At 37.9% G+C, this 144,179-nt stretch overlaps 5 protein-coding genes across 7 annotated transcripts in view; 2 read left to right on the forward strand and 3 right to left on the reverse strand.

Annotated features, from left to right (window-relative positions):
- Positions 1 to 3,242, forward strand: part of mxa (myxovirus (influenza) resistance A) — a 6,500-nt gene extending 3,258 nt beyond the window's left edge. The window contains exons 6-12 of the mRNA XM_053476678.1: positions 614 to 692; positions 780 to 902; positions 1,275 to 1,416; positions 1,509 to 1,667; positions 1,790 to 1,866; positions 1,990 to 2,247; positions 2,610 to 3,242. Of these exons, the coding sequence (XP_053332653.1) occupies positions 614 to 692; positions 780 to 902; positions 1,275 to 1,416; positions 1,509 to 1,667; positions 1,790 to 1,866; positions 1,990 to 2,247; positions 2,610 to 2,834 (1,063 nt within the window). The 3' untranslated portion in view covers positions 2,835 to 3,242. The remainder of the gene's footprint in view (positions 1 to 613; positions 693 to 779; positions 903 to 1,274; positions 1,417 to 1,508; positions 1,668 to 1,789; positions 1,867 to 1,989; positions 2,248 to 2,609) is intronic.
- A 12,778-nt stretch (positions 3,243 to 16,020) lies between these two features.
- On the reverse strand, positions 16,021 to 20,963 carry pcnp (PEST proteolytic signal containing nuclear protein). Of its 2 annotated transcripts, none has more exons than XM_053477697.1 (5): positions 20,894 to 20,963; positions 18,954 to 19,153; positions 18,621 to 18,689; positions 18,480 to 18,535; positions 16,021 to 16,566 (listed from the first exon to the last, which is right to left on the reverse strand). In XM_053477697.1, the coding sequence occupies exons 1-5, from the start codon at positions 20,934 to 20,936 to the stop codon at positions 16,458 to 16,460; spliced, it is 477 nt and encodes a 158-aa protein (XP_053333672.1). In that variant the 5' UTR covers positions 20,937 to 20,963; the 3' UTR covers positions 16,021 to 16,457. The 2 variants fall into 2 exon arrangements, with proteins under 2 accessions (XP_053333672.1, XP_053333671.1); XM_053477696.1 differs by having other exon boundaries at positions 18,954 to 19,156.
- Positions 20,964 to 23,873: 2,910 nt separating this feature from the next.
- Positions 23,874 to 27,729, reverse strand: mylz3 (myosin, light polypeptide 3, skeletal muscle). Its single transcript, XM_053477388.1, has 6 exons — positions 27,625 to 27,729; positions 27,266 to 27,293; positions 25,791 to 25,934; positions 24,834 to 25,004; positions 24,531 to 24,608; positions 23,874 to 24,338 (listed from the first exon to the last, which is right to left on the reverse strand). The coding sequence occupies exons 1-6, from the start codon at positions 27,625 to 27,627 to the stop codon at positions 24,310 to 24,312; spliced, it is 453 nt and encodes a 150-aa protein (XP_053333363.1). The 5' UTR covers positions 27,628 to 27,729; the 3' UTR covers positions 23,874 to 24,309.
- Positions 27,730 to 35,278: 7,549 nt separating this feature from the next.
- On the reverse strand, positions 35,279 to 43,243 carry lancl1 (LanC antibiotic synthetase component C-like 1 (bacterial)). The gene is made up of 11 exons (XM_053476426.1): positions 43,137 to 43,243; positions 41,441 to 41,538; positions 41,229 to 41,346; positions 40,518 to 40,725; positions 40,293 to 40,440; positions 39,519 to 39,665; positions 37,818 to 38,000; positions 37,545 to 37,721; positions 36,966 to 37,038; positions 36,653 to 36,731; positions 35,279 to 35,924 (listed from the first exon to the last, which is right to left on the reverse strand). The coding sequence occupies exons 2-10, from the start codon at positions 41,525 to 41,527 to the stop codon at positions 36,655 to 36,657; spliced, it is 1,218 nt and encodes a 405-aa protein (XP_053332401.1). The 5' UTR covers positions 41,528 to 41,538; positions 43,137 to 43,243; the 3' UTR covers positions 35,279 to 35,924; positions 36,653 to 36,654.
- A 2,022-nt stretch (positions 43,244 to 45,265) lies between these two features.
- LOC128506122 (zinc finger protein 345-like) lies at positions 45,266 to 68,074 on the forward strand. 2 transcript variants are annotated; one of them, XM_053476423.1, is made up of 8 exons: positions 45,266 to 45,480; positions 46,364 to 46,418; positions 48,732 to 48,843; positions 48,941 to 49,057; positions 50,245 to 50,516; positions 50,607 to 50,674; positions 50,797 to 50,987; positions 63,389 to 68,074. In XM_053476423.1, exons 2-8 carry the CDS (start codon positions 46,380 to 46,382, stop codon positions 64,930 to 64,932), a joined length of 2,343 nt encoding a protein of 780 aa, XP_053332398.1. In that variant the 5' UTR covers positions 45,266 to 45,480; positions 46,364 to 46,379; the 3' UTR covers positions 64,933 to 68,074. The 2 variants fall into 2 exon arrangements, with proteins under 2 accessions (XP_053332398.1, XP_053332399.1); XM_053476424.1 differs by lacking the exon at positions 63,389 to 68,074 and adding an exon at positions 58,630 to 61,991.
- The last annotated feature ends 76,105 nt before the right edge of the window (positions 68,075 to 144,179 follow it).

Here is a 144,179-nt window from a genome sequence, read left to right on the forward strand (position 1 = left end):
TCTATTATTACAGAGTTGCACATTAAATGCATAAAAGCGAAAATAAATAAATAAATAAATAAATAAATAAATAAATAGGGCAGCATGGTGGTTAGCACTGTTGCCTTGCAACTCCACAGTCCCCGTTTAATTCCCATCTTCCATCCGCATGCATGAAGTTTGCATGTTCTCCTTATGCTTGGTGGGTTTCCTTCCATTTCTTTGGTTTCCTCCCACAATTCAAAGACATGCAGATTAGGCTATTTGGAAAACAGATTAGGCTATTTGGAAAAATTGGGAAAATTTTCCTGTAGTGTATGAATAAGCATGTGTTTGTGTGCATGTGTGTGCCCCGCGATGGATTGGCACGCTGTCCATGGTGTACCCCACCTAATCCCTTAAGTTTCCTGGGATAGGCCTCAGGCCCCCCGTGACCGTGTATACAGGACAAAGCAGTACAAACAATGTGTGAGAGTGGGAGTAATAAAATAAATGAATCAATTATATGAAGCTAATTGTCAGGTATTACAGAAAAAACAACTAAACCAGAAAGAAAAGACTGTAATCCCTCTCTCTGTTATTGTTTAAACAGACTTAACATAGATGGACTAAAATGTGGTTGATGTTTTTACAGCACTCTGTATGAGGAAGGCACAGCTACCATTCCTAAACTGGCTGAGAAACTTACACTTGAACTCGTCAATCACATTGAAGTAAAGCCTTTTCAAGCAATTTTATCCCTCAAATTGTGTAGGAAACTAACTATGCAGATACTAAAATGTGTGTTTGTGTGCATTTAGCGATCTCTGCCACGACTGGAGGAGCAGATTGAAATGAAGTTGGCTGAAACTCAAGCTGAACTGGATCGCTACGGGTCAGGACCTCCTACAGAACCAGCAGAGAGGATCTTCTTCCTGATCGATGTGAGTGATAACATAGAAACCCCATTAAGCGAAATGGCAAGGTCTCTGCACATTAAAATAACAACATTTTCAAAAGTATACCCAAATCAGAAGAGGTTTGTGGGTAAAACACTGTGCCATGACTGCAACTCTAAATTAGCAAGCTAGTCAGGACAAAACAAGAATCTTCATTATATTAATTGCAGCACAACTAAATGAAAATTCTATTATAAAACATAAACAACGATCAGGAACTGAATTCTTCACTTAAATATTAAATTAAAATCTCACAATTTAATTTAGTGTTTTCTGTTCATTTAAGTTTCATATGCCTCTCCTATAATGTCTATAAAGATTTTTGATCTACGTTTTCATTTTAATGGTGTGTATTAGAAAGTCACAGCATTCACTCAGGACAACATTAACCTAACGACTGGAGAGGAGCTGAAGAACGTCCAACATCTCAACATCTTTTCAGGTCTGCGAAGGCAGTTTGCACTCTGGAAGGCCCACCTGGACACATCAGGAGAGACATGTGAGTAGTGTTGTGATAAATGTTGAACGCCTGGAAAGAGACAAGCATTATACTTGTTCTGTATACATGAATACTTTGGGCAAATTTTCTAGTTAACAGGAGGATCGAGAAGGAAGTAAATGAGTATGAAGAAAAATACAGAGGCAGAGAACTTCCAGGATTCATCAGCTATAAGACCTTTGAGGTGATGGTAAAAGACCAGATCAAGCAGCTGGAGGAACCTGCTGTCAGGACACTGAAGGAAATCTCAGGTATATGGCATCAATGTGATTAAAGTTAAATGCCAAAACACATAGATGGGGAAAGACTTTTATATTTCCACCAATCACAACTACAATACTAGGATTTCTGACGTTTCTGAATCTATTTCTAGATCTCATTCGAAGGGGCTTCATTCAACTGGCTCAATGCAGCTTCATGGGCTTCCCAAATCTTCTCAAAATGGCAAAGGTATGACCAACAAATACTAACGACAATCTCTAGCCATGATTGTTGGACCAGGATCACCAGATAAACATGATGCAAGCAAGCTTATCATGGCATAACAGTTCTTTGTTTTTTGTTTTTTTACAGACTAAGATAGAGACCATAAAGCAAGTAAAGGAGGCAGAGGCGGAATTAATGCTGAGAACTCAGTTTAAAATGGAGATGATTGTCTACACCCAAGACAGCATGTACAGCAACACTCTGAGCACACTCAAGCTTGAGGAGGAAGAAGCACAGAAACCAAATTTACGTTTGCCGTGTGTTAATTCGTGTAGTTTATACAGTTATTCAGACAACAGAGCCACTCTTGACGAACTGATGCGTCACCTCAAGTCCTACTACAGTGTAAGTTCTTAGCAACTAGCTCCTTTTGGAATTATAAATGTTATTATAATTACAATTTTAGCACAACCTGACCACAGTAAATGCACAGCAATGGTTTCTAAAATATTATGCTTCATAACAACCTTCATTTTCAAGCCTAGCCCAAAAAATATTTAAGACAGAGAATTGCCAGTCTTTTTCTCTTTTTTAGACCATTGTCTATAAACCATAGATATAGTTATGCATTATTATACAATATTTAAAAAATAAGTAATATCTTATATTTTATTAGATGTCTGATTAGCCATGTGACCCTACAGGAGCAATGTTTTATTACTTTAACAATCTTTTTTAAACAATTTAAACATTTGTCCTGTGTTTAGATTGCGAGTAAGCGCCTGGCTGATCAGGTGCCGCTGGTGATAAGGTACCTCCTGCTGCAGGAGTCGGCGGCGCAGCTGCAGAGAGAAATGCTACAGCTTATTCAGGAAAAAAACAACACAGATCAGCTGCTGAAAGAGGATCATGACATCGGCAGCAAACGCAACAACCTGCAAAACCGCCAGAAGCGTCTGATGGAGGCCCGCGACTACCTAGTCAAGTTTTAGAGTTACATATTGTGTCTACCTTGAAAATGGTATTAGTGTTAATCACTCTAAATCAAGTATATAAAGAAAATCGCACACCGTGTACGTACATAATCAAAGATGTATATTATATAAACATCTTTGATTATGAAAGTGTTCAACTTATTATATTAAACTATACTAGAGTTAGTTTCCATAATTAGTGAGAGTGTATGTCAGGTATATACTGTAACAAATATTTATTTATTTTTTAAATTATTTAGAAACTAGTTTGTTGTTCTAACCCAACACATGCCCAAAATGCTGAAATACCTGCGTCCATATAGAGATAGTGTTGTCAGAAATCTTGGAGGTTTGGTTAACTGTTTATCCTGAATGTAATATCAGTGTTTTTTGGATTGTGTTCCTAAAGATTTGCAATAAAATCTGATTGAAATACTGATATTCTTGATGGATTTGTGTTGTTTTTAGTCATCTTGCCTTCAATGAGCATCTGAGGCAAACATTTCTTACTACAGTATATAAAAGACAGTCTTGGGGGACTTTTTAAAGTAACTAATTACATTACAAGATTACTGTCTTAAAAAGTAATCAGTTACATTACAGCATTACATTTTAATAACAGTAACTAGTTCAAGTACTTTTCCATTGCAGAAAATGAAAACTGCTTTGTGATTCCTCATGCATGTTGTTTTAGTCAAGACCTTTATAATTATTCTACCATCATCACTTTGGCCTATAATCTGTTAACTACCAATACCCTTATGTTTTGGTGATTCACTGAGAGTTTTGCCATTTGGGAATGACTGCTGTCTGGCTCACAGATTACATAAATTGTCTGAATAACGGATTACATTTTTGAAAAAGTAACTAAGTAACTGAGTACTTAAATGGCAAACCTAATGCGCTAGATTACAGATTACATCAAAAAACTAACGCTGTAACGCTAAAGTTACTTTGTAATGAGTTACACCCAACACTGATAAAAGACAATAATTACATGCTACTTGTAGGTAGCAGAATCATTACTCGCACGTCTATGCTTATATATGCTTGGTGCCCAAATTTTTCAGCAGTCTATATCGATTGTCTTCCCTTCAGTACAGTCCAGCAAATTGTAGAATATTTGGTAAGGTGCACTTAAGTTGCTCTCATGGATCATGGTGACTCTGTTACAAAAGTGTTCCGTCTCCATGAAGGCCAACACAGAGAGACTGATACCTATATCTTACCTATGCGGTTTGCCACAGCGAGTCACTGCCCAACATTCTGTGAGGTCCCGCAGGGTCTGTAAGCTTCATGGGGGCCGCCAAACAAATTAAACATGTAAAATTATTTGTGCGAAAGATTAGAAATCCGCGGTGAATCGCAATGAACCGTATGTACGGTCACCACGCAAAACCATGATGTAGAGGGACATAGGGGTACAAGAAAGAGCTTTTTCCCGCAAGCTATTTGGGTACTTAACCAGAATACCACATAGCACTCAACTGATGCTTTGCTCCTCATCTGTGTTGGAGCACATTACATTACTCACTACATTGAACATTTGTACATGACTCACATATTTGCACATTGTTGGTTCTTGTTTACACATAAATAAGGACTAGCTTTGCACTTTTAAACATGGACAATACCACTGCGGCTGTCAGACACATAATTTCGTTTCATACTCCATGTTCCACTCATACATACAGTATGCTGTCATACAATCAAAAAAAAAATTATTATGGCGTAGTTTATCATTAAGTATTTGCATCCCTTTGATTTGATTTGATTTTTATTATGTAATCAGATTACTTACGATTAATTTAAATTAGTTACTTATGAAAACTATTTAATCAGTTTATATTTAATCAAGTATGACTTAAGTTTAAAGGTCTGCGGATTAAGATCCAATTAGTAAAATTGTGTGAGACTGATTTACATAAAAATCTTGCAAATGGAATCATTTATAAGCGGAAATGACGCTGTTCCATACTCCAGTTGGTAGAAATAGGTGATAGCAGCAGAAGGTGAAGCAACACTTTCATTAACATTTTGCACTGGAGCAAGCTGGATTGTGACCTTGTTTTAAGGTAAGTTACATCTGTACTAACTTGTTGGTTTCTGCATATGTAAGTATATTTTTAGCGTTATTGATATCGTATTACACTAATATTAATCCAATGAGCAAACAATTTTTTCTTAGCTAACTTTCACATGGCCCCAATAAATATAAGCTAACTTTAGCCACTTAGCATTTTTCTCATTGGCCAGACAGTTTCTCAGGACCACAGGCATCTATGTCATTCGGGCAGTGGGTGCTGGACCTGGAGATTAATCTACAGATGTTAGTGTGATACTTGAGGGTTTGGCGTTCTGCAAAACCTCCACACATGGATGTGATGCTGTTTGGACTCATTTATGCATTTAACCTGCATTACCCTTAGGGATTCAGGTGCACATTTGAAGTGTTACAGAAAATACCCAAATACAGAAAACAGTCCAAAAGTTCAGTGCTTGAACCTGTCACCAAAAGTCCAACATTAAAACTTAAGGTGCTTCTGTGGTTTTAGTTGTGTAATATTTGCTGTGGAATGTTTATGCTATACTATGATTTCAAAATTAAACATGCATAGAAAAGTGTAAGTGCAAAGTCATGACTGAGCCTAATGGCTCTGAATGTTATTGTAATGTAAGCGGTGCTGTTAGCAGGTTTACCTGTTTTAACTGTCTACCCTAAGTTTCACATTTTTTTATTTCAGTTCTTGAGAAACTTTATCTCCAGCACTGGCTAGTATGTTTTGCTACCAATTTTTTTTTTTTCATCCGGTTTTTGGTTGTTATTCTTAAAATATGCCTTGAAGCATAAAATGTATTAAAGAAATAAAATATGATCTACTGCTTTTGAATTGCGTATTGTATATTGGGATTTGGGAGGAATAAAAAATATTATTGTTAATAAATTGGGTTTATTATTAACAATTATCTAAATGCATTAAAAGTAAGTTGGGTTTATCATATAATAATACATAATTTTCTTCATTATGAATTTAAAACAAATTGGATTTATTGGTCTGATATACTGTACATAAATTTCATTCTTGCTCATTTCATTTACATATAACTTGCAAATAAGAATCACAAAGGTAATTAGTTTAGTTCTGCTAAAAATATGTAATCCAAATGGATGGAAATTATATATGCAATTAAAATGCATAAATTTTAAGTGTTAGACCTAAATATTTTTTTGAATGTTCATACATGCCATATCCTTACCCTCTTATACCTTTAAACACTGTACATTCAGTGTAATCTGTACATTACATATATATATATATATATATATATATATATATATATATATATATATATATATATATATGTTTATCAATTTTATTGGAATAATAGGAAAAGGAAAGGGTTCAAAGGAACATGCTGGGATGTTCCTATAAAAAAAAACGATGCGCACATGCTGGTTTGTGGGCACTGCTGAGCACAGACTGGTGAGCGGTGGCAGCGGGCAGAGTGGGCATGCGTGGGCAAACGGCTCTTGCGAGTTTCCTTTACAGCACCTCTTGTGCTCGACCAAACCGGCTCCTCCCAGCTGTCATCTCCCGGACACTCCTTGCCTGGGCTGCTTTTCCGGACCAATAGGCAGCCCTACAGACCCTGATCTACACTCCCCACCATGTTTTAAAAAGCAGACAGAAGCCCAATATACATTAGCGAGGTTTTTTATTAATTTTTTTTGTGGGTTCGGGTCCGAGCGCTGCCGTTAGTGGGTTCCCACACTCCATGCTACCCAGTCTCTGCATTCAGTGCTTGTGTCAGGAAGAGCACCTGGAATAAAACCTGTGCCAAGCTGTGTGTGGGTTGGATGGTTATAGGACTCAACTGATTGGAATGCCTTGCTTCCTTCTCATCTGTGTTGGAGCACATTACATTATTCAGTAGATTGAACATTTGTACATGACTCACATAATTGCACATTGCTGGTTCTGGTTTACACATGAATAAAGACAAACTTTGCACTTTAAAACATAAAAAAAATAACACTGCTGCTGTCAGACACATAATTTAATTTCATACTCCATGTTCTATTCATACAGCTGCTGTTCTACACACCGTACTTGCAATATCCTTACCCTCTTCTGTGTAATGTGTGTACATATATATGCTGCTGTAAATAGACCTGGACACGAGCTAGAAAGACACTACTCCATAGTATCAAGTATTCAAGCAAGCCAATCGCATTTGCTTTGAGGCTCATAAGTACCAAATATTATTTTCCCAGTTTTTTCACGTATGCCAGATCATTTTCTAAAAAAATAGAAAATTTCCTGTTTTCGTATTGTTACCGTAAAAGTTCCTCATTTGTTTGTATCAGCGTTTAAATTAACTAGTTTTTCATTCTAATACTAGTAGACTTTTGCCTTTTTCCGTTTTTTGCACTTTTTCGAAGAACGCGCGTATCTTCTCATCTAAGAACAACAAACTGAAACCATCCCCAAACAATTAAAATGCTGACACAGAGGTACGTTTTTATGTCTACCTTTCAGCTTGTTCTGTGTTTAGTGTGCAGGATGTTTAGACATTCTTCCTCTGTCATTAGCGATAACTTTATTTGTGATAGGTGTGTGTTAGTGAGCACTCAAATGGAGAAGATATTAGGGTTAGAGGAGCGCATCCAGACTTTAGAGAGGGTTAGAAAGTGCGAAAGCAGTGTTATTCCCATAGCAGAAAGTCTATGTGTCGCAGGCAGAGATAACCAGCCCCCCGACTCCGGCACTAGAGCCCTCACAGCGGGGCGAGACCAAGAGTTTAATAAATTATGTTTAACAGAAACCTGGATTGAAGAGAATGAGTATGTAGCTTTAAATGAAGCTAGTTCTCCTGCATACAGCTACATATACCAGCCTTAGCTCACTGGTAGAGGAGGAGGCGTCGCAGTTATTTACCATGATAAAACACGAACTCAAATTTAATGCATTTGAAGTTCTCTATCGTAACATAAAAAGTGTAGCTGGGTCAATGACGTGACGCCCCCTTTTTCTGTCCGGGTTAATTTTATTTTGCAGAAAAAAATAAAAAATACATCAAAATTTCTCATCTACTTGTTATACCTTCTTTACCTACTAAACCACTCTAACTTCTCCAAATTTTTAAGTTTTTCATCATTTTTCTGCTATCCGAAGTACCAAAACATCATATGGGGCGACCGTCCGGCCTTGACTTTAGTTAGGACAACTGGTTTAAAAACATTTAAAATCAACTTAAATATATCTCTTTTCCTAGTTGGCATAATTTTAAACATGTTTTACATCCATTGACAAAACTATAAAGCATTTGCTCATATATTTTTATCATGATATACAAACGAATGTTGTCCGAATGTTGTTGATTCTATCCATTTCATCCGGGGCGACCATCAACAAACCACAATTTTGGGACCTTAATTTTGAAAACCATCTCAAGGATGGGATACTGCATCAGCCAGACACAAGTGAAGACCCCCTGGGAACAACTGTATAGTAAATCAGTCTCTCTCATATAGTGTAATGTCGTAGTCACGTTTGGTCATCATGTGGGGCGACCACCCCAAAACTGTGAATTATAATTTTTTTCCACAAATCTATATTTTGATGATAAATTTGATAGTGCTTTGTCACTAGAAGAAGCTAGTTTGGTTTCTGAGGCTAACTATTAGCCTGTTATACTTGAGTAAACTTGAAAACATCATGTGGGGCGACCGAGTATCATGTGGGGCGACCACTGCTGAATGTTTTAAATGATAGATATATGTCCTATATTTGTAGTTTTCATATTCTATACATCAATTATATACATAGAGTTAATTGTTTAAGTATAATTATTTGTATATTTTATCTTTTTTTTTTCTAAATTCAGCCATTTTCCATTCCTTTTATAGGGAGAAACATTTATTTTTTTGTTGTAGTACAATCCTACAGGAAAAATGTAAAAAAAGATTTTTTTAAAAAAATACACAATGACATTCTATTTATCTGACTATACATGTATTAGTCATTTAAAACAAGTTTTAACCTATAATACCTATTTCCTAGATGGCACGATTAACAAGCAAAGAGAAGACTGCTCGTCATAGACAGAAAGTCAACTCCGACCCTGCAGCAAGAGCAGAGTATCTCAACATCAAAGTACAACAGTTGTTACAGTTTATTGCATAAATCCATTGTAGTCACGACAAGTCGATTGCTGTGTTCTGTAGCTTCGGTAGATTACACTTACAACAACTTATTTTACTGTATCCTTTACCTCACAGTCTCACGGTCAAAAGTTTTGTTTTGCAAAAACCTTTCTGTATCCTTCGTGATAGACATGCAGCTACACAACTGTGGAATGATGTCACAGAACAACTTATGAAATGATGTCACAATACAACTTACGAGTATAATACTAAGTGCTTAAACTAATAAACTTAATGGACTAAATGTATAATGCTTAACTAACAAATTGAAATGAAATAAACACAACAACAAATTACAAGAATGAAATATTTTCTTACAATGAGAAAAGAAAAGGAAAGGGCCAGAAAAAGATACTTATTATTTGTGATATTTCAATGTTGAAAGGTTAATTGAGATGCAAGTAGTGTTCATCCCTGTCCAATAAATCAAAAAGGTTCCAAAAAAGAGATTCTTTACTCAGCTTCTTAAGTTCTTTAAGCATTTAATGTGTGTTGCAATAAAAATTATATAATTTTAAATGTTAATGTCCTTCTGATTTGTTATATTTAAATGTTGAAATGTTATTCGAATAAAAAGAGTTAACTTTTTTTTCGTCTTGAACTCTCTTGTGTACATTTTAACTGAAATTTTTATACCTGTGGTTTTCTTATCATTTGGGGCGACCATATGTCATGTGGGGTAACCAACAAATGGCAATAATTACACTAAATTCATAACCAAATATCCATCAGTTTAGCCTCAAATATTAATCAGTGGTTAATCAATCTGTTGTTGAATGTGTAATATCTGTATAAATGCTAATTCAGTTTTTTTGCTTTTGAAGTAAAAATCAGTATTGTAACTGGATAATAAGGGAGACTCTGATATTATAGAATAAACTTGTGAAATAATGGTTTTTTATAAAATGAAAGGGGACTAAAGTTTATCTTTCTTCATCAGTTTATCTATGAGAATTTTGAGATATATTACGGTCGCCCCAGATGACTTTTTTAAGGCTATGTATTATAAAATAAAAGTGTAAAAACATTAAAATGTCAATTTTTTTTACTTTTCTTTATAAAGGAATGTGTATACTACATTCCAAATGTTTAGAAAATGGCCAAACATATCCATATTTTTGGTATTTTAAAATTGGCCTATTAAAAAGTCTTATCCGTCAATGACCCAGCTACAAATATGAAGTCAGCTCAGTCTATCCCACTAATTATCATTTACAGACCTCCAGGGCTGTACTCTGAATTTCTATATGAATTTGCAGATTTCCTCTCAAACTTCGTCATTTCTGTAGACAAAGCGTTAATTGCTGGAGACTTTAATATTCTTTTTGAGAATCCAGAAGACCCTCTGAGAACAGCATTTGTGTCCATACTGGACTCAGTAGGAGTGAATCAGTGTGTAGTAGGACCCAGATCACACTTTAGAATTAATAATTTCTTTCGGATTAAATATAAGAAATATAACCACAATACCTGAAGTTATCTCAGTTCACTGTCTTGTCTCGATTAAAGTGTGTCATAGTAATAATGTACGCACAGCGCCGAACTACCACAATAAATGTACATTCACATCAACTACCACACAGAGCTTTATCAATAATCTCCCAGAGTTATCAACTTTAATTGGAGCGCCATCTGACTTTACAGAACTCGATCAGGCGACTGAATATTTAGAGTCAACATTTTGTTATAACTTAGATAATGTATAGCATGGAAGAAGAGCATCCTGAACTATAAAAAAAAACTCTCAGTGATGCTAGATCACTGTATCTCTCCACTCATATAGAAAATAACAAAAATAATCCCAGACTTTTATTAATACTGTAGCTAAATTAACTAGAAACAAAACCACAGCAAAAATCTCTACAACAACAACATACATGTACAGTAGTAAGAACTTCATGAACTTTTTCAATAACAAAATCATAAATATTTTGCTGAAAATTCAGGCTTTGAAACCAGACAATTTAAGTGATACAGATGATAAACTAACCACACCACATTAGAACCTAGAATACTTTACTCCCCTTGAAGAGATTAAACTAATTTCACTCATCTCTTCTTCAAAATCATCAACCTGTGTATTAGATCCTATACCGACACATTTTCTCAGGCAGATAGTACCAGCAATAATAATTAACTTTTTACTCAGCAGTGGGTATGTTCCCAAATTCTTTAAATTAGCAGTTAAGAAATTTGACTTTGACCCCTGTCAGCTGTCCAAGTACAGGCCAATATCAAACCTCCTCTTTATCTCTAAGATTCTGGAAAAAATAGTAGCACAGCAGCGATATCCATATCTACATAGGAATAGCATAAATTAACTGTATCAGTCAGGATTTAGGCCTCATCACAGCATAGAGACAGCACTTGTTAAAGTAAATAACCTCCTATTGGCTTCTGATCAGGGTTGTGTCACTATACTTGAGTTACTTGACCTCAGTGCAGCTTTTTACACTATTGCTCATAGTATTCTTCTTTACAGATTAGAAAATGTAGTAAAAATTAAGGGAACGGCCCTCTCGTGGCTCAGATCCTATTTGACTGATCGTTATCAGTTTGTCGATTTAAATGGTGACCATTCTGCACGTTCTCGAGTGGAGTTTGGTGTTCCACATGGTTAAATTTGAGGCCCACTGCTTTTTTCTCTTTACATGCTTCCTCTGGGAGGGTGCAGTGGTGGCTCAGTGTGTTAAGGCTCTGAGTTACGGATCGGAAGATCAGCGGTTTGAACCCCTTTCCCCAGGTTGTCGCTGTTGGGCCCTTGAGCAAGGTCTAACAGCGCCCTGTCTGCTCCAGGGGCGCTGTAAATTGACTGACCCTGGGCTTTGACCCCCCCTACCAACAACAAACTGGGATATGTGAAGAATTAAAACATTTCACTGCATATCATACTGTGTATGTGTATATGTCTTGGCAAAACCAGACAACAACAACAAAAAAAAAAAACAGTTTACTAAAGTTGAGCAATGTGTGCAGGACATAAGAGATTGGATGTTAATTGACTTCCTTCTGCTTAATCCGGATAATACAGAAGTTCTAGTCATATGACCACAAGCAGCTAGAAGCAAGCTTTCTGATCACACTGTAACTTTAAATGGCCTTTCTGTTCCACAGTGCAACAGTGAAAGGCCTTGGTGTGATTATAGAACCCAGCCTTTAATTTGAAGCACATGTTGATAATATTACCAGAATAGGATTCTTTCATCTCAGAAATATTGCCAAGATAAGAAATATATTGTCACTAAACGATGCAGAATAACTAGTTCATGCTTTTATCACCTTTAGGTTGGACTATTGTAACGCCTTACTGTCTAGTTGTTCAGCTAGATGCATAAACGAGCTTCAGTTAGTCCAGAATGCAGCAGCGAGAGTCCTCACTAGAACCAGAAAATATAAGCACATCACCCCTATCTTATCCACACTCCATTGGCTCCCTGTGAAATTTCGCATTGATTTTAAAATACTACAATTGACGTATAAAGCCATTAAATGGTCTCCTGCCTCTGTATCTGAGTGAACTGCTAGTGTCTTACAATCAACCACGCCTATTTTGATCATAGGATGCAGGCTGCTTGTCAGTACCACGTATTATAAAAACTACAGCAGGGGGCAGAGCTTTTCTTACAAATCCCCAAAGGTATGGAATAGTCTTTCAATTAATGTCTGGGACTTAGACAGTCTCAGTATTTAAGTCTAGGCTAAAAACCTATTTATTTAATCAAGCATTTTTATGAATAGATTTGTCTGAACTGGTATGTTTAGATGCTGTCTTCCCCACTCTCATTGATGACTCAGGTTTGTTGATGGTAAGTTTGCTTTATGTCTCAGGGAGCCCTCAGGTCTGTGTTTCCCTCTGGCTCTAAATATACATTCACATTATACATTATGTGACTGTGACCATACCTAACTGTTATCTCTCCTCTCCTGCTCTCCCCTCTCCTTCTCTCTTCCCCTCTTTCTCTTTCCCTCTCTCTGTTGAGCTACACATGTCGTTCCTGAGCTGCCAGTGATCCAGACTCCCTCTGCCCTCCGGACCTGTCTGACCCATCCTGGTGCCCCGCTTCTGGTTGGAGATCTTGTCACATGGATGCCCCGTGTATCTCTTTGGGATGCGTCACGTGTCTGGGGAAGATTCTCTCTACCTAGAAGATGGTTCTGGCCTCGACTGGTGTTGGCAGCTGTTTCTCTGAGGACTTGACCATTCGATAGTTTAGGACTGGAACTTCATACAAGTCTACCTGAGTTTTCAATAACTATCTGGACTCCATATTAACATCAATTACCATCTCAGGGAGGTTTTCCTTGCCAATGTCGCCCTTGGCTTGCTCACCAGGGACTATCTGACCATTTTGATTCATACACATTTACATTACATACAACCTTAAATTATTATTTTGATTGTGTAAAGCTGCTTTGGGACAATGACAATTGTTAAAAGCACTATAAAAATAAAATTGAATTGAATTGAAAATACAGACACATTGAAATAAACCATAAAACATTAAAATTTAACACTTATCAAAGTTTTAAGTTCATAGGTTTATAGGGATTCATAGTAGGAACATAACCTTTTTTTTGTTTTTTAAGGATTTATAATAAAAATGTTATTAGTTGGAAGTGAAATGACTGTGATTCAATTGTGATTATTTAAGTTACTAATACTAAATAAAATAATCGTAACAATTTGCATGCATATTTATAAGTAGTATATATGTAAAAAAAAAAAAGTTTGAGTAACTTAAATGGAAGAGTGTGACACCTTAATATTGTCAAAACATTTTAATTAATATTGAGTTGGTTCAACTTGTTTGTAGAGGTAAAATCAAATCATGTTGGTTGTACTTAAACTGTTACATTACTCTTATTTAAAATTACATGTTGGATTTACTCAATTATGCCAGAGTTGGCATAACTTAAAAAGATTAATGCAAGTTGTAACGATGATTTTTTTAAGTACACCCAACAAATTATTTTTTTTTAAATGCATTTTTCGTCCTCGAAGCTGATGGTTCACCACTATCCTTCCAGGGTTTTAATAATTTCAGTAGTTTCAGCACTCTACCTAGTTCTTGTCTTTGATTAATATTTACCCTTTTGAAACAGAGTAACATCTTTGCCACAACCACAGAATATATCTTCTGACATGGTTGTTTAAGTCACTGCAGTTATCTTCTTTTAACTAATGTAGTTCATTAACATTTCATTGTATTTGTGTTTGTTTGTTTGTTTGCTTCTTTTCTTTGTAAGTTTTATATTGTACCAGATTGTTGTATGTCTCAGAATTAATTTTATTTGTTAACAATAATAATTTTATGGTGATTGTAATAATACATTTTTTTAAGTAAAAATAAAAATTTCAGCACGATTGCAGCCTACACACATTGACTGAACTGAGAAGAGCTAACTTCTAAATAATGAAATGTTTAAGTTCAGTGAACTATTAGATTGTTGTGAAACATGTTGTGAAACATCTCAACCTGGTTCGGGAACAGCCCCATGCAGGACAGACGAGCTCTACAGAGGGTGGTGCGATCAGCTGAGCGCATCATCCGCACCGAGCTCCCTGACCTGCACTCGATCTACAGCAGGCGGTGCTGGAACAAGGCCAGGAAGATCACGAAGGACCTCAGCCATCCCAACAATGGACTGTTCTCTCTGTAGAGGTCGGGAAAACTTTAAATATGTGGATTGCACAAACGCTGGACATTACCATTTATTCTAACTCCATTCCACACAAAAATTACATAAATATATACCTACCCGTTCATCTGCTCTTATTGTTCTATATTTCTTCATACATTCTTCAAATATTTTCTATGTTGTGTATTTTTGTTGTACAGTTATTTTTTTTTTACTTTAATTTTTATATTTTATTTTATTCTTTCCTAGTTTTATTTACCCTTTATTTTAATTTTCATATTTATTTCCTATGACTATTCATAGTCTTCTATTTTTAGGTCATGAGCAGTTGTCTAAGCATTTCACTGCATATCGTACTGTGTATGAAATTGAATAATAAAATTTGAATTTTGAATATGCAGACAGTCTCAACATCTTTATAATATATATTTTTCAATTCTGCCTTCATGCTGTCTGTATTAATTATTTAAGGTGGGTAAAAAATTGATTACACTGTGTCTTTTTCCCCCAGTAATGTGAGATATTCATGGTTTGCAGTGGGCAGAACCTACCGAAAGTGGCCCAAGAAACAAAAAACAGACTCGGACCCTGGAGGTGCAAGGCGACAGTGCTAACCACTACACCAGTGCCGCCAAGGATAATGCTGGCTTTTATAAAAAGGTGTCAGAACACACAGTGGATCACAGATCTACTCAATATTAAGCAGGTTATAATGTTATGTATACAAAGTTATATTGATTTATCTAAAATACTGGGTTACATTTTTGTTAGCCCAGTGTTGCCACATTACAGCATAAATACATTTCATATATTTTCAAAACATAACGCTTTCATTTATTAAGCATTTTCTTACATTTTTATAGATAACTTGTGCCAACTCATTAGGCCTCAATTAAGAGATGCTCTTAAAAAGGCGAGCCACTGAGACAGAGTAAAATGTAGCAATTTTACTATGACACAGAAGCTCGAGTAGGAGGGGGGCGTGTCCAAATGAAGCCTTACTTCAAGGTGTGTATCAGTTCCCTGAGAGTCACGTGACCAATATCGAACGAAACCTCGCGGTTTGGTTCGCGGAATAATGTGACTGACGCATTCAAGGATAATTTAACAGTATACCCCTATACGTTTAAATGCATGTTTACATAACATTTACATTACAGTTATTAGGTTACTCGTGCTATCTGTGCTAAATTTACTGTGTGCTATTGAATAATGTCTTTTTTTTTGGATGATGATAGTTTTTGTGTGTTCGTACAAAGCCAAGCTTCAGCCTACCAATCAGAGGTACTCCTAATATACACCAAACACAGGACCCTATTTAAAGGTGAAATCAAGTGACAAACAAATCCCAGACTTATCTCATCAGTTAGATTTAATTCTCTTTCCCTAAAGAACCATCACACAACAAATAGAACGCATACTCTCACTCTATATATAGTTTGTTGACGCCACACATCTGACCAGCTTCAGGAACTCTATGTTTTATAATCTATTTCCTTATTGCTAATAATAATAATAATATCTGACTAATCAGTATTTTGTACTACTATAGATCAAATAAGCTAACTGTGGTACATCTGGAAAAAATATATATGAATCACTGTCAGAGCCGTCCACATCAGTTAATGAAAGGCCATGATTCTGTGGTTAAGGAAAACGAAAAACAAAAAATAAAAATCACAACAATCACACACAGGATAAAAAGTGGCGCCAGAGTGGGAAAGCCTCATCACGTATGTACATGTATATTTTACAAAAAGTAAAGTCTGTCGAAAGAGTCAGAACGGCTGGAGTTATTGGTCCGTCTGCGCTTTGAGCTTCCTCTCCCAGAGCTTCTGGTGGTCGGAGAATCCTTGCTTGCCTTTGTTGAAGGAGTTGGGCCCAGCTGAAGTCGGGGTGTCCCTGTGATAACACAGCACAATTATTTTCTTTGACCTGTTAAATATGCATAGTGATGTAAACTTATGTTTCTGCTTTGAGCGTTTATTTCTACATCATTTTATGTATATTAAATGCAACGTTCAACTAAGCATATACACCTGCAAGATTTGACCTCTTAAACTGCGCATGAACTAAAATCTTGTCTCCGTGAGAAATTTCACAATTTAGCCATTACATTCCTTCACAATGCTGTGACCCAAATTGTGCAGTGACTTGACAAAATTTGTAGAACAACCAAAAAAAAAATAATAATAAAATAAAATTTTAAAATAACTGACTTCCTGTTTCAAATTTGTTTGACTAGAAAGACGTGGGAATAAAATATAGAAATCTTAACTGTCCTTAAAATGGTTCGAAAGTTTTGAGCAGGTTTACTGATTTTTAACTATGGCGCCACCTAGAGGTAAATTTACACAAAATTTATTTGACTCCCTACAGATAAGGTCTTCAAGCCTGCTTTCAGACTGCGGGCTGAGGCTCAAATCGAATATGAAATTCAAACAATCCTGAACGGTGGACTGCTTTTGGGAACACGATGTCATTAACATTGTCCGTCTCCTAAGAAATCAACTCGGCCCATACTGCCAGCTATATATATATATACAGGGGTTGGACAATGAAACTGAAACACTGGCCAAATCAGTGTTGGAGGTTTCATGACAAAATTTGACCAGCCTGGTGGCCAATCTTCATTGATTGCACATTACACCAGTAAGATCAGTGTGTGAAGGTTTAATTAGCAGAGTAATTTTGGTAGCACTGTTTTGGTAGGAAAAATATTGCAATGCACACAACATTATGGGTGACATATCAGAGTTCAAAAGAGGACAAATTGTTGGTGCGCGTCTCGCTGGCGCATCTGTGACCAAAACAGCAAGTCTTTGTGATGTATCAAGAGATAAGATATCCAGGGAAATGTCAGCATACCACCAAGAAGAACGAACCACATCCAACAGGAGTAACTGTGGACGGAAGAGGAAGTGCTAACCTGGATTGTATCCAAAAAACATAAAACCACAGCTGCCCAACTCACAAAACAGAATTAAATGTGCACCTCAACTCTCCTGTTGAGCTCCACAGGGTCAATGTACATGGCCGAGCTGCTAAAGCCAAACCTTTGGTCACTCGTGCCAATGCCAAACGTTGGTTTCAATGGTGCCAACAGCGAAAATCTTGGGCTGTGGACAATGTGAAACATGATGTTCTCTGATGAGTCCACCTTCACTGTCTTTCCCACATCCACACAGTTACGGTGTGGAGAAACCCCAAAAAAGCGTACCACCCAAGACTGTTGCATGCCCAGAGTGAAGCATAGGTGTGGATCAGTGATGGTTTGGGCTGCAATATCATGGCATTCCCTAGGTCCAATACTTGTACTAGACTTGTACATCACTGCCAAGGACTACCGAACCATTCTGAAGCACCATGTGCACCCAATGGTTTATATATTGTATCCTGAAGGCGGTGCCGTGTATCAAGATGATAATGTACCAATACACACAGCAAGACTGGTGACAGAGTGGTTGGTAAACATGAAAGTGAAGTTGAACATCTCCCATGGCCAGCACAGTCACCAGATCAAAATATTATTGAGCTACTTTAGGTGTTTTGGAGGAGCGAGTTAGGAAACGGTTTCCTCCACCAGCATTATGTAGTGACCCGCCCACTATTCTGCAAAAAGAATGGCTCAAAAGCCCTCTGGCAACTGTGTAGGACTTGTATCTGACATTCCCAAGACGAAATGATGCTGCATTTGCCACAAAAAGAGGCCCAACACCATACTAATGAATTATTGAGGTCTAAAACAGGCGTCTCAGTTTCCTTGTCCAACCCCTGTATATAAATAAATAGAGACATAAATAAACAAGTCAAACCTTCCAATGTTCTTCATCCTCATCTTTGCCTCTGGAGGCATCTCCTCTGGTTCACTCTATGAGGCCAGACAGAAAAATATTACATTAACAATTTATGCGAATCTCATGACATCTTTCTGCATTTGAGACTAAATTACTCACGTCGTCGTCGTCATCGAAAACGAACGCGGGTTTTTTGGTGGGTATAGGAGGCGGCACTTCTTTCGGTTTCTGGAAAAAAATCGACAGGCTTCAGAGAAACATCCGGAAAACAAGGAGCTAGAAATGAAAATTGCTAGTCATGCGTTTTCTAATGGCAGCTAGCTAGCTAGCAGTGGAATGTTAAGTCAAATCTTAAATCAACGTGGACGTGTAGTGAAATTTTTGGTGAATGCAGGAATAAACAGAAGATCAATATTTAAGAAAGACTTTGAAAATCGAATGTTGGGTTAGTTAACAAGCATTTTTACTGTTGTTATTATTTGCACTACTCACACTAGCTCCTAGCTTGATGGAAATAGGAGCAGCCTTCTTAGTGCTACTGATGCCCGGTTTGGGGATTTTAGGAGGCGCCGGCTGGTTCTGGAGCTCATCCTTGCTGGCTGACCGTTTCCCCAGACCCCCTCCTTCTCCTCCTTCTCCAGGGCTGTTGGAGACAGTGTTACTTTTCCCACGGTTTGCCTTCTCCTCCGCTCCTGCTGGAGGCGAAACAACTTACCAAGGTGAGCAACTGTAGCCGTGGTGGCCAAAGGAGAGCTACAGTTACCTGAAAGATGAGGGACGTCAGGAGGACCTGCTCAGAAGAGAGGCTCAACTTCTACTCGTCTATCCACCTCCATCAGCTCACTGAGCTAATCTAACCGGCTACATCTTTATGCTTACATTGTACCCAGGGTGATCCCTCTCAGAGAAAGTGTCCATATTATACCACAGGGCTGCTGAAGACTGTTGCATGCAATATTACAGGCACGTTAACTGTAAATGCATCAAAATAAAAAATTTGTTTGTACATTGGTCAATAATATCTTTTAATTTTCCAGAAACCAGTCTCAGAAAAATGTCTCGGTCTGTCTAGACAGATTTCGTTACGGCATCACGCTGACTGTCACTGCCTGGACAGAATTTAACGAAACTTTGCCAGTCCGTTGTCTTTGTCAGGTATTTGGCTAAAGTTAAACTTGCACCCTAAAAATGAAAATGTTAAGTAAAGGCGATGTTATGAGCTGTCACATGGCAGATTATAAACCGCGGGTTCTGACAGCATCTTAAATCAACCGCTGGACAGAATTCATTCACAAATTTTGTCACATCACGCAAAACTGGCTGGACAAAACTTTTGCAGTACTTAAGACATCTGCCTAAAGTTTAACCTGCACCATAAGTGAAATCAAAATGTTGAGTAAAAGCGATGTTATGAACATTTATGTCGCAGATTTAATCATCCACTTTAAAATAAGCTCTAATGTAAACAAACACCTGCACCAATGAATATTAATTAGAAAAGCTAAACAGAATATTTTTACTGGGATTAGTTCATATTTTCACTTATGCTGAAATAACAGCGTTGAAGTGGTACAAGTATTTTTTTTACATGCTGGAGTCATTTAAGACGAAAATTCATCTTTTTCCTGATCTAATATTTAGATTTTCTCATCTGTGATTCACTCTCCGATTACCGAACAGGGAGTGTATTTGTGTAACGACCAAAAAAGTCCAACTTAACGCAAACAAGGTGTAAGATATTCAAGTTACTCAACTTTACAGAATGTGATTTCTTTGTATTAATAAGTTAGACAGAGTTCTGATGTACAGAAAGACACACAGACACGTACGTGGGCTTCAACCTGAGATAATAATAATATGACTGATTACATTAAAGATCAGTAGATTATTCTTAACGCTAACATTTTATCTATTTCGACAAACTCTTTACCCATCGACTGGCAAACCTCTGTGGTATAAGATGTGTTAAGGAACTGATTGATAAACATGATGTTTTAGACATGCAGGTTACGTGATGCTAAACTGATGACTCTGTGTATATAACGTTACTCTCACTATCAGTTCAGCTACATTAGCCTCTTAGCTCGAGTGCAAAAATGAACAGGTAAGTTAAAAACTAAATCATTTGCTGTAATAAAAAAAATGCAAACCTCGACTGAATATTCTACAATATTTAAACGTAAATGCAACCATTAAAATGAATTTTTGTAAGGTTTAACAATATAACCCTGTTTGTCTAACCCCATCCCCAAAACAACACCCACAGCTAGTTAGCAGGCTAGCTCGTTAGGCTAACTTTGCAGCTTGCGATAATCTTCTCTAATTTGTGCATTATTCATGGCAGCTCATATAACGTTAACGATTATTCAAATGAAGTTTAAAATCTACAACATAACGTCTACTACAATAACAATTAGCGTTGATTATTTCACCTCCAGCCCGAGGCCCTTCGCCGCGGTGCTGCACAGTCGCCATTGTAGTGACCAACTTTCCGGAAATGGATACGCGTACGGGTGTCGAACAGGGACAAACTCTCGTTGCGCGTTAAGAAAAGCGTTTCGTTTTCACATTCAGCTGTTTTATCAGAAATTATAAAATATACTGTAGATGTTGTAAATTCAAACCACAAGTTTAAAAATCTGAAATCCACACTAAAATCTGAAATTATTATTATTATTATTATTATTACAAAAGTTTATAATATGTTTATAAAGAGAATATGTCTTATATAATACGTTTATATAGTTTATACGTTTATAAAGCAGGTGAGACCAGCGATGCTCTACGGCTTAGAGACAGTGGCACTGAAGAAAAGACAGGAGGCAGAGTTGAAGATGTTGAGGTTCTCATTCCACCGTATATATCGGTAGAAGGATGCTGAGGTTTGAACTGCCAGGCAGGAGGTCTAGAGTAGGACCAAAGAGGAGATTTATGGATGCAGTGAGAGAGGACATGAAGTTAGTTGGTGTGAGAGAAGAGGATGCAGAGGATAGGGTTAGATGGAGGCAGATGATTCGCTGTGGCGACCCCTGAAAGGGAACAGACGAAAGACTAAGAAGTAGAATTTTATAAAGCAGGTTATACATTTTTTGGATTTGCGATAGTTCAATATGATGACTTTTACATACCACAGTGTACTAAATAACAGTTATAGTGTGTTAGTTTAAATCTTTCCTCTATTTTATTTTTCTTGTATTATTGTTGTATTGTACGAAAGCGCATTGCATTCCACAATAAAAAACAAACAAACACGGGACTTATGTCATAAATATCCCATAATTATGACATCCTCATCTCATAATTATGACTTACTATCTCATAATTATGACATCCTCATCTCATAATTATGAGATATTAAGTCATAATTATGAGATAGTAAGTCATAAATATGACATAATTCCTGAGATTTTTTTTCTTTTGTGAATGCAATGTGCAATCAAACCTGGCCGGGAATCGAACCTGGACCCTGGAGGTGCAAGGCAACAATGCTAACCACCAAGTCACCTAAAATCAATTGAACAAGATTTACAATACAGAAAATTATTATAATACAGAAATAATTCACATAGAACTACTTTATCATAAATTACTGCATCAATATGGCATGGAGGCAATCAGCCTGTTGCTCTGTTAAGGCTTTATTGAAGACCAGGTTGCTATAATAGCAGCCTTCAGCAAACCTGGTAGTTTTGGCACTGTCGGCAGTATACAGTATATATATTTCCCCACACTCATTTCCATATTCTTTTATTCTGTAAAGCTGCTTTGCTTAATGGTTATCACTGTGTCTTTGCACCTCCAAGATCAAGGGTGCAAATCTCTCCTCGGGTCCCTGTGCTTGGCGGATTACCCCAGTTTCCTTCACAGTCTATTAATATAATTGGCATTTCCAAATTGCCCATGAACAGACCAAAATACCAAGAAAAAAAAATCTATGTAGTACTAGTAAAGTAAGGTGTACTCTGCCTCATGCAAACAGGATAAGTAGTGCAGAAGATAAATGATTGAATTGAAGTTCTCTAAAATCTCCTGGTAGACAGTTGTGTTGACTTTGGACTTGATAAAACACAGAACAACACCAGCAGATGTCATTGCATCCCTAATTATCGTCTACTATGGAAACTCTACACAGAACTTGCAACTTGCAACTTGCATTCTGTGCCTTGCATTCTGTGCCTCTCACTCTAACTGTGAGACCTTGGGTTAGGGTTAAAGTTTGTTATTTCCAAATGAAATAAAAAATGTACATTCATCTGGAAAGAGGACAGTGGACCACTGAGCAACAGTCTAATTATTTTTCTCCATTGCCAAGGTAAGACGCTGCAGACAATGTCTTTAGTTCAAGAGTGGATTTATACTAGGAATGCAACAGTTGTAGCCCGTTTCTGAAGACATCTATATGCATGATGGCTCTTGATGTACTGACTCCGCCATCACTCCACTCTTTGTGAAGCTCTACCAAAGTCATGAATCAAATTTTCTTGACAATCTTACTCCTGCAGTCATCCTGTTGCTTATGTACCTTTTCCTATCACATGTTTTTTTCCAGTCCACTTTTCATGAATATGCTTTGATACAGCCAGCCCTTTCAATGACGAACATTGGCGACTTTCTCGTGGAGGGTGTCAGTGACCATTTTCTGAAGAACTGTCAAGCTAGCAGTCCTCTCCTTGATTGTAGTTGCTTGTGCTGAACGAGAGCGAGAGATAAACAGTATTTATCCTGTATGATTAGTAATTAACTTGAATTCTCACTTACTTACTCACTCACTCATCTTCTATACCGCTTTATCCTGTATTCAGGGTCGCGGGGACCTGGAGCCTATCCCAGGAGACTTAGGGCATGAGGCAGGGTACACCCTGGACAGGGTGCCAATTCATCGCAGGGCACACACACATACACATACTCACACACCCATTCACAAACTACGGGGAATTTGGGAACGCCAATTAGCCTAACCTGCGTATCTTTGAACTGTGGGAGGAAACCAGAGTACCCGGGGGGAAACCCACCAAGCACACTGAAAACATGCAAACGGGAATCAAATGCTTGAACTCAAAATTAAATATTATAATATTTTGAGATACTAGATTTTTTTTTTCATGAGCTGTAAGCCAGGATCATCAAAATTCAAATAAAAAAGGCTTGACATTTTCAGCTTTACTTTCTACTCTACAGTAGATAGATAGATAGATAGATAGATAGATAATTTGTTTTATTCATATTTGTTGACAAAAAATTGAAAAGTGAATACATTAATCATAAACAATCCCTCATTAGTTTTTAAATTACTCATTAAAATAATTCATAGAATTCAGAATAGAATTTTCTTATCATTAAAAAAATAACTAACCAGTGCAGTCAGATATGAGAACTAATGCTTATGTAATAATAAAAACAAAGACCAATAGAAACTTTTGGAAAAAGTGTTTATTGCGAAACATGAGTGTGTGAGGTCTGGGCAGTGGGGACTGCGGCCAAGTGTCGTGCCTTTAGCACGGCTGGAGTGTCACGGGTGGCCGAGAAGAACAGAAAATGCACCCTCACTTGATGAGCGGACATTGACTGTTCCCTCGCTTTCCACCCAATTGTGGTACACAGTCCCCGGGCCCGAAATGAAAGGAAAGACTCAAGGGCCAAAAAAAACAGCTTGATGGTAGGCTGACTTCCAGAGAGAGAAATATGTGGGCAAAAGGCAAAAAAATCAAGAGAATGTGTTTAGAAATTACATCTCATAGTCCTTTTTGTGTTGTTCAGTTGGTCTTCAAAAACATAGTTGACATCCTGACACCATGGGGTCTGTAGATACACCACCTTTCTCTCACCACTCTCTTGGAGAAGGGGCTTCTTACACAGACAGGATGTTTTTTACAAAAGCTGTAAAATAAGAAAGAATCAAACATTAAATATGAACCCAGTTAGCAATAATGATCTTGAATCCCATGGAATGATACTGCAAAATGTACCATGTGGTTTATGACAAGAGGTTATCTACAATATATATAGATAGATGGGATGTAGAGGTGGGGGGTTGTGTGTGTGTTAGCCTTCTTTATTTGGAAGCCTTACTTTCGTAAGGGACAGAGCCGTTCTCGTCCTCCTGGCCTTTCATCAAGTCTTCAACCTCACGCTCGGTCATCTTCTCTCCTGTAGATGGGTGAGATGTTTAATTATACTTTAACTGCATCAATTCTTAATCAAGCTCTTGGACCTCCTACAGAAAATACATCAACTAAGTCTTGGATAAAGATTATTGGAACCAACATTTCCCATGATATTGTTGGATGTTCTTAGACTTTCCTTTATTTAACAGTAAAAAATTAAATAAATAAAAATCAGCCATTTCCCAAAATCCTTTACTTGCTCACTTACCGAGTGTGGACAGTACAATGCGCAGCTCAGCGCCCATCACTTTGCCATTGCCTTCTTTGTCAAAGACGCGCAGACCCTCAACGTAGTCATCATAGGTTCCCTTCTGGAGGCCATTGGCAGTCTTCAACATGGGGAGGAAAGCATCAAAGTCAATCCTCTTGTTGGCCATGTCTGAAAACAAATAATAGCATTCTTTATTATCAATTCGGTACCATTCACTAACATTTTAACAAAACAAGGCCCATTATTAAAAGGTTCACGTTTCAAAATCACTAGCAAGCAATTTAACCATTGATCAATTTGTTCAGTGTAATTACTGAATTCTGAATTCCAAAGCTGAGCAAGGTGACCGACATTTAGGCCAGTTTTTAAGGATTCAATGTTTTGGGTCTTCTAGATGCTTTATTTCTAACATTTTAAACTCTGCTATGTAGTATGAGCTTGACATGTACATTGAAATTACAGAGTTTAGCAAGGTATTAGCCGGTAATGCAGACTTTTTATTTATTTATTTATTTATTGTTTATAAATTCCAGGATTGTTCTGAAATTTGTAATTAAACTTGCTTTCCTAGCATGAAATAAATATCAAAAAAAAAAATTTGTATCTTTAACTACACTTTTTTTCCTTTGAATAAGCTTGCAATAGAAAGCTGACTTAAGACTTTTAAAGTCCGTTAAAAATTCATTAGTATTTTCAGTTGTTTAATTAAAAATTATGATATACAGCAATGGTGAACTAATGTTGAAGAGCAAGGTTCAAATTAGGGAACAAGGTTAAACTGAACAATTCTTTTTGGCTAATCCATAGTTTATCAAGGCGTCCAGTTGTCATCACCTATAACAAGCCAATGTTTTCTTATTGTTGAGTTTTTTTCAGTTTTTTTTTTCAGTTTTCGTTCTTCTTGCATTTAACAAAATCTGTAAGTAAAAGAAATTAATTGAGCTCTTACTGTACCTTCAGCACTTGGGTTATTCAGAATTGCCTTGACATCCTTGTTGGTTGGGTTCTGTCCCAGAGCACGCATGATGTCAGCAACCTGGTTGTAGGCAATCTTGCTGTCGCCAACTCTGTCAAAGAGACCGAAGGCCTCTTTGAAGTCTGGACAAATGAGATATAACATAAATTTGTTCATCATATGGGATTTACAGTATCAAGGCAGAGGCATGGTTGCCAAAAAATACAAATACAAATCCGTGCATGTATTTTAATTGTGTTCAATGCCATTTTAAAGAGGGCCATAGATGTCCTAGTTATTTTTTTTCAAGGTCAAAGAAAGAAAGCGAAGGTAGTCCTAATTAGCAAAGGCCAACTGAGTTTTCAAGAAGACATGGAATGACCCTCAGTTGGCATTGCTATTTATATGGGTCGAAATGAAAAGGGATCCAGTGACAGATTGATGGCCTTGTGTGGACCAGCTGTCCCCTTTCAGGCGCCATTTGGTAGTGTTAACTGATACATCTTAAGAAAGCAGCTTTTGCCAAACATGGCCTAGTGTAAGAGGGGAATGCTGACTGAGGCGTAATGCGCAACCATGAGTTAACAAGATGTCTTTTTCTGGGACTGTAACTGTGTCTGGGATACTATTAAAACAGGAAGAAGTTGGAGATTAAAAGATCATTGTGGTCATTATGGTCTAGACATATTAAAGGCTGAAAACAAAAAATACAGGACCAATTGATCACATTCCAGCAGTTTAGTTATGGATTAATGCTAATTCACTATCATCTTCTTTAGTATTCAGCATAACAGCTGCACTGAAGTCTTGGATCATTTCGCTTAAAGTTGGTATATGCACACATTTCTCAACAAGAAGACTTAACCAGTTTGAGAAGGTTTAAAGTACACAAATTTGTTATTTTCCAATATATGCTACTTTGATATTACAGTTTTTAGATATTAAATATTCCTACACTATGTACATCACAGTCAAATTGTTATATATCCATATAACTACGTTCAGTACAGCACACTCTCTTCTAAAATCTGTTTAACTTGCAATAAAACAACATAAACAACATATTAAAATGTACATATGGTTATTTGACACCTTTATTTCATGCTATCGCTGAAGATAAAAATTTCATCATCATACGATTAGCTACATGATAATGTACTTTTTAACACCTAATTTTGACGTTTATCATCACCAACTGGAAATTAGCAAAACGAACCATTTTCCATTAGCACAATGGTGATACTCAGTACTTAAGATCTTTAGTTTCACGATATTATTAAAGAGCTTTTAGATTGCTCTTTTTTTTGTGCAACATCACGCAACATAAATTGGGAGATATGGGACAAAATGTGTGCCATGGCATGTACATATATATTATTATTATATATTATTTTGCTGACTTTGTTGACTCTAAGAATACGCTAATAAATAAAGATACCTTCATAGCATGTATACATAACATTTGTCTACTCACCCTCAATCTGGTCAGCAGTGAAATCACCCTGGCAAAGAAAGAAATACAAATCATTTGCGATTACATGATTACAAATAGTAAATATAGGCATTGACATCACTAAACCATGAACCAACAATTACGCTGTGCATAAATATTGGAATTCATTAAAAGTTCATCTATTGAAAAACCATTAAGGTCTTTGCAGCACTAAAATGATCAAATCATCAAATAGCATCAAATAGCCTCACGAAAAATAAGGGGATGGGATGACCAGCATCCTTTGCTGAACATAATCCTGAAGTTTTGTGCAGTAATCACATGGACCCGCAAAAAGGAGTAAATAAGAGAGAAAGAGAGAAATATTCCCAAGTACACACCATGATGCAGTTTAGATGGAGGGGAGACGGGGCACAAGTGAAGAAGCCGAAGTCCCAGGAGAGTGGTCCTGATCTCTTGGTCCAAGGCCTTCTTATTTAAGCCAGGCCAGTGATGTCACAGGGAGGATCGGTTGACGCTTCATGACTTTCTTTATCTTTCTTAGGGCAAGCTAAATGCTCGAGACGCACCCTCCTCCAGAGCACTTGCTATTTTTAGACCAACTCTCCAGGCCATTTTTTTGAGACCGTCTCACCTTTTGGTCAGCAATATATTGCTACATGGTGCATCGTTACATAACGTTCAAATTGCATTAATTGACCGTGATCACTAGTCAGGGTGAATGTATGATAAATATATGTGTGGTGGACCAAAATTGAGGTTTTAACGCAAAGAAAATTAAGAGCCGTACTGCAGCTGTGTTATTTTTAACCTGTGATGCTCAGCCACATATGGTTATATAAGGAGCTTGCGAAAAGTCAGAATGTTTTTACTTCAGTTGTAAAGTCTAAGAACATTTTTTGCCCTACATGCTGTTTTAATTCATTTAGTTAATAACTCATTAACCCATTCCTCAACATTTTATGAAAAACATCATACGATTATTTATCCCTATAACTACAAACAGGATGACATAAAAAATACACCATGATAAAGTGAAAGGATGTGGGCTATTTATTTATTTATTTACTTCTGTTTCCACAAAAAAAAATTCTAGTATATTTTAAGAAGAGTGTACATGCTGATTTAGCAATGTTAGCCAGGCTAACTACAGCACTTGCACTAAAATTAGCTGTCAGGTTAGCAAACCAAGTTCAGTAAGAAACTAGCTAATATCAAATTACATCTTTATTTATTAAGCTAGAAAACATGAATACACACTGTACATTACATCATAATACATTAATAATTGTGCTCTGTCAGAAAGAGTTAGCATTTTTCCACTGTGGACAAATGCTAGGTACATCACACATTTTTAAAAGGAGAAGCGTTTGGTCGCAAACTGTACTGCATAATACAATATTGTGATACATTTGGCCTCTGTCTTTTCCATATTGACATGATCGTAAGACTGTTTGTCTGAGGCATTGCTTCTTTCATGACCATAAAACTTTATCCCCTTACAATTCTTTAACATAAGTCTTAATTCCTGTTTCTCTTCTCCTTCATTCCCCAAACAAAAATGTGGTGAGTTTCATAACACCAATATGCAAATGGAGTTTAGTGGCGCTCTCTCTAATTGCATTAAAGTAAAAACAATATAGTGGTGTGGCCTCTGTCGTTGTTAATCTCATGAAGGAGGTGTGGCTTTCACTCCTCACTGATTCACTATCTAGAAAACACAACACAGCTGTCTCCTAAACGACTTCCTTTAGAAAATCCTCAGATTTCAGTAAGGCTGTGGGTGTTGCACAATGAACCCTCAAGACATTTCAGCTGCTTGATTTCTTCTATTTAACCTTACAGTACCAGTAACAATTTACACACCTTCTAATTCAATGTTTTTTTTTTTTTTTGTGTGTGTGTGTGTGATTTATTTTCTACATTTTAGAACAGTATTGGAGATTTCAAAATTATAAAATAGCTATGTTATATGTAATTAAGTAACACCAATAAGCACCTTGATGGAACTAGCTCTTAGGACGACCATTCCAGGAAAGCAAGACCAAAACTTACATTCTCAGAAATCACTAGGTAACAAAACGGATTAGAAAAAAGATTAGAGCCATTATAATGGTTTTACAAAGCATGAGTAGCAGGCCGACCTCAAAACCAGCTGTTCAAAGGAGATTATTCTAAATTTTAGATGCCTTCAGCATTGTTTTGCAGTGTAGAAAGAAATAAAAATCAGGAAAGACCACAAAATTAGAAGGTGTGTCCAAACCTTTAAGTGTTAAGGTTATATTAAGCATCTTTCTCAGATGTTTCTATTGATGGATTTGGTGTCTTACCATGTAGCACACGGAACAGCAAGCCTGAAAGATAGGTGAGCTGAAAGTAAAAAATATATAATAATTCCAGGAGCTAATATCAGATGAAAATAATGATCATTAAAATTTTCTTGGGTTCACTTGGGCTTGGAATTCATTTCTTGAACTGGTCTTTTTTGGGGGGTAGAATAACTGTACAGCTTACACCTTTACCATAAGAAGACCCAATTAATTTGGGGCACGAGTTTTAATTAATTTTAGGTTTTCCTGAATCAACACAGGATTTAAATTAAACATACAGAATCAAAATAAACATACATCAGTATTCTATTGAATATCTCTATGCTGAAAAATTCTAAAGTTCTCCAAGTTCTTTATCCACTTTGTTTAGTGCACCAGTTCAACTGGCAGCAGAACAGCACCAAACCATCATGCTACCACAACCATGGTTATCAGTTGGTACAGTGCTTTTGTTGCTAAATGCCACACCTTTATTCCTTCAAACATACCACATAACACCCCCCTGAAGGATTTCTCTTTGTCCTTGTGGTCAGCTGTAAACTTCAGTCAAGCTTGAAGGTGTTAATGATAAAAAAAATAGAACCTACCATTTTTTTTAAATTAGCAGTTATTAAACCACTAATCAGGAAACCCGGCCTTGGTTTTTGTCACCTGTCCATCTACATGACGATATTAAACCTCTTCTTTATCTCCAAGACCGTAAAAAGGTAACACATCAGTTATGTTCATATCTACAGTGCATAGTAAGTAAATGTATCAGTCAGGATTTAGGCCTCATTACAGCACAGAGACAGCACTTGTTAAAGTAATAAAAGACCTCGTACTGACCTTTGATCAGGTTTGAGTCTCTTTGCTTATGTTACTTGACCTTAGGGCAGCTTTTGACACCATTAATTATAGTATTCTCCTTAATGGATTAGAAATGTAGGAGGAATTAAGGGAACGGCTCTCTCCTGGCTCAGATCCTATTTGACTGATCGTTATCAGTTTGGAGATTTACAGTGCATCCGGAAAGTATTCACAGCGCATCACCTTTTCCACATTTTGTTATGTTATAGCCTTATTCCAAAATGGATTAAATTCATTTTTTTTCCTCAGAATTTTACATACAACACTACACACCCCATAATAACAACATGAAAAAAGTTTACTTGAGGTTTTTGCAAATTTATAAAAAAAAACAAAAAACTGAAAAATCACATGTACATAAGTATTCACAGCCTTTGCTCAATACTTTGTCGATGCACCTTTGGCAGCTATTACAGCCTCAAGTGTTTTTAACTATGATGCCACAAGCTTGGCACACCTATCCTTGGCCAGTTTCGCCCATTCCTATTTGCAGCACCTCTCAAGCTCCATCAGGTTGGATGGGAAGCGTCGGTGCACAGCCATTTTAAGATCTCTCTAGAGATGTTCAATCGGATTCAAGTCTGGGTTCTGGCTGGGCCACTCAAGGACATTCACAGAGTTGTCCTAAAGCCACTCCTTAGATATCTTGACTGTGTGCTTAGGGTTGTTGTCCTGCTGAAACATGAACCGTCTCCTCAGTCTGAGGTCAAGAGCGCTCTGGAGCAGGTTTTCATCCAGGATGTCTCTGTATATTGCTGCAGTCATCTTTCCCTTTATCCTGACTAGTCTTCCAGTTCCTGCTGCTGAATAACATTTAATTTCAAATTCAAATTCAAATTTTATTTGTCACATACACAGTCATACACAGTACGATATGCAGTAAAATGCTTAGACAACTGCTCGTGACCTAAAAATAAAGAATAGTAAAAATAGAAAATAGAAAAATTTTTAATTAAATATGAAAATTCTCACTTCCTCATAATGCTGCCACCACCATGCTTCACTGTAGGAATGGTATTGGTCTGGTGATGAGCGGTGCCTGGTTTCCTCCAAATGTGACGCCTGGCATTCACACCAAAGAGTTCAATCTTTGCCTCATCAGACCTGAGAATTTTGTTTCTTATGGTCTGAGGGTCCTTTAGGTGCCTTTTGCCATGTGCCTTTTTCTAAGGGGTGGCTTCCTTCTGGCCACTCTACCATATAGGCCTGATTGGTGGATTGCTGCAGAGATGGTTGTCCTTCTGGAAGGTTCTCCTCTCTCCACAGTAAACCTCTGGAGCTCTGACAGAGTGACCATCGGGTTCTAATTTACCTCCGTGACTAAGGCCCTTCTCCTCTGATCACTCAGTTTAGATGGCCGGCCAGCTCTAGAAAGAGTCCTGGTGGTTTTGAACTTCTTCCACTTATGTATGATGGAGGCCACTGTGCTCATTAGGACCTTCAAAGCAGCAGAATTTTTTCTGTAACCTTCCCCAGATTTGTGCCTCGAGACAATCTTGTCTCAAAAGGTCTACAGACAATTCCATTGACTTCATGCTTGGTTTGTGCTCTGACATGAACTGTCAACTGTGGAACCTTATATAGACAGGTGTGTGCTTTTCCAAATTATGTCCAATCAACTGAATTTGCCACAGGTGGACTCCAATTAAGCTGCAGAAACATCTCAAGGATGATCAGGGGAAAAAAGGATGTGCCTGAGCTCAATTTTGAGCTTCATGGCAAAGGCTGTGAATACTTATGTACATGTGCTTTCTCAATTATTTTTTTATAAATTTGGAAAAATCTCAAGTAAACTTTTTTCATGTTGTCATTATGGGGTGTTGTGTATAGAATTCCGAGGAAAAAAAAGAATTTAATCCATTTTAGAATAAGGCTGTGACTTAACAAAATGTAAAAAAAAAGTGATGCGCTGTGAATACTTTCCGGATGCGCTGTAAATGGTGACTATTCTGCATGTTCGCAAGTGGAGTTTGGTGTTCCACAAGGTTCGGTTTTAGACCCACTGCTATGTTCTCTTTACCTCCTTTCTCTGTGCAACATAATTCATAAGCATTGTATTAGTACCACTGTAATGCTGAGGACACAGTTATATGTCTCAGAAAAGCCAGATTAAAGTTCAGCAATGTAGAGAGGACATAAGAGACTGAATGGTAATTAACCTCCTTCTGCTTAATCCTGACAAGACAAAAGGTCTGGAACTAGGACCACATGCAGGTAGAAGTAAGCTTTCGGATCACACACTAGCTCTGGATTGACTTTCTGTTTCATTATGTACAACAGTAAAAGACCTTGGTGTGATTCCAATATTTCATTTAAAGCTCATATAGAACAATATTTACAGGATAGCATTCTATTATCTTAGAAATATCGCCAAGATAATAAATATATTGTCACTTAATGATGCAAAAAACTAGAACCAAAGGTTATGAGCACCCCCATCTTATTTACCCCGCATTGGCTCCCTGTGAAATTTTGCATTTATTTTAAAATACTACTAATGACCTAAAAAGCACTAAATGGTCTCGCGCCGCAGTATCTGGGTGAACTGCTAGTGTCTCACGATCTGCCACACCTACTTCAATGAAAAGATGCAGGCTGCTTGTCAGGACCACATATTATGAAAACTACAGCAGGGGGCAAAGCTTTTTCTTACAAAGCCCCAAAGTTATGGAATAATCTTCCAATTAATGTTCGGGAAAAAGACACAGTCTTAGTGTTTAAGTCTAGGCTAAAAACTTTTTTCAACCAAGCATTTTTGTGAATAGATTTACCTTAGGTAAAGGATCTGGGGAACTCATGGACATAGAGTATAATGGTGAGCGGGTATGTTTAGATGTTGTCTTCCCCACTCTCATTCATCACTTATGATGAGAGTTGTTCTTGGAGGACTTGTGACTGCAGTTGCTTAATAGTTCAGGACTGGAATTTACTACAGTTTTGTACCTGAGCCTCTAATAACAAACTAAACTCCGTATTAACTTAAAAGCTTCTCTGATTTCCAGCTGCCTAACACACTGCAAGACAATTCCTGCTATCTGTTATCACCCAAATGGGTTCCTTGTTGGGTCTGGTTCCTCTTGAGGTTTCTTACTATTACCATCTCAGGAAGTTTTTCCTTGCCGCTATTGCCCTCGACTTGCTCATCACGGACAATCTGATCATTTTGATTCATAAGTATTTTCTCACACATTTCATACACATGTCCATTCTTTTCTTAAGATTCTGTAAACCTGCTTTGCAACAATGAGCAAGTGCTATACAAATAAAATATAAATTGATAATAAAAATAATAATAAACTGAACTGTAGACAGTGACACTGGTGTTCCATAAGCTTCCAGTTCAAGACATGCCTGTGCCTTTGTGGTTGTTCCTGAAAGTTCCTCTCAGCTGACGGTCACACTTCAAGACCTTGTCTCCACCTTCCAATAACTTTCAGTGTGCACAATAATTTGAGCTGATCTGGGAATATGCATTTTAGAAATTATGTTCCTGACTTGTGTAAATCTTCCATCCTCTTTGATATGCAGAGCTCCTTAAACTGTACCATTATAATGTGTTCTGGTTCAATCATCACCACTAACTAGAAGTCGAGTAGCCTTAACTTTGGCAATTTAAATTTGGGTGCATGTATAATTTTGTCAGAAACTCAAACTAAATTAAATCTCGTGTTCTGTCCCAAATAAAAAACAGTTTAAAACAATTATTGAAAGCTAAATATTGCCATGACATTTATGTTTATGATGACTGTCTTCTGAGAGCAACTGTAGATGGAATGTGGACTTTATATCGGCTTAATATTGGCCGTCCTGCTTGGTGTGTATATTTAGTAAGCAGCCTGATCTCTCTTTTCCTGCATGGGTTGTGTGCTTTCTTAAAAATGTGTCTCTGTAGGTGTCATAATACTAATAAAATAAAACTGAGGGATGATTGACTTGTTCCCGTCAACATATACAGTATGTGTGTGTTTAAAAAAAAGAAAATAAACGTATTAACACTCCATACGTATCCTGTATACTTTGTGTTGATAAAATGCAACCCTTCTTATTTTGTGTCTTACCCCACCTCCGTGAGATCTATCTTTAGCCCCACTCAGTCCAGAGGTGTCAATTTCTTTCACTCTGAGACTTCCCGAGGGTCTTACACATATTACACCCTACCCATGTTCCTAGCAGCAGGCCACAGATCGTAAAGATGCCTTACAGCAGCTTGAATTACTCCTTGCGCTTAGTGCTGATCCAAGATCGGCTTTAACAGATTCATCGCCGCACTGCAAGGCTGATCTCAGATCGTAGTTTAAAAAAAGCAGTAGTCAGAGCGCTGGATTGTACATAGTAGAGGAGGTAGCAGCCTTATTTGGATTTGGCAGTAAACCTTGAGGGAGCTTTTACTCCTGACCATTGCCTCATGTGATCATGTGTGTGTTCGTGTGTGGGTTTTTTTTTTTTAGGCATGTAACTGTGCATTTTTTATATGAGGAACGTGTTTAATATTTCCAAATGAGTTACATATTTAAAAAATAATTAATTGTCATAAATGCAATTATGTAAAAAATAAATAAATGACCATCACAATAGTATCTGTTAAACATTTAGATACTTGAACCTGGGTTTATACAACAATAATGTATTAGTCATCATATTATTATAGTTTCATTAACTATTACAATATTATTTAACACATATTGCATTTTCTTTAACCAAAAAAGTAATTAATTAAAAAAAAAAAAATTAATAAAAAAAAAAAAAACTTTTTCTGGTGTTGGGCATTTCAAAATATGACCTTAATTTATCCTATAGCTTCTTCAAGCATATTTGATATCAAAATACATAAATAAATAAATAAATACACAAAAGATTTAACTTCCTTTAGGATTTATTACTGAGCAGATGCAAATGACCAAACAAGAAACAGTAGTTTTGCTTTCTTAAAAAGAACGAAAAAGAGAGAAAAAAAATCTGACTGTCTAAAACAATCATTTACTATTAAGACTTGCAAAGTAATCCTGCATCACAACTAGAAATAATGTCAAATTCAGTTTAAAGCATGTTGCTTCAGGTTCTTCACACTATAATTGTTTAACAGCTAAATGTCATATGAAAAGCAAATGCTTACAGACAATATACAAATACAAAAATATCACACTCCTATTTCTTTCCCAATTATTAATAACAATTCACCAAAGCAACTCTCTAATACAAATTTTCCAAAATACAGTGCACAGATTAATCTTGCCACTCCCTGTTTTTAGTTTTTTTTAGTTGATGACGTTAAACTTGAAGCATGAAAATGGAAAGTTTGGAGGACGTGACTGCGCGACAGGCATGCACAAGAACACAGCTCTGTGTGTATGTTTGTGTGTGTGTGTCTGTGTGTGTGTCTGTGTGTCTGTGTGTCTGTGTGTGTGTTTGTGTATCTTCTGTCCTGGGGGACGGTAAAATCTCCAGGCTGAGGTTTTGTACTTGAAGCGCTGATAAGCATGCAATGTCATGTAGCAGTGAACCTGTAATACAACAGAGCAGACCAAATCAACATCAGTGTCCTTCATTCAATCATGTGCATTTACTATTAGAATACACAGATGTACGTAATTACGGTTAATCTTTTTTTATTTTTTATTTTTGGATAAACTGAATATGATGTTTATAAATATTTTTAATGTCATAAACATTTCCTCATATCTTACAAGTATACTCTGGAAAAATAGTGTTAAAATGAATCAGCAATTGGTTTATTTTCATGCATTAGTCCATTTGGGTCTATATTCATTATCAAAAATATAGTTGAAAAAAAGCTTAGCTCCACCAACATGGTGCAATAATATTGTACCAATTTTTTTTTTATTAAGTTTGAAGTCATTTTACAGTACTACGACAAGAGCCCCCTTCGCTTCTTCAAATTAAATTTAAGAAATGGGAACAAATGTTTTACTCAGATAGGCAGTAAAGATACTTAAATGATACACAGGTTACTTTGTGGCTTAACAAACATAAATCATTTCACTTAAACTGAGGAGACACAAAAAGCAATCAAAAATGAGAATCAATAAAGTCATTCAGGTAGCCTGGAGAACTATTACTCAAAAATATACAAGAACGTCTGGCTCTTTGGAAGCAAAATGTGAGGAAATGAGGGGGGCTCAAGACTTTTAAACAGTACTGGATGTCAAATTATCTCTTGTTTTACAGATTAAAAAAATAAATAGAAAACTAAACAGATTTTGTAACCCACCTTTACACCTCAAACGCGGGAAACTTGGCTGTTGTTGGCTGGAGGAGGTCAGCGAGAAAGTAAATAGTTCCAGCCATTCCTGCATCGAAGTGGAAGGAAATAATTAATAGTTGTAAAGCTAGAAATCTGGTGAGGTGTAAAAGTCCCACTTTGTAGTAATCATCAGTAATATCGTTCAAAAGTATACATTTTAAAACGCGATGACATACTCTAATCGTATGCTACAACAACAAATGCTGACTTTTTCTGATGTTGTTATTATTATTATCATTATTATTATTATTATTATTATTACATGTGCAGTAAGAAGTACCTTCAAAAAGAGAAAAAGGCGTGTCTGGAGTGCGGCAGCCATGTTTCCCATAGTTCATGCACCAATCTGCAAACTAATGACAGAAACATACGCATCCCATCATCATAATAAGATTATATATTTTCAATCATGTTTTAATATTTTAAAGGCCTCATATTAAAACAGGTCCCTTGTTATTGCTCCAGCTGGAAAACATTTTTATTTTTTGTGTCAATTCTCTTACAAATGTGTTGTTTTAGTGTTTATGTAAATGAGCTACTGCTAAGCCACACCCTCAACAGGCCTGAGCGACAAGCCAGGCGAGGAACTGTTCTTATATGAGGGTGGATTAGGAGAAAAGTCTAACTGGCCAGAGTAGACAGAAACAGAAAAAAAGGAATGAACATTACTTTGCATAAATTTTACATGCTATTTATTTACATCTTTTAATTTCATGATCTAGAACAAAAATACCTATTTATTTTGTATTTATTATTATTATTATTATTATTATTATTACTTTTTCAGGTTTACAAATTGACTGCTAAATAGATAGGTATGTATCTAATTATTATTTTTATATCCAGAAATGTGTAATACCATGCAGGCCCGGAAGAGGTGTTTGGGCTCCTGGGTGAGTTTATAGAGAGCCAGGAAGGCGTAGGCGTTTCCTGCTGCACCATGACACAATCCATAACCTTTCTTTAAGAGACCTCTGTGCCAGATGACCTCACCGCACTGCATGGCATCATGAAGGTACTGCTGCTCACCAAACACCTTCCGGTTTACAAAAGGAAGAAAAAAAATGACAAAGTGTATATAATTGTGCATATAATAATCCATTCTCTATGGTTTGGACTCTTTTGTTCATACCTTGTAGGCCTGCAGAAGCATGTAGATAACTCCGGGAGAGCCGTGACACCAGTGCACCAGGAGATCCCGGTTGTCGTCGACACATGGAGGGTAATTACCTGACGGAAACTTCAGTTGGCACAAGTAATCCACGCTGGGCTTCACGAGGGCTGGCACAATGCTGTAGTTAGAGATGAAACCAGGCTACAGGGATACAAGAGAACTGCTTATATCCCAGTATTTATATATACAGCTAAAACAAATACAGTGGTACCTCGGCATACAATTGTAAACCGTCCTGGAAGCGAGTTCTTGAGGCGAAAATATTCATAGATGCAAACAAATCACAAAAGTAACTCATGTGTATTGTATAAAAATAGGCACTGCAGTGCACCATTTTGATGAATTAGTCCGGAAGCACGATGATAGAAAATGTCTGTCCTTTAAAGCTGTCCTGATGGTGAATAATCCTAATTTCAGAAAATGCTCAACAAAACAGAGTTCGCAGACCAATACAGTGGAAAACAGCTCTGAGACAAAATGGCGTCCAGGGTTCCCCTCGTTATTTAGTCGCATAGACAACACTGTTACATTTGACGTAGGAGATTCATTTCCTTACGTGCGGTTATGGTTTTTGGCCACATGATGACAGTGTGGGGCAAGGACACGATTTAGATGGTCATCCTTTACATTGTATATTTGTGTTAAAGGCGTAAAAGTTTCTAACTTAAGAACAAATCTGACCTACAGACGTGCTCCCGAAATGGAAATCGTTCGTAAAATCTACCAGTAATGTAAATGTAGATGAACCGTTCCAGCCATCCAAAAGTGTTAATTATTTAAAATAAATAGACATTAAGGCCTTGTTCACATGGGCATTGAGCGTTTTTTAGCGTCCGGTGAGCGCGGTGAAGCGGCGAGTGTTTTTTACACATAGTAGTCAATGAGAGTGTTTACACGGGCTTTGGTGACAGGCGTTTGTCCGGCTGTGCGTTTATATGGCATCAAAAAAATGTTGTATGCAGCTTTTTCTTGGCGTTCAAATCCCAACGAACGCAAGGAAACCGCTTCTAGTGCGTTTTCTTCACGTTCATTTTACACGTTGGAGGACCGGATATATCCCATGATCCTACATGCTATACATAGGGAAATGCGGAAAAAGGCAAAATAAAATAAAACGTTAAAAAACATACACGGAAATTTTCGCATTTCTTCATAAACCACAAAAAATCTTCCTTTAATCCGACGTTGTGCAGTCAGAGAGTGAACCGAGTAGCGACGGGCTTTCATATCCAGTTCCTGACACACTGCCCCCACAGGTTAACACACAAACTACAATTTGGGCTGCAGGCTGGCGTTAGAGAGGCAAACAAACGCCGGTGTAAAAGTCAATCGATCGCCACTAGAAAACGCAACATAAACGTCGTTTAGAGGACGTTCAGAGCGCGTTCGTTTATACAAAAATTTTACGCCTGTGTGAACAAGGCCTAAGCCTCACTTAACGTTAATTTATGATTCCTCTTGTCACTGGCTACTTTGAACACTAAACTAAAAGTGGCTCCCTTTTCTTTTGCTACAGTACCATCCTTGCTAACATTCTTGAGACTCATGTTTTCACTAAATCTTGCACATAATGTGAAAAAAAAAAGTTCATGAGGTGGGGTGTTTGAATGTCGAGGTACTGCTGTATCGCCAAATGATATGCCCAGTTGTAGATTTTACCTGCATGAGAAAGTAGTAGATGCCTGAAAGACCATGGGCGGCGCCCACATAATGTTCCTGGTACCACTCGTACATGAGCGGAGTCTGGTGCTCCACTCGCATCCTCTGAGCCAGGTTCTGACCCGATGCCAACACAGCCTCACAGATCTACACATTCAAAAACACAAATGTTGATGATGACAACAAAGGATTGATAAACTAGGACCCCACAAATCCATGCCAGTGGTGGGGGAAAATCAACCCCTCTTGATTCTTGCAGGGCTTTTCCTGGGCTCCTGATATGGGCTCTGACTCTGAGACACCACCCTTAGAGGACTTCAAGCCTGTTATGACCATGGAGTGCACTCTTGTCTAAAGACAACGGAGAAAAAGCAGCTGAGAGAACACAGCTCATTCACCCTACATCATTCCATCATGCAAGAAAGCATGATCCTCATGAAGACTGCCACTAACCGGACTAATGTGTTCACAGAATCCTTTCTACACTGTGGATAGGTCACCAGATCATCACTGGTAGCTAAACATACTGTTTTGCAAGTCACCAGCAAAGGATGGAACTGGGATCAGATTTTCTGCTAATTAAAAAAATCTTTCTAGGCATGCGTAAGAAACAGTATCTGAGTTACTGGGTCATCTCCTTCCTCATTAGGCAGCCAGGAGGTAGCAAGTGAAACAGCACCAAGAGCACATTTGCTCCAACCAATAACTGCACATCCACCACTGAAATCACCAAAACAAAACATGAATTCTTAAGTTTGTATGGATCTCACTGACCTGCTGGATGTACTGCATTGGGATCTTTTCCTGCTGGAACTGCTGGTTGATGAAGATGAGGGAGAAGAGGAAACCCACACGGCCATACAGCAGCTCATTTGGGAGGCTGCCTAAACCTTTTACTACCGATTTGTGAAACTGCATCAACCTGGAAAAGCACAACAATGAAGCTCAACCACTCTGGCCCTTTCTAGAATTCTCTTCATAATGGATAATGATCATAACCTGTTGATGCACTCCTCTGATTCCTGGGTTCTCTGTAAGCGGTGGTAAACGACAGCGGCTATGGCTAACGGCCCCGCATCCCCGCACAAAAAAGTCACCCATCGCTGGGTTAAACTCCTCAGACTGCGGCCCACGTGCTCCAGCGCCCTCTGGAGGAACCCAGGGTCGCCATAGACTGAGTGAAGGTGCAGGTAGAGCATGGCGATGCCTACATGCAGTTTAAAAAGAAAAAAGCGATGACATTACTGATTTGTCCAGGATCTTCAGGTGGCATAGATTTACAGGTGTGCCTAAAAATATTGGCACCCTTGGCACAAATTTGTTTAAGAATATTTTGGGCAAATGGCATAAGACCAATTTATTCTAATGAAGAATAAAAGTTTATTCCAATCTATTTTGTATAGTTAGAATTAATTTTATTTTTATGTAACATTTTTTTTTATAAATGAAAAAAACTGCTTTTTTGCCTTATTTACTTATTTCTTTGTTAAATCATTTTTAAAAGTCCTAGAATTAAAATAAATTATAAAGAATTATGAATAATAATAATCTTTATTAATAATGTACTTTTTTTCCAGTCGTTCTTTCTAACTTTCGAACTTTGATGTATGTTTTTTGACAGTCATCGTGATTCCTTTGGATATGCAAGTCAAATATTTCCGAATCAACCTGTGATAAATCATGACACAGAGATGTTTGCGTTTCTCGAACCTGCCCAGCCTGTGTATCCAGTGCAATCGCTTGGGTCGGCCGTCTTCAGCCCATTCTCCATCACGGCCAGCAGCTCTTTAATCTTACCGCTTATACGACCTGCAAAGGCAGGGGTGAGCTGGAAATAGAAAGAAATTTTTAAAAATAAAATTTACCAGTACAATAACTGTTGAATATTTATCCTGTTATTCATATATGCATATGCAACTCACTCTTCCATGGGAGTCGAACAGGTCCTGTGTGGTCTCAGGTCCATTATAGTCCAGGTAGGGGTTCTTTAGAGCTCTCTGGTCTGACATCTTTCACCTTGCTGAACAAGATTATCGCATAACATGATTTGAAGAAATATGATGCAGCTTTATTTATTAACTTTTTTCAGAAGTGCCCAATTTGTTCAAAATTAGTTAGCCCAAAAAAAAAAATGTCCTTCACTTTTTAACAGCGGTTGGAATCCAGAAGGTTACATTACCGCCAGCTTTAAGTTTCATTCTCCCTCATCTTCCTGACTTCTTAAAGCAAATTTTTCAGTCCAGTGTTTCTTAAACGTCTATGCATCCTTCCCTGATCTTGTCTTGTCCTGACATTCAATTCTTCCCCATTCTAAAGGACTTGTCACGTTGCTTTCTGCTCTCCCTAGATCTTGGAGCTGTGACATCATATCTAGCCTCTCCTGAATGTATTTCCAGAGCAATATAGGCTAATACCTACTATAAACTGTGTGCTAGTGTCCAGTTCTTAGTCTGCTAATTAATTCTTCCTCCTTCCAATTTTATCACATCTACATCTATTTTTAGTTTGTTATTCCACTTCGGTTGCCATTGTTGTTTTGCCTTCCTCCACACTATAAAGCGGTACCTCGGAATACGGATGTTCCGCCTCACGAACTTTCACCTTAAGAACTGAAATATTGCAAGCAATTCGCCTCGGCCGACAAGGCATCTTCTGCATGCGGACGAGCGAATAAACGCCGACGAGCCAAACACCGGCTAAGTTGCATGTACCGTACATGCGAAGCCGTTGAAAACTTGTTTGCATCAGTGGAATGCCAAGTTAAACATTTATTTTATTTTATTTTATTTTGTGCGAGATTTAGTAAAGACATAGCATCATGGATTCCAAGGATGGTAGCAAGAAGAAAAGGAAGTCACTTTCAGTTTGTTTTTTAAAGGAGTGGGTGTCAAGAGGAATCACAAATTAAGTTTTCATGTTCTCCCTGTGCTCGGTGGGTTTTCTCTCGGTACTCTAGTTTCCTCCCACAGTCCAAAGACATGCAGATTAGACTGATTGGCGTTCTGGACGCCCACAATCGTACAAATGGAAATAAATACAATGGTTCCAATAGAGGTTCCTAGATGGATGGATGGATGGATGGATGGATGGAATGTCACATTTTCCTTAATTACATGTTTTTTTGTTTTTTAAATGTTTCTGTTTCTGCACTAATTATTTTAAGTGTTGCTACTGAGTCACTACAAATCACTACATGTGTGACGTCATAAGAGTTGTGCCCTTTAAAAATAAATAAATAAATGAATGAAAAGAAGAAAAAAAAAAAATCCAGGATGCCATTTTAGATCCGTGTGACGTCTCAGAAATTACTTCCACCTTCTATAAGGTTTGACGCCTGATTATGAATAAAGACAACAACAACAACAACAACAAACTGTATGTAAGATTAGTGTATTTTATCTTTATCCTCATTTATCTATCACACATTTTTTATCATTGTAACTGTCATATTTAAGTGCAACACACAGGACAAGGTCTGTAGGTTACGCTATATTATCTATAATATGCTCGTGAACATAATCATATTCACTAAATATTCACCCGTGAATGCAAAATGACATTTTAAATGTAAAATGTGAATGATTATTTAACCAAGCTGCGCTGCAGCAAATAACATACCACACGAGCCTGGGTTGAATCCCAAATAACGCTACGTTCATTACGTACGTGCACTATCTAGGGTATGAAAGAACGGACTCCACGCACTCCACTGTGCACTATTTTATCCAATCCGTGTTTATTTGGAACACGGCCCAGTCAGCTCCATCTTCTTTGGGTTGATGTATTTGTAGTGCTGTAGGCCAGTGTTAGTGATTAGATTGCCATCTGGTGGACAAGTATGGCAACAACATACATTTACTGTGGAGCATTATGTACAGTATTTAATGATCAGTGATGGGGGAAGTTGCTTATTAAAGTAACTAATTAAATTAGTCACTAAAAAGTAATGAGTTACATTACAGCGTTACTTTTTAATAAATGTAACTAGAGTACTTTTCATTGCAGAAAATGAAAACTGCTTTGTGATTCCTCATCCATGTTGTTTAAGTCAAGACCTTTATAATTATTCTACCATCATCACATAGCCAAGTTTGGACCATAACTAACTAATTAACTAGTTAAGTACTGAAATCCCATCTCACCTATGTGGTTTCACGCGGTGGCTGTAATGTACACACACACACACACACACTAATGGATTGGGAATGACTGCTGTCTGGCTCACGGATTGCATAAATTGTCGGAATAACGGATATTTTTTTTTTTTAAGTACCTAAATAACCGAGTACCTAAATAGTGAACCTAATGCGTTTGATTACTCGTTACATAAAAAAAGTTATCCAAGTACCCTTTGTAATGTGTATTGGATTTTGCAATGTTTCTTTAGAGGTTCTCTCTAAAGATCGAAATCAACCAGTATTAAATTTGTTATAGTTAGAATAATTTATTAATAATCAAAGCCTAACATGCTGATCGCTTTACCTGTTTTATTAGAGTTTCATAAGACACAGTGACTACGTGTTTACACAATCCTTTCTTCAACTTATTTAGGAACCTTATTAGTCCAACTGGGGGTTATTCCAGTCAACATTTACACATGCATTTACACTTTACAGGCAATTTGGAAACGCCAGTTAACCAAATCAGTTAACACCCATTAAGCAGGAGCAGAACATGCACACAGACCCGATGCGAGATTCGAAATTGAACCCTGGACAGTGCTAACGACTACACAATGCTACCGTGCACAGACATTAACTACACATTGGGCGGTGTTATGCAAAGTAGTATGTGGTGCTTCTGTGTATGTTTTAAATCCTTTATGCTTGTATTTATACTGTTCTTTTGTATTTATTAACATTTTCAGCAATTAGTCATGTTGTAATTATACAGAGCTATCCATTTTATTTAGTATTGTGGGTCTTTTTTTCTAACCATTGTTGTGAATTGTATCATGTTTAATGGGTCCATGTGTTGCGAGTACAAAGAAATGTTAACTCTATGTATTCACGTTCTATTGGGGTGAGAAAGAAATGCTTTATACGTGATAACGTATGCGGGTCTCTTGTCGTAAGGTGGGGCTCTAGGAGACCCCCTGTTTCACCTGTTGGAGGGGCGGCACTGATCCTACATTACAGATGAAGATTTGGGGATGTGACATGACAGAGAGGACAGCTCACACTCTTATTATTATTTAATTTAAAATGTGTGTATTACTGGAGAGAAAGAGAGAGGGGGGGGGATCACTTTACAATAGTGAGAAATGGAAACACATTGCCATCATTAAGCTAGTGATATATGGTGTTATACTCTCTTGTGGCCACTAGGCGGCAACAACTAGCTCATTTTTACGTGCTTGTTCTGAGCAAGTTTAATTGAATTATTTCATTAATTAAATTAATTAATCAACGTTTTTGTTTGATACATGTACAGTATTATTATTTTTTTTTTTGTTAAATATATTTAAACATAGGCTTCTCAGGGAAATGTGTGTATAAAGATATATTTTGGGGAACGTAGCGCCCCCTCCTGCGTGTAGTAATGATAATTTTATATAACAGAACGCACTCGGAGCGAATTATCCCTCACACAAAATAGTCTTGTGTGACGTGTCATGTCTTATAAGTGTTTAAAAAACACACACAATGTGAAAAAAATGTGTCCTATTTTTAAACATGACCCCTAGGTGGCGACAGTGCTTTCTTTAATTATTTAATCTACCAAACAAATCAGCCAAGAAGAAGAAGAAGAATGTTTTTTTTTTTTCTTTTTCCCCACTGGCGACGACGAAGCTGTGCATTTTTTTTCCCCGCTCGGAAAACAGAGCTATCCTTTTACCTCAATCAGCTAATCATCTTTACAAGTTAATCTGATCGAGTGAAAAAAAAAAACAATAAAAACCTCGTTCTTGTTTCTGAGATTGATTAGACCGAGCATCGCTGGCTGAGCTACTCGGCTAACGGTGAGTGGCTGAAGCCCAAATCGATGTCCACTTCCTGTGCGCGCGCTCTACATAGTCCGTGAGAACAATGCCGACTCCGCCCTTAGTAGTGCATTTCATAGGGAACACAGTGCGATTTGGGATTCAGCCATACGGTTCCTGCTTCGGCCAGGTCTATTGTCTAGGCCCTTGTTTTGTTCCTGTGATTTGTAACTGATATTTCAGTTCGACTGTAAAGTGTATAAATTAGCTTGTGCTTCATTTTTATATTTGGGTTACTGGTGCAGTGTCGCACCAGGTTAGTGTAGATAGCTGTAGCTTAGCGTCATGTTGTTCTTTTTGGCTGCATTCAAAAAGAACAATGTAATAATCCCTAGAATGATTATATATGTGTGATATGTAAACATCTGGCAACATAATATAACTAACTGGAGGAACAAATAAAATAATAAATACTGTAATATCTGTCATTCATGACAAAAATATTTTTTTAGCTGTTAGCAAACAGATAGTTATTAGCATTAGCATGCTAGCTAACATTTGAGAGATCAGGAATAAGGCTGGAGTTAGTCTGAATCATTTCATTTCTCTCCTTTTCCACATTAATCACTAAAACAAACAGATATTAATTTTACATTGTTGATGTTAACTGACATCAGTTTTTTTTTTTTGTTTGTTTGTTTTTGTTTTAGTTCATTTTTTTAAAATACTTCCCAGGCTGGTTAAAGCTGTAGGTTACAGGTCAGAAGGGTCAGAGGTTCAAGCCCACTTTTGCCTCGAGCCAGACTCTTTACCCGTTCCCAACAATACAGGATATACTACCGTGTGTGTGTGTGGGGGGGGGATTATAATACTGGTGTTATTTTTGTCTTGACAAATCAATACCACTTCTTCGTTTCTACAGACGGCGGCCTCTCGCGATGTCTCGGCCGCAGCCTCCTGATCCTGCTCGCTCACAGGTAACCAACCCGTAGCCACGTCAGTCTCATCATCATCCTTCTTCAGATGTTTTAAATTTGTCGGGTTCCCGGGTTCCTATCCAGATCTCCTGTACCAGAGTTTTCAGTTCGAGTCATACTTGATCAGGCTTGATTTGCTACTCGTCCTTGCCTTGAAATGTGTGAAAGTTATATCAAACTTATGCTTATTGGCACTCGTGGAGTCGGGACCTGTGCCTGCTACATCCCGTCATTGTAGACAGAGCAGTGCTTTTAGGCAGCAGGAGCGCTGTATGTCGTGCAGTATGGGGAGAAAATTAAAACCTCTGGATTGACTAGGTCAAACTTTATAAGACAACCAGAGGACACACCCCCAGGCATGGAGGTTTAGGTTAGATAACCAATAAATCATTGCTACTTGTAGTACTTAATGTTTCCCACAGGTTAAAATTAACTGCCAGGACAAAAGTGTGACCTTTATTACAATATTTTGATGTATTTGATATTTCTATTCATTTTTCCATTTCAGAGATCCAACCTATAAACCCTTCCCTCCATCTACCTGAGTAAGAGGAAGGATAAATATTAAGAATACATGATATAATATGGACATTTTGAGAGTTCTGTGTTTTTGTGACATCATTTCCATATAACTTTGAGGGCACTGGTGGCTCAATGGTAGTTCAATTTCCACCCAATGCCCAAACCCCAACCACTGGATGCAGTGCTGGTCCTTAGCCTGGATAAAATGGGAGGGGTGCATTGGGAAGATCATTTGGCATCCGATGTAAATCTTGTGTCAAGCCTGTTGTGGCGACCCCTAAACAGGAGCAGCCGAAAGACTGAAAAAAAAAAAATTGGTTCTACATAACGTATCAGAAAACCACAATAGCAGAATAAACAGGTACAGGCGTGGTAGCGTGAGAGGGAACTTACCACTGCTAGTTAATCGATCACGGATGGCATCATTCTTCTGAACAGATTTTTAAAAAAGAGAGGGCAACGGTGGGTTACTGATGAGATGGTCATCGGCTCATGCTCCAGCACCATTAAGCAAGGCCCTTAACGCATCAGGCCTATCATGGCCAACACTGCGTTCTGATATGGGAACAAAAAAAATTCCACTATGAAACGATGTCTATAATGACTGTGTGATCAATAAAGGCTTCTTCTGTTTACATTTACTGTTACTGTATTTTTGTAAGTAAAGTGTACAAAAATTGCCTTCACCACTTGAATTGTTGATCCTTTCCATATATTCCTCATGTAGATTGCCATCTTAGAACTTAGAACTCTTATTCACATGGACTTGCTTTTTATTTCCTGTAAAAATTTCTGTTGTTTGCTGGTGTGGGTTGAGAGCTTGCAGACACTATTTCAGAGAGTGACTTCACACCTATTTATCCGGTTTATAGATATGCAGTTTATAGTTTATCATCTACCAGAATTGCAAATACAGGTAGTTTTCGACTTACAAACACCTGAGTTACGATTTTCCACAGATACTGGTGGACTGCTGTTCTAATTCCTGTTCTATCACGGAAGTAGCTCATGTGTATTGTACAAAAAATAGACACCGCATTACACCAGCTAACAGTTCTTACAATTATGTGGAATATTTTTTGTATGTAAGTGAATGTAAAAAATGTCTAAAATCCAGTATATTGTATGTCAGTCCAGAAGAACGATGATAGAAAATGCCTGTCCTGTAAAGCTGTCCTGATGGTGAATAATTATAATTTCGGAGAATCCTCAACAAAACAAAGTACACAGTCCAATACAGTGGAAAACAGCTGTGAGACAAAATAGCGTCCAGGATTCCCGTTAACGATTTAAAGGCTGATGCATTTCACATTTGAGATTAATTTCATTAGGTGTGATTATGGTTTTGGCCACATGATGGCAGTGTGGGAAAAGGAGACACATATATTCAAGTGGATTGGTATGCTTTACATTGTATATTCGTGTCAAAGATGTATAAGTCACTTTGTTGGACTTAAGAACAAATCAGACTTACAAACATGCTTCCAGTAATGGAACTTGTTCATAAGTCAGGGACTACCTGTAGTATTGTAGGTCCATCAGTGCAAGTATTGGCGTTTTGCAATTTGGTACTTCCAAGTCAGGGTGAAAATAATATTTTGGTTTCTTTTCTGACTGCACATAATGGAATGAAGCAAAAAGCTAAAAGATTGAGCCAGGGTTTTTCTACATCTGAACCACACTCCCAGAGAAGGTCTTGGACTGGTTGTGTTGGCCAAAGGACAGGAATCTCAATTACCCCATATGCACTTGATAGGGCTGTAATTTGCCCCTTTTGCCTGTGGTTATCAGGTTGAAGATGAGCAGAAGCAGACTTGTACGAGTGGAGAGACCTCAAACTCTGACGGAAACGTTGACCCAGTGGGCAACCAGAACGACGAAGAGTTCGGATCCGACGAGTCCGGTTGGTTTAAACATGTTAGATAAAGTTTGGTCAGTGTGTATTTCAGTGTATTTCGAACCCTAACCTTAATCCCCCCACCTATTTGCTTGCATGTTAGAACGGTGCTTGAAAGAAGAGACTCTGGAGCTGAACAGCGACGATCAAGGAGACGATCTCGACAGACTGAATATCATCTGCATCAAGGAGGAAGATCCTGAAGATGACGACTACCTCTGTAAGACCAAAGAGCACATCGGAGTCCACTCAGTGACATGCCCTGTGTAGTGCATTGTATGTTCATTATATTCTATGAAATAAAGTATTTAAGGCAAGACACTACAGGTAGCGTTTTAGAATAAAGAGCTGATTTGCCTGCTTGCTTGCTTTCTTGTTTGTTTGTTTGTTTGTTTATTTATTTATTTATCTATCTATGTTTATTTATTTCCTTTTTTTATTTATTTGTGTTCGGTCATCTGAGACTCAAAATAAAACCAAAAGTCTTTACAGATATCTTTTTGAAAATATATACTTTTTATTGTTTAACAAAATGCTATGCACTGTTTATAGAAATGTTTTTGTTTATTCATTTTTTAATTTATTTATTACATAAAAAAAAACTAATGAAGGATTTCTCTAAATCCAGGAATCATAAACATCTGCATGTCTTCTAGAAACTGAGAAGTTTGGTCCTGATTGTGAAAATGAATAAAATTCAGTGTGACATTGAGTTTTAGAAAGAAGCAGAAATGTGTTGAAACGTGTAAGAGGACACAAACTTGTTAGATTAACTTTTTTGTTTTTAATTTCTATGATGTCAAAAAAAGGACCTGAAAATGGCTAAAAAAATCAGACAAGACATAGCAAAGATAGCAGTTTCTGTCTTATCTGTAGTGTCTGGCCTTAAACATGGACGTAAGATGATCTGAAGTTTAACTGTTTAAAGATGAATAGTTGATATTTGTCGAAACACCGATGAAGCACCCGAACACACAAATTACTTGAACACAGGTACATGATTGTTAAAATACCTCAGCGATGACAAAACATTGGAAAAAATTATGAACTTCTCGATCATGCAAACTGTATGAATACAGATAAACTACTTGACTACGGATACATGACCACATACCTAAGCCTACCTACCACTTATTACTTTAACATTGATTTTAAATAACAATCCACTTCAAAAGAATGAAACGACCTAAACAAGCACACTGATGCCTACATGAATGTAGCAAAGCTAATTTTAAGCATGTGTGCATGTCTCAACTGTCTAAGTGCTCATGATCAATTCAAGCAAGGATCAACTGCTTAAACAGAGAGATATTAAAAACTGTTAATCTATTTATACTACGGATATGCACAAATCAGTTTATATTTATTTGTTTCCTTTTTTTAATTTGTTGCATTCTCTCCTTCCAGACTGCGAGGTTTGCAAATGCTTTTTCGTCAACAAGTGCGAGGTTCACGGACCTCCTCTGTTCATTCCTGACACTCCTGTTCCAATGGGGGTCGCGGACCGGGCCAGACGAACCCTTCCGTCTGGACTAGAGATTCGGAAGTCCGATGTTCCTGATGCAGGCCTGGGAGTGTTTAATAAGGGAGACGCTGTTCCGGTTGGAGCACATTTCGGACCCTACCAGGGAGATCCGGTAGACAGGGAGGAAGCAATGAACAGTGGTTATTCATGGGTGGTGAGTGATATAATCGTTAGAATTTATTTTCTGTTCAAAGGCAAATGATGTATTTTAATGTATAGAATGTTATGTGTGATATTTTAACAGATATACAAGGACAGACAGCGTGAAGAATACGTAGATGCTACAAATGAGGTGCATGCTAACTGGATGAGGTGAGGAATATGCTGCCGCTCAGCCGGTGAATTTTTTGGAGTTTAGCTGACTCTGTGTCTTACTTCTCACTTATTACATTTTTTTTTTGGCGCTCAGTTTCACTCTGTCTCTCATATTTCAGGTATGTGAATTGTGCTTGTACTGATGAAGATCAGAATCTCATGGCCTTTCAGTATCAAGGAGGGATTTTCTACCGTTGCTGTCGACCCATTAAACCAGGCCAGGAGCTTCTAGTGGGCTACGAAGAGGAATACGCCAAAGACCTCAGTCCTGCGTTCGAATACCTCTGGAACAAAAAGTGTTCCACTAATGGTTACGTACCCATATTTTTATTCCATTATGCTCATTTAGATCATGATATTTTTTTAAGTATATCTAACGCACATTACATGCACTTTACACTGCTGCAGGCAGGTTAACGTAATAAGATGTGACCGAGTATTACTTGTCATGTGGGTAGTAATGCAGATGCTTTGTATACATTAAATGCTTCAATTCTGTTGTTTTTTCAGGTAAACATGTTAATAATTTTTCAGTGACTAGGTCCATTCTGGGGCAACTCACATGATAAGTTTCTGAGATAAGATTTTTGAGATAAGATTCTCTAGCTTGCTAATAGTTTGAAATACTCTACTGCCAACCTCGCAAGCGAAACAATATAAAATAAAATAACTATAGTCACAGCTTTAAGTGAACCCTTATGTGAATATACACTGCGTTTATGGTTGGGGACAGCGTTCATCACTGCACTGCAGAAGGCCATGAGTATCGTGGAGTGGGTTTGTCTTTGTAAGTTCTCAATGAATAACACTGAGTCAGGAGTGTAGAGAGAGTGAGTTTGTGCTTCACTAACTTGCACGTTAGTGCTCCATCTTTCTTCATCGCAAAGTCTCTGCAAAGCCTCCTGGGAAATTTGTAAGCATTAATAGTTAACCCACAGGTTCAAGTGTGGTTCAGGGATAAGCAGATTTTGGGCTTATATGTACACTTGGCGATTCTGGAGAAAGATTGCTGATTGCAGGTGAGAAGGGACTTGGTCAGAGAGGTGACCAAGAACTGGACAAGTGACTGTGGAACTTTATATAGACAAGTGTCTGCCTTCCCAAATCATGTCCAATCAACTGAATTACCACAGGTGGACTCCAATCAAGTTGTAGTAACATCTCAAGGATGAACAGTGGAAGAAGAATGCACCTGAGCTCAATTTTGAGCATAATGGCAAAGGCTGTGAATACTTATGTAATAAGAAGGCTGATATCCGTATGTCCTCATAGCTCGCCAGTGTTACAGCAATTCCTTGTAGTTGTTAATCCATAGTTGTATTAATACTAAAGTTGCAGTTAAAGTTATGAATAATAGCATTGCAAGAATACTATAAAATGTCTTGCTAGCTGACTAGGTAGGCTAATGTGTTATGGGTCACAAAGTGTATTTTTTATTTTTTTTACTAAATATAACTGTTCAGTGCAAATCCCAACAATCTTTCTCCAGTCTCGCTAACTACAACTTTAAGTATCCACTGAGAGATTTCCCATTTCAGGCTCTAATTCATTTGACACAGCAATTTATCCTTTCAGAGCAGTCTTTATATAGTAAAGTAGCAATTGGTGCCTTTCTTATGAAGTTGCTGGGTTGTTTGACCGTGGATTAGTGCTTTCGATTTTTTTCGGTAATGTATTGCAATTTGCTGAACTTACAGTTCACAGCGGGCTGTTCTGTTCATCAACACAGGCATAGTGCAGAATGGGTTGCCCCTTAGAATAGTCTTAGAATGGTTGACCCATGCTGTTTACACATGATACGCTTTGATCATCTCAAAAGGCAAACATCAAAAGTTTCTTTCTTAGCAGTCTTGGGAAAATTGCCAATTAGTATCAGGACTTACAGATAGCTTCAAACTATTGTAATGGATATTAAATTAGATTTTTTAAGTCTATGTCAAAAATACATCATCCACAGCTTAAATAATTGTGTTTATAATTGTGCCTGAAGTCATTAACCACAGAGCACATGCACAGATGCACAGTAAGTTTCATAATGAGCTCTATTTGCACCTAATAATTAGTGGCATTTATATTCCGAGTTCAAGTTTGCAAGCTGGCAATTATTACTATAGACAGTTCTTAACCAGTTTCTGATATTTTTCCAATGTAGAAATGTAATGTGTACATGACGTGTTTGTCTGCTCCTGCCGAATTCTTTCCCCGTTTTAAGGCATAGGCAATACTGACTACAGGGTGTTATTCAGGGGTCACAATAAAATGGGGTATATTACACACGTTTTAAAAAACCCTAATGCTTGGAATGTGCAGTAATGCCTAAGGAGTAGGCAGTTTTGCTCTTAAGGCAGATGGATGGCTCAGCATCGGATATGAGCTGCAACCTGTGATGTTGAAGACAAACCCTTAGACTGCAGGCAGAGAAAAAAAATGGCTCTAGAGGGACCATGATTGCCAGCTTCAAATTGTTGGTGGCCTGTAAACTCCAGCTGAGACACAGCCATAAAAAGGGAGACAGATGCCCTGGTTTCAGAAGGGACTTGGCTAAAATGAATGCTTTTATAGCAGAAACCACATGCAGCAAGAGCCTGTATCTGTTGGTAAAGTTCTTACTATAGCACTACATTCCACCAGCAATGCTGGGCATTACTGATTGCATTTTTACTGTTATTTGATAGCTATGTTAGTTAATCAAGTTGTAATTAAGATCTTAATACATGTGCACTAGAATGTATCAAGATTCTAAATACCAGTGAAGGTTATCCAGAGTTCATGGCTATTTACACCGATTAGCCATAACAATAATAACATCCATTTATCCATCCATCCATTCTATTTATACCTCTCTCTCTCTATCCACCTCTTCTATGGGAATTTCCAGTTACTCCCAATAAGTTATAATCTCCCCAACTAGTCCTTGGTCTGCATTGGGATCTTGTCCCTGTTGCCCTAACCTCCCTGGTGACGTGTCCTCCTCAGTGACCAGTGAGAACAGCTGTTTAGTAGCTTTGACTTTTATGTCAGTTCTCTTTTTACCATGGCAGGCTGGTAACTGCTGAGGCTGCACTGATCCATCTTTTAATCTCTAGATCCATTTGGCCCTCGCACATAGAATAAGATCCTGAGATCCTTAAACTCCTTTGCTTGAGGCATATCAGATGCTTCACACTCAGCTACAAACCATCCATGTGATCACTTGATGAAGCCATCAGGACCACATCATCCACAAATTAAAAAGATGCATCAACATTTTGCCTATTTGCTCTAGAAATTCTGTCCATGAATTTGTGAACAGAACTGGTGACAAAGTGCAGCCATGGGAGAGTCTAACATGCACCGGGAAAATTTGACCAGATGTTGATGATGCTGACCAACCTTTTTTTCCAGTTATACAAGGATGGCCCGTAAAAATAGGCCTGTCACCCAATACTGCTCCACACCCTCCAGAGGATCTGATGTGGAGCACAGTCATACACCTAGTACAATCATACACAAGTCCACACTTGTAATCTCCATGATCCTTTTTTAAGGGGTAAAGAGCTGGTCTGTTGTTGTACGTTCATGATGGAATCCACATCCTGAATCTGAGAATTAACTAATCTCTCGATCCTCCTTTCCAGTATGCTATCATATAACTTCCTAGGAAGGTAAGGAGTGTGTCCCTCTAAAGATGAATGGATTCTATAAAAGCTCTAAATGTGTGCATTGGTATCTGGCCCCTACATGCTAGCAAATGATCCTTTAAGGTGCGAGGTAGGGTCTTAGTGGATCAAACTTGTTTGTCCAGCAAATTTTGGTCATGTTCCTTTAACCAATACTGGACAATTTTGGCAGTGTTGCCAGCCTGGGCAGGGCTGAGTGGCAGTTATTGAGACCACTGCCATTCAGGAATACCATCGTCATAAAGGGGTGAACTTGATCTGCATCTGTTTACGTAGTCAATACATGTCAAGTGGACTTACACATTAATGCGTGGATCCAAGGTTTCCTCTAGAAGAACATTGCCCAGGACATCACTGACATTTGCTGACTTGTCTCTTTTCCATAGTGAATCCTAGTGCCTTCTTTTTCCCAGCAATGTGACACACACACACACTTTCACACTACCCATTCACATGATGTATAAAAAAAATAAATATTCATCAGACCAGGCCACCTTCCTCTGTTGCTCAGCAAGCTGCGATGCTCTGTATGTTCTAACACCTTTTGTAATTTGCGCTACAGTAGCTGGGATAACTAGCTAGCTGTTCTCCCTTTGTTGGACCACTTTTGGTAGATAATAACCACTGCACCCTGGAAACACCACACAAGACCTGCCATTTTGAAGATGCACTGACTAGCTATCACAATTTGGTCTTGTCAACAAGATTCATGTTTAAGCTTGACCATTTCTTTTGCTTTCGCACATCATCTTAAAGAACTGCCTGTACATGCTGTCTTATATACATTGTATTGCCAAAAGTATTCACTTACCTTTCCAAATCATTGAATTCAGGTGTTCCAGGTACTTTCATGGTTCCAGATGTATAAAATGATGCACCTAGGCATGCAGACCACTTCTACAAACATTCATGAATGATTGGGTTGCTGTCAGGAGCTCAGTGAATTGCAGTGTGGTACTGTCATAGGATGGCACCTGTGCAATAAGTCCAATCATGAAATTTCCTCGCTGCTAAATATTCCACAGTCAACTGTTAGTGTTATTATAAAAAGTGGAAGCGATTGGAAACGACAGCAACTGACTGAGTAGTAAACCATGTTAAATCAAAGAGAGGGGTCAGCAGATGCTGAGAAGCATAGTGCAAATAGGTCGCCAACTTTCTGCAGAGTCAATAGCTACACACCTCCAAACTTTAGATTAGCTTAGGAACAGTGTGTAAAGAGCTTCATGGAATTGGTTTACATGGCTGAGCAGCTGCATCCAAGCCTTACATCACCAAGTGGGATCCATTGGATGCAGTGGTGTAAAGCACACCCCCCACAGGACTCTGGAGCAGTGGAGACGTGCTCTCTGCACTTCTCTGTCTGGCAATCTGATGAATGAGTCTGGGTTTGGCAGTTGCTTGGAGAACGGTGCTTGTCTGACTGCATTGTGCCTGGTGTAAAGTTTGGTAGTGTGGGGTTATGATGTGGGGTTGTTTCTTGGGAGTTGAGCTTGGCCTCTTAGCTCCAGTAAAAGGAACTATTAATACTTCAGCAAACCAATAGATTTTGGACAATTTTATGCTCCCAACATCGTGGGAACATTTTGGGGATGTCCCCTTCCTGTTCCAACATGACAGCATACCAGTGCACAAAGCAAGGTCCATGAATGAGCGATTTTGGTATGGAAGACGTTGACTGGCCTGCACAGAATCCTGACCTTAATTTAACAGAACACCTTTGGGATAATTTAGAGCAGGGACTGCGAGCCAGGCCTTCTTGTCCAACATAAGTGTCTGATTTAACAACTGCGTTTCTGGAAAATTCCTATAAACACATTATTAAATCCTGTGGAAAGCCCTCCCAGAAAAGAAGGCTGTTATAGCTGCAAAGGGTGGGCCAACACCATATTTAACCCTATGTATTAAAAATAGGAAGTTACTGAATGCTGAAGGCCGGCGAGCGAATACTTTTGGCAAGATAGTGTATGTATGTATATATGTATCTGTGGTCACTGTGACAAGTGACGAGATCGTTAATGTTATTCATATCATACCTCTCAGTGTTTTTAATGTTAGGACTGATCGGTGTATTTAACCTTATGTTTTCATTTGCCTTGATAAGCTAGCAGGTGTATTTGCATCACTTGATATTTTTAAAGGGAAAATCTGAATTGAAACTCTAGGGATAGGCAGAGTCTGTTAATACATATTTAAAAGCGTAGTCATTTAGTGAGCACATCCAATCAATGTCAAAGCAGTCGGTAATCTGCTGTAATGGAAATCATTTTTAAATACCTGCATCATTTATTTGTTTATGGGATGTCCAAACTTTATTCTGCCAGACAAAGTTTTAAAGCCTGCCTTAAGTTTTACACCACTATGGCAAGGGCTAAGAATATTGTCTGGGCTTTTAGAACACACAAAGCTCTAAGATAGACTGTTAGAACATGGCAAATTTCTTTCATCCCTTGATATTCAGATGGGTGACATTGTAAAGGAAAATAAACTACGTGGCTAAAAATGTATTTATAGTGAGGTCAATAAGTATTTGATCACCCTGTGATTTTGCAAGTTCTCTTACTTAGAAATCATGGAGGGGTCTACAATTTTCAGCATAGGTGCATTTCCACTGTGAGAGACAGAATCTAAAAAGAAAAATCCGGAACCCATATCGTATTTATCAAATAAGTATTTATCTCTTCTTAGATGTGATAACTATGTTGATGTAGATACTAAGGTCAGTCTGAACGTAAGCCTTTTTTTCTGATTAGCCCTATTAACAAGGGCTTTACTTATGGCTACACCACAGTTTAGTCTCAATCCCGTGAATTTCAGGTTTTGATAATGGGTTTTAAACACAGTTCTTAACTGGGTCCTTACCCCAGTACTTAATGCTTAATGTGTATAGTATGGTCTTGGGCTACCATGAGTTGCCACAACACCATCAGTATTCTTTGATGTTTCTGTGCTGTTACTGCAATGATACTGTAGAGATGGTACTGTGTCCTTCCTACAGAAATTCCTTGTTTGGCGTTTTTGATGGAGGTTGAGATCTGAGATCATTTTCATAATTACCACACCACTCAGTGACTCATTGTGCCCCATAGATGAGGCATGATGTTCCTGGAAAAAAGACTGCTAATTTGGTGGAAAGATGTTCAGTCAAATGAACTTTATATGGAATTGGTAGCCAGTGGACGTAAACAAAGCCAGCAAAATGCCTATATAGCATAAAAGAGCTGCCCATTTTATTTTTGTCACTTGTGTTAGAATTTCCTTATTTTATGTTATTTTTAGCTATGCCTTCTTTTATTTATGGCCAAGCAGTCAGATGAGAGCTGTCCTGTCCTCAGTAGGTTTGTTTTTTAGATAAAGGCAAGTGTACTGACTGGGAAAGTCAGGCTTTTGCATTGGCTAATTACCTACTTCAGTTTTCACTAGTATGCACAGAGATGGATTGGCACCTCGTCTAAGGTGTACCCTGCCTCATGCCCCATGTGTCCTGGGATAAACTCCGCAACCGTGTATACAGGATATAGCGATATGGGCGATGAGCCTTTATTAATCCCATCTGATGTTTTGAGTCTAGATCTTTGGGAGAGATGGACAGGTTAGTTATATGATTTTAAGGTTTTTACCAAAAATTCTTCTGGGGGTGCTTCTTATTAAAGCTACCACTCGAGAAGGACCTCTTGGTCAGGGTACATTCTGGTACATTCGGAGTGGTCAGTAATCAGTTATTTATTGCTCTATGGACCATTTCCCTGTTTGCCGTTGAATGTGGTGTTAGCCTTTCTTTGATTGACAGTAATTTGATTTTATTAAGAGCTTCACTGGCAAAATGAAATTTTGCTCTGAGCAGTGGAAGTAACTAAAGGACCTAAGGACCTAAACAGGTGTCAACGTCTTGTGACAATATCTGGAGCTTTCTATGTGCTAAACATTCTATTGGAAAATCAAATCTGGTCCAAATGTGTGAATCTGCTACCAGAGGTAGCATCAATTTCGTGTTAGATCAGCCCCTTTTCCGATTAACATGTTTGTATTAATTGTTTACCAAGTGTCAGACTGCCTCTGGTGGTGTGTGAAAATTGGTAGGTACTTGGTTGTGCTCGGGGTGTGAAGGTTTATTGTTGTGTTGTGTCAAATCACATGGCTTGGTTGGCTATGACTACTGATACTAGTAATAAACATTTTGTTTGTTTGTTTTTGACGCAGGTCTTTAAAAAATATTGTTTCCTAAAAATATATATAAAAGAAATTATAAATTGCATTGCATTTGAAGTTCTTTGTTTTCTTGTCCTGCTCCAGAAATGAATGGCATCCTGTTGCAAGCCTTCTCCTGCTCCTTGTGTGCACTTTCCTATACATCTTTATTTCACTTCCACAAACATATCAAGAGATGCCACTATGAGGAGTATGTGAAACTGACGAATTCAGGAGAGATTACTTTTGAAAGATTAAATCTGATGCCTACCAGCAGCTCCAGTAGTCATCAAATAGGAGCTGACTCATCCAGTACTTTGCGCATTACAACATCTAACAGTCAAATAAATACTCACCACTGTTCAGATTGTGGTCAGAGTTTTATTAAAGAAAGCGATTTTGAACTACACCAGCAAATTCACACGGGAAAGAAGATAAAGTCATACCAGTGCTCACATTGCGGGAGGAGTTTTACTCAAGTGAGTCATCTCCGAGCACACAAGCGCATTCACACTGGAGAAAGACCGTATCGCTGCTCTGAATGTGGAAAGAGTTTTATTCAGAGGAGTAATCTCCGAACACACCTGCGCATTCACACAGGAGAGAAGCCATATCGCTGCTCAGAGTGTGGGAGGGGGTTTACTCACCAGAGTAACCTCAACACACATCAACGCATTCACACAGGAGAGAGGCCGTTTCACTGCTTGCTATGTGGAAAGACCTTTGCGCAACAGAGTGCTCTCCGGCTACACCAGCGCGTTCACACGGGAGAGAAGCCGTATCGCTGCTCAGAGTGCGGGAAGCGGTTCGTTCAACTGGCAGGTTTGCAGAAACATCAATCGATTCACAAACGAGAGAGGCCATATCACTGCTTACAGTGCGGGATAAGTTTCACTCATCGGACTCATCTCCAAGAACATGAGCGCATTCACATAGGAGAGAGGCCGTATCACTGCGCGCAGTGCGGGAAGAGTTTTTCTCACATGCGCAATTTGCATCAACACCAGCTCATTCACACAAAAGAGAAGCTGTATCACTGCTCGCAGTGCGGGAAGAGTTTTTCTTTCCAGCATAGATTGCAGCGTCACCTTCGCATTCACACGGGAGAAAGGCCGTATCAGTGCTTACAGTGTGGGAAGAGTTTTTCTTCCCAGCATAAATTGCAGGTACATCAGCGTGTTCACACAGGGGAGAAGCCATATTCCTGTTCACAGTGTGGGAAGAATTTTACTAGTGCCAGTAGCCTCAAAATACACCAGCGCATTCACACAGGAGAGAAACCATATCACTGTTCACAGTGCGGAAAGAGTTTCACTTGCCGGACTAATCTCCGACAGCACCAGCGCACTCACACAGGAGAGAAGCCCTATGACTGCTCAAAGTGTGGGAAGAGTTTTACTTGTAAGTCCAATCTCCGACAGCACCAGCGCGTTCACACAAAAGAGAAAAGTCGCCCGCTGAAGACACAAGAGCAAGAAACCTGATTACCACGATTGCTAATTTCAGGATGTCTTGTTTCATACATGGGGCAGCATGGCAACACAGCAGGTAGTGTTGGCACCTCACAGCTCCAGGGTCCAGTAGTATAGAGTTTGACGTGTTCTCCCTGTTTCTGCAAGGACTTTCTTCGATCTTCTAGACATGCTAGTAGATGGATCCTTTAAAATGGCCTGTATATGAATAAATGCATGATTGTGTGATTTCCTCTGTTGTCTGGTGTACTGTTTAGAGTATATTTCCAGTGTTCTTGGAATAAGCTCGGGATACCCTAATGAGGAAATGGCTGTTACATAAGACTGAGATGAAAATGTTCTGCATTTTATGTAGCTGATGGTCTTGCATATTTGTTGACAGCATGTGTTGAATGTTATATTGCATTCGTATATATTTTCTTTGTCTTAGATAGTGGTAAAATAGTGTGTTTAAAATATGTATAAAAACACTTTCATTGTAATTCATGTTCCATGAAATGGATTTTGAACTTTTTCTCCAACATTCTGTATCATATCCCCTTATTTTAATACTAACATGAATGGCATTATATGTAATGTTTATTTTGTAATTTTATTGAAAATTGCTATTAAGCTATAGAGAGAGAAAGAAAAAAATCATTCTTACTGAGGACAGTACTCAGCATCAGTATTTCTTTTAGTAGTATTTAGGAGATGGATGCTTTTGTTCATTTGTACTTAGATATATCTTTCGTACCAGTGTTTTCAAAATACAGAAATGTAGCAGGCCTAACTTTGTTGGACACCATATTAAATAATTTTAGGCACTGAATAATTCCAACTAATTAAATCAATGGTAACAATCTGTCTAACCAAGCATGTTTCAAGCCTGTCTATTAAAATATCATGATTAAATGGTGTCAAAATGTTACAAGAATGTATACAAGTCCAAGAGTACCAATACATATATGACCTTATGCAGTTGGGAATTTGCCAGAGCTGAGTCTGCATTAGGAGACATCCAAAAACCAAAAAAAAAAAAAAATTGCCAGAGGGATCAAGAATCTACTTTTAAGGGAGATGCCTAGTAGCAGCTAGCTTGAGGACATGCTATAAGCTGAGTTATCAACATATTTATGTCACATATGGTTGGGCTACAAGATGAGAGCATGGAGCTTTGGGCTTATCATCAGACCGAGGTGTCAAATCGTCTTGTTTTGCAAGTCTGTAGCACGATTTGTGCCACAATTTTAAACAAACTTTTGGAAAGATTTTGCTCCAACCATGCAGGATTCTGTCTGCCTGGCAAGGTGTGAATAGTTTAGAGAATTAGAAATGAAAAGTTTAGAAATATCACCTTGTAGGATTATATAGGAACAGCAACATTGTACCTTCTCAACTTCAATTATATATATATATAAAATAAAAATTAATTTTAAAACTTAAAACGATTTTGGTTTCGTTGTGACGATATGTAACTGAATCATATTTTTCCTCCCATCTACTAATTACACAGCGAGACCAAACTAATGTAATCTTAATGCAGATATCTGTCGGCCATCATTTGTTTTCAGAGAAGCTCAATAAATATCTGGTCTGGTTAAATAATATATACACAAGTTAAAACTAGTGTGGACCATAAAATCCAGAGTAATTCCATTTGGAAAAAATAGTAACATCAATAGAAGATAAACGTAAATGAAACTCTGAATTAAAAGAAAATTAAACTTACACAAATTGATTGTGATGGAAGAAACACTAAATGCAAGTTGTTCCTGTATATCATCCCACTGTCGAGGTGCAACAATAAATGTAAAACTTTCAAAATTTCTTATTGTATATGATTGGACTTGAAGGGTTATACTGGCAAATCATGAATGGATGTACAAATGGGTGTAATTGGCATACCCAAAATCATTTTTCTAACAATTAAAAATCCACCTAGTGAGCACCCAGGAAGTATTTCATCTCTTGTAACCATCAGGTTTGGAGACAACCACCCAGAAATGTTCCTGTGTCTTATAAGTATGCAATTGGCTGTCATATAGCCAATTTTCCCCCTCTTCTTACACTGCATGCATCAGAAACAACTGGTTTGTGGCATTACTTAGTAATGGCACTTCATTTTCATCAGCTGCATTGGTTCATTCCCCGGCTCAATCTCCCCTGAGCATTTCGAATCTTCTGTCATTTGGCTGTCCAGTAGGGCACTTGGGTAGTTTAGTGGGGCACTCTTGTCATGCCACACACAGTCTCCCTGAGCCTACTGGTTGGAGTCTACTGGGGTGAAGTCTGGTTCAATAAATTCTCCTTTTATCTCACCAGTTTCTCTGCTCAAAGACTTTCCCAAGCCCATTGTCTAGCTGACTGATAAACTTTGATACTTCTTTCACCTGAACTGCTAATTACTCATGGATGATTTCGCTATGATATGACCTCATCCATAACTCAGCGGTTCTGGTTAACTATGTTCACTACTTATTCTCGTTGAGGGGTCAGTCTGCTTTTGCATGGCACAGTTGTATTAACACTGTGGAACCAGCCAAATGTGCTAGGCTTGCTGTTTGGACCTGCTGCCAATGAAGCCTTGAAAAGGAGAGAATAGGTTTCAAAAACATGAACTGGACTGATCTCATGGTACTTTTAGATCATGTCAAAGTTGTTCACTGTTTTAGTAACCACAAATGTTCCATCGACCTCCAGTGGGTTTTGGGTACCCTATATCTCAGTAGAGATGATAATTCTCCTTGGCAGGAAAACTCCAGTTGTGGAGTTCACACAGTTTGCTGGTGTAAATATTTATATATTTGCATGAATTTTGTTCTTTAGAGCTTTCATTAAAATATAAAGTATGTACATGAAGCTGTGAAGAATGAGTGAATTACTGAACAAGAGGAATGAAGCTGAATTTAGAAACACATTTCTCCAGACAGGACTGACATTCTATTACAGTTAGCTTGATACATTTTCTTACAGTTTTGGATCTCGATTGGATGAATATTACTTTACATGCTGGCAAGAATACAATGCACAGTTGGTTTTTGAAGACATTTGACTAGGTAAATTGCCCAAGTGATGAATATGTCATCGATGTCATCATATGACAACTTGCTGTAGCAAGCCAACTTGGTAATCATGTCCCTTCGAACAGAATGCAGTGATGCGTACAGGCTCATACTTTCTGCTTCCAGCACCCAAGTAAACTCAGGGGGGATAATTGGTGTTATGCCAGGGTAGTCAAAATACTGAAAAAGAATAAATGCTTAGAAGCAAAACGTCTGTCACAAAGCCTGGTATTGCAGTCTTTTTTTTTTTCTTTTCTTTTTACTAATGCTGTAAGATTGAGACAAATATTTTCTTTTTTTTTTTGCACTGCATTTCAAATTGTGTTTTTTTTTTTTGTCTTACTCCAGAGGTGAATGGCATCCTGTTGCAACCCTTCTCCTGCTCCTTGTGTGCACTTTCCTATACATCTCTGTTTCACTTCCACAAGCACATCAAGAGATGCCACTATGAGGAGTATGTGAGACTGATGAATTCAGGAGCTTTTGCATATGAAATATTTAATCTGATGCCTACCAACAGCTCTAGTGCTCATCAAATAGGAGCTGGCTCCTCTGGTACTTTGTGCATTACAGCCTCTAACAGTAAACTGCAGATAGAAATGTATCACTGCTCAGATTGTGGAGAGAGTTTTGTTCATCAGAGTGATCTTAAACTACACCAGCTCATTCATGCCGGAAAGAAGATAAAGTTGTTTCATTGCTCATACTGCGGAAAGAGTTTTACTCAAGCGAGTTATCTCAGACGACACCAGCGGATGCATACAGGAGAAAGGCCGTATCATTGCTCCCACTGTGGGAAGAGTTTCGCTCAACAGGGTAACTTCCGAACGCACCTGCGCATTCACACTGGAGAGAAGCCGTATCATTGTTCTCATTGCGGTAGGGGTTTTACTCGGCAGAATGCTCTTCAGCTCCACCAGCGCATTCATACCGGAGAGAGACCATATCATTGCTCGGAGTGTGGGAAGACTTTTATTCAAAAGATCAATCTCCAAATTCATCAGCGCATTCACACCGGAGAGAAGCCATATCACTGCTCAGAGTGCGGCAAGGGTTTTACTCACCCGACGTCCCTTCATGACCACCAGCGCATTCACACAGGAGAAAAGCCATTTCAGTGTTCACAGTGTGGGAAGAGGTTTTCTCAACAGAGTACTCTCCACATACATCAGCACGTTCACACACGAGACAAACCGTATAAATGCTCGGATTGTAAGAAGAGTTTTACTCACCAGAGTCTTCTCCTGCAACACCAGAGCTTTCACACAGGGGAGAAGATGTATCACTGCTCACAGTGTGGCAAGAGTTTTGCTTACCAGCGCACTTTCCGACGGCACCAACGCGTTCACACAGGACAGAAGCCGTATTGCTGCTCGCAGTGTGGGAAGAGCTTTACAGAAATGGGAAATTTCCAAAAACACCTGCGTATCCACACGGGAGAGAAGCCGTATCAGTGCTCGGTTTGCGGGAAGCGGTTCGCTCAGTTGGGAGGTTTCCAAAGACACCAGCGCATTCACACAGGAGAGAAGCCGTATCGTTGCGCGGAATGCGGGATGAGTTTTGCTTATCAGACTACTTTGCAACGGCATCAGAGCGTCCACACAGGAGAGAAGCTGTATTCCTGCTCGCAGTGTGGGAAAAGTTTCAACTACCTCGAAGGTTTTCAAATTCATCAGCGCATCCACACAGGAGAGAAGCCCTATCACTGCTCACAGTGTGGGAAGAGTTTTACTTGCAAGTCAAATCTCCGGCAGCACCAGCGCATTCATACAGGAGAGAAGCCGTATCACTGCTCGCAGTGTGGAAAGAGTTTCACTTGCAGGTCTAATCTCCGGCAACACCAGCGTGTTCACACGAAAGAGCAAAGCCACACAGCGAGTGCAACAACGTAAATGTATTTCAAATCAATTAGTAAAAAAAAAAAAAAAAGAACCCTAATTTCAAGTTGCCTTGCTTCATAGTCAGGTAGCGTTGTGATGCAGAAGGTAGTCTTGGTGCCTCAGCTCAACAGTCAGAACAGTTTAGTATTTGATGTGTTCTTTCTGTCCTTCCCCCTAACGCAGACTCTAAAGTGCTCTAGGTATCAACATGTACGAGCATACGATGCCCTGTGTTGGACTCTTGTCACATTTATGGTGTATTCCCATCTTGATTCATTTGTTCTTGAAATAGGCCCCTGTTTCGGGTTAAAGCTATTAATGAAGAATGACATAAGCTGAAAATGTTTTGCATGTTATGTAGCAAATGTTATTGTATTCTTGTCGAAAGCATGAATTGTATAGTATATTGCATTCATATGTTTTATTTCATTTTAAACTAAAGTAGTGGCTTAAAAGGTGCTGTGAAAAATCTATATAGAACATTTTAATACCAAATCATGTTTCATGATAGTTCTAGCTTTCCTCTCTTGTCTCTTTGTTTTAATACCAACATAACCAGCATTATATATTGTGTTTAATATTTAAATAAAAAGGCACAGAGTCAAAATGGGACCCTGGCACTTAAAACACACCAATATATATATATTGTTTTTTTTTTTTTTACTAAAATTGTATTCCTATTGTGTTATGGGCAAAAGATGCTGCGAATAGGAATAGTGTGAATAGAAGTCCAGGTATGCACCAGTTCTTAGTCGGTTCAGGTACAATTTTCCACAGCAACAGGAGGTTAGCCAAAAAAAAAAAGAAGAAGTAGACCATCTGATTCTGTTGAGAGTCTAGAGAGTGAAAGGAGCCACAGCAGAAAAGTGTCAGGATGTGGAACTGGTATTACATCGGGCAGCCGGAGTGCAAACACAACTAAGCGCGAGGGGCAGGCATGGCACAAGGCCACCTTTGTACAGTGTCATCCTGCCAACCCACCATCAACCGAGCCAAGTAATGATGTGAAAGGGTGGCCCGACATCATGACACAGGAGCCATCTGCGTTATCGAGTAATGGTAACATAAAAATAAGTAGTGCATAGGTGCATGCACAGGAACCAGTCCTGTGACTTTACCGCTTAAACAACTTCTGGCACCAAGATTTAAGAAAATAAGTTTTCAACAGAAAGTCTTTTTTGAACAAGAAAATAATTCGACAAAAGTTCTTTATAGCACCTCTCTTGAATAGCGAATAAACTACCGATTTAATAGATTGACCTTCTTGGTGCAAGCGATTATTTTCAGTTGTTAAACACCTCATTACCTGTCCCTGTTATTCAGAAATATGGCTTTTCAGAATGAGTGGGGTGAACTGTTTAGGTAGATTACAGGAGTTTAAATGCTTTCCCAAAACTAGAAGGGTTAGCTGTAGGCACTGAACGATGTGTGTGGTTTCTTAAGGGCTTCACAGGTGTGGTCCTTTTGACCATGCTTTTTTTCCCAGATCAAATCAGAGGCACTGTTCCAGTGCTTGCAGTAGAATATCCAACATAACTTCAGTGTATATTGTTTTGCAGTATTGTACGTTTTTAATCAGTTTTCATTACATCTGGCTACAGCACTTAATTTGACGAGACCTTCAGCAATGCAAGACAAGCATTTCTGAAAGACATGTGCCACAGAGCCCGAACATGGGTGAACTGGAACCTGACTAAATCCCAACCGATAGCTGTCAACTACCTGCACTGTTGTCACAGGAAAACTGTGCTGCTGACACTAAGAGCTTAGATCCTGTCACCTGGCAGGGACAGAACCAGACCCCCTCTTCAGACACTGCTGAGATTAAAGTTCAAAGGTTAATATCAGCCTACAAGAACTCCCCAACCCAGCAGCAAATGTCAGTACACATCATCTGAATGCAAGTGCTTTCTTGTGCTTTCCTATGACACCCAGTTTGACCAGAAAACGTCAGCAGACCTCGGTTCGGTTTTCCCGGAACTAGGAAAACGTGGAAGGTCTCTGTTGAATCTTAAGGTGGAGCACTTGTTATGAGAGCACTCAGGCTTAAATTTTATGCTGGTTGGTTCTGGAGTTCCAATTTCATTCAGCACCAGAGCATTACACCAAGGATGTGTGTGATCAGTGAGGGTGCACTTTGGATTGGCATGGACATGCTGAGTGCCAAGCTGTTAAGTGCCATGCCTGGCATGTCCAGAGAGACACACTTCTCAATTTCATACACAGGTGTTAGATCCAGGGTGGGTCTATGGGTGTATGTGGACAACATCCTTCTTGCTCAGCCAATGTCAGTTCTCACTCTGGTGTGTGAAGTTTGGTGTCTTCCAAAAGCAATGGTTTTAGGCACTGCGATTTTTTTGTCAGGCTCTCACAGCCTGCCTATGATTACATGGTTTAGTGAAGTCCTTTTTTCATCCTCCTGAGGTTGATCGAGGGACTTGGCAGGGCACTAAGAATTTAAATTTGACCCTCTTAAGGAAGTAAAAGTCATAAAGGTCTTTTATTCTGATGTCGATCATGCAAAGAAACTGCCAGATCAAGTTATTAAAATTTGATCCCTTCACTGTCTCAACAATAAGCCTTGTGGTCCACAAAAGTATGAAAGGAGGGATGAAATGCAGGATGAATATTAATGAACTATCAGATTATAATTTTTTTTTTTTGTCAAAATCTTTCAAAAGCCCTCAGTGAATAAAGTTTGGCCAAGTGTGTCCCATAACCTACAGTGAACAAGTTTATGCATTGCGTTAACAAAATCCATCTGGATATTTAACTGAATGCCACATGGCTGTTGGCTTTAAAACATAGAGTAAAGGACAAAGGCGTTTTTCTCTCCCATGAGTGGAACTCAAAATTTTTTAAACATTGCACTTACAAATCAGTCCAACCACTTAGTCTTTCATGTTTATTATAGTGCCGCATTGCTGTTTAGGCAGATGCATTGTTTGGATAATGACTATAAATCACTTAAATAATAGGAAAATAAATAACAGTAGGTATAAATGTATTCGCTGTGTATTAAAGTTAAATGATGAGCTTAATGTTGTAAAAACTCTTTTGATAAGTGCTGCATGGTCATGAATGAGAATTAGGAAAATGTCATGATGTCAAAGTTAACGATTAACCTTTAATTGGCACAACTGTTTTAATTGTATGTTGGTCTTTAATCTGTATTTTTTTATTGTAAAATAATAATAAACAAAGCATTACTGAGTAACGAGTACTTAACATGGTGATTCATAAATCAATTATGCATTGAGCTTAAATAGTGTAATATTGCTTAATGTGAAAAAAGTATACAGTGCCAAAAAAATACCAAACACATCTGGCCAAATAAGGAGTTAACACACAGTGTACACACACAAGAACATTAAGTAATTTAGAAAACCAAACGCTGGTAGAGACCATGATTATGTACATGTTTTGTTTATGAAATTTTTATCACTTGATAGCAAGCTCTGGTGGTGGAACACATTATAAACTAATATATCTAAGACATCTCTCTCTCTCCCTCTCTCTCTCTCTCTCTCTCTCTTTCTCCTTTCAACTAAATGCTAATAAAACCCCGGGGAAAATCAATGGAATATTTCTTTAACACTTCCAGCCGTACACAAACACAGTTTTTGGTAAACATAAGCATTTCCAGTTGTAAAGACAGAATCCAGCACTTAAATATTAAGTGTTCTCAATAGGCCAAGAATGACTGCATGTATAAAGCATACGAATAAATAAGCTATGCTGCTCGACAGCTAATAAGTTCAATTACATTCAAGGGCCCAGGCGAGATGTCTAGCTCTGTCTCTCCATCACATCTTCAAGCGACTGCAGCATTCATCTGGAGGAGCCTTAAGAATACACGAGATAATTTGAAAATAATTGACTGCTGTTCGTATTATAATCAGTTTTTAATATTGAATGTAAGAAAGGCACCTTATTCTGCCAAGTGAAAACACCTGTAACATGCCCTTAAGCACCAACTGAATGTGGGCCAACAAAAGCAATATCCAAAAGGGGTACTCGTCTTCACCCCTTGAAGGGATGTGCTTAATTAATCAGCTCATAATCTCCTATTCACTAAACTTAGCTAGGGTAAATCTATTTTTCTTCTGTTTTGACATGGATTTGTACTGATAGAAATATGGTATATGTGATATAAAGAGAGATTTCAAGGTCATTTTAAAAAGCACAGAACTGCAGAGGTGTGCACTAAATTCTATTTCATGCTCAGTACTCTAGGTGGCAGTGTTGTCTCGATCCAAATCCTGAAAGGCCAAATTCAGGTCTGATTCAACACTTTGACACTAGTGGCATTGTGCTCACAAAAGGTGTTTTCAGGCTGAGGGAACAGAGCTGTGGTGTATACAACACTATAATCTTAAAAACATTTATAAAATGTCTTAATTGTATGTAGATGATTTAATATGTTTATGTTCCCCGTGTGTTACGTTCTTTATTATATAACTACCCGTCATTGACGGGTGAAGAGTTTTTAGAAGTAGCTGAAAGGATAAAGCTAAAAATAATCTGATCAGCTTTAATGTAATCAGTAACATTATTATTATTATTATTATTATTTTATTTTTTAATGAATTTCTTTCATTTTTGTGAAGCTGCTTTGAGACAATGACCATTGCTAAAAGCAATATATAAATAAAATTGAATTGAATTGAATTATTATTTCAGGTTGAAGCCCACATACATATTTGCCGGTCTTTCTGTACGGCAGAACTCTCTGTCTTTGATTACAAAGCAATAAAATGTTGTAAATGTAAGTATCTTACACCTTATTTACTCTAAGCTCTTTCGTCATCAGCCAAATACACTCCCTGTTTAAACTGGATTATTAAATCCATCACATAACTGTTCATAACATCATTTTACTCAACATTTTGATTTGAGCGCATAACACCAGGCGCTTAGTTCGGGTATTTAACACGCTCTCACCTCGGACTGTGGTGGATATGTTTGCTCTAACGACCTGTGTTTTATCTCATAGTGACGTTCCACATGTCTGCTTTAATTAGTATGGTTGTTTAGGAACAGATGAGACAAACTGGTTTTAAACTTCCTGCAAGTAGAATAAACATACAATCATCTAACCATACATCTTCAAAGATTCAGTTTTCAAAAGTTACATACCTTTTTTGGCGTAAGCCGTGCTGTCGTGCATGTGTATTTCGTAAGGATTTGGACATTGTGTATAAACTATCGCGTTGATAGCTCTCTGTTGATTGGTGGTTATAGCCACGCCCAATTTCTTAAGCAAAAGCGCTGAGAAGCGATTTAATCTGGCACAAAAACTCATAACATCCCATTCTACTTAACATTTTAATTTAATTTGTGGCAAAGTAATAAACGGCAAAGTTTTATTAAATTCTCTCCAGCCAGTTTTGCGTGATGCTGTGACAAAATCGTCTGGACGGACATACAGACAGATTTTTTTTTTTCAAAACTGGTTTTGGGTCCACTGATGAATGAAACATAAAGATATTGAAAGAGTGAGTTTTGACCAATGTACAGACAAAACCTTTTTTTAAATTTATAATTCTATACTTTAGTATATTAAATTACTGTATACAATAATAATAATAATAATAATTATTATTATTATTATTATTATTATTATTATTATTATTAATATATAAACCTTGATGATATGATGAAATGATATCAGTTATATGACCAATATGTGAGCCTTTAATCAGCCTCCAACACATGTCTTTGAGAACCGTTGTAAACCAAAGCGCAGAGAGGAAAGCCACAAATCAAGAGGAGAACTCCATGCACCCAAACCTGGGGTTAAATTGTATCCCACAACCCTGGAAGTACAAGGCAACAGTCCACCCATCATTTCTAAATATTTTGCTTCAGGAAAGACATACTTTCTTGTAACATACAGCAGTCTTAAGGAATAGTTCTCCAGGCTTCCTAAAGGATTTTTGGACTTTGATCTTTGGTAAGTGTTTGGCTCTCGTGTTCTGTTCAGTAACTGATCAGTTTCAGAGGAATGATTTTGTTTGTTAAGCTGCCCAGCATGAATTATTCAAGCATTAAAAAACATCTAACTAACCAGTGAGAAACAGGTGCAAATGATGACAAATGAGTGATTAGTACTGTATATTGGTGGTGTTGAATACTGAGTGGTTGGAACAGATAAGAGAGGAAACGAGGTTGCTACTGAGCAACAGATTTTTTTTTTTTTTTTTGTATTTTTTAGACTCTTTGCAGCCTGTCGCAGTAAAACATTTATTCCCATCTCTTTAATTTAATTTACATCATTCAAGAAATTCCTCAACCTAGAAGACTCTTTCCTAATCAGAACAATTGCTAAAAGATATTCCCTGAATGGACTTAATAGACTCGCTCCTTATTAAAAAACGAGAGAGCTCATTGTAATTGAATTGGGAGACGAACCTCACGCAGGAGGGTTCCTTATTGCGCCAGAGTCATTGTTCCATACAATGACACCTGAATCTGAACCTGCTTAAAAAAAAAAGGTAGAAGGAAAAGGGTGATAAAGCTTAAAGCAAAAGAAGGACTTTCTTGCTTGTAGTGTCTTATTTCTCAATCATTCGAATGAAGTGTTCCCGGTAACATGCACTCATCCTCTCCATCACTATTCAAAAAATCAGTACTAGGGTTTAAATCGCAGAAGAATTTTAGAAGAATCGTAGAAGAATCGAAGAAGTGATAGACACAAATACTAGTTATTTCTTATCATACTTTCTTATTTCTTATCTAAGCACATCAATCTACCATGTCACAAGCACTCAGAGCAGGTTCGAAAGAAACATGGAGGTCAATAATAGATGCTGCAGTAGGATATTGTGAACATCTAAGCACTACCTTATCTGAGGACTAGCCAATTCTGCCGTGCTTTATACTCTTCTCTTTTTGGCACAGAAGTGCAACATCAAGTGAGGAAGCAGTAACCTGACACACTGTTAGCTAGCCAAGGAAAAAAGACAACGAGGAAAATATGTGACCCATAAATTGCTAAAATGGGCCAACTGCTTAGTATCATGATTATCAAGCAACAATTATTAAGTACATGATAGGCCTGTTCACATGATCCTTGTCATTTTTAGTGTTTTTACAGTATGCGTAATATCTCAGTCCTTATGTACCAAAAATTATGTTTGGGTTTTATAACGTTGCCATGGTATAGATAGTTTTTAACTGGCATTTGTCAATTATCATGATTTCATGCAAAACCCAGCTGATTATAAACGTTCAGTTGGTTCAGATTAGGTTGCGAGAAGGACTTCTGGCTTCATGAGCATTTGTAGCCTTTTTTTTTTTTTCATATGATGACATCAGGTTGTAAATGTTGTAATTTATTGCCTTGTTTTCCTCCCAAGATTCTCTCAACCTGAGCAGCTTTTGTCCTCTTGACAAATGCCTTTCAAATTCAATTTACTGCTATCATGCATCTTCACATTTCTGGAACATTTACCATAAATCCAGCTCGAGATACCCTGCAGTAAGAGATGTTTACATCCTTTATTTTGTCTTACAGGTACTTTGCACTGTGTTAAGTTCCTATTTAAAGTGCTGTGTGCTATCAAGCACGGCACTTGATCGATGACTCCAGATCACTGTCATTATGGTTTATTAGCCTGATTGCTCAAGTGTAAACAGGGAATAAATTAAATAAAATCCTATACCCCATGCAAATTTGTAAATCACCAGCTGCTTGATACCTTTTTAATCATCTTATGTTATGTTATGTTGGATTACTACTTCATGATTATGTGTATGTTTGTAACTGTATAGCTTCTGCATGGAATTAAGGGAAAAAAAGATCACCAGTTTGGGTTGTACTGTAGTTTACAGCGCTCTAGTAGCAAAACAATAAGGCTATAATGTGGTGTCAAATATTATATCAATTATACTGTATATTGATTCTCGCTAACTGAAGGCAGAAACAATAAAAAAGTCTAAATCACACTAGTTCTTATAAGCATTAATAGTTATGAGATCATATTATCATAATGTTTTATAAAAAAAAAAATCAAACCTAAATATATGGAAAAAGTAAAAAAAAAATGTGAGTTTAAAAGTTCAAAAGATAAACAAAATCCTTATATAAATTTTGACAATTTGTATGGCAATATGTTCAATGAGAATTCCCTAGCACTTTGTGATGTCCCACTTAGGTATGCAATATGCAAACTTAACTTAAATGGTCTGAAGGTTTCCACCAGGGGGCAGTGTTGGATCACAAATGAATAACATTAACACATTTTAAGTGCCAGTTGTTTTTTTCCATGAAATAGCTGGTTAATCCTAATCAAAGTTAGGTACACCATTTAGTAGGTGTTGTACCTTTTGAAGCTGTAACCTTAAACAGAGGTGTGTCCCCGGACCGGGAGCGTAATGAACCCAAGAACAAAATAAAAATGGTCTGATGTTTCATAACTTGTTGGAGCATGGTTGCTTTTTACACATTTTTAATGAGTTGGTTTGTTCAGCCCTGATCAGGGTTCGATGAAAGGAGGAAAATTTTAAAAATTGGGTGCATGCAAAAGTACTTCAAGGGGCAGGCAGGATTAAAGAAAAAGAACAAGAAGCACAGAAAGAAGACGAAGTTCTTTAAAAGCAGATAGGAAAGGTATTTGCCTTTAGGACGTTTTATGTGTCGAGCTTTTGCAACACACAGTAGGCACTAGGTGCTAAATAAGCAGATTACCTACATCCACACAATGCCTTGCTATAATAATAAGAGGGTGGCTTCAGCTTGATTAAATAGGGTGGACACACCCCATGTTCGCTGCAGTTCTTCAGCCCGATACAGATGCTGTTCTGAGCTAGAGGAAACGCTGACATAGCATATTATTAACTCAATAAACACAAAATTTGCACCTCTAAGGAACCATGCAGGTATGACTGTAGCAAACCCGGAGGTGTTATAGTGTCTTGAAGTGTTTGGGGTTGGGTACTTGGCTGCTAAGAGTAGACATACAGTACTGGATGTAGATTCAGCCTTAATAACAGTTTTATCAACGATTCTCCCCAGACCACCAGACATCTGAAAAAAAAAAAAAAAAAAAAAAAGTCTCACACTATGTAGATTTCCTTTTCAGAATAAGATGAATAAAAGCGATTTGGATGGCCGGATTATTTATGAGTATATGTTCCACTTGTTTTCCAAGAAAGTAAAAAAAAACTATCAAAGAGAATTTTTTAAACATACAACACTTTCGTATTCTATTTGTTTGCAAAAACCAAGTTCAGTTGATACAGAACATAGAGTAGCTAGTGTATGTAAAGTTTTCACTCTTTCTACACAAATAAAACAGTTTGAATAGAACTGAAAAAGATGTATGCATATAAAACAGCCCACATATCCTATATAATGCAGAGCCTTTATTTTACATAAGCAGTATATCTGTCTCTGTCTGGCATCTGAAAAGTATTGTTGTTAGTCATGATCTTGATCTGTGTACCTGGGAAACCCCTAAGCACAGCATAGATGCAGCATAGATGAGACTGTTGAGCCGAATCAAGAATGTTAGTTCGGTAAATACGTCAGATTTCTCTCTGCTTTGGGACGTATTTGGATTCTGTTCTTGTATCAACACCATAAACATACTGTAAACTCACCCTGCTGTCCACAGTACGGATAAAGGAAAGAATGCACACCATTAGTAGGCGAAGTGAAGACCAAACACACTGCAGTGTTGATCCTTCTAAAGCCACAGGAGTTTTCCAGCTGTAGAGCTACACAAGGGCAAACACTCACACACACACACACACACACACACACTCACACACACACATATCAGGGTCTGTGTATTTGCTCATTCACTACGGATCCAGCCTGCAGCATGTGGCCAGCTTTTCTTTCTCCTTGAAGGTCAGGAAGTCTTGTGTAGAAGCAACACACACTTTCTGTAACCTCAAGCAGGATAATAAGTGAACATAGAGGTCACACCTACAGTAAAGTACTATGGGTTTTCTACCCACTCCTCTGCTGAAAGGAATATTTTCTTGTGGAATTATTCTCTTGAAACCAATTCTCCGCCTACACATACCTGTATTTTTCTCCATCGGGGACCTATTATCATGGCCGAGGCATCCATCCGATTCTCTTCTTTCACCATCAACTCTATCATTCTACAAGTGTTAGTTCTTATATACCCAATGGACCGTTTACATGTGATGTTAGAATGTCTGTCCGCCGTGGTCCCACCCACTTCTTGGTGGCAAAAGGCATGTTTTCTGGGTACCAGTGCCAAAAACCCACTTCCAGCCACGGAAGCGCTTTCAGAAACAAAACATGTCTGATAATGTTGTCATCCTAAACAACACTTTGTCTCCCTGGTAACTGCCTCTAAGTCATTTGGTTATCATTGCCTCTAAACTGTCCATGTTGTTTTTCATAGCTAACATGAGCTTTTAATGCAAGGCTGAATCCCAAATCACTCTGTAACCCCTTAACTAGGGCACTACTTGGTGTGTGAAACAAGGGATTATACACCCTACCCAACAGTTAGTGAGCTATTAAGACGGCACAGTGGCGTAGTGGTTAGCACTGTGGCCTCGCACCTCCAGGGTCGGTGTTCGAGTTTTCATGTTCTCCCTGTGCTTTGTGCGGTTTGCTCTAGATACTCCGCGTCCTGCAGATTAGGTTAATTGGCATTTAGTGTATAAATGAATGGTTGTTTGTATGAGCCCTGCGATGGATTGGCACCCTGTTCAGGTTATACCCTGCAAGTTAACGCTAACACAAGCAACTGTCTCTAAAATCAGGATACCACTGTTTACAAGTCACGTGTGGTGTGAAATTCACAGGTTTGGTGCATCAGTTACGTCCGTGAACATCCCTGAAGGCATTAAGTCCAAGTCGTGTTTTAGTTAAACCTTTTCAAGTTTCTCTATATACCTTTGATTTGCCGGAGTCAGTGACAATAAGTAGGCTAATGCTATAATATTACATTCTGTTATTTAAATTTTTTAGTCTCTGAATTACACCATGAATGTACAGTAATTATCATCAAAAATACATAGCAGTCTAATGTTGGGTAACAGTATTTCTGCCATTGACTGTGTGATTGAGGTCATGGTCTGCAAAAGGTCAATAAACAGATATTTACTCACCTTTTTTTATGGACCCTGTGTGTATGACCATATAATTTGGTATTGCCCAGGCTGTAGATAGAAATTCAGACCCATAACTAACTTCCATTCCGCGCTTTTTTTTTTGCAAAAGATCCAATTAAAGAATAAGAACAAATGGTGCATTTTCACAATGTTTCTTCATTCTTCAGTTGCTCTTTATATCAAAATATATTAATTAGTTCCTTAAACGATTACTAGAAAGCAACTGATAAATAGAGCGAAAAGAAAAATGGACACCTAATAGAAGAAATATGGCAAGAATTGAGGCATACAATATAACTTTGGTAAACTCACTTCCTGTTCTATTATATCCTTATTTTTTATTTTATTGTTGGTATTATTATTATTTTTATTATTATTATTATTATTTATTTATTTTTTATTTTTATTTTTTTTATTATTAGTTTTACCGAAAGGGATAATTCTTTTTTCTTTCTTTTTTTTTTTTTTTGCAGGAGGTTGAAGAAGACCATAAATAATATGTTTATTGAAAAATATTCTGGTGTGTTTATTTAAGGGTCCTGATACCTTCACACTTTGTGCGATTATTTAGGTAGCACTGGTAAGGTATCAAAGCTGAAGGAAACAAAAGGAAAGAAAAGGAAAGGCAGAAAAAGATAAAAAAAGAAAGATAGAGAAGCGCGCAGATAGACGAGAGACAGAGGCAGAGACCCAGCCTCTGCCTCCCTAAGATAATGGCAAAAGAGAGAGAGAGAAAGTGAGAAAGAGCGAAACGCATCAGTTTAGCGTGCGCTCTCACCTTAAAGTATTAAAGTACAAAAAAGACACAAACCCCTCTCTCTCTAATAAATCCTCAGTAAGGGCATAAGCCTTGAGAGGATCAGTTTTATTTTTAGTTACCAGAGCCCCATCTGTTCTCGCATAGATGCGAAGCTCTGTTTGTTTTTGTGTTCCCATTTGTTTTGCTCCCGTTTAGTTCACAATTAATAATTCCACGCGATCTCCAAACAGAAAGTTCTTCCTGTGCGTATCATAAGCACTCTCAAGAGTTCCTATTTCATCGAGCCCTCTAAAACCCTGCGTTAGAGCTCTTATAAATATTATAACAGCTCTCTATCCGCACCACGTAAGAAAAATATTGTAAGACAAAGTTCTGATCAGGTGCCACTATGAGGTCCTTTACTACTTTAACCAGTACACTACAGGACTGCCTTGATACTGTCATGAGGCCTAAACCCTCACTGACCTCCCTTATCACTAATAGTTATGTCAATGCAAAATAATTGTAAATGCATTATTTTATTACTTCTTGGAACTTAAATTGGCTCTCTGTTCAGTTTTTAAAAGTATAGCGCTAAGTATATTTTTTTGGGTTATGCTTAGGAGTAGTTTTTAGTTTTATATTTTTATTAGCTTTTTTTGTAGGTTTGTAGTTTTATTTTGTACTGCAACTATACTGTTATGGAACTATACTGTTATATAGATTACATACACTTACAATAAAGACGTCAAAACAAAAGTTGCTAAAGACATATTTATGCATGACAAGTAATTTTTTCCAGAAATTGTTTATAGATAGATTATTTTACTTATAATTTGCTATATGACAATTCCAGTGGTCAGATGTTGTACACATTCACTTGACTGATCCTTTAAACATGTTGAAAAATTTGTCACTGCTTTAAAAGTCACTGTTTTAAAAACTTCTGATAATTTTGAGTCAGCCACTGGTCCAAAACTGCCGAAAAAAGCCAGATTACAGTTTGCAGCTAAACATGGCGACAAAGATCTTACTTTTTGGAGAAATGTTCTCTGGTCTCAATAGATTTGTGCGGCCATAATGCCCATCATAATGTCTGGAGGAAAAAGGGGGAGGCTTGCAAGCAGAAGAACTGTGAAGCATGCAACATCATAGCGTGGGGGTGCTTTACTGCAAGAGAGGCAGTGCACTTTACAAAATAGATGGTATCATGATCATGAAGGAATATTACAGTGCATCCAGAAAGTATTCACAGCGCTAAAGTTTTTCCACAGTTTGTTATGTTACAGCCTTATTTCAAAATGTATTAAATTAATTATTATTTTTTTTAATTCTTCAAACAATACCCCATAATCAAAACATGAAAATCGTTTGTGTGAAATCTTGGAAGGTCTGGATCTGGAAGGTTGTCCTCTCTCTACAGAGAAACACTGGAGCTTTTGGGTTCTTGGTCACCTCCCTGACTAAGGCCCTTCTCCCCCAGTCACTCACTTTGCCCAGACGGCCCACTCTAAGAAAAGTCCTGGTGATTCCAAACTTCATGGATGATGGAGGCCACTGTGCTCATCTGGACCTTCAATGCTGCAGATTTTTTCCTATACCCTTCTGCAGACCTGTGCCTCAATACAATCCTGTCTGAGAGGTCTACAGACAATTCCTTGGACTTTATGGCTTGGTTTGTGCTCTAACATGCACTGTTAACTGTGGGACCTTATATAGACAGATGTGTGTCTTTCCAAATATTGTCCAATCAACTGAATTTACCACAGATGGACTCAAATAAAAGCAGTTGTAGATCAGTGGAAAGAGGACGCACCCGGCCTCAATTTTAAGTGTCATGGCAAAGGCTGTGAATATTTGTGTAAATGTAATATTTTAGATATTATTTTAATATATATATTTTTACATTGTAATTATGGGGTATTGTTTGTAGAATTTAGAGAAAAATTATGAATTTAATCCATTTTGAAATAAGGCTGAAAAAGTGAAGCACTTGAAAGTGAAAGCTGAATACTTTCCGGATGCACTGTATGTGAATGTGATGTTGTATAAAGCAACATCAGCGTCAGCCTGGAAGCTAAAGCTTGGTTGTCATTGGGCTTTCCAAATAGACAATGGCATAGCATATTTCCAAAATTGTAGCAAAAAGGACAACAAAGTTGAGGTATTAGCCATCACAAAGCCCTGACTTCAGTTCAATAGAGAATGTGTGAGCAGAACTGAAAAAACAGGTGCACGAAAGGAGGTCTACAGACTCAATTCTCTTAAATCATTTTTTTAGGAATAGGCTAAAATTCCAGCTAAAGTTCCAACTTATTGGAAGAAGCTTAAGGGAGACTACCCAAGATGTTTGACCCAAGTTAAGCAAATTATGAATAGTAACTGTCTGAACTGTATTTAAACTTCTGACCCAATGGGAATGTGATAAAAAATAGTTTAAATAAATCTTTCTCTCTACTATTATTCTGACATTTCACATTCTTAAAATGAAGTGGTAAATCTAACTAACCTAAGTCAGGAATTGTGAAAAACTGACTTTAAAGTATTTTGCTAAGGTGTATATAAACTTCTTACTTCAACTGTACTCTAAGTGAACTAATAGATACTAGTTATAAACCTCTTGCCCATTGTTTACTTTATGAAAGTTTACTTTGAAGTATACTCTTAGCAACTACTACTTTGGAAGTTTTATCCTGCATGCATATTTTTTTTTTCTTCAAGTAAACCTAACATCATACCTGTAGTTTAGTGTAGTGATTGGGAACGGCAGCAACTTGTGAAAAACATAAAACCACAGAGCAGGGTCAGCAGATGCTTAGACACATAGTGCACAGAGATTGCCAACTTTCTGCAAAGTCAACAGCTACATACCTCCAAACATTATGTGGCCTTCAAATTAGCTAAAGAACAGTGTGTACTGTAGAAAGACTTGTGGACCGGGTATCTATGGCCGAGCAGCTACATCCAAGCCTTACATAAACAATTTCAATGCAAAGCATCGGATGAAGTGGTGTAAAGCATGCTGTAAGGCATATACTTTTTAAGTATATTTCAATTATAATATTAAGTACAAATATATGTAAACTATTGCCTATTTTGTACTAAACTAAAAACATATTCACATTTTTATATATATAAAAAAACATATAGCACACTCGAAAAGCTACTTTTTGGTAAGAGTTCATGGATGTGGTTCCAAATGTATCAGCTTAGCTTGTAAAATGTCATCTTGCTGAGGACTCAATTTAAGAGAACATTTCATATGGTGGAACCTGAGTGATGCAACAAAGCTAACAGATGGTATGTCTGCTGAATGGCCCTGCATCTTGCTTGCTCTGATTTCCTAGGCCTGTCCTAAGACTATGAGATATGTTACAAGAAGTGACAGCAACATATTCACAAGTGAAAGCTACAGTATATCATTTTTTAGTAAAAGTCCATACTTCTCTTTTAAAGTAGCCAAAATGGTTATGTCAATACAATTCATGAGCATGATGCAGTTTTGGAAACAGCCTTAAATTCTATTTAAACCTGTTCAGTCAAATGTGTCACTCATCCCTATGAGATTAATGAGCACATTAGGGAGGTGTGCACCACAGTTCATATTAAACAATATCCCCACGTTGTTACCAAAAAGAGACTAATGCTGCAAATACAGGGGGTACCTCAGGGGTCTATACTGAGTCCTTCCTCATTGTCTTTTCTCCTATTAGAGAATGCTATTGAACACTACAACACCTAATTTGGAGGAACAGTATCAGATGAGGAGTGGAGTTATGGACCCTTCCTCATCTCTTCTATATCCCTCATGTTTCTTTCTGCCCAGGCTCTGTGTGTTAATTTCACCTAGGTCATGTCCTTAGCATTTCAGCTGCTATCCTGCTATGATTTATAGCTTTATGTTAATGGTAGATTAAAATGCAATTATGGTGACCTCTAAGGGGAGAAGGTCTTTAAGGTTTGCGACAGACAGTTTGTGGGATTTGTCATTAGTCTTGCAGAAAGGGATTCATGACTTATTCACGGTGACCTTTGGTAACTCATGGACCATAGATGTGTGTGGGTATGCATACATTATTTATTTCACCTACTTAAAAAAAGGTCTGCTGATGAACAATTGTGGAGAAAGAAAAAATCAATTAAACACCTGACCCTAAATCACAGATAATAGAAAATGTTTAGTGTTTCCCAATCTATTCTATAAACATGATTTAAAAACATGATTTAAACACTTTAACCAGGACCTGGGCAAATAAAAGATGAACACAAATCAGGTTAAGCATTTACATCAGGCAATAACACAGATACTGGCCATAAATCAATCGATAGAACCCATACAGAAATGTAATACATGAACATGCTGTATATGAATTTCCAATATGTGTACAAACTTTAAAGTTTTATTTTATGACTTATGAAGTAATAATGTTTTACAGAAACATTTCTGACCTTAAAACATCAATATTCCACCACCTGTGCACATTTGGGCTCAAGTATGCCTAGAGTTTGCAGTCTAACTACCAAGTATCCACCATCCATATGTTTTTCGTAGGTACATTGCAAAGACACACATCCATTTACAACCAATCAGATTAAAAACAAACAAAACAAGTTAGCACTCCCTTTATTCTAAGTCAGAGGTAGCTCAATGATTAAGTACTAATCGGAAGGGCCCAGTTTCAAACCCAAGCATCACAAAGTTGCCAATGTTGGGCCCTTAAGCAAATCCATTTACACTCAACTGCTCAGCAATGATTGCTTCCCCCTTCCTCTTCCCTCACTGGCCATTGCTAACAGGTATGATTGTCTTCCATATATGATTTGATCCATGGTTGAGTATGCTGTATCGTTCTTAAGACCACTATTTTTAGCGGACTCAGGCATGGTTCTCGAGCAGGGAATGATAGTGTTCTCACTGATCGAAATGAACCGGACTTTGGGGTCAAGTTTTCTCAGTAACAATCCTAGGGCTCTAATGTGAATGCACCTTAGGTCTCTCATGTTCTCATTGATTCCTCTTTTACAGCTGTTTGCATTCATGCTTTATTCATATGCTTATTTATGCTTATAGGTTTTTTAAGTTACATTGTTCCGCATTTCTTCTGTTCTTGGTAGCTACTGGTTTTATTTGATTTTCAAAGTCTTTCTTGAAATCATGAATGAGTTCATCAGAGGGACAACCCATGTTAGATGTTTTGGAGATAAAGTCAGAGAGGCCAGATTGAGGTGGTTTGGACATGTTCAGAGGAGAGAGGGTGAATATATCAGTAGAAGGATGCTGAGGTTGAAACTGCCAGGCAGGAGGTCTAGAGGAAGACTGTCATCAATGAGTGCAATAATGGTGTCCAGGGTGAATGTGCTCCCTATACTGCATGTCAACAAAGTACCAAAGATCTTGCAAAGAATGCAGATGTGTCCAGGTGAGGATAATTCCTACACAATTCATTGAAAAAGGGCCAAATGCAAAAGATACAGAAACATCTAGGTTAAGGAGAATCTGTACACATAATGTGCATCAACAAAAGGCCAAGCAATGCAGTTTACTACTGTAAATAGGTTAATTGCTCCTGGTTGAAACTGTGTACTTGCTTGCTCGGAACTAAGCCTTATTTGTCCATTCAGGTAACCTGTTAGCACTAATAAAACTAGCAAGCTAGCAACTGTGTGTGTTTTTTGCATATTTGCAAACTCCAATTAGCTTTCCCTTATCAATCAAGAGCTGCCAACTAGGGACTGTGCACTTTAACACAGGCTTCCTTTAAGATGTGTGGCCAACCACTGCATCTCCCCAAAATTATGATGGTAATTTGATTGACGAGAAAAATAAGTGTGCCATCCCTTTGACCCAGATTTGCTCCTGGCTACAGATGGCTGTAGCTTAGGGTGAACAGTTTTCTGTTGTTCCACCTGAGAGCAATTAGCAGGATTATTTATAAGCTGTCAGAGAGGTTGTTGCATAAAATATATTTTAGAACATAAACACATATGCATTAAGTCATTTAGCCCTGAGAATATATAAGAATGTGAATCTCTAGTTAGCAATTTTTTGTAGCATGCAGCATCAGCTAGCACATCAGCTAGCTACTTCTATTTCATAGTAATTAACTTTTTCTTTTTTTTTAATTAGTTGCAGTGCTTGAATTCCGAATTGTTTCTGGAAAATAGTTCATTGACTTCAGAGTTGTAAAATGTTGTTAAAATCATTTTGGTGAATACATTCTTTTTACTGCTTGAGGCCTGAGCTGTTCATACTGTAGCTGCAGTTTAAAATATCTTCTCTTGCTAAGATATAATTTCTTGCAGTGAGATTTCATCATGAGTGAAAAGAACATATTTGTCTTCAGCCTGCTGGATGGCTGTAAACACATGCAAATTGTGTGTTTTCCCGTATGCTGCCATAGCATGTGTAAGTAGATTCACCTTTCCCAGTGACCACATGCAAATAATGTAAATTTTTAAACATCTATATACAAGAAGACTCACTGGTCCCTATAACTACATACAAAAAATGTACATTTTCGTACCTGCACTTACGTATTGGTATGTAAAATATGTATAAAAGAAAAATAAATATGTAAACGTTCTACTATTAATCATTTGTATAATCCCTAGGAAGCTTACTATGATTTTTTTAAAGGAATCTGACCATGGTTTTCCCAAAATTCCATTTTTTCCAATATAGGAGTAGACGGCTGCCTAAATTTTGCAAGCACCTCTATGACACATATATCAAAATGTTCAAGCAGGTATCCCAAATGCTATGGTATGTTATCAGGATCTGCACAAAACACACTTTTTACAAGTTATGCGGATTCATTTCAGACCGAGCTGAAACATTTTGACTCCTAGCTTGCTTGTTTTGGTCCAATCACAAATAGAGGCAGGTCAAGTCAAAGGGCTTATAAATCTCTACAAAGGAAAGAAATCTTGAAGATCAAAAATAACTAACCCCTTTAAACATGGCCACCAACTCTCGCCAAACTCACTTCATAGAAAATTAAATATATTTCACACTCCAAAGAAAAAATGGAGAAGATTGGTCAAATCATTTGGAAGCCATAAAGGTCTGTTTGGGACCTGACAAAAACCAGATTCATGAGATAGAAGTCTCTGAAGCAGGGTACCGCTTTTCTATTTAAGTGAATGGAAACTATGATATAAGATGCCTATTTTTCTTGTTGAGAATCTCAGGGTTGCCATCGCAACCACGTCATTTAAAAAAATGCAGAAGTTATACGCGTCTTTACCTCCTAATTTAGCTAACCAACATCAAAATTTCTTGAAACTGTAAAGGCATTCCTTTCTATTTTTGAGGAGCCAACTATGACTGGCATATAAGTAAATAAACAACCAAAAAAACAAATAGAAACATGCAAATCACCTATTTCAAAAAAGTATTGAATTCGAATGCCCCAATAACAATATTTCTATATAAAATAGATCGAAATTAAATAGTATATAGGGATGGAACTAAAGAGCAGATTTTATAGGATCTGATCTTTAAGACATAATGTAAAGACCTTTTGCAGTCATTTGACTACCATGATGGCAGTCACAACAGAGTATGGCAGAAATACTGTTAGCCAATATTAGGCTACCAACATGAGCTAATGCTAACATTTTCTGATGTCTGATCTGATGATCTCATTGAGGTTTTGTGTTACACATGAGATGATGCTATGGAATACGTTGTGGTTAATGCTTTATAAAATGTTCTGCAGGTAACAGCTAATGAAAGCTATACATTTATAAAGCATTGACTGATCAGAGGAAATTTGAAATGACTTAGAACCAATTACTAAGTGTTGATTAAGATGATATAACAGATGTGTTTACTTGCTGAAATTGTTATTGTGACAGGTTTTGTATGTGGGTTTTAGCACAGGAAGCCAGTAAGTAATTTCCAATTTTGCTACTAGCTAGGTGGCCTCCTGTTCCCCAGTTGTGTGAAGGGGCTGGGCTGAGGGAATCGGCACGGCTGGTGATTGATTGTTAATAATGTATTTCAGGCATTCAACATACTATAAAAAAGAGCTAAAAATGAGCTAAATGGTTTAAAAGGTCTGGAGATCTACAGAGCACAGTTATGCAGTGGATACTAACATGTGATGAGTGGCATGCGAGAGGGGTGATGTCATGGGACTTCAAAGGCATGAATATAATGCAGTCTTTTCATAACTGAATTAAGGAAAGCTGCAAGAAAACTGCGCAAGCTCTTGCAGCACTTTCACTCTTACGTAGAGCTGGCTTTTGTGATCTTGCCGCTGAAGAGGACACTAGGCCACTGTATATTAGGGCTTGGTTCCAAGTTGTCAAGTAGCTGGACGTCATGTCCACAGTACAGAGTCACACGGTGGATGCTAACACGTGATTAGTGGCACGCGAGAGGGGTGATGCCAATAGCCCCAGGCACTTCAAAGGCATGAATGGAATGCAGTCTTTTGATCATGTATTAAGAACAGCTGTGAGACGACTGCAAAATAGTCTCAAAGTAGTTCTCAAGCTGTTTAAGACATAGAGCAAATTGTTTTCTATTCATAAGATGTTTGTATCTAAGTGTGAAGAGAATATAATAGATCATAATAGACCATAATAGTGAGGCAGGTTATGAACAAATTTCAGGTGAACTGATAAAAAAATGCTCCCTTCAGACAGTCACTACAGGCAATTTCGTTTACCTTCTGAAGGCCTTACTTGACAACACTTTCCTCGGGTATTTTACTATTTTCTCAAGTTTTTAGTGCATAATTAATGACATGAAACTGTAATATTCAACTGAAATTTTCAGGAAAAGTATTCTTCTTGAGCTAAGATTTGGTATATTTTTCTCTGTTGGTTTGTCACTAGACTGATGTATTACAAATTAATTTTAAAAGGCTATACAACCTTTGGCCAGTAAAACATATTAGTCTCTTTAAAAGCTTTCTGTCTTTTTCAAAGATTTCATTAAAACTCCTTTTGAGTAATGTGCAAATATTACATTTTCTTTTAAAAACAATTGATTGAATGTGGTGCTTCAAGTTTACCATCGTCCCTGTCCTAAAGTGTCTTGTCTCAATGACTACCGTCCTGTTGCAATCACACCCATCATTATGAAGTGCTTCTAGTGGCTCGTCATGAGACACATCAAGACCCTGCTGCCCCCCACACTGGACCCACTGCGTTTGTGTATCGTCCTAACCGTTCAACGGACGACGCCATCTCCACCATACTCCATCTGGCCCTCACACACTTGAACAAGAAGGACACATGTGTTCGTATGCTGTACATAGATTTCAGCTCAGCATTCAACACTATTATCCCCCAACACCTGATTGGGAAGCTGAGCCTGTTGGGCCTAAACATTTCTGTCTGTAATTGGATCCTGGACTTTCTGACTGGAAAGTCTCAGTCAGTACTGATCGGGAAACTGCACCTCCAGCATCACATTTACATTTACATTTACATTTAGGCATTTGGCAGACGCTCTTATCCAGAGCGACTTACATTTTTATCTCATCGACAGCGGAGATTATCATGGGGGTCTCTCTTCCCTCTATCGAGGACATCAACACCACACGCTGTATCCGCAAAGCCACCAGCATTGTGGCTGATCAGACACACCCATCACACACTCTTCATTCTCTTGCCATCTGGAAAAAGGTACCGATGCATTTGGACAAACATATCCAGACTGTATAATATCCAATTGACCCATTGTATGGGGAGTTTGGAGCCCAGGTTTCACTAGTGTCCTTTTGTCATCGCCAGCACTGACATTTATTCATTTATTTTTATTTTTTGCTACATTTATTTTTCTGTGATATTGGACTAATGGAGCACTGGTGTCCTTTCTTTTATGTCCAGATTAGTTTTTCTGTGGGATCAGTCCAGATGGGCTGGCTTTTGATTTCTATGAAAGGAAGGTCCACCAGAAGTCCTTCCTGGGCTTTACCTGCCCACTGGAAATGGAATGTTCCACCTGTGGAAAGAGACTGGAAATTAGGGGAGACATCCCAGTAGAAGTAGATAATAATAATGAAGCAAAAGTGGAAAAGGAGGGAAAAACACAGGCTTGGGGAGCTGCTTTTGGTGGTATGGGCTCCCATTTCCAAGCTCCAAGGATAAGAATTAGGGAAAGCAGAAGTGAGGGGATGACAGAGACAAAAATAAAAAGGCCGGAGGGACTGTTATACCACACCATCAGATAGTCATCAGGCAGCTGGATTGTTTCTAAAAATAAGTGAAACTGGATAGTAATACTACTCAACAAACTGATCCAGCATCACAATTCAGATTTTGCCATTAGAACTGCCTTCCTCTGTCAGCAGCTACTGGTGGCAACTTCCTGAAGCTGTTGTTAGAATGCAAAGGGAGCAAAAGTATCACTGATGGTGCTGCGGCATGAGACAACCCATTGGAAAATCACATTCTTAAGATTGGGTACTCCAGAATTTTCATCCCTGGGAGATGTTACTGTAAGTGGTAAATTGGGCTTCATTGGTTATTGTATCAAATACCCTTAGATGTAGTGGAGCTTTTTAGGGTGTTGAGGTCACACTGTGCTTTCTTTTTTTCCCTTGGTAAGACAACAAGTTAACAGAGGGTATAAAGCACTAGCTGTAAGCTTTATCACATCTTGGGTAAAGAGATTTAATATTTGCAGTCTTTAATTTTGGTGTGGCGGCACTGTGGCTAAGCAGTTAGCACTGTGGGCCTCACACTTCTTGGTTTCCTCCCACAGTCCAAAGACATACAGGTTGGGCTAATTGGCACTCCCAAACTGTCCGGAGTGTGTGAATGAGCATGTGAGTGTGTATATGTGTGTGTGCCCTGCGATGGATTAGCAACCCATCGAGGGTGTACCCAGCCTCGTGCCATAAGTCTCTAGGGATTGGCTTTGGGTCCACTGCGACTTTATACAGGGGTATAGACGATGAGTAAATTAGTGATTTTAGTGGTTGAAGTGGACACACACACACACACACACACACACACACACACACACACACACACAAGGCATGTGGAATGGCTTGCAGCATCAAAGACATTTTGTGTGTTATGAAAGTAAGAAACATCAATAGCTTTTAAAGGAAACCTAATAATACATACGGTATATCATCCAGACATTTTTAATTATTAGCAAGCTAGTAATGTTTTTTTCACATTTTAATATTAATTATTATCCATCTGACATCTCATTTAGTCATGAATGTGTTATTCATTGATGCAAATTACATTACATTAGAAAAGGAAACAGACCCTAGAAATTAATAAAACAAAGAACCTGGTGTAAGTGCTCAGATCTAATGCAGGGAGAAATACAGTGACCTGGTTAGTGTGAGGAACCAACCTGACAATGCGGAGATTGGAAACACAAGTAAAAATTAAATTGTATGGACTGGTCTGTTTATTGACTCCAGGATGTGGTTAGATGAGTAATTACTCTTTTAGATACTAGAGCTCTGATAGACCCAGTATCTATGCAACAAAGCAATGTTGGCTGCAAAATGAAACTTCTCATTCATCTGCCACTAAAGTAAGTTACAGTACATTTATTTAGCATGTCTGATTATTTATAAAAACACATGATTATTAAGAATTTCACAATGTACTGTACATATTACAGTATATTATTCCATATTATTAGAAAGAAATCACTCTTTCTTTTTCCTACTTGTTTTTACATATAAGCTGATCCCGATCAATTGGAATATGAACTGGAAAGAAGCTCTGAGATACTGCAGGAACTATCATTATGACCCGGTCTCAATCAGGAGATCTGGGTGAAGGAAGTGGCTCAAAAGTCCTGTACTAATCACAGGTGTAGTTTGGCTTTTATCACACCTGCGCTCTGGACTTCTGGAACTGGGTGACTGCAGAGATGATTTGCTACCAGGACTGGGAATGTGACAGGGTTCAAATAGTGCAGCGATGAGTAGAGTACCAGTACAGTGCACTCTGAAGAAGCAGCAGTGGATCATCTTGCCCCAGAGCAATACACTCAACATTCTTCTGCACTATGAAGTTAGTCAGTGTAGGCTTTTGTTTATGATTTTATCAAAGTTATAGACTAAATTTAAAGCCTGTCTTCCATTCATGAAGTTTGAGACAAGCTGGGGTTTACCTTACCTTATCCAACATTCATGTAATGCACAGACTATGCATTTTGCATAATAAATATGTTAAACAAACATAAAAAATGTGTTTTAAATATCGTATTCAGAATGATTTTTACTTTTTAAGATAAATTATTTGGATGCCTCCCTCTAACCCACTCCCAGAGTAAATACTTGGCACATTATAAGCAATTATTAGCAATTACTACTAATATGTCTGTGTATTTTGGACAGTTTGGCATTGGGATTCTCTCCCATCCCTTGAAACAAATGGTCTTTGATTAATTAGCTGGAGAATTCTGGTGGACTGCAGTTTTCAAGTCATGCAACAGATTTTTCACAGAGATTTGATTATTTTAGTCATTTTCTGAACATGGCTTTTGTTAAACATTTATAGGGAACATGCTGGAATACATGTAAATTCAAAATTTTAAAATTTCAAGACTATATGTATTTTTTCCCCCAGATTTTTTATCATTGTCATTTTAAATAAAGTTCAGTAAAGTTATCTTGTATGGTCTGATAAAAAAAAAAAAAAAAAAAAAAAACAGAAATTGGTGTGAAAATATAGTCAAACCAAATATACCCGCTTTTAATTTTGTAAATGGAATTGATAAAAATATAAAAATAACTATACATTATGTTACGGCATGCACCTGTGATAGGCATGCACCCAAATTTAATATCTCGCTCACTCCAAAGCTTACAAGATAGGCGGCCTCCCCTTCTGCAGGTGTGCGAAGGGGCGGGGCCACAAAAATTGGCACAGCTGGTGAGCCCGGGCTTCTCCCCGCACTATAAAACACAGTGGGGCGTGTAGCCTGGGGTCTGTTGGGCAACTAAACTTTTTTAAAGTGGAGAGTGCGACGCATACGCTAAACATTATACACAGGGTAATAGAACGAACCCCAGGGACTTTAAAGAGGTGAGTGGAATCTGCCTTTGATTTCCACAACAAAGACAGCCGTGAGCTCACTGTCGGAGCTCCCTCGGCTCTTCAACTCTCGCACGGAGCCAGATTCTTGTGACCCTGCCGCTGAGAAGAAAAGGCTGCAAGGAGATACACGGCCCCTGTCCCCAGCCGGGAAAAGTCGCCCAGCTGCCGGATGTCACCGAGGACTCTCGACTGAGGCTGCTCCCACAGAGAGAGCGGTCCGGCCATCCTCCGGCCAGCCAGCATGAGTGAACTGCGCAAGAGCTGCTGTCCACGCGGGCCTCTCCCGCCACCGCTCACCAGCCTGTGCCCGCATGCCATGTCATTACTTCCCCTCACTTTCCATTCTCTCTCCTTTAACCTATTCTTTCCCCATTTTCCCTCATGTCCATGCTTTATGGTGCAAAAAAGGGTCGAACCTGTTACAATGTTATTTTTTATTTTTTGCTTTACAGCATTTCTTCACACATGCCTTAACATTATCATCATCATTTACATTTACATTTACATTTAGGCATTTGGCAGACGCTCTTATCCAGAGCGACTTACAAAAAGTGCTTTAATGTTTACAACATTGGATACATACTAACACTGGATTAACTAGGTTGATAAGTACCATTAGTCCAACACATCTGAGTTTTTTTTTTTTTTTTTTTTTTTCTTTTCTTCGGGCGGGGGGTTAGTCCAAGTACTGGAGAAACAGATGCGTCTTGAGTCGTCGTTTAAAGATAGTCAAAGTCTCTGATGTACGGACATCTAGAGGAAGTTCATTCCACCACCTAGGTGCCAGAACAGAAAAGAGCCTGGATGAATGCCGCCCTCGATCCCTGAGAGATGGTGGGATGAGGCGAGCAGTGCTGGAGGATCGGAGGGAACGTGGTGCAGTTCGTGGTGTAATTAGCGCAGAGAGGTAAGTGGGTGCTGGGCCATTTTTAGCTTTGTAGGCAAGCATCAGTGTTTTGAATTTGATGCGGGCAGCTACGGGAAGCCAGTGCAGGGAGCGGAGGAGTGGGGTGGTGTGGGAAAACTTGGGAAGGTTAAAAACGAGTCGTGCTGCTGCATTCTGGATCAGTTGCAGAGGACGAATCGTGGACAAAGGCAGGCCTGCCAGGAGCGAGTTGCAGTAGTCCAGTCTTGAAATAACGAGGGACTGAACAAGCACCTGAGTAGCCTGTGAAGAAAGAAATGGGCGAATTCTTCTGATATTGTGAAGAAGAAATCGACAAGAGTGAGTAAGGTTAGCGATGTGTGGGGAAAATGACAGATGATTGTCCACGGTTACCCCAAGATTGCGGGCAGTGGTTGAGGGAGTGATTTGGTTGTTGTCCATGGATATCACAAGGTCATGACCTGGAGATGAGTCACAAGGGATAAGCAACAGTTCGGTTTTACTGAGATTGAGCTTCAGCTGATGAGCAGCCATCCAAAATGAGATGTCTGCCAGACATGCTGAGATCCGGGTGGAAACCTGAGTGTCAGAGGGAGGAAAGGATCATCATCAACAACAACAGTCATTTGGTATGTTAAGGCACCAAGGTCAGCTGTTTTGGAGAATTTGTAAAAATAGTATTGTTAAGTAAATTTGGAAAACCCATTAGGCACTACTTTTTGGTAACCAATAACTCAAGAATAACTTTAATATCATAATAATAATAATAATAATAATAATAATAATAATAATAATAATACTTTTGGAAGGTTAGAAATGTTGCCAATGGCGAAAATAAAATACATAAATGCATAATAATACTAATGATAATACTACTACTACTACTAATAATAATAAATAATAATAATAATAAAAAACTTTAAATGTCTCAGATATTAAAACACAACCTCCTAGTCACTAAGACAGAATGTCTAGCACATGGCCAACACTTAGCAAAGCACTTTCCTTGTCTCACTATCTGTCAGTTTAACTTTGCTGTTTCTTGAAACATGCCAGGCAGTTGCTCGTTGCTCCAAATTATTCATTCATTCAATTATTGATTCACTGCTGACATGAAGGTCGTTGTTTCTTAGCCTTGATCTCCTGATGAAAGCCCTGGTTACATGGTTCAGCCTTCACAATTGGTGAGTGAACGCTTTTGAAATGTGCACATGATAAACTAAGACAGACAAATTGTCTGATTTTGCTTAAACCATGTTTAATTAATGCTAATTTCTTCTAGATTTTTTCTTTCTTCTAAGTTTCTTTTATCATTTTTAAGACTTGTAGAACTGCAGGACATCTTCAGGAATTCAGGATCCATTTAAGACATCTTTATGAATAATTTCCTATAGTCTAAAGCAGTGGTTCTCAAAGTGTGGGGCGCGCCCCACTAGTGGGGAATACAGACATGACAGGTGGGGCGCAATGAACGGGAGGGAATTAGTGGAAAATAATAGGAAAGTACCTATTCTAATTCATGCTTTTCTTTATTGACAATAAAGATCGGACACTCGAAACTAAACAATCACGCGCAAAGAAATGGATCATTAATACAAGTAAATTAAAATAACATCAGAGAAAAAGTGGAACCATAGTGCAACAATAACGGTTTAACGTCGGCATGTTAATTGCAGAAGAACAATATATAAGGAAACATTCGGTATTATATATGTAATTTCATTTATTCCAATGTGTATGCTGATGTTTCTGTATTTTTTCAGGCAGTACTTGTCTAGCTTATTCGCGGGTTTATTTATGCAGTTATTGAATTCGGAGATGCGAATATCAAACTAACTTTACCGCAGACACAAACAGGTGTTATGCGCTAAAGTCCCCCCCTGCCACGGATTGCCCAATCCCATCCCCCCCCCTCCCCCAACACATACACACGTAATCTCTATCAAATATTATATTAGGACATACATTCAAAGGTTTATTATTATCAAATATATTATTACTATTATAATTAACCCTAGGCACGTGACAGCCGTCGAGACGATTAATACAACATCTGGATGTCGTCCTAGCTCATCTCCGTTCCTTAGGATAGAGACTCAACGCCAGAAAAGCGTTCTCTTTCCTGCTCAGAACACAACATATTTGGGTGTCACATAGGATTCGATCGCAATGCGGGCACAGGTGTCTCCTGCGTGTGTCGAATCCATTTCCAACACCCTGAAGGAAACCAAGCTAGGACAGAAAATGACTGTCACTTTCAGAGATTGTGAAATTTGTGCGCACACGCCTGGACCTTAGGGGTCCAGACACTTGCAGTTCGGCGACATTGGTATTCTCGTTCCCATAGCGTTTTAAAGCAGCATCGAGTGTAGCTTTTAAAAGGGAACGTCTCGGTTTTGTCGGTAGGGAACGATTTGCTGCAATCCTGTCCCCTAAAAAAAGCGGGAACGAGATGCTGCGCTCCAATGCCGCAATGCTTGCGTGACTGGACGTCCTTTCAGACAAAATTGATCGGAGGAATGTTTCCAGTTTACTCCTATTTATAACCTGCACGTGCAATTCATCAGATGACGTCACAAGGTCATATATGCCAAGATTTGCCGTGTTTGATACACACATGCTTCACAACACAGAAAGATGTTCCCCCATTGCGTTTTCATGCAGCATCTCGTTCCCGCTTTTTCAGAGAACAGGGTTACAGCAAAGTAACCCGAGACGTTTTACAAACTTGGACATTTTTTTTTCCATTGACATAGAGCCATAGTGAATCTAAAACACTGATGCATTTCTTCTCGAAGTACATATCAAGACATTTTTGTTGTCTGAGAGGTCGAACAAAACTCAAGAGCTTTAAAAGGTTTCGAATATTACTGACATTTTGCAAATTAAACAATTCTGTCATGTGAGGAAGTCCAGTAAACAATACTGCATACAAAGGGTTTATGTAAGCATGTTTTGGATCAGAAGAAACAAACAGGGTGAAGGGTTCAATTCCCTGCCTCTGATCTGTATGCATGAAGTTTGCATGTTCTCCTTGTGCTTGGTGGGTTTCTGTCTGGTGCATACAAATTGCTTGGATGATAGAGCTTGTGCCAGGATTACCTGCCATGAAATAACCAGGTATTTACCCAACTACTTGATGGAGAGACCAAGAAGCTCTACTTAACGAGTTTGGTACTCTTTTACATCACAAAAGGACAAACTGATAACCAACCATCAGAGACATTGCCATGCCAACAAAAGACAGTATAATATTTAACCTTACTTAATATGAGGTATGGATTTGTTTGTCTTGTCACTTTTAACCAATGTTGTTTTAGATTTTTCTCCTGGCAGTAAAAGTTTGTAAGCCATAAAAATTAAAGCATTAGTCATTGCTTATGGTCATTGCTCAGTCATTTTGGAACCCAACAAGACAGCAAGATGACATTTTTTGGAATTGATGCTAGAAGTTTCCAGAGAACAGTGTGGCATAATCATGAGTCAGGGTCTAAAATGCTCTATACAGTTACTATTTATAAAAGTAATTATTCCTAGTAGTAGTTAATTGGACAAAAAAGCTTGGTATTTTACTAAGAAACCAGAATGGTCAAACATTTCTCATTTTTAATAGAAAAAAATGTACTGGTCGAGTGAAAAACTAGAGTGCTATCTATATAAATAAAAGAAAGATTTTGTCTGTACAGTATATTGGTCAGAACTCCCTCTTTCAGTGACATCCTCATGTTTCCAACATTGGAGAACCCAAAACCAGTCTTAGAAAAATATCTTTCATTTAGTCCTTATGACAGTCCAGCAAGATTACATCATAGCATCTAGTGGTTGTTTTTACTCTTTTAGCGCTTTTGCGCCACTAAATAGAACCAATCAATTAGGTGCAATTGCTTCGAGGTGGGCGTGGTTAACATGTCACTCAACAGAGCCAATAAATATGATAGTTTACCGTGTATATACAGAGTATGCGGAGGAAACATAAATGACCGTTATGCATCTAAAAGCTGCCACAACCCTAAATACATAAACACATGCAACTAAAAAAAATCTACTTTAAAATAAGCTTCAGTACTAATAAGCTCCTTGCTCAATGTAAACAAACATCTACACCAATAGATATTAATTAGAAAAGCTAAATTGAGTATTTTAACTGGGATTGTTTAATATTTTAATAGCAACGCTGAATGGTATACGTGAATTTTAACGTGCCAGAGTTGTTTTAAGACAAACTTCATCTTCATCCAATATAATTTCTTATCTGTAAATCACTCTTTTATTACCAAACACAGAATGTATTTACCTGACACAGCGTAAACAAGCTGTAAGATACTCAACCTTTGATTCCCGGCCAGACTCGATTCCCATCTCTGTGGGCATGGAGTTTGCATGTTCTCCCCATGCTTAGTGGGTTTCCTCTGGGTACTCCGGTTTCCTCCCATAGTTCAGAGATGTGCAGGTTAGGCTTATTAGCATTCCCAAATTGCCTGTAGTGTGTGAATGGGTGTGTGAGTGTGTGTATGTGTGTGTGTGTGTGCGCTGCGATGAATTGGCACTGCCCTGTCTCGTGCCCTAAGCCTCCTGGCTCTAGGTTCCCGTGACCCTGAATACAGGATAAAGCAGTATGGAAGATGAGTGAGAGTGGGTAATACGTTAGACAGATAGTTTATGTAGAAATAATATCACTGATTACATTAAAGCTGATCATCTTATTTTTAGCTTTAATATTTTAACTATTTCTAAAATACTATTTACCTGTCGGCAGTGGGTACTTAAACTAGTTATTACTAATACTATCACACAGGTCCTTATGATAACTAGCTAACTAAAATTAGCTTTTATTTATTAATAAAATTTATCCAGCATTTTTGCACCACTGTATGAATAACTTACTGTAACTTTGTATATAAACAAAGAACAACTGATTCTTTAATTCTTGTTTTAACCATACATAGCTTTGCATATGGACTCACTCCATTGAACGTTTCTACATTTTATACAGTAGTTATCAAAGGAAATGGATTTACTTGGGATTATATTGGGATCTTGAATTTGCAATATTGAAATTAGAGTGCAACTTAAGTTTAATTTGCAAACCTGCTTACAAATACACAATGTGGTGGATGCATATGTACTGTTCTGAAACCTTAAAATTCAATTTGGTACAACCATACGTCACAAAAATTAGTTGAAAGGAGGCAATCTGAGTCGTGCAATTTAAACTTCACATTACAATTTCATGGTACAGTTACATTTGTTTGACAACAGCATGAAGAAGTTATTAAAACACGTCCAGGACAAAGGTCTGGAAATTTACATTTACATTTAGGCATTTGGCAGACGCTCTTATCCAGAGCGACTTACAAAAAGTGCTTTAATGTTTACAACATTGGATACATACTTACACTGGGTTAACTAGGTTAGTAACTAATTACCATTAGTCCAACACAACTGAGAAGAGTTTTTTTTTTTTTTTTGGGGGGGGGAGGGGGGTTAGTCCAAGTACTGTAGAAACAGATGCGTCTTGAGTCGTCGTTTAAAGATAGTCAAAGTCTCTGATGTACGGACATCTAGAGGAAGTTCATTCCACCATCTAGGTGCCAGAACAGAAAAGAGCCTGGATGAATGCCGCCCTCGATCCCTGAGAGATGGTGGGATGAGGCGAGCAGTGCTGGAGGATCGGAGGGAACGTGGTGCAGTGCGTGGTGTAATTAGCGCAGAGAGGTAAGTGGGTGCTGGGCCATTTTTGGCTTTGTAGGCAAGCATCAGTGTTTTGAATTTGATGCGGGCAGCTACAGGAAGCCAGTGCAGGGAGCGGAGGAGTGGGGTGGTGTGGGAGAACTTGGGAAGGTTAAAAACGAGTCGTGCTGCTGCATTCTGGATCAGTTGCAGAGGACGAATCGTGGACAAAGGCAGGCCTGCCAGGAGTGAGTTGCAGTAGTCCAGTCTTGAAATAACAAGGGACTGAACAAGCACCTGAGTAGCCTGTGAAGAAAGAAATGGGCGAATTCTTCTGATATTGTAAAGAAGAAATCGACAAGAGCGAGTAAGGTTAGCGATGTGTGGGGAAAATGACAGATGATTGTCCACGGTTACCCCAAGATTGCGGGCGGTGGTTGAGGGAGTGATTTGGTTGTTGTCCATGGATATCACAAGGTCTTGACCTGGAGATGAGTCACAAGGGATAAACAACAGTTCGGTTTTACTGAGATTGAGCTTCAGCTGATGAGCAGCCATCCAAAATGAGATGTCTGCCAGACATGCTGAGATCCGGGTGGAAACCTGAGTGTCAGAGGGAGGAAAGGAGAGGACAAGTTGGGTGTCGTCTGCATAACAGTGGTATGAGAATCCATGCGATGATATGACCTTACCAAGAGACCGGGTATAGAGGGAGAACAGAAGAGGACCAAGTACTGAGCCCTGCGGGACACCAGTAGAGAGTCTACGTGGGGCAGATGTAGATCCCCTCCATGTTACCTCATATGACCTATCTTTAAGGTAAGAAGCAAACCATTGCCACGCTGTTCCACAAATTCCAAGGCTTGTAAGAATAGATAATAGAATCTTGTGGTTCACGGTGTCAAATGCAGCTGACAGGTCCAGGAGGATGAGGACAGATGAAAGTTTAGCAGATCTAGCAGCATGGAGCTTCTCAGTGACTGACAGAAGGGCAGTCTCTGTGGAATGTGCCACTTTGAATCCAGATTGGTTTGGGTCATTAAGGTTGTTCTGTGAGAGATAAAGAGACATTTGATTATAAACCGTTCTTTCAAGAATTTTGGAAATAAAAGAGAGCAGTGATACCGGGCGATAGTTGTTAACTTCTGATGGGTCCAGGCAGGGTTTCTTGAGGATGGGAATAACCCTCGCCTTCTTAAAAGCGGCAGGAACATGACCAGATGATATGGATTGGTTGATGATGGCTGTGGTGAAATTTGGGGGCTTACGCAAAGTACTGTGTGTACGGTTTATATGAAATGGATTGTTCAGCCTGAAAACACAGGGTAATCTCCATGTCTCCATAAAACTGTATCCAAATTAATTTTGTTGAACTCGTGCACAAGCGTAATACTTTACAGCAAGGGTGGGCAGATGCACAAAAAATGAACACGTGTATAAGAGTCCTCTTTAGAAGCAGGACCATTTCTGACCATGCTACATTACCTGCAGAGTGAATTTTAAGACTTGTGGGAAAGAGACAACTGGCCAGGTCGCTCCATTAAACCCAGCATCTGTTCAACACAAATTGCACCAGTGCTTCAGCAGCAGGTTAAATCACTCACTTTGCCGCATGGAGGTGTGCTGGGAGCTTTCCAAAAATGTAGAAAACAGGATCATATTTAAAATGCATATAGTTTGTAGCTATTGAGGCAGTTTTGTCAGGATCAATGGATCATAACATAACACCACATAGGACATTAAGTTTAAATGGTGATACATTTTCTATAATATCACAGCTCATAGACATAGTATGAAGATAGTAATTGTTTCTATTGTCATTTGTATGATGGACAGAACTCTTACTTTAAAACATATGAAATGATTCTCCAATGTCAAAGCTTTGTAACAGTCAGACATAAGGATAGGCGTAAGTTTTGTCATCATCTCAACATCAGGATTTTCTCAGGGATTCCTTAGATAAAATTTTTTTTTATTCTACTACCTACTAATTTCAAGAGAAAAGGGAAAAATTATTATCTATAGCTGCCACACAGTTGGAACACGCACTGTTTTTTTAATGTTATTTAACACATAAAACTAGTAATAGCTTTCGTATAAAATAAATAAATACTGTTATAGGAAAATCATCAACATTGGATGTTATATATTTTTTAATAAACCAATTTGTTAAAGAAGGCAGAAGCAACCTACAAGAAACATTGCTGATATTTGAACTTTATGGCCACACCAAGACACCCATCCTTTTCACACTCCTTCAGAAGCCCATCTTTCATGGTTATAAATTACAAACACTAACATTAAGCACTAGCAAACTTTAAACAGCCATATATCATGTCAGAAAATCTGATCCTAGCCGTTAGACAAAGACTTGGCGTCTGGAGGCTGGGAAAAGGTAACAGTATAATAATCAAAATCATCAAACAAACAATATGCAAGCACACGAACACGGCACCTAATTAACATAAAAAAATTGAGGAGAGTTAGGAGGAGTTAAGTGTATTTTACAAAACCACAGTGACTGATCAAGTTTGTAGCTAAGCCAAGAAGGAAGGTAGTGTGACCCAGCAAATTATGGATTAAATGATCAATTTGTATTCAGGTCTTCCTGGCTACAAAAACTGTACATTGACCAGCCAAATACCATGATATAATCTCATAATGTTTGTGGAAAATGAATGTTATCTGACATGCAGAAGGGACACCTAAGGGCTGAGGCTAGCTAACTAGTTAAAATTTGCTATTACAAACATTAGCAAATGCATGCAATTTTTCTTGTTTTTACACTGTAGAAAATCCTTACCAGTGTTAACACAGATTTCTGTCTGTTCCTGTTTATGTAACCTCTTTTTCCAATATTTGCTTACATGCAGGTATTTATGATCCTGTCACTTTCTTGACAATGACTGCAGTGGACACTGGTATGTGCCAGATTTAACACTGCTCTCACTTGCACTTTCCTTTATTTTCCACATCATATAGTTTTGTTCCTGTTTTCTGCTTTCAGAAATTCTTGTAGTCATGCAAAGACATAAATCGAATACTCAGAATTCTTGTGTTTCCATACTTTCTAGAACATCTCTCGTGACCTTTTACTATTGGTCATGTTACATTCTCATGGTTTTCTAAGCAAACAATTTTGGCATCTGTAAATGTTTTTTTTAATTTTTTTTTTATTAATTCCTTGTTTGTATTTCCGTGCTAGTTGTGCCACGCTGTATGACTCAGTAAACAAAGAAATTAATTATGGCCTTAATTCAGCTTCAGATGAGTGCAGTTAAAGGTGTATGTGTGTGTGAGACAGAGAGAGAGAGAGAGAGAGAGAGATTCAAGAAAGAGTAATTTGTATAATTAGCTTGAGTAGCTGTAAAGCAAAATAACATAAAAAAGACATTTGTGTTTTGTTTGTGTGGGACGAGAGAAGTCTATAAGATGCCTGGAAAGATTGTAAAATTGTTTCTCTATATAAAGTAATAACTGCAGTAGTTGTGTATCTAGTTGTATGATTATTGTCAATCTCTGTTCCTGTTTTCCGATCTTTTGTCTTCATTGTCTGTGTTTGATGCTGCTTTGACTTTTGAAAACGCCTCCCAAATAACAAAAGTGAATATTTTATTTAATCATATTCTATACCGCTTAACCTGTACAGAAAGAAGTCGTGGATTGCGGGGGGCCTGGAGCCCATCCCAGGAGACGTTAGACACAAGGTGATGGTACCAATTCATCAAAGTCATTAATATTTCCATTTTTTTAATCCTTTAAGCTTACTTGAGCCTTCACTTATTCTCGCGACAAAAAAAAAAGAAGGAAAAAAAAAAACCACCAGGTAGGCAAATAATAAACAGTGTAAAAAATGCCCAAGGTAAATCCAGACACTATATTTTTATATTTTTTAAGGATGGACAGCCATGGAAGAAAAAACAAAACATATGCAATCACATGCATCACACATTAAGACTAAACACACTATGACACACAAACTAGGTATGCTCTAATCACTTGTACAGGTTTGATGACGCATGCTTTTCTCTCAGCCTGAGGCTTATATCTCAGATAAAGAAGCTCCTGGTGAAAACTGCAACAGCAAACAGCATGTTACAGCATCCGTCCGGGAGTTCTGTTCAGTGGATCAGCTGAACCTCTTCTTTACACTGCACTGGCAGCTTTTTTCTTCTTTTTTACCAGCCTAACACTAAATTTGTTTGGGTACGATTTCAGGACCTTGTGTTCCCATTTTAGAAAGGCGCGCTCTACCTGCGTCTGTGTATATCGTGTAGGAGAAATACCTTGCAAAGCCTAAGGCAACCTTGAGAGACTGAGTAGTCAGCTATGTTTTTTTGAGGGAGAGGTCAATAACTGGAGAACTGTTGTCCCTGTCCAGAAGTACTGTATTTCACCAAGCATTTGGCAGAAACATTTTAGCACAGCTGATTAATGAAACACTTTAAATCCTTATTTTTTATAGGAACTTTTACTAGCAGTTCATTTGTTGTAATTACTTATTTCTTTACATGATAACAAATGTACATTGGCATATAATTGACATGTAGGCATACATTCTCCTCTCAAAAACAACTGTCACATAGATAAAGGGGACCTATAATGAAAAATTCAGTTCCTACAAAAGGTGAAAAAAAAAACCTACTTATTGTCCTTTTTAAATTTTGCATTGGCTATGACTTAAACAAGCAATTAGATTTTCACCCAGCGTGACCTTAGGAAGAGCCTCTTCACTGTCTTATTGCTCAGGTCTTTTGTTCTCTTGTGGTCATTTCCATAGTGAAACTACACGTTCTGTAGAGGAGTGAGACTGTTTGAAAGATGAAAAATGAATTATCTTAATCTTAATTATCTTATGTTTTACTCACACTTTCAGGAGGCCAGATATCGGGGATTGTTAGCTCTTTGGTAGGGGTCTTGCCTGCCATGTGGAACGAGAAAAATGAGATGGTGAGGGAGGCGGCTAAGTGTACATCAACTCAGGTCTTATCATTGCAAGCCCGAATACGCGGGAAATCACGGAAAAAGATCACTGTTCTTTATGCTCCCTAGCAAAGTGAAGCCTGTTTTATTAATTAGCCTCATCTATAAGTGGTTTTCTTAAGGGTACGCAACTGTTTAGTCCTTTTTTGCACTGTGTTTGTGTGTTCAAATGCTCATACTTTCACCAATAAACATAGTTGTACTGTTGTTTGTTTAATGACTTAATTTCATGAAACGTTAAAGTAGTCTCTGATCATGATCATTCACATTTGAAAAAAATGATGTTTTTTTTCTTTTAGGTTTTAATAATGCAGTGGACAGTTATTATCCCTATTTTAATAGTTACGGCAATATCCTTAGTTTTTTTTTTTTGCTTGATGCAGGACAATAACTTGACCTTTCTAAAACAGAGTACTTACTCTTATGATTACAGGATATGTCTTCAGTCAAGGTTGTTTAAGAAATTTTAAGCTACTTACTGCATCATTTGGGGTTTAATAACATGTTGCCAACTGTAACATCAGCAGTATTTATCCGATAAAAGGCTCTTACTTATTTGTTTAGTTACATCCAGGTGGTTAATTTGCAGTGTATATGTTGGTTTCTTTACCAGCTAAAAAGTCTGGGAGACTGTTACCAGTGCACCAATTTTTATTTTAAGACTAGCTTTTATACAGCACCCTTAGATTAATTGTAACATGATTGTTACAATAAACGATGAAATAGATTTATAAATAAAATTTCAATCAATGATCTTTAATCATTTAATAGACACTCCCCACTCCTGCGTATGCCTGCCTTATACGAGAACACAGAACTGAGCACTAAGCAGCTGGGCCATGTTCAATAACCAGAGCATTAAAAAAAGAGATTTCATTAGACAGTTTAACTGTTGTACATTTGTGAATGGTTCATAATGATTGTTATTAAATGAAGTCTTGCTGTGATATCACACGTACTCCTGTGCTTTCATGTGTTGTTCACAGGAAATTTCCTCTGATCCTTATTAAATGCAACATTTAATCATGTTAAGTATTAGATTTTTTTTTATATTTAATTAATTGCCCATTTCTACATTGGATGTCAGAGATACAGAGTTGCCTAGTGAAAATTCTTAAGTATAATCATCATTATTAGTTAATGCTAGCAAAGCTGACTTGGCTCGTTGCATATTGTTGGTCCATTTCAATCAAACATTTCAATCAAATCACACCAGAATCTGGAAGTGTCCTGAGACCCACCTTTTCAAGGGGTCTCTGATCCCTTGCTAGAATGAAACAGCACTCACTCATAAGTTATATAGTTTAATTAACAGATATCCACCATTTCCAAATGGCTCATATACACTATAAATGAGAAATAATATATGTTGTTTTGCAAAATGTTAATAATCATCAAAATTTCTTCAGCAGTGAATAATGCTGAGCGACAGACAGTGTGCGACTGGCTGAACCCCTGGGGTCTACACAAGGACAGGGCAGATTTAATACAGCAGTGTTTTACTGTGCTAGAAAAAGACAGTGGTTCACTGAGGGGTTAAATGAAAGAACACAAGAAGATCTGTAATGGAACTTTACACATCATATGAGTAAGAAGTAGTAGTAGTAGTTCTTTAATTGAAGAAAAAAAAAAATTGCCAAATCGCTGAGTTCTAAAAAGAATGAACCATTTGGGACCCAAAGTCCCAAATCCACTTCATCAAACTAACCTGTTGTTGATTGTTTTCCTGTAACAGCAAGTCTCTAAACAGACTTTAACAACTTCCTTAAAAAAAAAAAAAATGGTGTAATTTAATTGCATCTGGGCTGAACCTCCCACGAGAGGATTCCAAAACGCTCCACAGTCGCTGGTCCAAACCGTAATACCTGAACCGTTGGAGGAAAAGATATGAGTGGGAATTTAAAGGAGGAAGAGAAAAATTTTTTTTTTCCCATTAGAAAGACTCTTTCTTATGAAAATGCAGACACACTCTGTCACCTGCATGGAAGGGAATGTAAATGAATCAGGGGTTAATTACAAAAGAGGCTTCATTTCCCTCAGACTTCTCATTCGTGAAATTCCACAGGGACTTAGCAAGGCTGCGACAGACCTTTTACAAAATCCGGAGGTAAACACAAGATGATATTTAAACTCCTTGAAAGTAATGAAAGCTCATAATAATCTATTCATGCTATTCAATCTATTCATGTCCAAACTTTATTAATAAACTCACAGGCAGCCATATTGACTTGCCCAAGCCTGGGTAAAAATGAATCCTCATGACCCTCTGCCCAATGACAGTGCTGGGGGTTTAAATCTTTTGAAGCAGTCATGGAAGCAGACACCAGTTACTTCTCATCTTGCCACAGCAGTTTCATGTGTCACAAGCACTCAGTGAAGCTTTAATAGAAGCCTAGAGGGCTGTAATGAATGCTAGCATGCTGTGAAAGCTAAGCGCTACCGCTGCTATCTATCTGCGGACCTGACGATTCTGCCATGATTTATACCCGTCCTTGTTGCCTCTGAAGCGCAAAAATGTGAAGAGAGTGAAGAGGTAACGATCTGAGAAAGAAAAAAAAATTCCAGAATCTATCACTCATGGCTATTAGCGTAGATCAAAAGCATGTTAGCATGACAATGGTGCTGTCACTGTTATTAGCAATGGATGAAGTAATGTTTATATACTTCCTACCTCTTATTTTTAGTCAAATTTTTTTACAAAATGCTTAATAACACACCTGTCCATAATGTAATAATTCTAGTCTATAATAAATATTACTCAATTTTGTCTCTCGTTCCTTTTTATTTTTGTGCTAGCACCAAAGCATTGGAAATCACGGTAGTAAATTCAGAAGATTACTGTTAAGGTTACTTTACAGTAAAGAAATAGACATACAGTATGTCATATTATTATTATTGTTATTATTATTATTATTATTATTATTATTATTGTTATTATTATTGTTGTTGTTTAATGGTTTTAGGGAGTAATATTTTACCAATGGTTTTAGGTATTAAATATTTCATGTTGTTATAGGAAAATAACCAGTCACCAGATGGTGTAATGAAGCAGATTTACTGTTATTGTACCAACATCGATTATTTCCACTGACTTTTTTTTACAGACCTCCTAAAATAACATAAAAAAAAAAAAAAATCCCTAAATTCCAGAATGACTCAGTTTGAATGAATGAATTATTTTGGCAAAATATTCCTGATCATTAACCACAATCATCTTTAAAAATAACATACTTACTGAGATTAAATAATTAATTAACATTGTGCTATACAGTGCTAAAACACCACAAATGAAGTCCAACCTTAATGCTTAAATATTCTAGCAAATTATATATGAGACTGAATTTTTTTTTAAATCGATCATTCCAAAGAAGGTGGGATTTTCTTTTTTACATCACACAAAAGCTTGCAAAACTGTTGCAAATCTATTTTGTCGTATAAAATAAACAAAGAGGACTTTTTTTTTAGCAATGCTGTAAATAAACCCTCATTACAAAAAAGCACTGTTTTGTCCATTTATTTGTGTCCCATGTCTTTTAAAGGGCTCAGAAGGTTTATTCCTTTTAAACCAATACTGATTTGCCCATGCTTGATTTTTTTAGCTTTTGAATTTATTAACGAGTGACATGCAGCATTATTACTTGCAGTAAAACTACTGTCAGAGCTGCTGAAAACTATTCAAAGCCTTATGACCAGCCTCAATCAGGAATCGAACTGCGGTGTTTTTTAAGTACCATGCTCGACTAATGACTCCAGACATCCGCTATTGTAGTTTACGAGCTAGATCAGTTGTAACCACCGGCAGACTAAAGAATTTCACACCACACTTCGAGTCCAGTATTGATCTGTGAGGAATATTGTAAATCACAAGCTATTTCTCATGATCGCACTGGATGATTCACCACGTAAAACTTTATCAACGTCTTGCTGGTTGGCCATAAAAACAGAAAATGCTTCGGTCGTAGCAGTTTGTTATTTATATACTGGTGGGAGTGTAAAGGAGTTCAGCTTTTTTTTCAGCCATTTTAAAAATGTATAATTGGATTGTTGATGGACACCATGGATTCTTATAAAAATTAATGAGGGACTATAGTTAAGTTAATATCAGTGTTATCCCCTGGAGTGTAGCCAGACCTTTACAGGGGACCTATTAGGGTAAAAAAAAAAAAAAAAACATTACGTATAATAATACTTACCAATTTAGTAACAAATAACAATAATGGGCAGACACATATGCCATGTCACATAACATTACATAACATTAGGTTACATCTCTTTGACAATCCTTACTGGTGGAAAATGGTAAGTTTCTTACCTGTCATTTGATTCCCAGTCCCTGCCCAATCTCACCCACTGGATTCAGAGCCTCCTTAAGTTCTAATCCTAAGCTTGGGTGGAATGAAAGGGTTGCATCAAGAAGAACATCCATCATAAAATCTTTGCCAAGTTGAATGCAAATCAAATGTTCCATTGAGCCACCAGTTTCCTATTATTGAAGAATCTCATCTGGTAAGATGGCGACTGTTTGAGTGTGTTGTATTCGAACTGTGGCTCCCTTATAGTCTATGGTCGTCAGTCCCTTTCGGACATCCAACTCTTTAATTTTCATAAGGCGGACATGGAATGTGTCATTTGTAGGCTTTAAACATGGCCATTGACCTATCCAGGGCAAAGTGCACCACATGTATTTTAATATATTATAACATTTGAATTCCCAGAAAATAAATAAAATGTATTTTTGTTCAGCTCAAATAAAACCTGCATTTTTTTTTTAAAAAAATGAGTTGTTTCTAGTTTTCATATCATGCACCTTAGAACTCTGTACTTAATTTACATTCCAGGGAATTACAGTACCAAGGCTTTATAAATTAAATCCAGTGTGTTAGACCAAGAAAACAACAACAGGATACAATGAACTGCATTAACAAGCGATAAGAAAATCCAACACGCTCTAGGGTTAATCCTTTAAAAGCCGGTTTCTGCGTGAACAAACACACACACAGACTGCAAACAGAAGGCCAGAATATAGGATTACATTTTTATTATAGTGCACATACTGTAGATGGAATTATAACTTAATGCATATATGGCCTTTTTTTCTTTAAATTTAGTTTTTACAGTTTATTATAGCTTCGAGCTACACACATACATAAGGAAATTTGATCATTCATTACCCATAGGGAAACAGTAAAATTCCACTGAAGCAGCATTTTTCAAGGCTGACAGATTTGCTGTATGTTTCTGGGCAGCTGCGGCTGTTATTTAAAAAAAGACATGCAAATTTAATTATTTTCCGGCCAGAGGCACCTTGTTGTGGCTGTATTGTCATAATCATGTTGAGCATATTGTATTGACCCCAGACTCAAAGCTCAGATGGGAATAAAATCAATAAAACTTGCTGAGAATTTTTTTTAACAATTTAAATGCAAGTTACATGTATTTTGCCGATTAAATATTAATGACCATTCTTTTTTTTTTACACATATTTTAGCATGTTTGTTTTATTATACCTTGTAGTATTCCACTATATTCTATGTATGATACCATATTATACAGTGGTGTGAAAAACTATTTGCCCCCTTCCTGATTTCTAATTCTTTTGCATGTTTGTCACACAAAATGTTTCTGATCATCAAACACATTTAACTATTAGTCAAACATAACACAAGTAAACACAAAATGCAGTTTTTAAATGATGGTTTTTATTATTTACAGTAGGGAGAAAAAAAATCCAAACCTACATGGCCCTGTGTGAAACAGTAATTGCCCCCTGAACCTAATAACTGGTTGGGCCACCCTTAGCAGCAATAACTGCAATCAAGCGTTTGCGATAACTTGCAACGAGTCTTTTACAGCGCTCTGGAGGAATTTTGGCCCACTCATCTTTGCAGAATTGTTGTAATTCAGCTTTATTTGAGGGTTATATCTAGCACGAACCGCCTTTTTAAGGTCATGCCACAACATCTCAATAGGATTCAGGACTTTGACTTGGCCACTCCAAAGTCTTCATTTTGTTTTTCTTCAGCCATTCAGAGGTGGATTTGCTGGTGTGTTTTGGGTCATTGTCCTGCTGCAGCACCCAAGATCGCTTCAGCTTGAGTTGACGAACAGATGGCCGGACATTCTCCTTCAGGATTTTTGGTAGACAGTAGAGTTCATGGTTCCATCTATCACAGCAAGCCTTCCAGGTCCTGAAGCAGCAAAACAACCCCAGACCATCACACTACCACCACCATGGTACACGCACCTTCCAAAAAGTTCAACTTTTGTCTCGTCGGCCCACAAGGTATTTTCCCAAAAGTCTTGGCAATCATTGAGATGTTTTTTAGCAAAATTGAGACGAGCCTTAATGTTCTTTTTGCTTAAAAGTGGTTTGCGCCTTGGAAATCTGCCATGCAGGCCGTTTTTGCCCAGTCTCTTTCTTATGGTGGAGTCGTGAACACTGACCTTAATTGAGGCAAGTGAGGCCTGCAGTTCTTTAGATGTTGTCCTGGGGTCTTTTGTGGCCTCTTGGATGAGTTGTCTCTGCGCTCTTGGGGTAATTTTGGTCGGCCGGACACTCCTGGGAAGGTTCACCACTGTTCCATGTTTTTGCCATTTGTGGATAATGGCTCTCACTGTGGTTCGCTGGAGTCCCAAAGCTTTAGAAATGGCTTTATAACCTTTACCAGACTGATAGATCTCAATTACTTTTGTTCTCATTTGTTACTAAATTTCTTTGGATCTTGGCATGATGTCTAACTTTTGAGGTGCTTTTGGTCTACTTCTCTGTGTAGGTAGCTCCTATTTAAGTGATTTCGTAATTGAAACAGGTGTGGCAGTAATCAGACCTGGGGGTGACTACAGAAATTGAACTCAGGTGTGATAAACCACAGTTAAATTATTTTTTAACAAAGGGGGCAATCACTTTTTCACACAGGGCCATGTAGATTTGGAGGTTCTTTTCTCACTTAATAACGTAAACCTTCATTTTGAACTGCATTTTGTGTTCAATTATGTTATCCTTGACTAATAGTTAACGGTTTTTGATGAGCAGAAACATTTAAGTGTGACAAACATGCAAAAGAATAAGAAATCAGGAAGGGGGCAAATAGTTTTTCACACCACTGCATATACTGTATGCATATCTATCTATCTATCTATCTATCTATCTATCTATCTACAGTATCTATTTTTTTTCTATAGTGAAGGTTAAGCAATTATTGTTTTAGTCTCTTGTGTGTGATCCAAAAGTGTTGCACAACAAGAATTCAATAAAGAAAAGTGGATTCTTTTAGAAGATCACAATGACAGAATCTATAAAAAACATATATGAGGCTGTTTATTACGGCTGGTGGCGTAGCAGTGTGTGTGTGGGGTGAAGTATTTAGAGCTTTTATTTGTCAGCACATTTCGCTCCAAAGTTTGCTGAGTCGCTCTTAGGCAGTTGCTGTCAAATGGTGGCTTTTAACTTTTTGACTTTTTGTTTCAGTCAGCTGAAAATAAAGACCCCTAACAATCCAGCATTCATTAGCACGAGAGAGAGAGAGAGAGAGAGAGAGGAACAATGTTGCCTAGCACAGGATTGAGGGTTCAATACCCACCTTGGTCTGTGTGTGTGTGTGTGTGTGTGTGTGTGTGTGAAGTTTGCATGTTCTCCTCGTGCTTGGTCCCAAAATTGCCCATAGTGTGTATGTGTGTGTATATGTGTCACCCTGTCCAGGGTATACCAGTCAGCATTTATACATGGAAAGTTCCATATTCAGACCTTTGATACGCAGGTACTTACACTAATTTGCTCTTTATACCGCAGAACAAATCCATTGCAAGGCACACACACACACACACACACACACACTTACTCACTTACTAGAAATGCCAACTAGCCTAATCTGCATTTTTCTGCATTGTTGGAGGACACCCAGAGTGCCCAGAGGAAACCCACCAAGACAGAACATATCCTGTTATCTCATTGTTCATTTCCTTACACATTAAGGTTTGTTTGTTTGGTCATTTTCATTTTCCATGTTTCTGATTATTTAAATTGAATAGTCTGTGTAGAATAAGCACTTGACCGATGTTTGCAATTTCAGTCACTATACACTACATGTCCAAAATCAATATACAAGCAGGTATTCTGTACAAATACATTCCACAAATATTATTATAGAAACACAAGTGTGGCCACACACAAGATGGCACACACACACCATGCACAGATAGTGTAATTTGCCAGCTTCAATTTAAAGTGATTGCTGTAATAGTGAATTTAATCAATCTGACAGGACAGGCTGCGAGCTAACCTTCTCACTCCGCTCTGTTACACCGTACACACTCCGGGGAACACCGAACCACAGACACATAGCAAAACATCAACCTTGAATTCGCCTCATCACTCCCATATGGTGCAATCAGGGGATGTTTCAGGTTGTTACACAAATGTGCAGAATGTACTTCAGGCACAGCACACCAAATTATTTTACAAATCCAAAAGGATTTATAGTGTATAATAGTATGAGGCTTGCTGGCTCTTGCAACTGCTTTGATCCAAAGTGTGAAAGAATTAATTAAGGGGTTAAAGGAATTCACATTTACAACATTTGGTATGTTTTTCTGAACATCTGTTTCTTTCGTTTAATAATTTCCAATAAATGTGTCCAATAAAATATCCAGTGTGGCCAGACAACACACAACTATTATAGTAACACACCTTATAATGAAGGTGAAGTTATGATCAATCAATCAATCAATCAATCAATATGCAGGAAATTCTTAATATTTATTTACTAGACACTAGATAGACGTTTTTTGTTTCTTAAAAAGGTTTCTTTGTGTTTGTTCGGACAAAATATCACTTACTTAATTAAATTGCATGTGTCAAACAAAAGAATTCTCCTGCGATGTGATATAATTAGATATTTAATCTCCTACCACCAGGTAGTGGTAGTAGGCTATCTACTGTAACAGGCATCCTAATTGTGGATTTTTACCTGGAGAAGTGTGTGAGACAGTTTTTTGTCACCCTCTGAGTGGCTTCAAGCCACATCAAAAGCATTTCAGTCATGGAGGACTTTGACTTGACTCGGCCTGGGATGAATATTCATACCAAAAGTGTTATCTATACAGACTTAACTCATGGTTATTTAGGGACCTTTCTTCGAATGGTTGAACATTATAACCAAATTAGAGTTTATTCAAATAAGTATAATTTGTATTAATTTAAATATGCACCAGGAATTATATTATTCATTAGATTTTTTTTCAATTGATTTTGCTTAATTACCTACTTTGTTTTAATCTCTTATCTGCACTTGTATTTGTATATTTGTGAAAAAAAAATCACTACTTGACTGGTCGGATGATGCATCTCAGACGTGCCGTTGGGTAAAAATAGCCTATGTGTGTAACTTTAGTGCTGCTTTCAGACGCATTTACAACAGGCCGCAACTAGTACAGTAAGTGGAATCACACCCACAGACTGGAATGAGAGCGATCAACACTGGCAGCGGTCTGACCTCCCTGTTGTAGACAGTTTTACTAGGCTTTTAATTCCCTATTTTATTAAATTATTGCTAATCCAATAAATAGTGTTTTATGTAGCAAACCATAGAAACATGGTCACAGCTTTTTAATGACTATAAAATAATTTAATAATGTAATTTAGTTCGTAAGATACACAATGTCTCCAACTAAGCCCAAAACATAAATTTCTGCATGATTTATTATCGTAGGATCATTTGCTCAAGCTGGTGTTGGGTAAAAAAAAAAAAAAAAAAACTGTAGTAAGATCAAGTTCTGAATCACGTACAACGCAAAATCTCTTACTTTGAGGCAAACTCTGAGCTCTGAGGATTTAATACCAATTTTAGTGTTAATTCCTCATTATACTTGTTTAACTCAATTTTAAATCTGGCCCAAATCTAACAGCTACATCTGTACAGGTAACACAATGTGTCTGCTGGATAGAGAAATTAAACCACTCATGATTTCTCCACTCACACAATCAATCTTTCCTTCTTTCTTTCTTTCTTTCTTTCTTTCTTTCTTTCTTTTTCTGGGAAAAAGTTGCAGAAATTTGATGTTTGGACTTTTTTTTTTTGGTCTTTTTAAACTGCTTTTTTATGAATTCTAATTAATGTGTAATTATTGCTAAGGTAAATTAAGACATGTACGCAAACAAATTAAAAGCTTCTTCCGTGAGCAAGTGGTTATGGTGCGGTTGAAGCAGATTGAGATCACTCTTAAACGTTAAAAATGTTCGGTGTGGGGCATTTTCGATGACATTTCTGGTGAACAAAGGTGAAAAACTGACTGATATTTACAGAAGACTGGAAGCACGCTATGGTTTCTTGGATAGTGCAAACATTTTAAAGAAGGCCAAGTCAATTCTGTGTATGTCCTGTGTATGGGAACTGTGCATGCAATCATTCACCAAATCCACTTGCACATTACAGGAACTTAGCTGGAAGTTATTGCCACATCCTCTGTACAGTCCTGACCTTACCCCATGTCATTTCCACATATTTGGGCTAACAATAAAGGAGTTCCTGGGAGGCCCTATCCGGAGATCACAAGTTCGAATCCCGGGTGATGCTGTAGCCTATTGCAGCCGAGAGTCTAGAGAAAGCTGATTGACTAATCTCTCTTAAAGGGGATGAAGCCAATCACGGCCATCTGTGAGCTTATGCAAGCAGGAGGATTGGACAGAGCTGTGTGTTACGTTGCTCGCAATAGTGCGTGAGAAAGCAGTTCAAAAAGATGCGAGGGGCTGGGATCATGTGGCTCTGGGAAAACACATACTACAGTATAATATTCTTTGGCCCTCCCTAACTGGTAGTTGAAGGGGGGGTGTCCTAATAATGGGTGGGAATTGGATACTAAATTACTAAAAAAATCTGGAAAAATAAGAATCAAAGGCAAATAATATGGAAAACAAAATAGAGCATTGAATAAAAGGTGATGTTGCAAAAACAGTCTAATCTCTTTATCCATACCTTTGATAATCCCACAGCTCTTCAAATACATACTCCTGAAAAAAAGGCATAACAAAATAGTGCCATTCACTATGCCACCATGCTGCCTTAACATGTAACCAAATTTAATATAAATTTTGATATAAACTCGCTAAAAACCACGTGTAAGTTTCACATGATATTCAATTTGTTATGATTTTAATTCTTGTTATCAGCTAAATTATTGCGGGCATCTCTCTGAAGGACAAAAGCAAGACCTTCAAAGTCAACTGTAGCAGAGAAGTAGCTTTTCAGAGTAATGTGGCCCGGGAATGACTGGAAAAGTGACAGTGGAGGTCATTCGGAGCATGTGCTTTGATAAGGGAACGGAAGCGATCAGGTTCTGACAGACTTTATTCAGGGTCTCATTTCTCACAGCCGTTTCCTGTCAAGTGATGCGACAGACAAAAGATTCATTTGGTAAGGGAGATGTTTGATATTCTAATTTTCCATCCGACACGGTGGACGCACGCCTTGTATAATGAATTAAGGCATTTCATTTAGCCTGTCAAGTTTACGAGGCTCCTGGCTCCTTTGTCGACCAACACCGAGAAACATTTGTCATTAACAATACAATGTGAATTGCTCTGCTCTCAGTTTTTAGGCTAAATTACTTTCATGAACTTCATGATCCACATTAGTGTACCATACCTCCAGCAACACCCTTACACGTTCTCAAATCAAATTAAATTCTGTTTAATTAAATAAAAAATAAAAAAAAATGATCATCCTGGTAAAATTGTGAATTCTGAGCAGATTCAATGAGCTTCTTTCACATTATCAACCTGAAGCACGTTGTCGCTTTAAGAAACCCTGGAGCGTGTCCGTGCTCCTGCTTTATATATGAGATGATGCAAGAACAAGGCTGGTAACTGGATGTGTATCCATGTCTGTAAGGTTCCCTCCATCCCTGCTCTCCTTCACCTCCTCACTATGCTCCGTGACAGCCCTGAGAGCCCGGAAAGCAGAGGCCATTCATTAGTACAGACCCTGTTTGAATTTTAAGCGGTCGGTGATACCAACAGCATACACAGTGCATTATAACAGATAGAGCCTTGATTCCTAAACACGCACACGGACTCATGCAGACGCACACAGCTTCATTAGCTAATCTCTGGAAGTGAATCTCAGCGGTTCTGTCAGTGAAGGCTGGAGGGCAGGATGTGATGAGATGTTCACAAAGAGAGAGAGAGAGAGAGAGAGAGAGCAGGTTAACACGGGAGAGGACTGCTCTCAGGGATCCACAAGGCCGTGGTACGAGACTGTGAGTGTGAGTGTGTGTCTAACACACATACTGAAAAAGCGGAATGTATGAACTGCCAGTATCACAAATTCATCAAACCGAGAGTTTTTGGATGATTTAAAGCAATATGATCTAATGTTGTTGTCGCTGCAGTATGATGAGGTTTAGTAATGTGGAACAAAAGGCTTTGAGAAGTACCAGGCCATTTTTCTTTCACTCTGGCTGACTCACACAGAGGCCACAGATGCTTTAACACGACTGCAAGGCAACATGCCTTGTTAGCATGACTTATTGAAGATGAGGCCCTGCTAAAAATTCCGAGCTGAGATCCAGGTTTAGGACTTCACCAAACCACTCTAGCTCTTTAAGTATTTGTTTTTAAGAGCTGAAGATAAAAAATATGAAAAGTGAATAAACACATCGCTGCATAAACAGCGTGAGTAACCCACAGCGAGCAGTTGGCTGATTAGTATTAATAGCTGTAACTTCACAGATATCGCATTCAAGCATCGAACTGTTTTGTATTATTTATGACCGAAGTGAAATCTAAGAGCGTGGAGAAACGTGTTCAAGGGAATTGCAAATTATTTAGTTTGAGTTAATCAGGACAGCCTGTGAGCTGGAGCGAAAATATATCAAATTGTCATCAACATTTTTTTCGTGCGATTTTCTCCTTTTTTTTAATGGACTAGTTTCTGTCATTTTTTTTTATCCCCTATCATAATTTTGCTAACAATCTCAGTGCTAAAGGTATAAAAAGTGGTAATGTGTATTTTAATGCGTTTGACGGAAAAACTCCATGTAAATGATCTAAATGTCAAAATAAATCAAAACAGTCCTCGTACTCAGCCTTGGGCTATTCATCAGGGTTCCCGTGGAAACCTGGCTTGTCCGGTTTGTGCAGCATTGTTTTTGTGGTGTGTGTGTGTGATAAAAGGATTCTCAACAGAGGATAGAGAAATGACAGATTATTAATGTAGACACACAACAAGAAAAAAAAAAAACACATTCAAATGCACAAGCTCCTTTTTTAAGATGTGCTTCATAGGGCATTTTTGATTGTATAGTGATATAAGTTTCTTTGGACAATATGCTCTGAGGTCTCAGAAGTAAAGACTGCCAAGAACGAGAGGGAAGAAACCTACAATTTATTGATCAGTCTACCTACTCAAGTCGACACGAGATTGTTCTTGACACACTGGACATTTTTTGGAGGTTACTCGAGAGCTCTTGTAATGCCTGGCGCCCGAACATCCATCCTCATCAGTGCTCCTGTCCTTTAATGAAATCAGAAGGATCTATGATGTAGTGCACCTAATTTTAAAACTCTTGACACTCAAACTCTGTATATAGTATACAGTATAGTCATTATATTAATTATCACGTAGCTACTGCTTAAAGAAGGTCATGAAGGTTAATAAAACCTGCGCTTGAAAACTACTGATAAGTCCTTGCCCTACTATACATCCAAACATCACTCTGGTCAATAAGCCTTATGTTGTAAATACTCCAAAGATATCCACTTACCCAAGAAAATGCAGAATGATATTTCTTATACTTTACCCAGAGCAGTGGTAATTAAAGTGTACTGGTCTTCAACATTCATAGTGCTAGACATGAGTGTGTCAAGTAAAGGTGTTATATTAAAAAAAAAAAAGTAAAAATTTTCTCCACCCTCCCCATTTCCCCACTAGCCAACATTCACAATGTCCCTGTTTTGGGGTGTTGGGTATCTCCACTCTCTGATACAGCAGGTGGCAGTATGTACCTACTTGGTTGTGAGCCACCATTAAACACAAGAGAAGAAGATGAGGATGTTAACCTTTGCGCGATTCATAATATTATTGATTCACCACCTAGAAACCTCTGTAGTCCTACCAGGGACTTTTCAGGCCAATGGTGACCCACCATTGACCCACCAAACACAGGGAGAACATGCAAACTCCATACACACAGAACCTTAGGCAATAATTAAACCTGGACCAAGGAGGTGCCAATGTGCCACCAATATTATCAATATTTTGGAAAGAGCAATGCTCATGCCTTCCTACTTTATCAGCTATACTGTAGCTATACTGTCTAGGTCAGTGGATGAGATTGGCGTGTGCTATGGAAATATGCTTCTCTGAAACATTCCTGGGGCCCTAATGTGAAAAACACCCTTAGGGTACTCTCTCTTACCCACTGGCCAGCTTTCACAATAAACTTAAGTAATAAACATTGTGGATCTACAAACTTTAACACACTAGGCGGCAATACAGTATGCACTTAGCTGGTAATAACAACAGAGATTAGAACAGTATCAGCAAATTATTGCCTTTGTGCAATATTATTATTGATATTGATATAAAATGTCAAAAGAAACTCTATTGCCTGCCGTGTCACTTTATTAGCTATTTTTAAAGTATGTGGAGATAAAGAAGGTGTTGATAAAGTTGCATTTTGTCTTCAGGATTGGTTGGCTTTCCATGTCAATTCGAACCTTGTCCAAGTACACCGTACCATGCCTAATCTACAGGTCTTTGGACTGTGGGAGGAAACCGGAGTATCTGAAGGAAACCCACCAAGCACGGGGAGAACATGCAAACTCCCTGCACACAGAGACAGGAATCAGGTCTGGCCAGGAATCGAACCCAGAACCTGGAGATGCAAGGCGACAGTGCCAACCACTACACCACCGTGCCGCCAGTATTTTATTACATTTTATTTAAGTTTTAACAGAAAAATATTTTTATATTTATCTTTATTGTCTTTACTATTAGTCAGCACACACCTCAAATAACCTCAAGCTAAATTGAAAAGCCAAAAGCTAAATAAGAGCTATTGAGTAATTGCCTGTGCCATAATCCACATTCTGAAGTGTGAAAATAATGCGAGAATCACATAGCAGCGCCACTAGCCTAAAACCATTCAGAGCAGCATTAAAACAATGCCCAAAGCTCTGCTAACACAGCACTAGCCTTTAGCCATTATTACACACTCTGTTAGAGAAGTGCATGACCAACACAATAAAAATATGCTAAAGCTAATTGGCGTAGCCAGCTCTTTTGCATGCAGTACCATGTTTATGATGGTGGAGCATCTGCTACAGGCAAGATTCCAATGTGGGCATTAACTGAGGTTAAATTTTCACTGGTGTCAATAAAGAGACATTTGCTGCATGCACTGATTTCATAATATCTTTTCTGCTTCTGGGGGAAAAGTAAAGTTTGTGCTTACACGATGCAGAGGGGCTCATTAAACTGAAAGTAAAAAGAACACATGGAGGGCATGCAGAGAGACTAAGAGAAGGGAAAAAAAAACAGGGTAACCAACCTCTATTCGCCTTTGTTTTTAATGTGTTAGACATTCTTAGGAGCACAGACAGTTGGCTAACATTGTTTCCTTTAAATTTTAATGTGTTCCTTAGATTATGTAAGGAATAAAACTTTCTGTGATAAAATAAAAATAATCATGGGGCAGTATGATGGAGCAAAGTTTCTATTACTATCCCAGATTATTTTCCTACACTTTTTATCAGTTGAGCCACAAGTTCCACTAGTTGGGCCCTTCTTTCATTAAATAAGCCCCATTTTTCCAGTTGAGTCACTTTTTAATTTTTTTTTACATGAGTTACAATACAATACAATAAATCACTATATTCAACAAATGATCCAGTTTTTATTTTTAGATTAATATAGATTCTAATTATTAAGATAAGCTGGCTTGATGTTGTGATTGAGCAATCTGTAATTATTTTACTTATATGTCAACTTGTTGCTTATTGATTAAAGTGTAATATAAAAAATATTATAAAATATGACAGTGATATCAATGCGGAAATGTGATAAACAGTTGTATATACCAACAACTAGTGACAGGATCATACTGTAGGTAGCCACGGCTTAAATGCACCTGCGTCATGCAAAAAATTGCAAAAAAACAAAAACAAAAACTGAAACTATAAAAATTATGATAAAAATTGTCCAATACATTTTAAAAATGTGGAAGAATATTATCTTCAAGGAAGAAATGTGGTGCACGTGCAATGGCACTGTTATTGTCCAAACAACCATGTGGCTACTTGGAAAAAAAACAGCTTCACTTTGCAGGAGTATTGAAAAATGTTCATGTGGTATGATGAGTCCAGATTTACCCTGTCCTAGAGTGATGGGCACATTTGGGTAAAAAAAAATGTAGATGAAAAAAAAGAGATCCACCCATCATGCTTAATGCTTACCATACAAGCCTGTGGAGCAGTGTTATGATCTGAGGTGATTCTGTTGGTCAGGTCTAGGTTCATCAACGTTATGTGCCCAAAAATGGGGTTAGTTGATGACCTGAATACACTGAATGAACAGGTTTTTCCATCAAAAGATTTATTTTTCCCAGATAGGGAAATAAGTAGATTTTTATTTATGGCTTCTAATATTAATAATAATAATAATAATAATAATAATAATAAGTAACTGGTTTGACACTTTGTTGTACGAGCAGCACCATAAAGCATGGACACGAGGCGAAGTCTTACAGGAAAAAGGGTAATTTAGTAAAAATATGTAGTGGGTGATGTAGTGGTTAGCACTGTCGCCTTGTACTGTACCTCCAGGGTCCGAGTTCGATTCCCAGCCCAGCTCGATTCCTGCCTCTGTATGCCATTGAGTAATTGCTGTGTGCATGGAGTTTGCATGTTCTCCCTGTGTTTGGTGGGTTTCCTCCGGGTATCCGTTTCCTTTCACAACCCAAAAATATGCAAGTTAGGCTAATTGGCGTTCCCAAAATTGCCTGTGTGGTGGATTGGCACCCTGGTATAGGCCTCGTGCTCTAAGTCTCCTAGTATAGGCTCCAGGTCCCCGCAACCCTGAATACAGGATAAAGCGGTATAGAAGATGAGTGAGTGAGCACTTTTAACAATGGCCATCGTCTCAAAGCAGCTTCACAGAATCAAATGGAAAATGATGGAAATGTGTATCATTATGCTCAGAATCTCCATAAGATGGCAATAGGAAGAAACCTTCAGAGGAACCAGACTCAACTTCATGAACCCTTTAGATGATAATAGGTAGCAGGAATTGTTTTACAGACATACTGTGTGGTAGTCAGCTGTAAGTTTAATATAACAGAAGATATCTTTATGTTATTGAAGGCAGAATGTTGGAAATTTTAGTCTATTGAGGGACTGCAGTCACTCAGAGAACAGCTGTCTGCATTCGCCAAAGCTGAAGCTTCCAGGTGGAAAGTGGAACCTTCTCTAGTCACCACACGCATCCCAAGCAGACAACTCGGTCCTCCATGTGATGAGATCTCCAAACAGAAGTGGGGCACCAGAATAAGTCAGGCAAGCAGGGGGCAGTTCTGGGTCACTGGCACCTGAGGAGCAGCATGTGTAGCTCCAAATCATCACGAAGCAAAATCCAGCTGGAGCTGGTCCTTTTTTTGGGTGCATCAGGATCCTCGCAGGTTTGTCCTCTGTTTATTGGAGCTGGCACATTCTCCAGATGCTTCGGAATATTTAAAAAAAAGAAATGGCGTAAGGGAATTAGTGTCATTCATGCCATTCATAATATTAGCAGCACTAGATGATAATATGCATTTAGATGTACTAAGATGAATTATGTGTATGCCAGGTTAAAGAGATATGTCTTTATACTTGGAGACTATATCTGAGCCCCAAACACTGTCAGGAATGCTATTCCAAAGCTAAATGGCTAGATTGATCTGCTGAGAACTCTGGGGGCTGCATATTGGACTAACTGTAGCTTGTTTATTGAGGATGCAGTACAACCACCTAGTTATCCATTACAATAGTCACATCTAGAAGTCATGAAAGCAAGTATGGATAAAATGTTTTTAAGCTTGGCAATATTTCTTAGATATGAAAAAAGGCTGTTTTTGTAATATTGGGGAAAAAATGCTAACATTTAATAATATGATTATACTGAAAATATTGATAATACTGTTCTTGCAAGAACTATTCTAAAACAGCTGACCTTCATGTTTCAATTACCTTCATGTTTTTATAACTTGATTGCCCAATGTCGTAAACGATGCCATATTTCATAGTTTTGTAAATAATTGATTGGAATTATATATTTATTATGATAAATTTTCACTGGTACTGTACATCAAATTCCTATTTGTCAATATATTGCATATATTGAAAATTCAGACATGTTTATATATTACATTCATATATAGGTACAATTGACAGAGCAGAAAAGTGCAACCAACAAAATGCATATTCTCTCAACCTACTCAGTGAGGGGCTATGGGTTTGGCAGCATGATTGGGATACAAGTGTTTCCTCGACAGCTTTATTGAGTGCTTTAATTTACATACCAGGCACACAAACCCTGGACAGGATCCATGAAGCAGACACCTTCCTCTATGGCATGTTGCTTTTGATGCCAAGTTGGCTTCAGAAAGTCCTAATGAGATCTGTTATAGCAAATCTGTTCACCAAAATGTACTTCCACAGCTAATTAGTTCATCAATAATCCATTCCACAATTATTTGGCAACAGTGTTAAAGGGAATGAACATTCAATGTTCCATTACCTGACCTTGCTGGTTTATATGAGAGGCTGTTTCAGTACAACAGGAAGCTCAGTGCTGATCTATTTTCCATTCATCATACCGCCATTACCATAAACTCATTCATTATTATTCCTCCCTGTGTCAGACATCATCTCTAAGTGAGGATCTGCCGCCAACCAGACTGCCAGTGTGACCAGGACAACCTCCAACAGCAGGGATGTGTCGCAGGTGTGTGCAAGATTAATGTGTCCGAACCTTTTCATGATGTAGAGCTAGTGTCTGTCTCGGGTACACAAGCCATCAATTCACAGGTGGACAGGTGACTTGACAGTGTTGCATGGCTCAGTAAAGTCATGCCCCAAGAATGCTGAAACATGACAGCAAGACAGTGAATGACATTTTACAACATCAGTTTGTGTACAACTGTAAACTGTAAGACTCACTTCTAGAAATTAGGACAGCAACGCCTGCGACACAGGAATGAAAGTAAGGTTAAAAGAATTTAAATGGCAAAGTGCCTCTGAATAGAACGGCATCTATCGAGACGCTAAAACAACTTCATGCTTATTTGTTTTTTCATTCGTTTTTAGTAGGCACTTCATCATGGTCAGCGTCATGGTGAATCCTGGAACACTGTGAGGCAGGAAAACACACTGCAATTACGAATAGAATTAGAATAAAAGATTCTCCTCAGTTCTTTAAAATATTTGTTTTTTATTACTTGATGCATATGATGATAGGAAATAGATTTTGGCAAAGTTGACTAGTTGGCTAATAGGAAATTTTAATGAACCCACATGTTTAAAACCCCTAAAAACTGTGCTAGCAACACAGCATACCTAAATAGTGATAAAAATGTGCTTCTATGGAAGCAATCAGCAGAGAAACTAGATGCAGAGGTTTTCAGATATGTTAGGTAGAATGAAAGTAACTATTACTTTTATAATGTGTAAATTTAACCACTACCAGAATATGGGAATGACGTTGCAAAAACGTAATGTAAATGTAATCATGACGTAAAAATGTAATGTGATGTAAAACTCTCAGCATAAGCGTATTATTATTATTATTATTATTATTATTATTATTATTATTATGGTCATAGAAATCATGTGTATCTGTGCTAGTTTACTGTAGTTCCCTATGTGACCTATTTTTTTTTTTTTTTTGCCTTGTCATGTTTGTACAGTTTCAAATGAAATAAAATCATATTGCCTAGATTGTACATAAAAGAAAAATATGTCGCTCCATACTGCACAATTCTGACTTGTATATTGTATATGTTTATTAAAAAGTAGCAAAACATGAAAAAATGGCTAGAGTGCTGTATGTTTTAAAGGCTACAGGAATAAATTTGCTTTTTAAAAATAAAATAAAATAATATAAAATAATTAAGTCTAAATCCTATTCATTAATTACAGAAAGAAACTGACATTACTGTATAATGGGCATCTGCCTCCAGGGGTGTGAGTGTGTCAGAGCAAGTCCTTTAATCAAAACTAGGTGCGGGGCAGATTGAGAAAAATAGGGTGTGTGGGAAGAACAGAGGGAAGTTGCAGGAACCACCCAGTTCCTGTAGAATGACTTAGGCCTTACATTTACATTTACATTTGGGCATTTGGCAGACGCTCTTATCCAGAGCGACTTACATTTTTATCTCACCAAACATCTGAGCAGTTGAGGGTTAAGGACCTTGATCAAGGGCCCAAAAGTGGCTACTTGGTGGTTGTGGGGTTTGAACCTGGGACCTTATGAACCGTAGTCCAATGCCTTAACCACTGAGCTACCCCTGGCCTTGATTACACGGGCGTTAAAATCGGGCGTTTTTCTTGCGTTCATACTGGGTTTTTCTTGCGTTCGAGCGCGGATCAAGCGGCGAGTGTTTTCTACACATAGGAGTCAATGAGAGTGTTCACATGGGCTTTGGTGACGTGCGTTTGTCCGGCTGCGCGTTTATACGGCATCAAAAAAACGTTGCATGCAGCTTTTTCTTGGCGTTCAAAACCCAACGAACACAAGAAAACCGCTTCTAGTTCGTTTTCTCCGCGTTCATTTTACGCTGCGGAGGACCGGATATATCCCATGATCCTACATGTTATACATAGGGAAATGCGGAAAAGCCAAAATAAAATAAAAAATAATTGTTGAAAAACTTATGCGTAAATTTTCGCATTTCTTCATAAGCCAAAAAAAACTTCCTTTGACCTGACATTGTGCAGTCAGAGAGTGAACCCGGTAGCGGCGCGCTTTCATATCCAGTTCCCGACACACTGCCCCCACAGGTTAACACACAAACTACAATTTGGGTTGCAGGCTAACGTTAGACAAGGACAAACGAACGCCGGTGTAAAAGTCAATCGATCGCCACTACAAAACACAATACAAACGTCTAGGACGTTCAGAGCACGGTCGTTTATCCAAAAACTTAACGCCCGTGTAAACAAGGCCTTAAAATGAGTGTGCGTTTATTCTATACTTATAAGTAACAGAGACTTGGATATTTATGGGTGAGTGTCAAATACACAGAGATACAGAATGACCACAAGTTGATACAGTACAGTAGGATGATTCACACTGAACATGAGAGTCAGCTGGTTTTTCAAACCTTATCATGATAACAAACACCTGATTGCTTTTTGAGATTTTTTTTTCCTTTGGTTGAAAAAAGGTTGTACAATAACCCTGACCTTCAAGAAAAAAAAAAAGACCAAAGAATAAAGACTCTTTCAGTGCTCTAAGCAAAAGAGGAGAAAGGGCATGGATTTCTGTCCTCACACAAGCTATGAGAAGAAAAGAGACAGAAAAAATAATGAGAGAGTGTGTTTAGTGTTCCCTCGCCTCTCAGAAGAGGTGACCCCAATTAGTCAGAGTAACTCCCTGCATGCACCGATACACTCATGTATAGAGCATCCTTGTGGATATGGTTCATATGTTATTAATAATGGAAAACATTGTCGTTAACGATGAAATGTTACTGCCTTATACATAGAAATATATTGAACTAATAAAAAGACCTCAGCATTTATATGTGGAGAATTATTGTTAAAAAAAATATAATTGATACTATATACATATTCTCAGTAAATCATTATATAAAACACAGTCATATCACCAGCCAATCTACATTATGTACCATTTTTACAAGCTGCTTAATGTGTAAAACTAATCCATTGGTATAACAGTGTATTTGCACATAAATACGTATATCATATAAACAGCTTAGCCATTTACAGTGCTGTATAATTTAAAATATTTATTGTTATACAAGCTAAAGAGCCTGTACCCAGAATACACTTGTAGCAGGGACTTAAATCTCTCAGCATGACTCCTTACAGTAACACTGTGCTCTAAAGGCCATTTTACTCTCTAAGACTTTTTAATTAAAGTATTTTCTATTAAAGCTCTTGCTAATTGTTTACGCGGTGCCATGTGCTATTGAGGTCCTACGGTTGGTTTTAGGAATAATAATAAAAAGATGTACTTTTGCTAAATAGTGGCATTTAATCTAATTTTCTCGTGCCTTGCATAAGAATTAAGGCTGTTTAAGCCTTTTTTTCCTTTTCACAGTCCTTAACCTAGCACTGAAATAGCTTTAAAAGAGGCTATATGTATAATGCTCCGATGATGACGTCAGCGTGTTTACGGAAGCGGTTGTGGGATTCATCGGAAAACTAGCGAATGATACCGTGGAGAAAAAGACTATTAGAACGTTTCCCAACCAGAAGCCGTGGGTGGATAAAACCATCCGCAACGCTCTGAGCTCTCGCATCGCTTTCTACAACACGGGACTTGCATCGGGGGACATGGAACCGTACAAGGCTGCGTCATATAATGTCTGGAAGGCGGCGAAAGAGTTGAAGCAGCGCTACGGGAGGAAACTAGAGTCACAACTCCAACAGAGTGACTCTAGGAGCCTGTGGCAGGGACTAAGGACAATTACGGATTCTAAAGCACCAACATCCGGTAGGACGAACACGGACGTGTCTCTGGCAGACGAGCTAAACACTTTCTATGCTTGCTTCGAAGGCTGCAGCTAAAGATGCTAGCAATGCTAATGCTAGCGGCGCTAATGGCTGCAGACAGGAAGACACAGCCAGCACCGGAAACGCGTTCATCATCATCACTGAGCATGACGTAAGAAAAGCCTTCAAGAGAGTGTACACCAGGAAAGCAGCAAGACCAGACGGCATCTCAGGTCGTATTCTCAAAGCCTGTGCAGACCAGCTAGCACCTGTGTTCACTGAGATATTCAACTTCTCCTTATCTCAGTCGGTGATCCCCACATGCTTCAAAGGGTCCATCATTGTCTCATCCCTCACTCACTTGGACACTAGAAGAGGGAATTATGTTAAAATGCTCTTAATCGACTACAGCTCTGCATTTAATACCAAAAATCCCTCCACACTCAACACCAAGCTGGAGCACCTGGGGCTCAGCTCATCTCTGTGTCAGTGGATCTCTAATTTTATAACTGGCAGACCACAGGCAGTAAAGATGGGCGGACATGTCTCAGCCTCCATCACTCTCAGCACTGGAGCCCCCCAGAGGTGTGTTCTGAGCCCCCTGCTGTACACTTTGTACACAAATGACTGTGTGGCCACTACCAGCTCCACCACCATCATTAAGTTTGCTGACGACAACGTTGTGGTGGGCCTGATCTCTGATAACAACGAGACGGCCTACCTGAAGGAGATTAGGAATTTGGAGAACTGGTGCCAGAGAACCAACCTCCTTCTAAACGTCAGTAAGACAAGGGAGTTGATAGTGGACTTCAGCACTAAGCAGGAGAGAAACTTCCAGACCCCTGTCATCAACAAGAGCCCAGTAGAAACAGTTTCAAATACCTCGGTGTTCACATCACACAGGACCTGTCATGGTCCTGTCACATCAACACCATGGTGAAAAAGGCCCGGCAGCATTTCTACCACCTCAGACGCTTGAGAGACTTCAGACTGCCCTCCAAGGTGCTCAGAAACTTTTACTCCTGCACCATAGAGAGCATCCTGACGGGAAACATCTTAACCTGGTTTGGGAACAGCACCATGCAGGACAGACGAGCTCTACAAAGGGTGGTGCGTTCAGGAGAGCGCATCATCCACACCGAACTCCCTGACCTGCACTCGATCTACAGCAGGCGGTGCTGGACCAAGGCCAAGAAGATCGTCAAGGACCTCAGCCATCCCAACAATGTACTGTTCTCTCTGTTGAGGTCAGGAAACCGATTCCGCTCCATGAAGGCCAACACAGAGAGATTGAGGAGGAGCTTCTTCCTGCAGGCGATATGGTCTCTTAATCACACCACCACACAGTACTGACTCACACATATGTTTTTTTTCACTCACTCTGGACAATCTGGACATTCGTTTACACTAGTGGCCAATGCACAACTACACTCGTGGTCATTAGTTAAATCACACTATCACAAGCCACTTTAAATAAATTACTTTAAGCATATTTGCACTGCACAAAACACTTTAAATATGTGGATTGCACAACCCTGGACATTACCATTTTCTTTTTACCATTTATTCTAACTTCATTCCACAAAAATGACATACATCCCTATTTTGTACAGCTGTTTTCTTTTTGTTCTATATTTCTTCATACATTTTTCATATTGTGTGTTTTGCTGTACAGTTATTTTTTTTTACCTTTAACTTTATATTTTATTTTATTCTTCCTAGTTAAATTTACCTGTTATTTTATTTTTCATATTTATTTCTCATATATAGTCTTTTATTTTAAGGTCACAAGCAGTTGTCTAAGCATTTTACTGCATATTGTACTGTGTATGACTGTGTATGTGACAAATAAAATTTGAATTTGAATATGTCATGAATTACAAAATGGGTCTCACGAGAGACAGAATGGGCTGATCTGCGGGCAGCTACACAACAAAGTTCTAAACAGGCAAATCTGCTGTTAGAGACAGACATGAGATGGGTAGATGACAACGCCTTCATAAACAATTAGCATGAACATGCTGCACCTGGCAGCGTGCTTATTTAGGGCTCCCAGATACCTGCTCAGTCATAAAATATATATATATATATATATATATATATATATATATATATATATATATATACGGAGCTTGGTTTTTGTTTTGTTTTTAGTTTTTGTTAGTTACTTTTCCGTTTCCCAATAAATAAACTTGCTAATAACCTGCAATCTAGAAAGAGAAGATCTTCCTATGTTTAATTCATAAACAATCTTGCATTCTTCTGTTTTGTTAACCACTCAGAGATTTTTTAACCAAACGCAGAGCTGCGAGTCTGTATAGAGGAAGCTGTCCACTAGGGAACCCCCCCACCCCCCCAAAAAGCTCATGGTTAACACTTAACCTGATGCTGCCACCACCATGCTTCTTTGAGCAGGTGTGAGATTATAGATTAATAGATTTTGGTGGATCAAAAAATGCAAATCAAATTTAATTTATGATATTTTATCTTTTTGCAGTTCAGTCACTACCATGATTTCAAATACAACAGCAGATGGCAAAAGCACCGTTAACTGGCATTAGGCTACTGTGTATTTTCTTTGATAATTATATACAAGGTGTATTTTATAGCCAAAATAAATAACAGAAAGATTACCTGATGATTATTAGATTATTAGATACCTGATGCTGTCACATAGATTAAAGAGTACCCTAATAATCAATAGTTTTTGTTCTGCTGAATATTTTTATATGAAATATGGACTTAGTAACTTTGTAACAAGTGTGTAAAAACAGACAAAGAAGGTAATAAGGATAGGCCAAACAAACATAGAAGCTATCTGCACAATGATTGTAGAACATGTAATCAGGTAGTTTTATTTTATTATTCTATTTTGTTAAAAAATAAACTGAAATGATTTTATGACTTATTTCTTTTACCCTGCCTGTAAAGCATTTGTCCTCCAGCTTTGAAGAGATAGTAAAGTCATGTTTCTTATGTATAAGACACCTAAAAAATTATATTCTTTCTTTCTCTGAACTGAATTTTACACAGAACAACACTGTTGACATTTACCAGGGACATTTTAATTCCCCTTCTCATACACACACGTCCTTTAGTGTACTCTGCAGCAGCACACAGATACAGACTGATAAGGGATAAAAATAAGAAGCACATCAATAAATAGAATACAGCATTTTATTATTATTATTATTATTATTATTATTAGGCTTGCACACCATTATCTTACTTTATGCTGCAGTATTTTTATTTAAAAAAAATATTTTTCCTCAGTCAAAAATAGGACTTTTTATACTTTGGGAACATGTCTTGTGTATAATAGTTGATTAATAGTAATTAAAAAGGCAGATTTTTGTGTCTTTAACCTTAAATGTTCCAAGCCTCTTCAAGTGAAAGTGGGACTTGTGATAGAATTTCTAGTGAATGAAGGCATAAAATTGATTGATATTTACAGAAAATTGCAATCACAATAGTGCAATATCTTATCATGAGTTCAACATTTGAAAAGTGCAAATGCTTTATAGGAGTTCTTACTTCTAGAAATTATGATCTTGCTTGAGGTCACTGTCATTCTCATGAACATTTAGTGGGTAAAGGGCCTGATCCTCGAAAATCAAGAGATAACTTGTTAACTTACGGAAAGAGATGCATTTGTCAGTAGGAATTGTACACATACAGTAATCATACACCAGCAGGACTGGCACATTGGCTGGGAGTTATTGACACTTCCCTAATTTAGTTCTGATCTTGTGCCAAGCCATTTCGACATGTTTTGGACATTAAATGACTTTCTGGGATGCCATCATTTCAGACGTGTAGCAAGCAGTCTGATTATGGCTTCGGCATATTGAGAAAACTTTCACCTTGATGGTATCCACGCACTAGTGAAACACTGTATTATACTGGATTATATCACTGTACAAAATCCAACTACCAAAATGTTGGCATAATGAGTATTTCTTAGTAATTTGGACAACAAGACATGAAAAAGCTGACTGAACTAGTGAAAACAAGTTCATAAAAAATCACTGGGTCAACTAAGGTGTAATTACTGAACAGACTTGCTAATGCCAGTTAACATGCACAGAAGTTGGTTTGGCGCATGCGCGCTGTTATGTTCCTGAAGCTGGTGCATGCGGCGTGGGTTCCGCGGGCATTTTGTACATCATGTGGATTAGCACATGGTTATATGTGCATATATTTATATTGAAGTATTTTGTAGAAATTCTCTTAACACAAATGAGTGTTATTATATCATGCTTTTTGCGAGGTACATAGTTAATTTACATGTTAGACAGTGAAAAACTGGAAGGCTTTCTAATAACTCTTCAAAACTCTGTATTTAAAATATACAGTTTTTGTGCCACAAGTGTGTTTGTTATCTTTGCATTTTATGTTTTAGAACTCATTCTCTCAGTATCCTCTTTCAGAACACATTCTCTCAGTATTCTCCCTGAAAAACGTATTTCCAGATTTCCTCGTATGGCGACCATGGAATCCCAAAAGGCGGGAATTTGCAAATTAATTAAATCCGACTACGCCACCCTGGTGGGGCACCAGGGGAATACCGCCATTAAGGCACACAGGTAGGCTCTACCAATCAAAGGCAGGATACAATTTAAGTGGGACGTGGGTACCAATACTAAAGGTATATTTTGTTATTAAAACAATCAACAAATACTTGCTTCCAAAAGACACTGAAGCTATCAAACAAAAAATAGTTCATAAAAACACTAGGGGAAGGGAAAAGGGGACAGAGACTAACAGGACCAAAGCAGGCCGGCTCAGCTCAAGAAATCATCCAAAACCCATTTAAATTTACATCAAATTAAACGCCATGCACCCACTACAAGATAGTATTGTGTTGGTACACCTTTACTTAGTGAAGCACACACCTCAACGAATGCAGCCAGCCTCCCTCGTACTGCACCGTGCCTGGTTTAGCTAGCCTCTTTCCCTGTATATGCTCCTGGACTTCCTTATTCCACCACCAGGTCTCCTTGTCCACTTTTCCCTTACCTGATGATACACCAAGTACCCTCCTACCTGTCTCCCAGATCACATTGGCTGTAGTTGTCCAGTCAACTAAAAGCACCTCCTGACCACCCATAGCCTGTCTTACCCATAGCCTCCTCCCTGAAGACTTCACAACATTCTTCCTTTCTCAGCTTCCACCACTTTGTCTTCTGCTCTGCCTTTATCTTCTTCACCTTCCTCACCACCAGGGTTATTTTGCACACCACCATTCTGTGTTGTCTGGCTACACTCTCCCCTACCAACACTTTGCAGTCACTGACCTCTTTCAGGTTACAACGTCGACACAAGATGTAGTCCAACTGAGTGCTTCTTCCTCCACTCTTATATGTCACCCTATGTTCCTGCCTCTTTTGGAAGAAAGTATTTACTACTGCCATTTCCATCCTCTTTACAAAGTCCACCACCATCTGTCCTTCTTCATTCCTGTCCTAAAGATCAAACCTGCCCATCACATTTTCATCACCTCTGTTCCCTTCCCCAACATGTCCATTGAAGTCTGCACCAATCACCACTCTCCCACCTCTGGGGATGCTCTGCATCACTTCATCTAACTCACTCCAGAATTTCTCCTTCTCTTCTAACTCACACCCTACCTGTGATTATCCCTTCCATTTCCAGCTTCAGACTCATCACCATATCTGATACTCTCTTCACCTCTAGAACATTCCTTACAAACTGCTCTTTCGGAATAACTCCTACTCCATTTTATTTCCTATCCACACCATGGTAAAACAATTTGAACCCTGATCCTAAACTTCTAGCCTTGCTACCTTTCCACCTGGTTGCCTGGACACACAGTATATCCACCTTCCTTCTCTGCATCATATCAACCAACTCTCTTGCCTTCCCTGTCATGGTCCCAACATTCAAAGCCCCTACTGTGACTCCTAAACTCTTGCCTTTCCTTTTCTCTCTCTACTTTCGAACATGCCTTCCTCCCCTCCTTTTTCGACCAACAGTAGCCCAATTTCCACCAGCACCCTGTAGGACAACAGCACCAGTGGCGGTCATTGTTAACCTGGGCCGTGAACGATCCGGTATGGAAACGACATTTTTGATTCGCATCATTGATTTGGCAAACATTTTACGTCGGATGCCCTTCCTTCATTTATCCAGACTTGGGACTGGCACAAGAAGACACTGGCTTGTGCCCCCTCGTGGTTGCATTCAAAACAGCTTTTTTTTCTATTGGAATGTATTTAAAAATTTACTTTTATTGCTGTGATGTAAAGCTGTATTTTCTGCATCTTTACTCTAGTGTCACATAATCCTCGGAAATCACTCTAATTCTTTAATTCATTCATAATGATCAAGAAACATTTATTGAGTTAACACAGTAAAAACAATAACTTTTTTCCCCAGGAATGAAAAACAATAATAGACATTTTTAATAGGCTGACATTATTATTATTATTATTATTATTATTAAAATTGGTGAAAAAGTTATAACTCTTTATACAAAAATGTCAAGAAATTTTCCCATGATCAAGATCCTCATATTAGAAAGATTTCTAAAGATCATGTGACAAAGAAGATTGGAGTAAAGGTGCAGAAAATACATCTTTACATTACAGCAATAAATGTCATTTTTTAATACATTCCAATAGAAAAAAATCTGTTTTAAGTTGTAATATTTCACCTTATTCCAGTTTTTATTATTTCTGGTCAAATAAATTAAGCTTTATGAACAAACTTGTGCGAGTTCAGTGAGATCTGCTAAAAAGTACACTCAAAAAAATAATTCATTCAATGAACATAATTAAATTATGGAAAGAATTTCCACCTGATTTAATGGCTTTCTTTCAGCATTAAGCAATTTTGTTGGCCCAACTTAATGTTCTTAGGTTCAGTCAAATTAATTTTATTGGGTTCATTTAACTTATTTACTACAGCTGCGTCCAACATAATTTAATACTGTTAACATAAATGAATAGCGTTGGTACAACACATTTTTCAGTTGTAAATTAAGTTGATCCAACTCAAGTAAATTTAAATTTTAAGCCCTGGTCAACGGAATTCTGTGAAGGAAGGAAGCATAAGACAAACGGGATAAAACGGAGATTTTTATTTTACACCAACTTACAAATGAGGTCTCAATTTGAAAAGACATACAAAACATAAAACACCACAAATAAGTATTAACACAACTCACAACTCATGAGAACAGACCAAAACCAGAACCGAACTGCAGATTAAGCACGCGCATATAACTGTCGGTATTTTAAGTGTGATTAAAAATACAAGAAATAGCTTAAACCAAAATAACGTGACTAAACATCACTAAACAGCAGGTGACATTTATGTTCAGTATTTTGTTTCTATTTAGAAAGATGGGAATTAATTACTGTTTACCTTTTCCACACGCCTAACGCTTGTCTTTTCAACGAACTGTTCGCTTGTCGCGATATCTTCTCGTGATGTTTGCTTTGATACTTCTGGTTTTCATAGTGACAAGATCTCTTTGGTTTCTTCCAACATGATTAAATCTAATACATGTTAAGTTGTTGAATTTCATGCAAATACAACATCATTTATTCATGTTTATCTTGGAAACATAAAATTATTATGTACAAAACACATATTACATTTTAGTACATGTAACAGGTAGCCATGTTTATTTTTTTGAGTGTACAGTTCTTCTCTCACCTTGGAAAACATATAAGAAATAAAGACATTGTATTTTGCCCCGAACCGAAATGTTGATTCAAGCTTTACCAGCCATAGAACAAGAAAACATAAAAATAACATTAAAGATTTCAGATTTATCCATAAGGAATCAGAAAAATCTTGGATGAAACAGAACCTGAGCTGCACAGTGAACCTGAAGCTGGGACTTCACCTTGTGCACATGTAAAATTGAAAGAACAGGACAAGATTTGATGCTGAGACACTTGAGCAAATCTTTCAGTATTGCATATTTCTAAATCTTTCTCTCATCATTAGAATATTCCTAGCGTTAAATGAAAACTGCCCTGAAAGGTCTACCTGTGTTTTTCAGTGATGATCATCTGCACTATTCAGAACGTGTCTGGTGTGTATGTTGCATTCATTCTCTGCAGGCACTTTGACAAAAATACAACTGTTAATGTTTGTGTTGACATTAATAATATATCTTAATTCTTACTCATTTGAACTCAGGCTCTTATTTTAAGGATTTATGAGGTGTGCTTTTCTGTATATTTTGTCTACAGTACATTGATCTAGTAGGATCCAAGACTTTCATGGAGCAAAAAGAAATACAACATAAAAAAGATGGATCGCAAAAGTGATTTTTTCTCTGTACTTTTTATTAAACAGTACTCCTGATAGCAAACAGTCCAGAGGGATGAAAGTGGGAGTTCCTACTGTGATTGAAGATGATGACTACCCTACCACTTTAACCAGTGTCATAAACTTTGCTGTTGTGTTGGAGGGAAAGATTGTTTTGTAAGATGCTCCAGATCTGCAATCTGTATGCTTAACAGTTTGACCTTTGATCTGTTTTCCTTGAATTTCAGTACCAAAAAAATCTGAAGTAGACATAAGAGGTGATTGAGAAGGTGTTCATGGAACTGGGCACTCACTGCTCTGCAAGGGTACAGTCGCTTAAAGACTAAACTTCTGCTATGACTTTTGTGAGCTGTTTGTATTGTGTGTATTATCTTTTTTGTTCTTTTTTTCTTGTTTTGTGCAGTTTAGATAAATGGCATTTTGCCATGTTTTAACACTTTAAGTACAAATGCAACATTACATAATTCGCTGGTTCTAAGAAGCTGCTGTCGAGCTGTTATTATTATTATTATTATTATTATGTAATATTTTTCTTGTTTTATGAGGTTTAGACTGTGAAAGGCATTTTGCCATGTTTCTTTTCAGTTTAATTTTATTTGACAGTAAATGAATGTGGCTGTAATGTGTTACTTTTGGTTTAAAATACAATTTGGAAGAAACCTTCGAGCATGCAGTTACAGCTTTTTTCATTACATTGTGTTAAAAGTGAATTAAAAACAAAAATCCCGCTTCAGTAAGTTTAAACACATTTTTCAAACCTGGGAAGTAAATAAATACGATAATTTCACATGTATTAAATTACTAAGTCTTTTAAACTATCTAAACACTTAACCTAATAAACCTAATAAAAGAACATAAGTTGGGAGACATATGATCTGCTCAGAAAATTGGGTTAAGTCAACAAAAGTTGAGTAAACTCAAAAAAGCTGTGCAGCAAGTTGCCTTAAAATTTAAAGTTAAGTCACAGTTTTACAGTATAGAGAAATAAAGAGTAGTCTTTTAGACTTTTAGTTTTCACCTGACATACCCTAAATCCTCAAGTGCACTAAAGAGTTGAAACTGTGAGACAGGTCTGTCTTAGGAAATGAAGAGAAACATCAGACATGGGAAGCAAATAGTTAAACACTTCAGGTTGAGAGTTAAATGGAGTTCAAAAGCATGAGTGAGCTCCTGAGACACTGGGGGGAAAGCTCATGGAGTTAAGGACGGACTAATGACGTCTCAGCGCTACAAGGCAGCTTGAAGAAAAAACTAATTGAGTTCTGACAATCTTACTGAACGACAGCCCATAAGAAACTGTCATATAAGCCAACAAAGCCCAAAGGGTTGACAAAAATAACCACATGGTGCTGAGAATCATTGCAGAAATTCAGTTTTAAACCTTGAACACACTTTAGGGAAATCAACCTCAGATATGGATTTAAAAAAAAGAAAAAAGAAATCTTATAGTGTATAGTCAGGCTTACAGTATATGTTGCGGAAAGTAATTGACTACATCAATGTTTGTAATAGTTTTCAGTATTAAATAAATAAATCACATTACTTTTTACTTAATTTTAAACAAACAAATGAAAACAAGTAAACAGATGTGAAGCATTAACTTTATAATCATAATGGTAGCTACAGTACAGTACTACTTGTAAAGGAAATAATTAAAATAATACTCCTGAAGGACAAATAAAGTCCCAGCCGTGACTTTCTGGAAGGGGTGTGGATCATAGACATCTACTGTATTTATCATTCTGCCTTATATACATACTGTAGGTTAAATATCAAAAGTGTAAACAATAGCAAAAACTGGTTTGTGCAAGACATCAGTCTGGCATTCTGTATAATATACTGGAAATTAGATCTATGTCATTTGCAATGAGTATAAATTCCCCATGTGTAAATGATTTTTTGTCATCTTGCCAAAGAAAGCAAAATATATTTTAAAGAGAGCTTAGACTTAAAATTTTATAAATCATCCCTGTCATTTCAATGAGATCGGTGATCACATCAAACAAAATATAAAATGAAAGCTGGGCTTGTCCTTGAAAAAAAAGGAAAGACGAATAAAACTGCTGAATTGGTAAAGTCATGTGAAGGGTAAAGACTTATAATGAAGAAGGCCAGTGAAGAAAATGAAGCTCTTTGGCATAAACGCTCCAAACAATAAACACCCGACTTCACCTGTAAACACAGTTTAATCAACTCTACTGAGAATGAAACCTCATGAACAGCAAAGAAAAACAAATGTTGCATGATTGTAAAAGAAGATTAAGGTCAAACTAGAAGGTTAAGATAATGAAGCTAGTTGCATGAACATTGTTATTATATTTTTCATCCTAGGAGTCGCCGCTTTGGGTTATTTGATCTGCAAGATCTGGAACAGGTTTAAAGGATGGCCTTTCTGTTGCAACCCCTTTTTTTTTAACAAGCTTGAGATTCCACAAGCAGTGACTTAGTTAAATATAATGTGTGTTAAGGAACTACTAAACACTAGTGACCTAGTGGTGGCAAGAATTGAACCCTCTAGCACATTGCCTGCTTGAGCCAATACTGCCCCAACTAAAAGGAACTAAATATGTCTAAGTAATTAAAGCCATAACATTTTAAACCTCATCGCAAACAAACAATTTTTTTTTTCTTTTTTTTTTTTTGGCATTTAACCACTTATTGCACTCACTAAAGGTTAGCAGAGCAGCTTATGGGACATGGCAAAACCATGCATACATACTCAATCAAAGAAAATGGCCTCCAGAATAGCTTTGATTTCAAATAGTATTTACCGAAATTTCTGGACAATCATACCCTATCTTGTGTTAAAACTTACTTTTAAAGAACTTTTAAAGGACTTAATGTAAAGAAGAATGGTAAAGATAGTGTTGCAATATCACAGTTGTCTCCTCCTCATGTGTGTTTTTGATAACATAAGAATGTCAACATCTTTATGAAGATCAAAGAAGCTTAATGTCATCCTGATACACCAGGCAAGACAGGACAACAAATAACTGCATGAACTATAAGGCAAACAAGAGGTGCCATGTCACATGGCTACTGAAATAGCCAGACAGAAACGAATTTAAAAATGCTTACTGATGGTGCACAAAATAAATGCAAGTTCCAGGAAACACTGGAATCTCATTCAGAATGGGACATACAATGGCAAGAGAAAGATAGAGATTGATAGAGCTCAATAGAAATGCACTTTTCATAATAAACTGCATGCAAACAAAGTGTAAAATTTGTCCATACTGTCATCAACAAATTTAACGTAAAGTAGATACATTTTCATTACATAGTAATTAAAAACATTTTCCAAAGTTTTATTGTCTCCCTCTCAAGAGTACTTACTCACTCACTCTCTCTCTCTCTCTAAGGTCATGTAAGTACTGTTTGCGTGTCTAGTGTTTGTGTAGTCCCTCGTATGTTTAGCTTCCTCTATGTTTATGACACTGCATGTTTAGCTTCCTATATGTTTAGGACCTAGTATGTTTAGCTATTGCTAAGTTAGCTAGTTGTATGTTTAGCTATTTGGTAGGTATAGCTAAGGGTATGTTAGGCTAAAGGCATGTTTAGCTAATTGCCATGGTTAGCTAATAACCATGTTTAGCTGATGATCATGTTTAACCGATTGCGATGTCTTTAGGACATGTCTTCTAGTCCCTCCGTGTCCCTAGTCCTGTCCAGTCTTCTAGTCTCTCCGTGTCCCTAGTCCTGTCCAGTCTTCTAGTCCCTCCGTGTCCCTAGTCCTGTCCAGTCTTCTAGTCCCTCTGTGTCCCTAGTCCTGTCCAGTCTTCTAGTCCCTCCGTATCCCTAGTCCTGTCCAGTCTTCTAGTCCCCCCGTGTCCCTAGTCCTGTCCAGTCTTCTAGTCCCTCCGTGTCCCTAGTCCTGTCCAGTCTTCTAGTCTCTCCGTGTCCCTAGTCCTGTCCAGTCTTCTAGTCCCTCCGTGTCCCTAGTCCTGTCCAGTCTTCTAGTCCCTCCGTGTCCCTAGTCCTGTCCAGTCTTCTAGTCCCTCCGTGTCCCTAGTCCTGTCCAGTCTTCTAGTCCCTCCGTATCCCTAGTCCTGTCCAGTCTTCTAGTCCCCCCGTGTCCCTAGTCCTGTCCAGTCTTCTAGTCCCTCCGTGTCCCTAGTCCTGTCCAGTCTTCTAGTCCCCTCCGTGTCCCTAGTCCTGTCCAGTCTTCTAGTCCCCTCCGTGTCTCTAGTCCTGTCCAGTCTTCTAGTCCCTTCCGTGTCCCTAGTCCTGTCCAGTCTTCTAGTCGCCTCCGTGTCCCTAGTCCTGTCCAGTCCCTAGTCCCCTCCGTGTCCCTAGTCCTGTCTCTTGTCTTGTTTTGTCCCATTTCAGCTCCATGCTTAGTTTGTGGGTAATGTCCTATGTGTCGTCATTAAGTCTGTGTCACAACATAGAGCTTATGTGTAAAAGGTATTAGAGCCTGTTTTTCACCATAGCGCCGAAGCCTTGTATGGACCGCCATTGCGCTGGTGTCTCCCCATTGCCACCGTTTCACAATATGCCTTTTGTAGTTTTTCTGGTTTTGTCTTTTCATTATGCTTAGTTTATTGTTTCATTTAAGACTCTTTTGTTGAAAACACCCCTCTGCGCCTATGCCTGCCCCTTTCTGCCCACGGCAACACCATCAGCCATAACACCCGAAACATGACAAAAAACAAGTAGATAATAAAATGCATTTTTATTTTGTAATTTTTAACCACTTATTGCACTTACTGAAGTTAGAAGTGCAGCATGACAAAATCATATACACCCTGTCAAGGAAAATGTTATAAAATCTGGGAAACACCATTCAATGTAGAATGTACAATCTTAGAATTTCATTACTTTCAAACATGATAACTGGATGATTCTGATGAGTACATGAAAGGGACTTAACATTACATTAACATAACATTAACTCAACTGCAAAAAAACTAAGTGCAACTGTAGTGGGACATCTGCACCAAAAAGTAAATTAAATGTAAAAAAAAAGTGTCAAATTTAAAAGAAAAGAACTCCTGAACTAGCTTAACAGTTATTGAGTGCTGTTGAGACTGTGGTGCAGAAGATTGACAGAATTATAAACAAACCAAAAAAGCAGTTGATATGCATTAAGTCCTCCTTAGCTACCTCTGCTGAATGTGATGGGGAATTTTCAGCATTGAATGACAGACAGGAAATCTCACAACAGGGTCATTGCCAAAAGTCGCCCCTCTCTTCTTTTTGTGTTGGAATCAATGGACCACCTTTAGAGATTTCAGATCCTACTCCATTTCTGACATTCTGGACATAACCTTTCAACATGGTGGCAATTATAAAGCCCAAGAGAGTCAACTTAAATCTCTGGTAAAAGTTTAATGTAAGATTGACTTTGCATTGAAGACCAGTCTAGTTGCTAATTAAATGTCCTATATTTTACTATTTTTTAACAATTTAGATTTAACAGTTTTCAGTAAACCCCACAAAGTTTGTATGCGAAGTTGTTTAGCTGAAATTACCCCTCAGATAATACATTTTCATACATGACTATGTAAATGAGCTACTGCTGAGATGAGAAGTTGGAGGCTGTCTTCCTAAATAAAGTCACATTAGGGAGATAATTGGCTTGGTAAAGCCCTAGCTAGTACAGAGAGTGGGGGAAAAAAAAAACTGGTAACGTTTTATGTTTTCTTTCTCTCCCTCTCTCTTTATTTGTTGCAAAGCTCCAGCTGATGAATAGGTCCCATGTAAAGGCATATATTACCCACATTTTTTTTAACCTTGCAAATAGTCTAATAAAAAAATTAAAAAGGATATACAGTGAAACCTTGGACTGCGAGTGTTCTGCAAGACAAGCAAAGATTCTTAAATAAATTTCGACTTTGAAAAATGAACAAGTCTTGGTTTATGAGTACTGAGTATTGTGTATCAGGCATGCGCTTCTTGTATTGACGCCAAGCATCATGTAATCACAAGTGAGTCAACGTTTTTTCTCTCATGTGCTGCGGAATTGTGGGTAATGGTCTTTCTGCTGGGTCTTAGGGTGCGTCTCTCACTGGTATAATCAACATCTGTGCATGGGTACTGTTCACTGTGATCGCGTAAAACATATTTTATTTTGTGTTTGTGTGTGTACAGCACGCGTGTAAAGCAAAAGCAAGTCTGATTAGAGAGGTTAAAGATCCATTTTTTCGCACTACTTTTGCGCATGCCATTGGACACCATGCCCCTTCACACACACCCCTCCTCCTCTCGCTCTCTCACACATACACGCACCACTCCTCCTCTTCGCTTTACATACACACTTTCTGCTCTACAAAGAAACACTGCTCTGTCACGAATCTTTAGTGCAGGTTAATTGGTTTTATTTTTACTTTACAGCAGTGATTTACAGTTAGTGAGTCTCTCATTCAAGTGTCATTAAAGAGATTTCGTGTTTATTTTATTGATGAAACAGTGTTCCAGGCTGTGGAACTAATAATTTAGGTTTCCATTATTTCTTATGGGAAAATTCGATTTGGCTTACGAGTGTTTACATATGAGTTCCACTGTATTCCATTTTTTAAATATTGTTTAATATTTTTTAAACCCTTCTCAATGTCATATGTTTATCACTTCTAAATAAATAAGAAAAAAATATGAGTTACTATTTATCACGGTGTTTTGGGTCCTGTCATATCATTTAATCATTACTACTTTTGGTAGGTCCGATAGCCATCACAATTTCACCATTGTCAAAGTCACTCAGATCCTAAGCTTTGTTCATAATGGCAGTAGCCTTTTAAGCAGTATAGGACAGCATGTCACACTGAAGGCACTGTTCAGAAATGTTTTGAGGGACATGACAAAGAGTTCAAAGTGTTGCCTTGGCTTCTAAAATCTTTAGGTCCCAATCGGGGGTTGTACTCCACAAACTTGGCGCTAGATACCACAGCACAGTTGAGTCTATAGTTTTATATGTAGTTTTTAATAGTTTATTATTTAAAAGAAAATATTCTTTTATTATTTTAATGTTGTGAATTTTCTCAAATGCCTCAAGATTATGTCACAATAATAATAATAATAATAATAATAATATTAATGATAATAATAAACCTAAGGACAGAATAACAAATAAAAAAATGGACTTACAAATACAAGAAATATTTAAGCGAAGAAGCCTAGTTACAGTACTTTTAAATAACTAGTATACCTCTAAATAAAAATGTGCATTAATTCAGTATTAAATCCCCTTAATCAATTCTGAAAAAGACCCTATGGGAATAACTTAACTAGCAAAGTTATAATAATAATAATAATAATAATAATAATAATAATAAAATAAAGCTTTATTAATAAAAGCAAAGCTTCTCTAGGCCTGTGCACTTACAGCACTTAAGATACTTTAAGACATCAGCACTTCATTTAAAGTAGAGAGAGAGAGAGAGAGAGAGAGAGAAAGAGAGAGAGAGAGAGAGAGAGAGAGAGAGAGAAAGAGAGAGAAAACCTAATCAGCATTCTATTGCACACTGTTACTTGGGTTTTTATGGGTGCTTGACCTCTAATAGAGAAAAATCTCAGTGTCCCTTGTGGAGCTCAGTTTCAGGTGAACCGGATTTGTTGCAAACAAACAAGACTCACTTGGGAAAATATGCTTTTATCGAGAGGGCAAAGCTGCAATCCCATTCTGTTTCTCTTTAAAAAATATAAAGATATTCTGCAGTATTAATATTTTTTTACTTTACCAAGAATTTTAGCAGTGATACAGTAGTATAAGCACAGAAGCTGTTTCTTTAGTAATTTTAAGTGAAATTAAATATAAGGTAAATCTTTTAAGTTACTTACTGTAGGACTGTCCACCACCTCCCTTTGGCCACATGGTACCAGAAATTGTGATCTAACGTAGATTTGATACCTGTTTAGAATAGATTTCATTATTTGGGGGGATTTTAAGTAAATCATGAGTAAGCTGTAATCCTGCACATGAGCTTAATGCGAAAAGGTAAACTGGCCTAAAACAGAAAGTCCATCCATTTTATCCTGAGGATATATGTGTGATCGATTAATTACCTAAATACAGCAAACTTGTACATCTTTTTTGTCAGCAATAAAAAATAAATAAATATGGCAGAAAGCAAAACATATCATTTTAAAATAAAAGGGGAGAAGAGAATTAAAGGCTCAATGAGAGTTCCAGTACAAGTACAAGAAATCTTTCAAGCATGGTAAACAGGTCGGTATTGAGGATGCAGATACACTCTTCAGTGGATTTAAGAAGAAAACATGATGTCTCAGCTGCCATCGAGGACGTGCAATTATCCCAGAAGGAGGTTACTGCATGTGAGTGTTCTTCCCTCTGGTTTGATGAGTCCACCAATAACAAGGATGTTGTACAGTTCTTATTAGAAGGGCTTTTGGTTATATGAGTGAAAAAATAAAACAACTCACTATTTTATCATTAGGGACATAACAGAGGCAATGCTTTACTTTTTTTTTTTTAAATCTCTATAATTTTATGAAAATGGTCACCAAGAACTAAGAACCGCTCTATAAACTTATGTCTGTATTTTTGTTGGCAAGATTTAGTGAGTTGGTGCTGGACATCAAGGGTTAACTATTGTAAGGGCCATATTTCATTCTTGTGATTTGTTGTTGTGTTTATTTCATTTCAATTTGTTAGTTAAGCATTAAGTCTGTTAGTTAAGCATTATACATTAAGTTTATTAAGTTTATAAGTTTAGCATTTAGTATTATACTTGTAAGTTGTATTGTGACATCATTTCATAAGTTGATTTGTGACATCATCCCACAGTTGTGTAGCTGCATGTGTATCACACACGTTAGTTGTTCAGTTATTGTCCAAGATATAGAAGTGCGGAGAACACAAGCTTTTGACCGTAATCTACCGTAAGCTACAGAACACAGCAAACAACTTGTCGTGACTACAGTGGATTTATGCAAGAAACTGTAACAACCGTTGTACTTTGTTGTTGAAAATAAAACAAGAGACAAAGAAATCAACAGACGTCTGGAGTCGTGAGTAACCATGTGTAACATGAAAGATACGCGTCAGAACTTGTGAATAACATGCACGCACACCTGAACTCTTGAAACATGCAGAATACACCCAGCTAGAGGACCACCAGCAGCTTTTGGATTAAGTGCTCTCTTTAACATGATAGGAATGGGTTACAGTTTAATCAAGCTGATCAGCTTTTTAAAGAAAGAATTACTAGATCTGCTGTCAAGTAAGCAAGAATGGAGTGAATTTTGTGACCACATGCAGGAAGAGCTACAATGTCAGAATAAAGACATTTTGCAGCTTGGCAGTGAGCGTTATGCGGAGCATCTTGTCAGAGTTTGAGAGTCTATTTACTGACTTGGCATCTTCTCAGCCTGTCGCCAGCTATCTGTGTTTTCCATTTGGCACAGGCATCGATGTAGACTGCAGTGCTTTTGAAATTGTATCACTGTCCACCTGCAGTGGAGAATACCGTTTTTCTCATTTCAAAATGATATTGACATAAAATCCAGGGCAGGAGGCACCCTTGCATGAAGTGAGACATTTTATTGGCTGCTTCTGAAATTTAAATACCCCTACCTAAGAAGCTCTGCTTTGAACCTGCATCAACCTATGACAGATGATCATCGTTTGGCTTTCTAAAGATTTGTAACAAGCTGCCCGAGCTATGAGAATCTCCTCCCAGTGATCTCACTAAGCTAAAGAAATGACTTTATTTCCACTTTTCCAAATGAGAAAAATACATTGAATAATAAATGAGCTGCCAGCCACATTAAATGCTATTTAATATTACCAGAACATGAGTAATCAGCCGCAGTATTTGGACAGACTATATCAGGCAAACTAGTTATTTTAAAGTAGATTCCTGTTAGTTCCAATAAGTTTGGCCAGCCCTGGTTTAGAACATAGCGTGAAGTTAAAGTACACACACAATCGTGACCAAGATTATTAATTGCCATTTTTAATATTAAATTATCCTCAATGCTCTGTTTATCCTAAATAACAGCAGTAAACAGTAACTGGATGTTAAGTACTTTCAGCACATTTTCGTAGCATTTAATAATAAAAAATATATATAAGGGGAATAAAATCAATAACCTTCAGCATCGTTTGGATGTTTTCTCAATTGCCACTGTTTTTAAATTATAACTCCAACAGTCACTCTGCTGCAATCTAGGATACCTTCAGACAGAGTTATTAAAACAAGTGGGTTTTTTTTTTATTTATTTATTTTTACACCTGACATTACTTTGTTCACAAAAACAAAAACAAAAAAAACAGGAATCAGCTGCTCTTTTAGTGCCTTTTTGAGGTTTATTAGGTTCTACACAACAATACTGCACAGATCTCTGAGGAGTTAAAGGAAATTTGGCTTTTCCAAATCTACATTTTATTTAATAAAAAAGAGTCTCTTCAGAATTCTATTAGACTAATTTGCACCTGCAACTGTGTGTGTGTGTGTGTGTGAGAGAGAGAGAGAGTGTGTGTGTGTGTGTGTGTGTGTGTGAGAGAGTGTGTGTGTGTGAGAGAGTGTGTGTGTGTGTGTGAGAGAGTGTGTGTGTGTGTGAGAGAGTGTGTGTGTGCGTGTGTGTGTGTGAGAGAGTGTGTGTGTGAGAGAGTGTGTGTGCGTGTGTGTGTGTGTGTGTGCGTGTGTAGATGCATGGACTGGAGTCTGATCCATGGTGTGTTTCCTGGACTGGTGATATTTTAAAACTAGGAATAGTGTTTAAGTCAAGCCGGGACTTTGGATGAAATTTTTTCATGAATGAAGGTGCAAAACATTCAGAAGACTATGGAAGCACAGTACAGTAATGAGAATCTTAGTCAGAGTAAATCTAGGAGAAAATGTCTTTATCTCTGAGAATGACAATCCTGGCTGAGCTCTGAGCACGCTGCAGTGTGAGCGTTTGGTGAGTGGAATGTCTGCTCCTTTAAAGTCGTCAAAAAACTTGTCATCAATGTGGGAAGAAACACATCTCTCTGTGGAAACTGTACACACTCATTTACTAACACCACTTGCACATTACAGGAACGCTGCTAGCAGTTACTGTATTGCCACATTCCCCGTAAAGTCCTGACCTCACCTTGTCCGGTTATATATATATATATATATATATATACAGGTGCATCTCAATACATTAGAAAATTTTATCAAAAATGTTATTTATTTTAGTAATTTAAATCAAAACTTATATATTATATAGATTCATTATACACAGTCTGACACGGATGAGAAAGTTTGGTATGGAATAACTTGACTAAATACTTGAGTACTGAATACTTGAGCAAAGACTTTTGGCAATATAGTGTAAATATATAAAAAGATTAGATGTGCATGCTTAGATCTATTGAGATAAAACTATATATTATGTTTTAAGTCACATACATTTTGACTTAATGCCTTTTGCGAATAAAAAGATTGTTCATTCCATTCCACACGAGCTTTGATCAGCAAATTACAAAAGCTGTTAATGAAAATACTATTAAAGTGTAGGAGGGAACATTAAATTAAGCATTTAATAGAAAGCAAAGCATGACCCTAAGATGAAGCTAGGACTGTTTGAAATGCACTTCAGAAGGCTGCATTACAAATTACAAAATTGCTTTACTTACAAATAATAAATAAAAAAACAAATGAATAAGAGAGTCTTGCTTTACACAACATGCCTTATTATAAGTTATGTGGCCTTATAGGTTCAGAAGGTTAATTTCAGAAAGAGGGGAAATCAAAGTTTTTACTGAGAGAGAGAGAGAGAGAGAGAGAGAGCAAACGAGAGAGTAAGTAGTTTGTTGACTACGTGATTTTTTTCTCTCTTTCAGTAAGCTTTAAAAATTAGTTTATTTGTTCCTCCACATCTCTTTTACGGTT

The sequence above is a fragment of the Clarias gariepinus genome, chromosome 18, assembly GCF_024256425.1.
Source record: "Clarias gariepinus isolate MV-2021 ecotype Netherlands chromosome 18, CGAR_prim_01v2, whole genome shotgun sequence".
Classification (NCBI taxonomy): Eukaryota; Metazoa; Chordata; class Actinopteri; order Siluriformes; family Clariidae; genus Clarias; species Clarias gariepinus.

Coding starts and splice junctions, on each gene's coding strand:
- pcnp (XM_053477696.1), bottom strand. CDS start 20,936: ATGGCGACTGTGCAGCACCGCGGCGAAGGGCCTCGGGCTGGAG. Junction 19,157..20,893: donor CGAAGGGCCTCGGGCTGGAG/GTGAAATAATCA, acceptor TTTCGCCTCCAG/CAGGAGCGGAGGAGAAGGCA. Junction 18,690..18,953: donor CCATCAAGCTAGGAGCTAGT/GTGAGTAGTGCA, acceptor ATTTTTTTCCAG/AAACCGAAAGAAGTGCCGCC.
- mylz3 (XM_053477388.1), bottom strand. Junction 25,935..27,265: donor CACTGCTGACCAGATTGAGG/GTGAGTAGACAA, acceptor TCATTTGTCCAG/ACTTCAAAGAGGCCTTCGGT. Junction 24,609..24,833: donor CATTGTACTGTCCACACTCG/GTAAGTGAGCAA, acceptor ACCCATCTACAG/GAGAGAAGATGACCGAGCGT.
- LOC128506122 (XM_053476423.1), top strand. CDS start 46,380: ATGTCTCGGCCGCAGCCTCCTGATCCTGCTCGCTCACAG. Junction 46,419..48,731: donor CTGATCCTGCTCGCTCACAG/GTAACCAACCCG, acceptor TGTGGTTATCAG/GTTGAAGATGAGCAGAAGCA. Junction 50,988..63,388: donor CAAAAAGTGTTCCACTAATG/GTTACGTACCCA, acceptor GTCTTACTCCAG/AGGTGAATGGCATCCTGTTG.
- lancl1 (XM_053476426.1), bottom strand. CDS start 41,527: ATGTCAGACCAGAGAGCTCTAAAGAACCCCTACCTGGACTATAATGGA. Junction 40,726..41,228: donor TGGATACACAGGCTGGGCAG/GTTCGAGAAACG, acceptor AACTGCATGTAG/GCATCGCCATGCTCTACCTG. Junction 37,722..37,817: donor TGCTTCTGCAGGCCTACAAG/GTATGAACAAAA, acceptor GTAAACCGGAAG/GTGTTTGGTGAGCAGCAGTA.